Source organism: Calliphora vicina, chromosome 4 (genome assembly GCF_958450345.1).
Source record: "Calliphora vicina chromosome 4, idCalVici1.1, whole genome shotgun sequence".
Classification (NCBI taxonomy): domain Eukaryota; kingdom Metazoa; phylum Arthropoda; class Insecta; order Diptera; family Calliphoridae; genus Calliphora; species Calliphora vicina.
Genome location: NC_088783.1, coordinates 34,754,645 through 34,898,823, shown reverse-complemented (window position 1 = coordinate 34,898,823; position 144,179 = coordinate 34,754,645). Strand labels below are relative to the sequence as shown.

The following is a 144,179-nucleotide window of genomic DNA, read 5'->3' as shown; positions in this document are numbered from 1 at the left end:
ATCTCCTCTACTTTGAATATGACCCAGTTAAATTTTGTTTTCTTTATGAGTTTTATTTAGTCACTTAAATGACTTTTTAAATTACATACACATTTATTGTGTGGCGGGCAACTCGTATGAGTTTAAGTAGTTGATAATTCTGAGTTAGACCAAAAAAAAACTGTTAAAGTCTTTTAGTTTATGTGTATAGCTATTATTTGAATGCAATTCAGAGTATTGGATACTTTTTCCTCTTTGCCATAAGCTATAATTTAGCTATATTTTCTTAATTACTATTTTTATGTGAAAGAAAATTTATAAAGAAAAATATTGAAAACCTGATTGCCGCAACAGAAACGATCAACAAGAATGTGATGGTGACCAAGGATCGTGACTAGAAATCCAATCAGTTGTAGCATAGAAATTTTAATTGCAAATACTATTACTATTAAATACATTCTGTGTGAGATGTTCGAAAACTATATTATTAAAGGTGAAATTTTATGTATAGCTATTAGCAAAGTAATTAAAGTAACATCTTCTAAGCCAAAAGTGAAAGGAAGTATAGAAATTGTTTTACAAATTGATCTTTTTACATCAACGTTTCCCTCTAGCTCAATGTGTGGTAATGTTCCCCTAGTATTAGTAGTTTTAGCGAGAAAAATAGCTGACCTAAATTCATATATAGTGGAATTTATTAACACTTTATAGGTCGTTGGGTGTATAAATATTATTTAGTTCAAGTAAATTGTTTATGTTTTATTTCTCTGATTAGGCGTTTGACTCCGATATATTTATTTTAGAGACAATTTAAATTTAATTGTGCCTTTACTGTTCGGAGAGGAGCAGTCAATTAGAGTGATATGTTATTGACCATTTCGCACTATCTACTTAACCAATCCCAAGTTGTCTATGGTAGGGTCAATTTCCACTTTTCTGTCCTTTTATTTATAAATTTGCATTACAGTATCTGCAACAATGTTTGTACACTCAAATCTAAACTGGTAGAATATAAAGCACTTCAGAGTTGTTTTCCATTTAAATGTAAACAATTTTAAATCATGTGGGAGTTTACTCAATTTGCATGTATTTTATGGGTAGAGTAGCATAACAAATTTGTTCAAAGAATGACAATTACATATCAAATAATTTAAATGCTACCGATTTTAATTAATAATAACAATACTAACTGGTTATTGTGTACAGCAAATCCTGATTATAAATAATATTTAAAAGGCTGAAATAAATAATATCAGTTTGAAATCCATCAAACTTAAATTCATTACAAGTAAATAATTTATTAATTAAAACAAAAACCTTTTTTCAAATATTTTTAACTGATTTTAAGCCAATTTACAATGTACATTTATTATTAGCAACAATAGCATTAATTAGTGACAATTCTTTTGTTTTTTTCAAATTCCTAAAACAAACAAAAAAAATTTTAAAAATTCAACAAATGTTTGAACTTTCGTTCATCTTGTATGGCGTTTTTCAATTATTTCAGTAAACTGTTTATAGGAAGGCAGTTCACTGATCTTTTGTTGACAGATATTTTTAAAGTGTTTTTTATTAGTAAAAAAAAAATCAACATCCAGCTGACAGCTAATTTATAAAGATACAAACAAGTACAAGTAGAAACGTTTTAATTTTGCTAAAGCAAAAAAAAAAATACAACAAATTAAAATCAACAATTGAAGCTCGTATTACTCTTATAGACGTTTGTATATACAAGTAAATTGCTGACTTTACGCACATTGATGTAGTCATTACTGGCATTTAAAAAGATTTAATGATTTCTTTACATTTCTGTTTATCCATTGCTGTTGTTTTATTTCTTGTAATTTTCTTACAATTAAAGGAAAAATCAAACAAAATTTAGCACACACCACCAGCATTTCTACTCGTAGTCTAGTAATCTACTAGTATGTAGTAAAAACAAATAAAAAACAAGAAAAATTAATACAATTATTTATTATAAAACATTTTTATCTAACTTTGTTTTTATTTTTTTGTACGTTTGCTACTATTATGCAACTAATCAGGCATTAATTGGCAGTTGTGTACAACCATCTCTAATTTTTGGAGGATTAAATATGTGAAATCAGGATACAATCTAAAAATACGGAATTTTTTCAAATATTTAGCCTTTATTTTGAAATATTTGTGCAATATAAATTCATTTAAAACACTGGCCATTGTTAGCTATGACATTTTCCCGTTTTCCTGGAAAGATATGGATTCCGAGCCAAAAGAACTGCTGATCTTTTGAGACCAAGATACTCTGCTCTGATGTGAAGCGTATCCCAGAGAGAGTTCTTCACCGATCGAAACCAATACAAGTCAGACGGGGCACCATATGGACTATGAAGCGGATGAGGCAAAACTCCCAACCTCTTATTCTTAATACTTTTTAACAGGTATATTAACAGAAATATTCGGGTCATTATTCATCAAATGCTCGCTTCAAACGTCATACAAGGTCTCTCGTCTTCAATATGGTATCCCATTTCCCTTCTTTTAAATGAATCCTGCTGCTCACAAATGTTTTGAAATTACTACTTGAGTAGCTCCCAATAATTTTGCAAGTTATTGCTGTAATTTACATAAATCCATCTCTCGCTCGTTGAAACCGATGAAACACATTCACCATAACCTCATTTTTTCAAAATTAAAGAAGTAAAGCAAAACTTCCCGCATATGACGCTTTGTTGACACAAAATTCGATATTTTCAAAGCAAAAAACCTTGTTTTTTAAAATATAATGTTCAAGAACTAAGTGAGAATAAATGACAACTATTAGAAACAAAAACCCGCTTTAAAAAGACACGGAATCTATTGTAAATTCCGCAAATTTGTTATAGAAAATTAAATTTCTGACAAAGAAAATTCAATTTACGATAAATTTTGTATAGAAAATCCAAATTTACCATAAAATTCAATTTACGATAAATTTTTAATAGAAAATCGAATTTACAATAAATTTTCTACATAAAAACCAATTTACGATCAATATAAAACCCAAATTTACGACAAATTTTCAATAAAAAATCCAAATTTACGATAAATATTCATTGAAAATCCAATTGACGATATAGAAAATCCAATCTACAATAAATTTTCAATATAAAATCCAAATTTACGAATAATTTTCAATAGAAAATCCAAATTTACGATAAATTTTCCATATAAAATCCAAATTTACGATAAATTTTCTATAGAAAACCCAGTTTACGATAAATTTTTAATAGAAAATCGAATTTACAATAAATTTTCTATATAAAATCCAATTTTCGATCAAATTTACGACAAATTTTCAATAAAAAATTAAAATTTACGATAAACATTCATTGAAAATCTAATTGACGATATAGAAAATCAAATCTACAATAAATTTTCAATATAAAATCCAAATTTACGATTAATTTTGAATAGAAAATCCAAATTTACGATAAATTTCAATAGAAAATCAAAATTTCCGAAAAGTTTTCTATAGAAAATCCAGTTTACGATAAATTTTTAATAGAAAATCAAATTTACTATAAATTTTCTATAGAAAATCCAATTTACGATGAATTTTCAATCGAAAATCCAATTCACGATAAATATTCATTGAAACTCCAATTTACGATATAGAAAATCCAATTCACGTAAATTTTTTAATATAAAATCCAAATTTACTATAAATTTTCAATAAATCCAAATTTACGATAATTATTCATTGAAAATCCAATTTACGATATAGAAAATCTAATTTACAATAAATTTTCTATATAAAATCCAAATTTACTATAATTTTTCAATAGAAAATCCAAATTTACGATAAATTTTCAATAGAAATCCAGTTTTCTATAGAAAATCTAAATTTACGATAACTTTTCTATAGAAATCCAACTTACATTAAACTTTCTGTTGAAAATTCAATTTACGATAAGTTTTCAAAAGAAAATTCAATATAAATTTTTTGTAAAAAATTCTATTTACGATAAATTTTCTATCCAGGTCACAATAAATTTTCTTATAAAATCCAATTTACGATAAATTTTGTATAGAAAATCCAATTTACGATATATTTTCAATCGAAAATCCAATTCACGGTAAATTTTTTATAGAAAATTAAATTTACGAAAAGTTTTTAATGGAAAATCCAATATAGGATTAATTTTCTATAAAAAATTCAACGATAAATTTTGTTTAATTCCTATACCTCACAATTCAATCCGTATTTTTTAAGGTGACACAGCCAATTTCGTTATTAAACATGATAGTTTTCATTAAAACCAAAAAACAATACAATCTGATATTATTCCAAAAGCTTTAACGTTAATTGAGGAAAACATGAAAACCAGCCGCAAACTAAACAAATAAATTTCCAACATCTCAAGTGTATTCATACCAAAATGATGGGCCCACATACGACAAAAACAAACAGCAAATAAAATATGTAGCAGTAAATGGAAATGAAAGGAAATAAAAACTAAACAATTGGAACAGCCAGATTTTCAAGTTCAATAACAATAGACAAACAAAAATAACTTATTTAAAGTTATTTTACACAATTAAGTGCAAAACAGAAAATTTATTGTGTAATTTATAAAAATAGACAAATATTTAAACGAAAAAATGCAGTAAAGTGTTAAAGTATTTGAGTATCGTGTTTGTCGACAACAACTTAATGATGCTGATTAAATAATTGACAACAACAATGGGAACGTGTCTAATATATTTTATGTTCAGGCCTCCTGACAAACTTCTTTCAACAAAGTTATTTGTTTATGGTAGAGCTTCCTGCTGCAATTGTATTCAATATTCACTGGCTTTTAACGACTTTGGAGATTTCCATTAAATTTTCTATATTTCTTTTCTTGGTTAGTTTGCATCCGATACTAAGTAAGAGGTGTATTTCAGGTAATTTGTTTTAATATTTTATGGTTTAAAGCCATTAAAATTAAGCCGTCTCTTTAATATGGTTATAGAAATAAATAATTTTATATTACTATGGATTTATTTGTCGAAATGTCCATGTAAAATAATTGTATTACCAATATTATTAATTTTGTGCAAAACATTTCCAACAACTCTTTTCCTTTCTTCATTTTTCCATTGAGTTCAACCAAAACTCGAATTTTTCTTTTGACTTAACATGAAAACAAATCCAGATTATTTATTTTGGTTGTTGGTTTTCGTTATAAAATAATACATTGTAATATAATTATTTGTGTGAAAAATAAATATCTTCATGCCAATTTTCCTAGTTGCTAATAAATACAAATTACTATGAGATTAAAGAAATTACAAACAAATCATTAATCGTTATATTTTTATTGCAAACGATTAACATGGATTTACTACAATTTCACTGATAACATAAAATATGAAATAGAGATTTCCATATGATGGCGTTTTCATAAATCCCAATAAACATTTTTGCTGGAACTCTAGTTGAAAACATGTGTAATTCCAGCCTTGAGCCCAGTGTCATCAAGCAATTGAATTATAGTTGCATTACAAGTTATAATATAAACAAAATAATATTATATTTTAAGAAGCCATATTCTCAATGATTTTGGCTTTAAATTTTAAATAATTTTAGATTAACCCACATCTCACTCTTTAATAAAAAATGGATTTGGTACCGCATCAATTTATTCCAAAACAAGTAAGAGTGCTATATTCGGCTGTGCCGAATCTTATATACCTTTCACCAAATTATACTTCAAAATTTTAAATATTTTTAGGTAAACAAAATTTAATTTTTTGGATTGTTATTTTAAATTTAATTTTTTTTTTTAAATTTTAATTTTTTTTTTTTAATTTTTTTTGTGAAAAAAAAAATTCGGGTTAAAATTTTTTTTCCGATTTTGACCCATTGTAGGTCCATCTTACTATGGTGTTATATACGTCGTTGCAAATGTCTTTGAAATATCTATCATTAGATATCCATATTGTCTATATTAATGTTTTAGTAATCCAGATATAGGTCAAAAATAGGTCAAAAATCCTCATATCTCAGACATTTGTGGACCGATTTTGCTGATTTTAAATAGCAAAATTCTCGAAAGCATGTCTGACAGAATTATTGAAGATTTAGATCCCGAAGATATCTGGGGTCTTCAGAAAATTGATTTCAACAGACATACGGACAGACAGACAGACGGACATGGCTTAATCGACTCCGCTATCTATATGGATCCAGAATGTATATACTTTATAGGGTCGGAAATAAAAAATGTAGAAATTACAAACGGAATGACAAACTTATATATATCCTTCTCACGAAGGTGAAGGGTATAAAAATATTTTTTTAATTTATTATCTAAAAAATTGTATGACACATTTTTTTTAAATTTAGGAAAAAAAATTTTTTTGGTGGAAAAAAAATTTGGTAAAACATATTTTTTACGATTTTGACTTAGTTTAAGTCCGATTTACTTTGGCCTTATATATAAAGTTGCAAAGGTCTATGAATTATCTATCATTAGGTATCCACATTGTCTATATTGTATCCAGATATAGATCCAGGTTATCCTGATATTTTGTGCCGATTGCCTCGATTTTAAATAAGAACCCAGCAGGTAGAATTCCCGATATATTGATGTATGAATCGTGTATATAAGTTATTTGGGGGCTATGCAAAGTTGATTTCAACATACAGACGGACAGACTATAACGATCCAGAATATATATATTTTTGTGGGATCGCAAATGGAAAATGTAGAAATTACAAACGGAATGACAAATGTCTAAATGTCATGATACGAGTATTTAAAAAGTGCCAGTGCTTACTTAGGGTGGTCATTAGAATAAAATTCGGTAACTTTATGTCCAAAAATCGAAAATTATAAAATACTCAAATATCTTAAATCGTTAATAACTTTATAAATACTGTGATTTTATGGAAAATAACCTCAATTTATGATCACTCATATTTTATACCAAAAATTGATTTTTATTAAATAATAAAAATCTCAATCTGTGATCAATCATATTTTGATCCCAAAATTGACTTTTAGTATTAAAAACCCAAATGTCTTAAATCCTTAATATCTTTGTAAATACTGCGATTTTAAGCAAAACAAGCTCAATCTGTGATCACCCATATTTGGTTCCAAAATCGATTTTTAGTGTACAAAATTCAAATATATTAAATCGTTAATATTCCTAAATACTGCGATTTTAAGGAAAACAAGCACAATCTGTGATCACTCTTATTTTTTAACAAAAATCGTTAATATCTTCGTAAATACTGCGATTCTAGACAAATTATGTACAATTTGTGATCACTTACATTTTATACCATAAATGGATTTTTAGTATAATAAACTCAAATGTCTTATATCGTTAATATTTTTGTAAATACTGCGATTCTAGACAAAATAAGCTCAATCTGTGATCACTCAAATTTTATACCAAAAATAGATTTTTAGTATAGAAAACTCAAATATCTTAAATAGTTAATAACTTTGTAAATACTGCGATTTTAGGCAAAATAAGCATAATTTGTGATTACTCATATTTTGTACCAAAAATCGTTTTTCATTAAAAAAAAACTCAAATATCTTAAATCGTTAATATCTTCTTAAATACTGCGATTTTAAGGAAAATAAGATCAATCTGTGATCACTCATATTTTATACCAAAAAATCAATATTTAGTATAAAAAATTCCGATATCTTAAATCGTTAATATTTTCGTAAATACTGTTCAATATGTGATCACTCGTATTTAAAACCAAAAATCGATTTCTATTATAAAAAACTCAAATAGCTTGAATCGTTAATATTTTCGTAAATACTACGATTTTAAGCAAAATAAGCTCAATCTTTGAATACTCATATTTTATACCAAAAATTGATATTAATTATAAAAATATCACAAATCGTTAATAACTTTTATTGGGTATATGACTTAAAAACAGGAATTTTTTTTTTAATTTTTTATCTTTTATTTTGAAACATTTGAACAATATAAATTTATTCAAAGTATTGACTATGACCTTTTCTCATCTTTCTGGCAACATATGGATTCGGAGCCAAAATAACTGTTTATCTTTTGAGGCCAAGAACGAATCAAGCCAATATCGGATACTCGAAGCAAATAGTAGCAGAATTCATTATAAATATTTTTTAACAGGTATTGCGAAAAGTGGACGAGCTTTGTCCGCATATTCTGGTCATTTTTCGGCCAAATGCGCGCTTCAAAATAAGTTGCGCCATGAATATTTGGCATTAGTGTCAATTCACATACGATCTCTTAAGCTTCGGCTTATTGTAATGGATCGATTTTTCATCACAAGTAATGATTCGGTGCAAAAATGATTTTCTTCTATAGCGATCATACATCATTTCGGACATGCAAAATCGTCTTTCAAGGTCTCTCATTTTTTTAATGAATCTTTGATAAGCTACTAGAAACATTTAAGAAAACTTGCTTATTTTGTTGACCACGTCTTTTTAAAAATGTGTTTTTACAATTAGTCATTTCGCGTTAAAATTTATGTTTCAAAATTGGATTAACTGTAGTTATTTATAATACAAATTATTACATTTTTCATATATTACTCAACAAACTTATTTACAAAATATTTAAGCAATTAAAAAGTTAATTAAAAAAATAACTAAATTCTAAAACAGTTGATTGTTTTCTAACAAGTTTTAATAAGAAAATAAATTTCAACACATGTATGTTTATTCATGGCAGAATTGCATAATAAAAAAAAAACAAAAGAATTTTATTACTCATTACTACAATTGATCTAAAACAAAAAATGAGGAAATGTATTTATTATATTCAATTATTATAAATAAAACTTTTCAGTTACTCCCTCCCATGTTAGGAAATGTAGGAGGAATTTCTTAATATTTTGGTCCATTAGTTAATAACTTATTGGTTGCTAACTCATATCTTTAGGTCACAATCATAAATCACTTTTTGACAACATTCGAATAAACGTTTACACCTCTACTATATTTCTAACATCCTTATCGATCATGTTGTTTTTTTTGAAAGTTGTGTTACGCGTTATAATACTATAATTAATCTTTATATATTTCCGTTATCAATTAAATGTTCTGCATAATAATAACCTTGTTATTAATATTACATACAATATAAACAATACAAGCAAATTCAATTATGACAATAATTAAATTGCTATACAAAGATTTAAAGTATTGAAATTTTATTAGATCAATGTATCATAATAAAACAAATTTATTTACTTTCCAAAACAAAAAACAAAAAAAAAGAACAATATTCATAAATTCGAATGCATATAAAATCGTATTGGCCAATAAACATCAAACAAATCAATCATATAGAAATGAATTAGTAGACAAATAATTTTTTTTCTTAAGTTCCTTTTTAAAGTTTTCATAGATTTTTTTTTTATATATTTTGTTAAAGACATGACGAAAATCTAAACAAGTAATAATAATTAGTTTACGAGTGAGTGTGTTTTGTCGTTAAAACCCAGACAATATTTATGAAATAATCTGCTGAGTAAATACTTGAACAATTTTACAAGTCTTTCAATTTACTACAAATTAAATGAGAAAATTTTATTGAAAGGTTGCCAGGTTGGTTAAAGCAAGATATTCATGCGTTTTTATATTAAAAATCTTGGCAAATTGTCTACCGTTTATTAGAGTGTTAAGAGTATATACTATAAGTTTGTTATTCCTCAAAAGTTATATCGACCGCAAAAGTATATAAAAGTAGAGCAACTGATAAGCAAAATACGGAAAAATCGATTTTCAATTTTGCAAACAGAAACGGCTGCACGCAGAAAAAAAATATAATTGGGCATGGTTACTGTAACCATTTAAATAGTGTTATAAGTTTTTTAACAATATTATAGTCACAGTAACTATTTTCATGATTGTGGTAACCATAATATGGTTAATTTATTAATCACATGATTGTATCAACCATATATATGGTTACAATAAATAAATATATGTTTGTGGCAACCATATTTATGATGAATAATTTTATTGTCGTTCTCAGATTATGATAAGCCGAGAGCAACATATTATGATAAGTCCTTCATCATATGAATGGTTGTCACAAACATATACTTGTTTACTGTAACCATATATGTATATGGTTGGAGATTTCGACCCATCCAGTGTTTAAATTGTCAAGACCATACTAGGGCATATTGCAAACTACTACAGGTTTGCGTAATATGCTTCGAATAACCCTTATATGGCAGATATGACCAGTTATGAACCGGTGCAAACAAATTTCGTTACGTGATTCCATTCCACATAGAACTCATGTTTGGTTTGCTAATCTATAGGCATTTATGTACCATGTATGGGGGCTGGGATTAATCATGGACCGATTCCTGTCCATATTATCTGCAATATATTTTAAGAAAATAACAAACTATTTTTGAAAAATATCATTTTGGTCCATAACTCTGGTTCCACTTGACCGATTTTACCCATTTTCAATACCAAACATTTCTGATCAAAAATAAGAACCTACTCTACTAAATAAAATAATGTGCTGGGTAACCATAACTTATTACAAAATAATGTATGTGGTAATTAGTAGCCATTATCAAAATTCACAAAATTTGTTATGGATATATACTTTTGTGAGTCTCCTATGAATATTTCGATGTTTTCCAAAGGGCCAGACTAAAATTGAAATAATAACTAATTTTTAGTTTATTTTTATATTGTTAAGTTTTTTTCAATAAACATATTTTTATAGTTATCTAAAAGTATAATCACGTGAAGAGTATATAAGATTCGGCAGGGCAGAATATAGCATTCTTACTTGGTTAATACATAAAGGAGCATCATAAAATGTAGTAAGGACTTCCGATTGTAGATAAGGGCTATTTTGCAGCAGACATATAAGAAAAAGTAGTTCCGTATGAAAAATTATCATACAAAGTTGCATTATTTATTGCAATATCATATTATTGCATGTTTACAATATTGTTAAAATCTGGTTTATTTTTCTCATAAAAAATTTAAAACAATAAAAACATGCAAGGAAAAAGTTTAATAATATTTACCAGGAAATGAAGATACATATGTTAAAATTAGTTTAAGATATTAGTTTATGGAAATAATGTTATTAATTAGCTGTTAATTTACAATATTAAGAAAATGTGGCTAAAAAACTATTTTTAAACTAAATAGCATCAGATGACTGGCATTTCAATTAATATGAAGAGAATCAATTCACAATTATGATCATTCACCATTTCGGCAACAAACTAATTCATGATTATGTTGTTAAAAAAATAATATGTATGAATGTACGTAATATCAATAACAATAATGACGTCATTCTTATTGCTATTATTTTCTCATTATCAAGTACTTGTGTACTTAAGTTTTTCTCAATTCATTAATTAATTCTCTATTACATTCTCTTACGTATTCACCTACTTACACACATTCATTCATACATTTATGTTTATGCATCATGCAATGCATCATACATCCAAACATAAATACATATTGATGAGTTAAAACTGGTTTTGTTGTTATGATTTTTGTTGAGACTTGCCGTTATTTCTTTTGTTATATTTGTTGTTACTTGTAGTTTTTTATTTTCACTTAAATATTTGGGAAAAGTAAATGATGCGATTTTAGTATTCTCTTGTGACTGATGGCGTAAATTAGCATAAATTTTGCAATTTTAAGTGCGTGGAATGTAGTTTATTTAAAATATGTATTTATATTATTCAATTAATAAAAAGTGTTGTATGGTTATAGTGTTATCTATTGAAAAGAAAAGTGCAAATATTTATATATTTCTAATTAAAAATAAAATCAGTGCAGTTGTTATTATTATCTCTGATTTTAGCAGAGCGCAAACTGCGGAGTTGTTTTTGTTTCCTATTTATTGATGAACTGTGGTAAAAAAGGAAAGTGGAAATAAAAGTGTCAAAGGGTTTTATGAAAATAATCTTAACATGAGTTAAGGTAGTCCGTAATCGGCGTTCTATTACTATGTAACAACAAGTAAGTAATATCGTTAATACAATACTTTTTCAAGATTATGTTTTAAGTTATGTATGTGGAGAGTCGTCAGCAATTGGCTGTTAAGTTTTCTGATTCAATTCAATTGTTGAAGGCAATTGTATTGGGTGTGTAACTTAAAAATGCTGTATTTTTAAAATTTTTAGCTTTATTCCCAACCACTTATTTCTAAATACTTTTTAAAAGCTATACCAATTCCGAGGGTTGTCATGATCTCATTCCGTTTTGTAATTTCCACAATATAATTTTCCGAAGCCCCAAATAACTTACATACATCAATATCTCCGGAATTCTTCCGGCTCAGTTGCTATTTAAAATCGGGAAAATCGGTCGACAAATGGCTGAGATATAAAGAAAAAACCAGGACAACCTCGATTTTTTACCTTTTTTGTACCTATATCTGCATTACTAAATCATTAATATAGACAGTTCAAAGACCTTTACAACGACGTATATAAGACCATAATAAGTTGGACCTACAATGGGTCAAAATCGGAAAAAATATTTTTTAACCCGAATTTTTTTTCACCAAAAGTTTTTTTCCGCTAAATATTAAAAAAAAAAATTGAAAAAACAAAAAGAATTTTTTTAAAATTTAAAAAAAAGAATTAATTTTAAAAAACAATTGAAAAATTTTTTTTCAAAAAAATTAAAAAAACAACTTGAAATAAATATTGAAAATAATTTTTGTTGAAAAAAAAAAAAAAAATTGGTGAACAAAAAATTTTTGATTTAAAATAAAATTTGGTGAAAAAAATGGTGGTTGAAATAAAAATGTTTGTGAAAATTATTTTTCAAATTTAAATAGCTACCGAACCATGTTTGTAAAGCTTTGTTTAGATGATTGTCAGATATAAAAATATTGTCCGATAAATGTACAGAAAATGTGTTACAATCGTGTGATCTTACAATTTTTGGTAGTCAATATTGTCCGACTGCTAGTGGAAAACAATATTGTCATATATCCGACACATTTAGTGAACACATTTCGTTGTCATTGTCAGATCATTTTATATTGTCATATGATCGAGTTTTTTTACCCACCATCAAAAAAGATTGGAAGTATAATGATTTTGTTATTCCGTTTGTAACATATCGAATTATTGGTCGTAGAACCATGAAGTATATATTTTCTGGGTCCTCATAAGATTCTAAGACGATCGAGCTACACCAAATGAAAGGAACTAGTTGGTTGAAATTCTCCCTGTTGATAAGGTTTGTCTGGTATTCATATAAACAAGTTTTATATGAATCTTAATATTTCTGCCAACTCTTATGAGGATCAGTCCATAATTGTTGAAAATTATGAAAAGATTTTAAAACAATTTTCGACTGTTTTTTCGTTATCGGGCAGTTAACGAAGTCCACAATTGCAAAAACTAAATTTGTTCCCTTGTCAACGCATCTTCAGATTTCAAAGCCGAAGCGGGAAATGTTAAATATATCTGATGATCCTAATAACTAACAGTCTAGTGAATATGAATTTTCTATTGGAGTGATCAGAATTATCTATGGTAATTTTCACGAATAGGTCTGATTATCTGTTTCAAAATGAAAACTATTTATGTTGAAGTGATAGACAATATACATCACTCCGACCCAATATAACCCTCATTTGACATTCGCATCCATGATCCTACAGCAGGACATTCACAAAGCACATGATCAAAAAAGTTATTGACGATCGGTAAAATTTTAACTGTTTTCTATTTACTTATTTATTGTATCTAAGGCTACAATGTGCAACAAATGGTTCCGCAAGTTCTTTATGTGAAATAATCACAGAATTGCGCTTTATGATCTAGTATTTAAAAGCTCTATCTTGGCAACTCTAATCAATTCGACAAACAACTCTTAACTCTTAATAATATTTATGTTTTTTATAAGTGTAATAAATTATCAATATTATGTTGGAGATTTGTCTAATGTATAAATTTAACCACAATAAAAACAGATAAATACAAACTACAACAAATACAGCAAAAAATTCTCAGCTTGAGATACTTAATGAATCGAATTGTACGTAAATACGAAATATGTAGTATGTTGGTAGTACGAATATGTACATTTGTACTATGTTGGCTTAAATATTGAATGAATTGTAAATTTAAAAAAATGTATTGGTACCAAAAAAACCAAATTAAAATTGAAAATTAAAACCAAATAAGTATTTAAAATACTCAAACTCATACACACAAATTCTCAAGGTTTTTCGAAACGCTTAGTTTTATTTACACTTACATTGAAGCTCTTTTTTCTTATTCATAATTTTGCTTTTATTTGAAATGTTATTAAGAACGTACGTTGTTGCGTTTGTTGCCATTGACTATTAATGAGTTTTAATTTAAGAAAATATCTCTAAAATATTAAAATACTAAATAAGCTGCTAACGTATGTCTGTGTTTTGTACATATTTAGTATGTATTAGAAATAAATTGATAAAAAACATTATTGAATATTTCATAATTTTAATGCAATAAATATTGGCACTGTTAAATTTAGTTCACTTAATATGTCTCAGCAGCATTTTCAACCATGTGTAGGAATAATTAACAATATTTAATTATCATTTTTATGTATTATAACTCTTAGACATTCATTGTACGTACTCGTACATGCAGACAAACATTAATATGTTAATAATGTCTGATGAAATCTTGTTATTGATTGGTATTTCTTTTTTTTAAATTTAATTTAAATATGATTTCCCATAATCCAGTACATTTTTGTAATACATTTTATGCAAATTGTTAAATTATGCAAACACGTAATAATTTGTAATGGAATATTTTTAGTTAACTTGTATGAAATTATGAGATAAGAATGTAAGTTAATGTGTAGAATTTGAAAGGAATTGTGTAAATTAAATGCAATAATACGAAAATGTTTTCAAATACATTCAAAAACGATCACCGTTAACCAAATTAATAAACCTTGGAAAATATGGTGAAATTCCAGAAACTTGTCACTTTCTGACGGGAACTAACTGATCACATTGGGTTCATGGACGGATCCAATTAGGTAAATAGTGAACTCTTTTTGTGAACCAAGTTTCTAAGGAAAATGCTGAAATTGTATTGTGAACCAAGTTTATAAATTAAAATATCCTTCAGTATTACGCCATCTGCATTTGCGGTAGAGAATGCTTGATGAGAGGGCTAAGAAGTATTCTTGTGATCCCATATCATTACATTTCTGAATGATCCTAGTAGTAACAACATGCTGAATATCGGACCAATCTGGTAACGAAAGTGCAGATTATTTGTCCAATAGGACAGTTCTACCCACCTTTATGGACCTGAATATATCTTTCGCAAACCTGCATATGTCAGAGAAAAAACTGGATCCTGTGTTGAGTTTCTATCAGAGTTTGTTCGCCATTTTGGGCTTAGACAAGCAAAACGATTTATCTCGCAGTCCAGAAAAATGTAGTGGTCTTAAATACCACCAGCATGGTCTGGGTAATGCTGCTATTGGTCTGTGTAGATTCTGTGGATTGCATAATAACTCTTCAAATCATATACTCTGTATCTGCAAGAAGAGGATTACCAACACATGCAGCAGTAGTCTGCTTGTAACAATTTCATGATAGTGATCAATTACTTTCCATAGAAGTAATGGCGATATTCGCAGGTGGAGTATCTATTCCACTCCGCTTAAACTAAGCTATTGTACTACACTATCTTGTATATATGTTTTTTAAAGACATTCCATAACCTTCAATATCATGCTTCCATGATCGTGCGGATTAACCACACAAAGGTTCACACACGTCAAATTTACTTGCTCAAGTCTTGAGTTTGTAGATGAGAGATGAATGATTTTCCTCTTTTACTTCCTTTATCTTCTATAAACTCAAGACTTGCTCAAGTGATCAGCTCTAACTACTTAAATTTGTATATATGTATTTGTATATATTATCTCTCAGGATGATGCACAGTGGAAAAAATCACAATCTAGCTTATAAAAAATCGTATCTTTTAAACTATTGACCTGAGGAGTAAGAAATGTATGCAGCGATTGTAGCTAATAGAGTGATCTTTAAATATATTATAATTGTAGACACCCTGTTTCCTTACAGGGTGCACCAAAAGGAAGGTTTTAGTGTAAATTAAAATTTTTCTTGATATTAAAGTTCAACAAAATAAATCAGAATTTTTTGTTAAATAAAACTCAACAAAAAGTCTTTTTATATGTTAATTAAATCATAGCAATAGCTTTTTTCAAACTTTAGTGAATTTGACAGCGTGAGCCTCTAAACAAGAGATCGGCTGTGCTATTGACACCACCTTATTCGCCCTGATATGTTATTGTCAAAATCAGTACAGTTTTACACAAACAAAATGTCAGTTTATCTTTCTGTTTTTGTATTGTTGTAGAATTGCACAGACCCTGAAAGGAACTATTTTGGAGGTTTTAAGTATATTATAATTCATATGAGAGATGTTTTATTCCAATTAAAATTGAATGGGTTCTGATGAGATTATATAACCCTGGTGTAGAATATCCAAAAATTTAATAGCTGTAGTTGCGAATTTCGAAAATCGTATAACGAACAAATTGTAGTGGAAAGTTCGAACTGCTCTTCAGGCGTGCATCCAACTGGCTAAGGTATTATCGAATATCTGTATATTTACTGATATCAAAGCTTTCGATAATAGATGTCATGAGGATATCTAGGTAAACCGAAGAATACCGGCTGTCCCCAAATGAGATAGCGATTCTATAATAACGCATATAACGGGATAAACGAGAAGGGGGTCCCTTTTTTGGTATTTCCCTTGCAACTTGCAAGACAATCGTCCAGAAGAAACTATGTATGAGACTGCACAGAACAGATAGACCAATGAAACCACCTGTGTTATTGCGAGGTCGACCTGGCCCATATATGATACCTGCAGGATCAATTTACTTGTTGGTTTCCCTCGTTAGCAAATAAGGCTAATTGTTTCTACTATTACAGTACTCAAATTTAAACAAAATTGTGTTTTTGCCCATATATATTTCAAAAACCATGGGAATCAATTCACTATGCAAAACATTGATCGCAAAGATGTTATTCAATGCTGGTACTTCGGTAGTATCCTATTAACATCTATGGGCTCATCTGGTATTGAGCTGAATCGCGGTATGAAATCAAGGAAATCGTTTAGTTAACTGGGGTCATATATGACAATAAACATTGTTATACACACGATACATCAGTACTCTACTAGATGTATCGCTCCACTAGATAAGAGAGAGAGTGAGTTCCCAAATTGGAACCTTTGAAGAAGCGAGCGTATTGGGCGCCCTTCTCTCACATGAAGAAGAATACTTGGTCTGAGTTAAAACGTTCATAGAAAAATATTACTACAGTAATTTTAACTTACCTGAACAACCAACTTTGCACGATATTTTGTGCAGGTAAGTTAAAAGTGCAGTTAACGTCAGTTAACTTACCTGCTCATTGATGCTGGTAAGTGCATTTAAGTTTACTGCCCAAAAAAGCAGCTAACGGCAAATAATTTACATGAAGTTTTGTGATGTTTCTCTTTAAAAATAACGACAAATTTGGTATTTTAGCTACTTTTAAAATTATTAAGAAGTTTACAACACAATTTTTTATTCAAAATCGTATTTTTCTTATTTTGTTTTGATTTAATTTTATATTTAGCAGCTAAATGAAATTTTTTTCATGAAAACCAGTTATAGCTTCCAAAAGTATTATGCACTTATCTTAAATGTGCAGGTATGAACAATGTACTTAAATTAACGAATTTGTATGGAGTTTGATAAATAAATATACAAAACACAAGTTTTGTGCACTTATATGCAAAATGCTCTTAAGTGAAAGGCAGGTAAGTCAAAACTACTGTACACACAGAGAAAAAATATAGTTGTACATGTTTGCTGGGGGAATCCATATCAAAACGGACGAACAGCCTCAAATCAATGACTTTTTTCCAGATCAAAAATATCGCGAATTAAAAATTTTTAACAATATAATAGTAACAGCTATTATTTATATGATTGCGATAACCATAATATGTTGAAGTTACGATTCACATACTTGTAGCAATCATATATATGATTGTAGTAAATAAATGCATATGTATATGTTTGTGACAACCAATTTTATGATGAAGATTTTAACACATTATTTAGTTCTTGGTTTATGGTTATCATAATCTGAGTACAACATAAACATATACTTATTTACTACAACCATATATATGATTGCTACAATCATGTGAATTGTAACTTTAACATAGTATGGTTACCGCAATCATAAACATAATTAAAACTTGTAATAACTTGTAATGTTGAAAAGGTTAAAATAAACATGTGCTACTATGTATATTTTCTTTTGGGTGTAGATACAACTGGAAAAACATTGATATTTATTGAACCTCCTGAATTTGTAAAAAAAACACATTTAATTTACTTCAACTAATAAGTGAAATAATTATTGAAATATTGCTATGATATTGAAATATTATGTTTACACTATAAATCACTTGTTCAGTTTATAGGCAATGTAAACAATGTGTTTATTATACTAACACATTATTTGAAATAATAACTTGTATTTTGCGTGCTAGTGGTAAATAACTCTTTATGACCAACAAAGAAACCTGCCAATATGAGTGATTACTACATAAACCACAAATTAATAGATACAATCACACATTATTCGAAATATTTTACATTCATATTCCTATTTACCCATTGTACTACTTACTTACCACCAGCCAACTATGAGTAGTTATTGAAAAATCATAAAAGCCACTCATACATACGATCACTTTAAATCCAACTGAAATTGTTGTTCGATTAAAAATGACATAAATTCCTAAATCCAAGTAAAACAAAGACAATACAGCCAGCCACAACAATGTGTTCGACTTTCCGCATTTTTTTTTTGTTACTTCCATTAATTTTGTGCGTAACACTGTGACCGAATATTTATTTTATTTTTTGATTTGTGTTATAATTATTAATTAAATTGAATATAAATAATTATGCAATTTTTCAAATAAACAACTATATTGTACATAGTTTGGAAAGAAGTAGTTTACCAAAACACTCTGAAACGAAAAGAAAAAAAATCCAAATATAAAACATGCACTTCAATGTTTGTTGCATTTTGAAAAATCAAAACACAAAAAATGTTTTAGTTTTCAAGTCGGTGTTAGATGAACCAGAGCATGACAAAAATCCAAGGTCGTTTTTTTAAGTTGTTGATTTTTCTTGTAATTTTGCTACTTAATAATTAAGCCAACAAAAACTAAACATTTTTTATAACTTTTTAATTAAAAATCAATTGTATTTATTTATGCAGTTATTGAACAAAGTGAAATTTTGTATCGTGTAATCAAGAAAAAAAACGTTTAACCAAATGGACATTGGCCAAATAATTGTATTAAGCAAAAACCGCTAAATTGTTTTTAAACAATGTGGCCCATAGGTGCTATAATTGATTTCAGATTTCTTGCCAAACTATGCAATTTTTTTTGTGCTTTAGTTTTTCAACAACAACAGTTATGATTATAAGTTTTTGGTAGGTGTAAAAATGTGTCATAAAATCTATATCAAAATGTTGTCTACTACTTTTTTGTGTAGCCCGAGGCTTAATGCACTGCTGTGAAATAATGTACAATTATTTGTTTAGATTGCATACAGAATATGTGTATAATCTGGTACGAGTATATTATTTAAATATTTTATTTCAGCTTTTCCATATGTTGAAATATTTTCAAACTTCATTAAGCTGTTAATTTTTAATAAATTGTTAGCAATTAATATATATTCAACCATTAAAATAAATTTTAAGCAAGTGTTTACATAGACAACAAAGTATGGGCTGTGTTATAAACCAGCCATATATGGCTTAGTTAGTAACTTAGAAACAGGCTCTTTAAATTAATTAATTATCTATTTCTTAACTACTTACTTACACTTACATAATTTCCTACTTTTTAATAACAGTTTATAGAAAGAAATGCATTGCGATAATCAGACCTGTTCTTATCTACGTTACAGTTACCTAATGCCCTCCATCATGTAAAAATCTTGGAGAGTAAACAAGATAACAGTTTGCATTGGGATCAATATAGTTCAAAGAATCTGATTGCTATATTAAACTTAATTCTAATACTCATTATCATATACTGGCTATATCCATGCTGCATCAGCATCTGGAAATCAATAATGTATGAAGATTTTTACGTTTGCTTCCATCGTTGTTAAAACAATCGACTGCAAATTAATCAGTTCATGTAGAAGTAAAAGTATTACGTAAACATCAGGTCAAAATTCTAACCATTTACCAGTTACTTTTATAGACTTGGAATACAAAGTGCTTTTGTACAAAACAATTATAAAACCGATATGGCTAGATAATCATTTAAAAATTTGGACATTGCAGCGGCAATAACAACTTTAGTTTTAGTTTAAGTTAAGATTTGAATACTTATTGTAAATTTCTAAAAAGAAAGATTCAATAAAGAAAAAAAGATAAAAAAAAACTTTTATAGTTTGCTTCAATGCCCTTGTTGGCCTTAGTTGAATGAATAAGAAGAATATCCAAAGAATTGAAACTTGAACTCGTCTGAAGCTCGATATACATTTAAAAAATTGTGTAACAACACACAAACCAATAAGTTTCGATAAACACGAAAAAAACGTTCCCCAACTTTTGTTCATGGCATCAGCTTCAATGTCAATTTGTCGCCTTCATGTGTGTGCTGGTCTTCCAATTCTACGGTTACCCTGATGATTCCAGTCGATGGAAATTCTGGTGATGTCCTTCTCTGGTCTACGTAGAATGTGGCCGATCCAGTTCCACTTGCGTTTCTTGATTTCTGTAGCAAGTGGCAGTTGATTAGTTTTGGTCCACAATTTGTTCACAAACACTTGCTTCACTCGACGAAAAAGAGAGCTCTAGACGGATTTCAGCATACCAAAGAATTGTCTGGCATTTGTGACGAGATTTTCAATGTCATCCTTAGAGTCACTAGTGTTTGTTATAAATCTACTCATGTAGCTAAAGGATTCAACATCGTCCAGTTCAAGGTTTTTAATGCAGGCATGACAAATCCTTATTTCATTAACACGTAATGTTTTTGTTTTGCTAATGTTTATGCTCAGACCTGATTCTTCTGTAATATTTGATAGGTTTTCCAGATTGGTTGTCATACCGTTGAAACTGTGTGTCATATTTAATACAAGTATCATCTGCGTAATCTAGCGACCATTTCCATTCTGCATTGTCCTACCTACATATAATGGTATCGAAAACAATGTAGAAGAGAAGTGGCTATAATACACAAATTTGGCGCACTCCAATACCTACTGAAATTTGTTTGCTTAATTTTCTTCCATGCAGGATTCGGCAAGTTGCAATATCATACAGGCTTTTAATAAGAGAAATGTGTTTCTCTGGAACACCTTTACATATTATTGCATTCCATGTGGCATTGTGATTTAATGTGTCAAATGCTTTTTCAAAGTCAACAAAGATATAGTGGTGATCGTCATTCAACATAATGCTTCTTTAAGACCCTCAGACTATTGATATGATCACTACTAAGTGTTACTATCTCAGAGATTCGTTTGCTGATAATAAGAGCTATTATTTTATTAATCATGCTGAGAAGTTATATTCCTCGCCAATTGTTTCGATCCTTGAGGTCCCCTTTTTCGGGGTTTTGAGAATAACTTCTTCCTTAAGTTCGCTCAGTTTTCCAGAAATCTGTGATGCGATAAAGATAAGTTGTTCCCTAATCTGTGGATCTGCTTTCAAGAGATCAGGCAATATACCATCTAATCCTGGTGATATGATAAGAAAACTTATTGCATTATCGACCTAGGATAAAATAGGGCATGTTGTTTTGATGTTGAAGTGTTCCTTGTGTGATATACAATTGCACATAAATTGTGCATGGACACTGGGAGATGCAAGCATATCAGAGTAAAATTCTTTCCGTAAAACCAGTTGATCGTTCACAGAGGTAATCAGATTGCCATTAATATTTTTTAGTGGTTTTATTTTAGCAGTATTGGAATTTTTATGTCGAATTTTATTTGGATCCCAACATTTTAAAAATGTTTATGTTAAAAACATTTGGGAAGGACAATTTTATGGGGTCTATGTGTAAAAATGAACCGATTCGAATCATTTTCTGTAGGTTTCGTACTTTATTAAAGTTACTAAAAACAGTACACTTACGTGTGCTTTGACGTTTTGTTAAATTTTGCAGATTGAATTGAAAAACAGGTATATTTCTTTTTAAAACTGCCTGTCACTCATCAAACACCAATATACAGGTAGTTGTCAAAGCAACAACAAAAGACGGTATTATAAAAAGTAATAGAATATTCAAAAGTTGTTGTCTCTACTACAATAAAAATGTGGAATATGTGTAGAGGTGTAAAGCTTAGATAAAATACAGTAATGATAGGGTAATTCAAGTAATATTAAAGCATATAACCGAATGACTGATGTAATGTTTATTTTTTTTAATAAAGAGACCGTTATTAATTTAAATTTCTACATTATTGAGACTGTTTCTATATCCCATGCGAGTACATTGAGTGAAGATTTAAAATGTGTGTTGTTATTGTAACAAAAAAAAAATACATTTAAAATGTTCACTCAAAGTAGTCGCATGTGATATGGAAACTGCTAGACAGATTTATGTGTCATAATATTATTGTAATTTAGTGCAATAACATTGATTAGATTATAATTTTCTAAAATCGTGCAAATAAAACCACACCCACTCCTTTAGTTTATTTATTTAAATTTTTATTTGAATTAAAATTACGCTCAAAACTTTATTACATTTTTTGTTCATGTTTTTTTTCATCTGATTTTATCTTATATTTTCATTAATTAATTACTCTGACTATTATCGTTCTATAAGAGTTTTGTTTTTTTTATTAATACTTTTGTTTTAAGAGAGTTTAATTCAAAAAATTTGAATTCTTAATATATTGGTTGATGTTTTTTCTTTTTTTGGTTTTTTGTTTATTTGTATCATTTTGTTGTTTATTAAATATGTATTTATTTATATTTATATATGTATATAATATACGTACATACCATCTAATAATAATGTATTAATTTTCATTTATTTTTTATTTGTATTTATTTAATATTCATTATTTTAATGCAAACATAACAAACAATGTAAAATTAACATTGCAATGTTTATTTTTATTTTTTTGATAATTTAATTTTGTTTTTATATGATTTACTCACAAATTATGTTTTATTTTTGATGTCTATATTACTTTTTTTATTTATACTCGCATATTTAGGGTTATGTATATGTATGTAGGTTAGAATTATGGGCGTGGTTATTTTAAATGTATGTGTTTAAATGCATGTATGTGTTTCTATTTATATGTAGTGGTCAGTTTAGGTTAATGATTTTTGTTCTTATATGAAGGAGATGGATTTTACATTCAGATTTTTGTTATGATTTTATGGATTTAAACGTTTGAAAAATAATATATTTCAGAAATCTTCTTAAGTAGTGGATCTTTAAAAAATTACCACCCATTTTGTCACGAATTAGTAGAAGAATATTAGTACAGTTCTTAATTGATGATCAAAACATAAGCTGAAAAATTTTAATTTCGATAACAGTTTTTCTCCTTTTTTTAAAATGAATTTGTTTGTCATTCTCGCTATTGCAGATAAAGGCCGTCCCCCATGAGAATGTGAGTGTCGACCACGGATCTAATGGATTTCATAATCCTCGAATCATTCGGATGCATTGTACCTGTGTCGAAATTTGCATTATTATGATGCACGATTTTTCAGGGTCCCAACTGTTTTCAAACAGGTTTGGTTACGAGTTTAATTTTTTGAAATCTTAGAAACTTTTCTTAACTGTAATTTATCCTTTATTATAATCGGATATCAATCAATATTCACCTCAAAATTCACCCAATATTTGAATTTACTGCCTTTTGTGCAGTAAAGTTTTGCCAACCAAAACAAACTGTTTGAAAAGGCGGTAGTTTAGGTTTAGACGAGAAAAAACGCGTTTTCATTTGTTCAAAAATAATGAAAGTTTGGTAGTCACAATTCGAGCTAAGCGATGAAACGCTTTTCACCTTGATGACTTTGTTAATCATCAAAATTACCGCATTTCGGCTTCTCACATGTGATTGTCGGAAAAAAGATTCATCCACATCATGTCACATTGGACTTCATACTTTGAAAACAAGGCTGGTGCAGCAGTGCTTGATATCGCGTCATAAAACCAGAGTTATTTCAGCCTAAATTGGTTGAAATTGATGTGGACGACATGATAATGCCAGAAAGCCCTTCAAACAATTTAAACACTTCATATGACATTTCCTGATCGTGTTCTCTAATCAGAATTGGCCACCTAAATTGTTCCATTTAACACCATTGAATTGCTTTTTATGAAGATATTTGAAGGCAAGGGTCTGTGATAACAAATTCAAAGGTAGAAATTGAATGCAAATGAACCCTTATAGCCAGTTGCCACTTCTCTTATGAGATATGATCGAGAGTCGTCATATCTTCTTAACTATCATTACTATCATAATGAACTCCATCATTATGATAGTAATGTCATCATAATGAAACGTTCTGATTATTTGTCCCACAGTCGGTCCAACGCACTTTCGTATGCTTCTCTGGCACCTAATGAATTAATTTTCAAGATAGGATTAATTAGGGTGATATATCTGGTTTCAGGCTGGTGAATCGGTTTATTACTTTGTTCAGGTTAAATCGAATGCTGCAATCGCTCAAGAAAAGCGATCTTAGAATACTTACATTGTGATCAGTTTGCTTTTGGCAATATTGTGTCGAAACGATGGAGATCTTGCGAGATACACGATGAGATCTTTGATTGATCTCTATTCGAATCGTACAGAGCAAAGTGTCTTGGGACGACTTTAATGGTACCAGTGGATGTTTTTGCTCTCACTCCACACTGAATAGTTGGCTGCATATTATGCACAAAATATTATATTGGTCGCGGAAATATAACCTCACTTACAATAATCTACATATGTATGTATTGAAAATAATCGTATTTACAAATGCAAATAGTGCCAGGATTCGTAGAAAATATTTGATGCAAGTGTTGGGGCTTTGGCGCTATTTCAACGCCACAAAATGGTCATGGAAAATTTCGACAAGAATGTACCATCAAAGCCATTTGGCATTTAGATGCCTTCTCACATTAATACTTAAATATTGTCTGCATTCCTCGATAGAGTTGTTCCAAAGTTACAGGTTAACTGTCCATAAAGCGACTTTCGGGTTTTACTAATAACGATTTCTGTAAGTTCTTACATGTAACTAATTATTTGAATGACCTCTACGTAATATAATTATTTAGATCATTATTTGCAAGCTACATGAAAGTAAATGCCTCCAAAAAATAATGAATTTAAATGCCAATCTCGTATAATTAGTAAAGCGACACTATATTAGCATTATTACCCATTACCTGGTAGTGAAAGTTTTTGTTGAAATTCTTTTTAAATTTAATCCATAGTAGGGTCTACTAATAATTCGATTTGTAAGAAAATCCACGACAAAGTATTTATAGAGATTTCTGGTAAACAGGAATCTATTACAATAAACTGATGAACATGATAATTTTAATGAGTTTAATAAAAAAAACTTAATGAAAAGAGATTTCTTTAGTTGGGTTTAAATTCAGATTCATTTGTTAATGCTGTGTATGTCTCATGTAAACGGCAGTGTATAAAAGTTTTTAATATTTTATTTATTTGTTTGTCTTTAAACTTTATTTTGTTTTCCTTTCATGACTGTAAATCTGTTTTATAACATTTGGTCTTTTCTTCTTGGTTTTTTTGGCATTCTTTTTATTTAATTTTCATTAGCTTTCTTTCAAAATCGTGTCTTTTGTTTATATTTTGTTGTATACTTTTGTTATATTTTCTTTAAATTTTCCTTTAATACTTTCATATACGTTTTTTATTTTGTTTTGTTTTACTTGGTGGGTTGTAATTTTAAACATTCTATGTTTGTTTTTTTATATCATTTAAATGCGTTTTTTGTTTAATTCAAAAAATTATTATTTTTATTTATTTATTTTTTTAAGAGAAAAATTGTTCATTTGTTTGTTTATAATTTCTTGTGTATTTCACTACTTAGAAATGGACATTTAAAAAACGTTTAAAAGTTTTGTTTTTCTTTCATCTACAAAGTTTTCTTTTTATTATTTTGTTAATAAATTTTATAATATTTTTATTATTATAACTTGGAGTGTTTTTTATTTTGTATTGAAACACCCTTTAAAAAAACACTATGTATCATCACAGTTATATTGTTTGGTTGTTGTTTTATATATATTTTTTTTAAAATATTTATTTGTTTTTTTCTTTTCTTGAGTTGTCGAAAATGTGATGTGATTTTTAAGATTTTTATTTCGTTTTGTTTTCCTGGATTTAATGGAGTTGTTGACTTTTATGTGTTAAAGTTGTTGATGAGTTTTTTTTATTGAGTAGAATTGAAAATAAAGTTGCAATTTTTCTTAGATTTCACTTTGAAAGTTTAAGGACATTCGCTTATGGGAAAGGAAATTAGTGATCTTACCTAAGCAAAAGAGAATTTGAACTGGTTTCTCTACTAAGACCATTCATATAATCGAACAGAGCTGATCAAAGGATTTTATGATCACTAAATTATGCAAAAGTACGTATAGTACGTTTAGAATAATTAGTTGATCTTTGCTTCATTCTGCGCACAACCTTTACAAAAACATCTGACATTGAAAAACATTCGGCATGATCTCTTCAAAATTTTGTTTCTCATTTCGTTGTCTGTATTGCGTCGATCTTTGGTTGGGACAGGAGAGAGAGTACACAGATCTGCGATCTTTTCTTTATAGTGTACCGCTTTTTCAAAATCCTACTGGCGTTCTTTTTTAGACCAGTTTTACTTTTCAGCCCAATAATTATTATCACCTATGCACATTAAATTTTCAGCAAACGCTATATCTTTGAATGATTTAATTCTGCCATTGAGTCTTTCTGATATTCTCGTTTTTCCTCAGATTATGTCCAATAAAAATTATTTAACACCTGCTTTTAAATTGCTATATATCTTCGAAAAGTTGCAACTTTAATTTTAAACCGATCACTTGCTGTAAGTAGTTAGTTATGAGTACAATTTGTGAGAGTCATGTCATGTATTTGCTTTATATTTCACATTAATTTATGTATATAAAAATGAAGAACAGTTATATTAATTTTTTTAGTTTAATTTTATATATTTAACCACTAATTTGCAAATATTTTTTGGTTTTAATTTTATATCATAAAAAAAATGTTCAGTTTTATATAATAATTTATCAGTTACTTAAAATTTATAATCAACATTAAATAGATTTTTAGTAGTAGAAAACATTTACACAAAAAGCTCCTTAAAATAAACAACGAGTTTTTTAAGAGAGTTTTATAATTTGTTTTTTTTTAGATTTGTTTGTAATATCTTAAGAAAAGTAAAATTATATAAGAAAAAAATTTATTGGGATAAATATTAAGGGTATTCACTTATAGCAAGAATGCAATAGTAAATCTGTCACTGATCAGCTGAAATTTTTTTCTGAAACTAAAATTTCCCTAATCAAATTTATTATGCAGTCTTACAAAAAAGTCTGTTGACACGTAGTTGATTTTTAATGTCTTTTTAGTTCAATTGTTATTTAGTTAATGATAAATATATTTTGCAGCTTAATTTTTTTTTAAATTTTTAAAAATAATCCTCGTATTGAATGAACTTTAGTAAAATTTGCTCATAAAGGTAGAAGTACTCAAGCAGTAAACATCTTACGACTACGAATTAGAAACAAAACATATTTTGGGAGATTTTCTCTAATCATACACGATCGTTGGTGGAAAATTAAAGGTTCAAACTATGTCACTGATTCCACCAGTTTACTAGTATCGTATATTTACCGCTTAATAATTAGAATAAATTTTTCACAAAACTTTTTTTCACCAACAAAAATGATTTCTGTAGACACATTTTTGGAAACAAAAAAAAAAATATGAAATTTTTTTTTTATTTTCTAAAATTTTTTTTTTAATTAAAAAATGTTATGTCAAAAAAATTTTTTGGGTGAAAAAAATTGAGTTAAAAAATATTTTTCCCGATTTTTGGAGCTATTTTAGGTCCGGCTTGCTATTACGTTATATATGTACGTCGCTACCAAGGTCTTTGAAATATCTATCATTAGATAGCCATACTGACTATATTAATGACAGATAGAAATAAAAAATAGGTAATAAATCGAGATTGCCGTGGTTTTCCTTATATCTCAGCCATATATAGGGCGATTATCTCAATTCTAAATAGCAATTGAACCGGGTCTATAGTTGATGTATGGATCATGAATGTTACATGGGGGCTACGGAAAGTTGATTACAACATAGATACGGACATGGCTAGATCAGCGGAGTCGATCTATAATGATCCAAAAACAAACGGAATGACAAACTTGTATATACCCTTGGCCATAGACAACAACTAGATAGGTAACTGAGAGCCAAAAACTTAAGTCTGTTGTCAGAAACCTAATTCATGAGAATGTATTGCATGTTTTTTGTTTTTGTATCACCCGTATGTGTGATAAGAGAGTAATATTTTATTCTCTCCTTCCGTTCTATGCGTTTATTCTATGCCCTTGGCACTCATGGTGAATGGTATAAAAATAATCGAATTTTAAAGATTTATAAATTTATGCTGCTGATATACATAAATAAGCGTTATTAATTATCGATTCTTCAAATATAGATTGTCTACTAAAAAAGGATAAAAGCATCAACTATAAATTGCTTCCTTAAAGTGGCACCAAAATCTATTTATTTCCAGTAGAAAAGCCATCAAAAATATTTACAAATATGAAGAATGTTTGTTGGTTTTGAACGAATTGACCAGACAGATTGAATATTGAAATAATCAATTCTATGTCGTAAAACTTAATTTGTCTAAAACCTAATTGATAGGTGAATAATTTTAAATTAAATAAGGAAACCTAGTTTTAAATTCTATTTTTAAACTCTGCGAGTTTAACAGAAACTGTTAGTTTTTTGGTAATTCCAGATAAATTCTGAACATTCTAACAGGGCATAAATATGCACGGATTCAGCTCAACAATTTGGGGGAGTGAAATAAATTAAAGTTTATATAAATTTGTTGTTCCTTTCTATATTAAAACTATTCGCGTCTATGCATAAATCACGACAATAGACAACACAAATACAATATTGAATCTACAAAATTACGACTGATCCAAAAATTAAGGCATCACCAGGATAATGTAAAAACGAAGATACAAATAAAATATGAAAATACATATTTTTGGAAAAGATACAAAAATATATATACCACTACAACACACGAAAAATACGACTCTCAAATATGTTATGCAAGTTTTGAAGATAGTTATGTTCGATTTTATTTTAATTACACCAAAACTGGAAATGATCTTGCACTGACTGATCAAATCGAAGAGATATCATGAAAATACATTAATATAACACAAAATAAAACCAGATCGTCTCTCAGATTTTTTTTGTACTGATTAAAAATCCTTTAATTAGAAGGACATCTGGTTTTTACGATTTTTAAATATATTAAACCGTTTCATGAGTTTTAATTATAGTGATAGATTATAAAACCCTGTTTCCGAAAAGATAAAATAGATATCTAACCAAAAAATGGGTTTTACTGAATTTGAGTTTCTTCAAACTATAATTGAGAACAAAAATTATGTGTTTCAGTTATAGATATTTAAATATAAAGATGTGTGTAAAACTTATTTTACCTACATATATAAAAATATTGGTTTAATTAACATTTAGAAAAAATGCTAAAGTAGTAAAGCTATCCAGAACAATTTTGTGAATTTTGGTAATGGCAACTAGTTACCATATACATTATTTTGTAATGAGTGCTCACACAGCACATTACTTTACTTAGTAGAATAGTTACTTATTTTTATACAGCTTTATAGTGTGTTTGACTGAAAAACGAGACGTTAGTGGTTCAACACCAGTCAAAGCCATTAACTTTGGGTTCATATTATATTAATTTATATGTTTAATTTAAAATCGTTGTGTAAACAGCTAGACTTTCAAACACAAAAATAATCGAGCATGTCGGTTCGATTCCCACACAAGGTCATTTTTTTGTCTGTTTTTTTAGCTAAATATTCTTGAGGTGAATGTAATTACATTTGTAAGCGAGACGCATAAATTTTTTCAAATTGCTAACAAAAATAACTAGTATTTCAGCCAAATAATAAGTAGTTATCACTTAGCGCCAATAATAATTGCTGGTAAGTAGAGTCTTTGTTTTTAAATGGCTGAAAAAATCGAGTCGTTCATACTAATTTAAATATATATGTATCAGTATGTTTTTGTAGAAATTCAATAATTTTCTTTTCAGTTTAACGCCCAGTTTTTATTTTTTCAATTAAATACCTAAAATAAGCTCTTCAACATCTGTGCAAAAATAATCTTAAAACTGCTCAAATTTTAAATTATGTATGTAAACAGCTAACATAGTGAATACCCCTAATAATTAACACACGTCCCTATATTTGCAAAACCCCATTTCTATTGCTTTTAAACCCTGTCTTATAGTTTGATTACAAGTAGTTGCAAAAAAATAACCGTTTTCAAACTAAAATTGTTTTATGAATGAGAAAATAAAAAAATTGTTTGGTATGAATGTTTTTTTTTTAAGTACTTTTTTTTGGTATTTTATTTGAAATTTTTTTGTTTATTGTTGTTGATTTTGTTTTTGTTTTCGTTATGGATAAAATGATTTGTTAAATTTATAAACTACAAATAATGACTTAGCTTAACAAATTTTAAATTTAATATTACACTCAAGACAAAGACAAATGAAATACTTCATAAAAATGTGATACTTTTTGTTTAGTTCTGGTTTTGTCTCATATTTCATTTAATTTTATACTCGTAATCATTCATCTTATATAACACAACTTTATATAAATATAAAATTTACAAAAAGGAAAGAAAAATAATAATATTTATTAAATAAATATAAATATTTTTTCATTGATTAACACTACAAAAAGTTGTTTGTTGGTTGTTTGATGTTGTTTGTTATATAAATTTTATGTTTTATTTATTTTTTATAATTATATTTAATTAATTATTAACTTAGGTTTAAAAAATATTATTTTTAATAAATACACAATGTTTTATATTTGATTTTTTTTTGTTTTGTTTTTGTTGATTTTGTTTTTTTTTATATTTAAATATTTACGGAATTATTATGAATTGTTCGGTTTTTGTTTAAATATTTATTTGGTATTTAATTTGTTTTTTAAACTCCATAGAATGGTCCTTAAGGATGATGGTTTTCTTTTTTTGTTTTTCAATAATTTGGTTTTTGAGATTCTTGATTTTTAATTTTGTTTTTCGTTCTTAAAAATGTACTGTCTACTATTTTGGTGCATTATATGGCATTTTTAAATTACTATTTTTTGTTTTGTTTTCTTTAAACTAAATTATTTAGCGGATTTTAATGTATTTGTTTCATATTTATCATCATTTTAAATATGCATTGAGTTTGTTTTCCTTTATGATTCACTAACATTTTAATTTCTTTTCTTCTTTATTTTTATAATTAATATTTTGTTTTTTTTCAAAAAAATTATAAAAAAAACTGTCAAGATAATTTTTTCTTTGTTGTTGTTGTTTCAATTTTCACCAATTTCTTAAGTTTAATTGAATGTGGTTGAGTTTCCGTGCCGGCTGAGTTTAGCATTGAATTTACTCCAAACGTGCTTTGTAGGTGGTCTTCCAGATTTCGGCTAGTGTTACAGCACTGTGGAAACGATGGAAAATGCAGAGAGGCAGTGTAACACGTTGTATGATGGCCCATGGTACGAAACCATAGAAATCCAATTGAACCTATAGGGTGGACAGAAATTTGTGTTTAATTATATGAGTTATATAGAATAATTTGGTTTAAGAATGGATTTAAAATAGGGCATACATTCATATGATGTATAAGCAATAATTTATGAATGAAGATATGATATAAATAGAAATATTTGAAATGTTTATGATTTTATTTTACAATGTTATTATGTTTTATGTGAACTTTTATAATATACTCCACTCTTTAATGGCCAAATTTTTCAAATAATTTTATAATTTCAAGGCAGTTTAAACTGTGTTACTAGGAACTTTTCCGAGAAATGATAAAAAGTTTCTTTCAATCCATGGAAATTTATTAAATATTTAATCGATTTCTAAACAATAGGATTTCTTAGTAAGTAGTATTGATCGAATTCTACACCATTTCCAATTATATTTCAGAAGAAACTTCGATTTGTATTTCAAAAATGTCCAATTGTATTTCAGAATTTTCTAATTGTATATTATAAATTTCCAATGGTATTTCAGAAAATTCTAATATCAATACTAAGTATAAATTTAAAATTCTGAAATACAAATGGAAACTTCTGAAATACAATTGGGAAATTCTGAATAGGAATATTCTGAAATATAATTAGAAATATCTGAAACATTAAAAAAATTATTGGGTGTATGACTTAAAAATGCAGTTTTTGAACGCGGTTTATATAATTTTGAAGGGTACATATCTGTCATTGAACATTGTGTAAACAAAGTTTTTTTTTTGCATCGAAAATGTAGAATTTTTAGCAACAACGCGTCATATGCGCGAAGTTTTGCTTTAGTTCTGAAGAACACGGATTGTTCACTGAATTCATCGTTTTCAACGTGCAAGAAGTGCGGTTTGTGCGTCAGAGAAGTGGTGATTTTGACACGATAGACAAAAATCGCACAGGCCAGCCAAAAAAGTTTGAAGAGCTAGAATTGGAGGTATTACTCCATGAAGATTGTTTTCAAAATCAACAAGAGTTTGCAAAATCATTGAGAGCTACTCACGTTTGCAGCAACAGGATTCATACACAGAGAAAACAGATTCGTGATAGCAACCGAATTTGTTGCCAATCGAATGATTCGGTTGCACACATAGAATTTTTCAGTTCTAATAACAGAAAGTCAGTTGATAAATAAGAATTTCAGTTGAGGCAACCAAACTTTAGTTACCCCCTCCAAAATACTGTATCCACAACTATAAAATTCGGTCACTAATACAGAATCATTCGATTGGAAACAAATTCGGTTGCTATCACGAATCTGTTTTCTCTGTGTACAAAAGCAGGGCTATTGGGTATCATACGAATTGAAGACGAGATACGATTTTATATGTCTGAAATGCTGCATGCTTGAAAATCATTTTTGCATCGAATCATTACTTGCAATGATAACCCGAAGCATAAGAGATCATATGTGAAGACCGGCAAACCACCCGAATTGACACCAAATTCAAATATCCATGGAGCTATGGTAATTATCTGTGTTTAGTGGGAGCAAAAGGGCTCTATCTACTATGAATCTGGCCAGACAATTACAGAGAACCTGTACCAAACACAACTGATTTGTTTGAAGCGAACATTGACCGAAAAACGCCCATAATATTTGGCCAAGCATGAAACTAATATTCCATCATGACAACACTCGGACATTTTACAATACTTGCTAAAAACTATTTAGAAAGAAGTGGCTGGGAAGTTTTGCTTCATCCACCTTTAGTCCAGACCTTGCCCCGTCCGAATACTATTTGTTTCTATTCGTGCAGAACGCTCTCTCTGGGATACGATTCACTTTGGAACAGAGTATCCGACATTGGCTTGATTCGTTCTTCTCCTCAAAAGATGAGCATTTCTTTCGGCTCGGAATTCATATGTTGCCAGAAAGATGGGAAAAGGTCATAACTAACCATGACCAATACTTTGAATAAATTTATATTGTACAACTGTTTCAAAATAAAAGCTAAAAATTAAAAAAACCGCATTATATGAAATACCCAATAATATGAAATATTGCAGTGCAGATGTGTAGGTAGAAATAAAATTTTAATTTTTTTATGAAATTGGCAATTTTTTGAACATTTTTAGATTTTTTCTTCTAAAATTGTATATTTTTTTAAATTTTTCCATTTTTTTGTGAAATTGGAAATTTTAAATATGTATAATAATTTATTAATTAAATGTTCAGGCGTTGATTTCCATCAAATGAATGTTTGCCATTTATTTTTCAAATTCGAAAAAAAAAATAATAAATAACTCATCTTGATTATTTGGCATTTTTTCTTCTCTGTTTCTCTGAACCAAAAACCTAAACTGATCTCTTATAAATCACTCTTTTAAATAGTAAATGGTGCCAATTTACCACTGAAATTAAAGCGGATGTATTATTTTCGGTGTCTGCTTAAAAATATAATTATGTTTAAATCAGAGATCGAAATAATTTCAATGATAAATTAGCACCTTAACCATTTAAAAAAGTTTTTTGAGAGAATAATTTATAAGAGACAATTTTAGGTTAGTGATTGAGAGAAACTGAAAAGAAAAAAATTCATTTGATGCAAATCAACGCTTAAATATTAAATTTCACAAGAAATCGACAATTGTCAATAAAATTATGAATTTTCCAAAAAAATTACAAATATTACAAAACACCAACTGATGTTTTTTTAAAAAAATCTACAATTTTACAAAAAATATTTTTTTTATTTAAATCATAAATTTTTAAAAAATTTTACTTTTCCAAAAAATTCTTTAATTTTACAATTTAAATGGAAAATAATACACAATTAAAAAAAAAAATAAATTTAAAATTAGTTCTTTTGCCATAAAGTATTTTTTTTTTTAATTTAAAATGAATGATTTTTGATTACAAAATAAAAATTACAATTTGAGTACATATTTTGATTATGTGGACGTGTTATTTTCGGTCTATGGTTTAAACGGTTAATTTTTAAACAATTACATATAACCTAGTTAAGTGATATGATATTTTTCTGAGTCACATACCGTTTATATTTATATTTATATTTGAATTTCTTAAACGATCTGAAGAAAATCATACTTAAGTACGAAATGTTTTGAACTTAAGGGTTTAATTTTTTTCGAGTGATATGTACTGAAGATTGTCAGGTTGTTTTGGATCGTTTGACAAACATTTCAGAAACATTGTTGTGTAAAAACACATAATATCCCACAAGATTTTTTATTTTTAAATTATTTCGTAATAGTTTTTTGTTAATGAACATACCTAATATGTCTTCTTAAATTTATCTTTTCATATATTATTTTTAATTTATTGACCAAATTTTTAATAAATTCTCCTTGCTCTTTCAGATTATCAACTGACATCCAGGGGTAAGTGTTTTAATATCTTTCTTATAATGGTTTAAACAAATTTGATTTCTTTCGATTTTCATTAAATTAAATTAGCTTCCTCGTATCGGAATGTGTAACTCCCTTTGTTTCGGCAATTATTTTTCTGACTCGACCATTCTTCTTAAATATAATTGATTATTGCTTTAGATCAATAAAACAAGTAAGATAGTATGATCGGTAAAGCCCGACCATATAACATCCTACACTAAGTAAATGAGCAAAAAAATTTTTCGTTTAATCGACTCAGATTCTAAGTCGATCGGTATACTTTAAGGTGGGTGTTAGACTAATAATTTTGGGCGTTACAAACACCCTCCACGCTATGGTGGATGGTATTCCATTAAATATACAAAAATACATATTCCATTTTTATGACCTAAAATGTGTTAATTGTTTTTTAAAATTTATAAAAATGGTAACATATAAATCAATGACAATATCAATGATTGTGCAATGATGCAGGAAAATAGTTAAACAACATATTTCATATAAGATATGATTAAAATCTAATTACTACAAAAGGTCATGACTCACAACAAAATTTTATTTTTGAATCTCTTAAAAATCGTATGTGAATTATTTTTGTGTGATACCGACAACACACTTAATAAATAGAATTTTGATAGATTTTTCTCCAATTGAATTGATAATAGTGAGTCGTGATCTTAACTAAGCAGACACATACATACATTCAAAAAACAAAACACATTAAAATAATCATAATTAATTTAAAGAAAATCATATCTTCATCATTATTGCTCACGTACATATCTACTTACGGGATTGGCGAATACTTTTTGAGCTTCAAATGTGTAGATGGCAAACATGGCCACATTGCAAATCAACAAGAATGTAACAATTTGACGACCAGGCTTACTGCGATCATGTTCGGGTAAATGGACACGGCGACGTGATACATCGGCGATAAATAGTAATTGTAAAATGACTTGGAAAACAGCCACACCACTGGTGGTGGTCACCAAGAGACTGGGTTCACTTTCCAAAACCTTTAAGCTGCCCGAAATAACAGAGAACACGGAATAGGTGAAGAGACCAAAGGCAGAAATGCGCAACAGAATGTCATTGAGGTTGGATTGTTCCTCGCAGCGGAATTTCAAGTTCTTGACTCTGTAATATAAGAACAAAAATTTAAAGACTGCCTTTTCTAATAAAGGAGAAACAACTTACCTGATAAATCCTATTATAATGGCCAATATAGCAAACACCATAAGTATACAATGGCTGGCATCGGCCAAATAAATGGCCAACAAAGAGAACTGCTGATGACGCACCAAGACGAAGAAGAGTATCAAAGATATCATAGCACCCACCAACAACAATAGACCAAAGAATAAACCTTTGGATGAGCCAACACAATCCACGCGTCCTGAGCGAGCCTGTTGAGCCATGGCGACGGCTCTACGCGATAACATAACCTCCAGACGATGTTCCAAATCGTCATCACTTAAGCGACCGGGATAACGACCGATATGTTTCCACATCACATACAGGACAACAGCTCCAATGAGGGAATATTCAATGATAAAGGGATACAGATAGGGAGCCGAGTCATAAACAATGGTACCCATAATATCTATGCGTCCGCAGGCGGAGGAGTTGAGGGTGCCAACGTTGGAGGAGAGAGCGGCAGGATAAATGTTATCTAAATTTTCATAATTTTCAAATGACATGATACTAGATGATTCGGGATGGGAGATGCCAGAATAGGTTTGGAAACTATTTTCCATGAGATTGTTAATGAGATTTAATGAGTTTTCTGTGGTTTTGGCGGCAATGGTGGTGGTGGTTGTGGCGGCAGTGGTGGTGGTGATTGTGGTTGGTGATGGGGTGCTTGAAATGAGATTATTGAAAAATGTTGCAACGCTAGAGGCCAAACTGGAACTATCGAATGAAGACGTAGTATCGGCGGCAGTTGAGGATGACAACAGACTTTCGCCCGTCAAAGGTGCGGCAGAGGAGTATAAATTCTGATAGGTGTTGTAAGGTAATTCAGTGGTCGTTGTTGTAGTTAACGGTGTGGTTGAGGGCATTGTAGTGCTTGAGGTGGTCGTAGTGGCGGGTGTTGTGGTGGTCGTTGAAGAGGAGGTACCCATTGTAGCAGCTGTGGTACTCGTGATAAACTTCTTCAACTTGCGTGCCATAGTAGTACTTTGCCATTGATAGCTAGGCGTTGTGTAGGGAGCCCTAGTTGTGGTGCTAGTAGTCGATGATGTAGTGGTCATTGTATTCAAGGTGGTGGCAGCCAAGTCAGCCACTTCGTTCGAGCCATACCCCAAAGTTTTCGATATGCCGTCCACGGTCTTGCGTACCAACTTTGATAAAACATTATCGGTTTTATAAGCATTGACCGGTAAGAGGTCTTCACCATCCAATACTTCAAATTCTTCATTTGGTCCATTGTGAGTACGCAACACAGTGCCAGCATGTCTCAAAGCATGTTGACGTATTGACTGTGATATAGCCGAATCGTTGGGATCGTTATCGCGCTTCTGATGATACAAAGTGATTTCCAACAAGGACTCCTTGACCAGGGTGCGTATCCAAACGCATATGTTAGTGGCCACTACATGCATTAAGCCAAAACGGGCTATAACTTTGAAACGATGAATATTCAACTGAAATTACACCAAAGTTAAAAATGGAATATAAAATGTGCAACCATGTTAAGGGGGAGAATAATAATTTGTTTACTTAAAAAGCCATTCAGATGATTGAGGAACAATTGTTAACCATAGATTAAGCACAAGTTAAACTAACCACAACATCATTTATTGTCAATTATTATATTGACTGGTCTTGTTAGCTTAACTTCTGTTTATCTTAAGTAACTGGCAAAGTCCTTCTTAAATTTATTTTAACTTTATTTACTTATTAACTAAAAAAATTTGCTTAAATTCTAGGAACAAAAAACGAAAATATTTTAACAAAATTATAAATGCCATGATAAAAAGCTTTTTACAAACCGAAATAAGGAGGAAATTAGACAGAAATAAAAAATTAAGAAGATGATTTTAAAATCATACCTGGAATGGTGGCCTAGTCTGCATTTGATTGATTTGATTGTTTATGATGATTTATTTTTTTTATTTTTGATTTTTTCAATGACAAATAGGAGGGAAAAGGGTTTATATACATGAGTTTACTTTTCTTTTAAAATAATTGCATTAAATAATTTGATTGTTTTTTTGGTTTTTGTTATGAGAAATGCTTAAAACTTAAATGAGTTGTTAATGAAATTAAAAGTTTTCAAATTATAAAATTAACTTTAAGAATGGCATATGAGTGATATTTTTTTTTGTATTTTTGCTTCGCCAATTATAGTGTTTGTTTTAGATGTTTGAAAATAAAACTAAAAGAAATATGTGAAAATGATGATGATGATTTGCTAAGCTTTGTAATCGTGATGTACCAATTGTTTTATAAAGTATAGATTTTTTCTTCTTGTTCATTTCTTAAAAATATTTTTAAAATAATGCATTCATTGAGACAGTTTTTTATGATCACTGTTATGGCTTAGTTTTTATTTGGAACATATTGCTGTCATTATTATGAAATTTTTAATTTTTGAGGGTTATTTACATATTTGACTCTATTGGATAAATTAATTGGTAAGCCATTTTGAAATGTTGGAACTCTTCTGTTTATAATGTCACAAAAATCCTTGAATGTTTGCTACGATCTTTCCAATCATAGATCATTAAAATTATCTTACGAGCTAAAAGTTACCAAAGTCTTTTCTCAAATTCAGTTATCTTTTTGAATTATGTATATGTTTTTTTTCGTATCATTTCTCCGTGGAATGAAAGGAGGTTGTTTGCACTTGAACAAATTTGTTGGTTTATTGAAAATAAGTCGAAATGAATCAAATGCGCTAGATTGCTAGTGGACAACAATTACGTTCCTTTTAGGCAAGAGTGTGTGACTCATTCCTTCAATATTGGATCTCATAAACGGAATAATTCTCGGATTTTTCGATCCACTTCGTAATTACTAGTCATTTTCGCCTTTGCAGAAGTTAAGAAGATTAACGAACTTACTACTCAATGAAATTAATGAAGGATTAAAGGCTTCTAAATAAATGGTGTGCTGAACCCAAAGATCTGAGTTTACATCTTGAATTTCAGCCCAATTTACTCGATAATCCTGGCACTGATGTATCATTTGCCAACCAATATTGTCAATGAAAAAAAACCTAAAAAAAGCACTAAAAACCAACAAAATACAGTCACTTTCTACTCATTCATTGGTCTCTCGGTAATCACCTGTTAACGATCTTTGTACGTTAACCTAGTCGATGAGAGTACAATATTCCTCGTCAGAAAATATGTTTTTTTCGGTCAAATTCGAGGTCTACTTAGATCAGTGGTGGGAGGTCATATCCGACTGGGGGCGTACATAATCAGTTATTGTCCAGTAAACAAAGCGAATGTCAACGAAGTTCGTAAAACTCATAATCAGTTGCTCACCCTATAACTTAAAAATGCAAAATATTTTTAAATTTTTAGACCTTTTACCATCTTTCTGACAGCATATGGATTCCGATCCAAAAGAACTGCTCATATTTTGCGGCGTAGAACGAATCAAGCCAATGTCGTATACTCTGTTCCAAAGTAAAGTGTATCCCAGAGAGAGCGTTCTGCATCGAACAAATAGTAATCGAACGGAGCTCCGTCTGGAGTATAAAGCAGGTGAGGCAAAACATTTTAACAGATATTGTAACATGTGGCCGAGCGTTGTAATGATGGAATATTACGGTTTTATGTCTGGTCACATGTTCTGGGCATTTTTTGTCCAATGCTAGCTTTAAACGAATCAGTTGCATTCAGTGCAGGTTCCTTGTGATGGTGTGGTCTGATTTCAGCAGCTCATAATAGATATGACTCTTTTGCTCCCACCAAATACTGAGCATTACCTTTTCACCATGGATATTTGGCTTTGTTGTCGATTCGGTTGGTTGGCCGGACTGCACATACGATCTCTTACGCTTCGGGTTATCGTAATGGAACCATTTTTCATGACTGTCTGTTATAGCGTTCAAATGATTTCTCTCAGCTTCAATTCGTAAACCCAATTTATCTGCTTTTGGATGAATCCTGCTGTTCGGAAAAGTTTTTAAATTCTTGGTCTTAAAACTTTGGTGAGCTTATGGTGAATGTATTGTTGTATCGGTGTTCTTCAACGTCACTTTTTTGTGATGCTTTGTTGGTACACAATTTCACATGTTCGAAGCAAAAAAAATTCTTGTTTACACTATAGTTGTCAATAACTAAGTGAAAATTAATGACAGATATGTACCCTTCGAAATGACAACTTATTAAAAACAGAAACCGCGTTCGAAAAATCCTAGAATAATTGCATTTATGATATCCAATATTGAAGGATTGAGTCACACACTATTGGCCAGCAGGACCTTAAATGTGTCCAATTCGATTTATTTTCAATTAACCAACCAATTTGAACAATGCAACACACTCTTTTGAAATAAGTTTATAATAATTTTAAACTCTTTTCAAGTTCGTAAATCTCCATGGATATGTCAATTAACAATCTCTGAGTTTTGATGTTTGACTCCAGTAGACTGAATAGTGTTTCCACAACGAATGCATTCTTTTGTTTTTTTTTCTGTGTATGTTTAAAACTATATTCTACACCCAAATGGCTTTGACTTAAAAAATTAACTTAAATCTAAACTTAAAATTAAGTGAAACAAAATCAACTAATAAAATCTATAAAACTTATGTATAAAAATCACTAAAATTAAGGTAAAACAAACATTAACTTACTCTGGCATTCATAAAGATGAAATACATTTGCATAAAGGTGAAAATCATTTGCAACAAAGGATTGACACCAATCAAGATGTGATGACATGGCGAATCGAAGGGTATTTCAAAGAATGAACCAAACTCCAAACCAATATAAATCATGGCACCCAAACCAAAAGCTTTAAAGCAAATAAGATTCGTTAAACAAATATTCGTTAAACAAAACATATTTTCAAAACACTTACCAATGGCTCCTACCCGCAAAAAGAAACTGCCGTGAGTCAGATCACTGTGAGTAGTTTTACGTTTGCGTACATTTTTTGGTGTAACGGCTACTTCAGCTTCCACTTGAGAGTCCTGTTTTTTTTTAAAGATTTTTTTTTATAAAAGAAATAGATTTTTGTAGAATTTTAATATTTTTGTATGATCTTCTTAAGCTTGATGTTTGGTTTGAGTTGTGGGGAAAAAATGTTAATGAAATATTTAGTAATGTTGTTTGTTTATTAATGTAGCATTGTGTGTGAGTATTTGTTGATCTGCTTGTTGATCAGGCAGTTTTACCTTTAGATAAATTAGTAATAATTGGGGGTTAATATGAATTAGTGCAACCATCACCTGTGATTTTTAGTAGTTATTTTAAATATTTTTCAACTAGAATTATTTATTTAAAGTTTTCGATCTATTATTTTAAAATGTTAATATTTAAAATCTTAACATTTTGCTGAAAAGCTAAAATAAGTACAGTATGAAATGTGATCAATAAAATTTGGAAACGAGATTTTGAGACAAGATTTTGTAACTTTTCCACCATATTTTGAAGACCCTTCCCCATTTATATAACACTCGATTTAACAATATCGTGTATGCTGCGGATTTTTGGCCGACGACAGCATTGGTACGCACTTCTGGTGAGGCCATTATCGTCAACGGTGAGCGCTACATCAATGACAATCGATTTCTTTTGTTACAAATTGAACGATGTAGATTTTGGGCGACATATGGTTCCAGCAGAACTGCATTACGTGCCACATAGCACACACCACAATAGACACTGCGTGGGAGATTTAAGGATATGGTTATCTCATGCGGAGGTAACGTGAATTGGTCACCAAGATCGTACGCGATTTCAATCCGTTAGACTTTTACTTGTGGTGTTCTCTGAAGTCACAGATCTATATAAATAAGTCGCAATCGACCGATACTCTCAAACGTCGCTCAATATTTACAGCCGGATCTATGAGACAAAGTCATTGAAAATTTAACCTCTCGGATCTAAGTAGAGTGTCCAAAAAACCGGCAAATTTTAAAAATTAACCGAAAAGTGTGTTTTTGAAAAAACCGGTTCAACGGTATCGGTTTTTGTCTTCAAAAAAGCCGGTTTATATTCAATTTTTATTCAAAATTAAAATTTTTTGAATTCGTAAGGCTATCTTTATGCAATTACTATATATCTTTTACGAAAAAACACACTTTAAAAGTAAAAATTTTAAATATTTTTAGGTAAACTAAATTTAAAAAAAAATTTTATTATTTAAAATTTTTTTTTTTAATTTTTATTTCAAAATTTAAAAAAAAAAATTTAATTTCTGTTATTTATTAGTGTATTTTATGACAAACAAATTTTGTTGTGGGAAAAAAATTCGGTTAAAAAAATATTTTTCCCGATTTTCACCCATTGTAGGTCCGACTGAAATAGAATATGTGGTATCGCAAATTAAAAATGTAGAAATTACAAACGGAATGAAAATCTCATATATTTATTCCTAATCTTATATAATTATTGCCTCCTTTAAAAATATTAGTTTGAACCCCTTAGTTAATTTGTACGACAAATATAACTACTTCCATGGTCAAGAACGCGACATTCGTATGTCATTCAAATGAAAAAAAATAAAAAGAATCTTAAATTTTTCAATTAATTTTAGTTGCACTTTGTTTAGTGCAGAATGTATATTTTGTTGTTGTGTTATTTCCAATTAATTGCAATAAAAATTGTTTCAAAAACGCGACAAATACTAGAACTCGTGTTTGACTGCATCTGGAAAATTTAAAAAATCTGAGAATTTTAATTATGATTTAAAACTGAAATAAAATATTGTGGCTTTCTGTTGATAGTTGTTATGTTGAAGTGATTGCATTTGTTTCTTTACAAGCTTTGGCAGGATTAAGCATGCGTTATTTATAACGCGACAAAATTCCCAGTTATGTTTTTAATAAAGTTTAGTTCAAGTAATTTGAACAAAAGCTTCGTATTTATTATTTATTGATTAGAATATTTAACTAAGCCCTTTGGCAACTTTTAATTTTCCAGAAAATTGCTATCACATGGTGCTAGTGCCAAAATTTGGTACATCAATCTATCAATGTGAAATTTAGATATTTTCTAGTAATACCTATCTATCTAGAAACAAATAATATTCAGACTCAGTGGAACTTTCTGCGGAAATGTCCATATTATGGTATTTTTACTATATTTCGTATTCGTATGGTAATTTGTGATTCTAGATCAAAAAACTTCAAATAAATTGATCCCACTGATCCACATTAAGAATTAATTAATTTATTTAAATTATTTATGCCGGAAATATTACCCAAAAATACCATGAGAAGTAAAAGTAATTTAATACATAATATAGCAAAAAAAAACTATGTCTAGTCTGGTGTTAGTAGTAGTAAAACCAAATAAATTTTCCAATAAAAATTGTTTGTAGAAAATTTTAAATTAAACACAAATACAATATAAACAGACAAATGGACATAAAACACATTTTTAGTGTTTGAGCATGTAATGACACAATTATGGCAAATTTGTTGTTAAATCATAAAATAATTAATACAAAACATTTTATACACAAAGCAGTTGCAGTATGTATCTGTGAGCTATAAATGGCTTTTTAGCACAAGAGTACAACAATTATGAGATGTTTATTATCATGATGATGACGATGACGAGATGTTGATAATAATAAAGTGTTTATAAGGCACAGCCACCCATCATCGCCACCACCACCGCCACCGCTGGCTACAGCAACCTCAACCTCATCATCATCCTCTTTATCATCACCAGCGCCACCATTGGCACTCATAAAACATACTAAATAGAAAAAGTAATAGGCACACTAGGCTTACGTAAAATACTTACATACAGAAATATCTATTGAAAAACAAAATACATAGTACTAGTTATATTTGTGGCTTTATTTGGTTCATATTGAGGTTGAGAGAATTTCAAATGCAACATGCCACTTGTGGACAATAATAAAAAAAGCAAATATCTATTTTAAAAACCGAATAATACACTCATCATCATCGTCACCATCATCATCATCGCCATCATGTGCAATGAGTGTTCGCACAAAGACGATATTAAGTAACAATGAATTAAAAAAATATAATAAAAATATTAATAAGAATTGCAGCAGAAAATTATAGAATATTAAATTTCATTTAAAAGAAATATGAGCCATTTAATTTGTTAAATTTAGTTTACCATACAGAACAAACAAACCAAAAAATACATTCAATTCAATTGAATTTTCTGCAATATTTAAATTTAATATACATAAAAAAAGCTGAATGAATCTATGTTAGCGGTATTAGTTGTACGAGTGAGTAGATATAATGAAACTAGGTTATATCGAATTTCTGTAAAGACCAGTAAAAATAAATAGTAGACCATTTCCATTTTAGTTCATTGTTCAAATTGAACTAAGTGAGCAAATGATTTGAACTAGTTCATTTAGGGAAAATAACTGAATCGTTCAATTGAACTAGTTCGTTCATGATCTATCCAAGTCTAATAAGTAGTTCCTCATAAACGTAGTTAAATATGCACATTTGATTTTGGTTTACTAGCTATTTTTTGGAGATAGTTATATTATAAAATTGTATGCGTAGGACCATATAAGGTGAATTTGTTTATATCAAAGATTCATTATAGCTCATGTTTTTTGTATGAAAACGTTGTGACTTTAAAATAAGTTCGTAATAACGATGTTCGTTATAACTACAATTGACTGTAATAAGCAGCTGTATTTGTCGTAATAAAAGACGTATTCATATTTTGAGGTTAGTATAATGTAAGGTTATTTGCTTTTGTTAAAGTAGAAGAGACAACATCAACAAAATGTGACAGAAAAGTTTGTAACCATAAATGATACAACAATAAAAATAAAAAAAAACTGACAGAAATTTGATCAAATGTTACTAGTGGATTTGTTTAACCACAGAAATATTCTAGAGTATGACAGATATGTAAAAACATTATTTCTAGTAGAAATAAAATGTGATATAAAATATTGATTTTATGGACAAAATCTCTAATAATGAACAATTTTTTAAGATTTTCATAAAAATACTAAAATTTGTTATATAAAAATATATAAATTAATGATTCCATGAAATTTTTTTAAAATACTGGTACTTTTGACCAGTAGTCTTCTGAATACATTACATTAATATTTCTAACACTATCCGAGACAAGTCTCACTCGTGAAATCAAAAAACAAGTAAGAGAGCTATATTCGGCTGTGCCGAATCTTATATACCCTTCACCAAATTATACTTTAAAATAAAAATTTTAAATATTTTGAGGTAAACAAAATTTAAATCTTTTTTCCAGTTGTTTTTTAAATTTTATAATTTTTTTTTTATTTTTAAAAAATTTTTTTTTTGTTTTTAAATTTTTTTTTTTTTAATATGATTTCTGCTATATTAATTTTGGATAAAAAAAACAATGTCTTGTATATGATAAAGGATTTAAAACTAATCTTTGTTGTTACGAGTATATTGAAAATTGGCCTGTCACTTGAAATTATATTTTTTTAGTACTTAGCTACTTTTAATACTATGAAATATTTCTATCAACAAATTTAGAGAAGCCAAATCATTGCGTTCGCTATCGGAAGTGTAGAAAGATGAAGAGAAAAAAAATCCGGTTCTTGGCAATAAAAAAAGATTAACTCCACATTTTTCGATTTTCTTCATTTTATAATGTCGCGTTCATGTTGTTACCGTTCTCGGTATTTCTAAGCATGGCTATAAATCCTTAAAGTGTGTCGCATTCGCTACCGGAATTGTAACTCTTTTCAAACCAAATGTTTTTATTATTTTATATGGGTAAAACGTGTACCCAAAGAAGAAGGTAAGCAAAAATGCGGTACTTGGGAATAAAAAAGATCGAACTTTTTAACCAAGGCTATAAATGTTTAAAGTGTGTCGCGTTCGCTATCGGAAGTGTATCTCTTTTCAAACCATGCATAACTAGATGGGTAAAGTGGGTGCCCAAAGAAGAAGGGAAGAAACTATTTTGCAATGCGGTACTTGGGAATAAAAGAGATTAGCTAAAATATTAAGAATAGTGCTATAAAACAGCGGCAAGGCTAAGTAAAGATCTATCGAAATTTGCCACAAAGAAAATGGGAAAACTGTCTTAGAAGGCAGAAAAAGGTACTCGATAGAATGAAATATTATGCTAATGGAAATTAAAAATTTAAGCACATAAAGCATTACTAGTGACCGGGCTGAGTTAATGTTATTGAAGCACTATATAAATGGTACAATAACTCGATATTGAATAAATAAATTTTAAAAGCGAAGCTTTTGTTGAAATTATTTTTACTTTCGTGATGGAAACATATTACTTTTAAATGTCGCGTGATAAATCATATCATATTTCAACATGAGAACTATCAAAAAAAAAACATTTTAAAAAATAAGTCGCAGGTTTGTGCATGCAATCGAAAACGCGTTATATATGTTTGTCCTGATTTTGAAACCATACTACACAACCCATATGCTATCGAAAAATGGAAACTTGAAAACAATTCTTTAAGATTTCTTTATTTTTTGGAACAGACGTTCAAAAATGTTAAATAATAAATCGTTAAGATTTCTTCATTTATTAACTCCAAAGACGAATGTCGCGTTCTTGAACGTGGACAATCAAAATATAAAGAAATCTTGAAAATTTGTATTCCTGTTTAAATTTGTCTATAGCTTTTAGTAGCACTATATTAGGTGCAAATTTTAGATTTTATTGTTTCCAATGTATTGACTCGCTAAAAAATATCAGAAATATATTCCAGAGTATTTGCATGTTTTTAAAAAGAAGCCGAATTGCCGAGATATAAACCACTTTTAAAACAATTCAGAGATCTACCCAGCAAAAACATACATTATGCATTACTTAAAAGTGATCGATTAATTTTCAGCTTATTGCAGATTCTGTTTTTACTGACTACAGCTTCTGTGAGATCTAGCTATCAATGATCTCACAGCAGCTGAGTAATGTTAAAATGCTATTGCATCGGTAGTGAAGTGCCAGGATATTACCATTTTAACTCATTACTTTGTAATGAAAGTTTTTGCTGGGTATATTTTGTAGTTACTGTAAAAACCCGGTATTTGTTTTTTGCGATCCCGATTTAATGTGAAAATAGTGGATTACAGAATACTCTTACGTCCAGAATACTCTTACTTCGAAATCTCATGACATATGTTTAACTTTTAACCCATAATAATATGTTTATTATTAAATAATTTATTATATAAATTTTGCGAAATAATATATTAGTTTAAAAAGCATTTGCGCATTAGTTGTTGGTTTTAGTAAAGGTTAGAAACTCAAAAAAAAAAAAACAAATTAGAACATAAAATAATTAAGAATCATACCTGGGTTGGTATTAAAGAATGTCGTACCAAATCACGTTTCTTAATTGGATACCGTTCCTGGATTTTGTAAGGTAAAACAAAATTTCAATTTTGTACAAAATATTCAAAATTTTGTTTTATTATGTGTGTGAGCGAATATGTGTGTGTTTTCATTATAAATGCAAAATCATATGATGTTAAACAAAAAATTTATGATTGTTTTTTATAGGATTTTGTGTGCGTTTTCAAATGCCATGATTTAATACACAATAAGACCGAGTTCAAATATTTATACCGAGTTATTTTTATGACCATGTTAAATGAGAATTTTACACAGATTTATGCGCACACACACACATGGTTACACAAACACATTTGAGAAAAGCGGAAACGTGATGTTTGGTTTTTTTGTTGGCGGTAGTAGTGGTAGAGTAGAACATCAACAACAATAACAACAACGAGTATTAGCAGATTTGTTGTAGTAGTAATAGAAGTTTTGTTTTTGTGTGTGGTTTTTTTTTGTAGGTGTAATTTTTGTTTGATGGTGATTTTTGTTTTAGGATGAGGATTTTTGTTTTGGTTTATTTTACATACAGGATGGATGATAAAGCAACATTAACAACATATAAAATTTGAGAAAATAAAAACAAGGATTAGAATTTGTTTTAGCAAAGTTTTAAAAATTAAAAGTTTTTAAAGAAACAAAATTAAACGGTTACAGAAACTAAAAAAAGCGTTTATTGGTTTCAAGTTTTTTCTTTTTACAAAGTTTGGAAATTATTTTGTTTATGATTTTTATTTATTTTGATAAACTAACCTGATAGGGACTGGGCTTACCACCCTTGCCAGAATCCTTGGTACCTTTCGCATCTTTCGAATCGGCTGGATCTTTGTCTTTTTTAGATTTCTTTTCTTTTTTAGGAGATTTCGGTTGATTGTTGCCGCCATTGCAACAGGAACTTTCTGGATTTTTACAAAAAAAAATAAAAATATTTTAGTTTATATATAGTTGGGGAGATACCGTTAGTATGTTGTTACAAACAAAAGCATTATTTTTCAATTCTCCGATCATTTGTTGAAAAATATTCTTAAATGTTTGAATTTATTAAGAAAGTTATTGGAAAAATTTATAAAAATTGTTACTGTTAGATGATTTTATGTCCCATCAACTGGTAATATAGATTTTGAAAAGAGGTTATATTTGGGATAAGCAAAGAAGTCTGATTCCATCGAAAACTACTTTATTGTTTTCTTATACAATCGTACTTTTATTGATACTATTTCATTCGGATATTAGTACTTCGTACTAGTACTTTAATATGAATAATATGGATGATACTCAGTTTTTTTTTGGGGAAAAAATGTCTGTATAACAGATTTTTCTATAGAAAAATGTGTGTATAACAGTTTTATCTATAGAAAATTGCTGTATGACAGCTTTTTTTTGTAGAAAACTTCTGTATAAAAGTTTTCTATAGAAAATTGTGTGTATAAATTGTATCAATAGATAATATAGATAAAATAGATTCTGTATAACAGTGATTTTTATAGTGAATTTTATGTTTTTCTATAGAAAATTTTGTATACAACATATTTTTTATAAAAACATGTGCGTATAACATTTTTTTTCTATAGAAAAAATTGTGGATAAAAGTTTTATCTCTAGACTAATTTGTGTATAACAGTTTCTTCTATTGAAAATGTGTTAATAACAGTTTTTTTTTTATAGAAAATGTTGTCTACAACATTTTCCATACATTTGTGTATAACAGTTAAACTGTTTTTATAACAGTATACACACAGTATATAACAGTATACACACAGTATACAATATTTTAAAAAACATGTGTGTACAACAGTTTTTTCTATAGAAAAATTTGTGTATAACAGTTTTTTCTATAGACAAACCTGTGTATAACAGTTTTTTCTATAGAAAAATTCCTTTATAACTGTTTTTTTATAGGAAAATTTGTGTATAACAGTTTTTTCTATAGAAAATTTGTGTATAACTATTTTTTCTCTAGACAAATTTGTGTATAACAGTTTTATCTGTAGACAAACTTGTGTATAACAGTTTTTCTATAGAAATTTTTTTCTATAGGAAAATTTGTATATATCAGTGTTTTCTATAGAAAATTTGTGTATAACAGTTTTTCTATAGAAAAATGTGTATATGACCGTTTTTTCTATGGAAAAATTTGAGTATAACAGTTTTTTTATAGAAAAATGTGTGTATAACAGTTTTTTCTATAGACAAATTTCATTATAACAATTTTTCTATAGAAAAATTTGTGTATAACAGTTTTTCTGTAGACAAATTTTTGTATAACAGTTTTTCTCTAGAAAAATTTGTATATGACCGTTTACAAAACAGTTTTTTCTATAGAAAATTTGTGTATAACAGTTTTTTCTATAGAAAATTTGTGTATAACAGTTTTTTCTCAAGGCAAATTTGTGTATTACAGTTTTTTCTGTAGACAAATTTCTGTTTGACAGTATTTCTATAGAAACATTTGCGTACCATAGTTTTTTCTACAGAAAATTTTGTAAATAAAAAAATGTTTAAATAGAGCGCTGTGCTCGGCATTGCTTTTAAACCCGCCTACTTCTCCTACTTTTTTAGAGTTACTGTAAGTTTTAATGTGTTTTGGCAAACAAATCTTTAAGAATTATGAAAAATAATGCATTATAGTTGCTTTGTAAAAATTGTACTTACCCTGTAACAGAAAACAGAAAACATACAATAGGAAGAGTATGCTGACACCATACAAATACGTAAAGAAACTTTCATAGTAGAGTACGGGCAGACGGTGAGTGGTCACATCGCTTATAACGTAAGCAATGCACACAACAATCAATATGATGGCATAAACCAAACTGGTCACAATGAACAACGATGTCCTAAAAATGATAAACGAAAAGTAGTGACACATGTAGGTAAAGGAAGAGAGAGAAAAACAGAACAGAAAACACATATTAATATTTGACAAGTAGTTATGCAAAATAATCATAATTAAAAATCAAAACCAATAACTAAAAGTAAAGTAACATATTCCCATTATAACAATAAAATAAATACAAAAAAAAACATTCCCCAAACAAAATATTTAGTGTATAAAAATAATTTAATATTTTTTTATTTTATTTTTTTTAACTTTAAATTGATTTTACTACTAAAGTGCAAGTGCTTCATATAATTTACTTAGAGTTGTACAATTGTTGTAAATCATTCGAAATCATGCTAAAAAATGTGTTAATTTTTCAATATTTCAATATTGTATTATTTTATTTCGTAATAAATCTTTCACACACACATTTTTTGTTGTAGAAATTTTTTAAATTAAATTCACTTCATAATTTAATTTTCCAACACACATTTGTCCGGCATGTGTTGTAAATTTTAACTGAATGAAATTCATAAATTCTGTATTTTTTCTAGTGTTTCTTTTAAAATAAGTGTTTAAAGAAAAAACTAAATAAAACTAGAGAATTAAGTAAGACAAATCTAAAGCAAAACAACAACAATTTAATGTTTTGCTTTCGTTTTAGCTTGTTTTACGTAACTTTTTTTGCAGTTATTTATATTTTCCTTTTTTTTTTTGCTTAAGTACCCTTAACATTAAAAATTCATATAAAATGTGAAATTTTTAGTGTAGCATAGTGTAAATAAAACTTTTACCGACAGTGTTGTTCATCTCTGCTATAAAGTGTTCTGTGTGTTTATTTCTACTCAATATAGTTTTGTTTTCATTTTGGTAGGCTTTTTTTATTTAGTTTTCTTTTTTTTAATCTAATGCCTAAAGTGTTTTCAGTGTGTTTTAAATGTTAATACATAATTAAAAATGTTTTTTGTTCTTTTTCTATATTTTCTAATATTTTGTGCTTTTTAGTCTGTGATAGTGTTCTTTTTTTACAACCCACTCAATTTTAGGCATTTCATTTTCATACACGAAAAATGAAACCATTAAATTTTTATGTTAAGACGAATTTCAACAGCTCTGTACCAAATGTGGACAATAATATAAACAGTTTAAAATCGTTGAGTAGTGGAAACTATAGACATAAGCAGGTTAAATTGCAGAATAAATTGTTTAGTTCATTTCTGCTAAAGTCGATTTATTTTAAAATATAAGCTTTTCAATAATAATAAATAAAAAGAAGAATAAAACAAAAAGTACATAATTTTCAAAACAAAAAATTTTTTTTGTGAATTTTTTCATTTATTTTTATGAAAATGATACAGCCTAACCATAAAAGCCTTAAGGTCGATTATTTTCATTTATTTGAATATATAAGATGGAAAAAGTTTTGAAAGCTTTTTTAAAATATTTCTTTAAAACAAAGTCGACTTTAACAAAAATTAACTTTAAAATTTATTTTATAGTTAGGCTGATATAGTTTTCAAATAAGTTTTTATTGGACTTTATGGAATAATGATTTTGCTTTTGTAATTTTCTTAAGTAAAGATTTTGAATTTTCATAAAACCTAACGGATATGTCTGGCTAAATATAAATTTGTTCATGAAATTGAAAAATAAAGGTTCTTCCAATAGAGACTTTCAAATTTTGACAGTTGATAGCGGCCATATTGTTGAAGATACATTTGCTGAAGTGGCTGTCGTTTATGCATTTTTTTTCCAAATCACAATAAAAGGATATAATAGTATTCAACAACAGGCGCAAATTATAAAGTTGTTTTATGAAAATGGGTGTAGTGTTCGGACAACGTTCCGCGAGTTTCGCTTCATCTTCAGCGATGTCGCCCACTTCTGGATGAATGGGTATGTCAAATACAAATTGTCGAATTTTGGACGATACCAATGTATATTAGACCCAACAGCGTCCAATACATCCCGAAAAAGTCATTTGTCCAGATTTCTTTAAGTTCGTTAATTACCAACTTCTTTTTACATGAATTGAATGGACACCAACGACATGTCCTTTCAACAGGGCGACGCTACGTGCCACACAACTCATGTCACATTGGAAATTCTGCAACAGCGATTTGAGGACATGGTCATTTCATTTGAAGATGATGTGAACTGACGACCGAGATCGTGCGATTTGACTCCGTTAGACTTTTTCTTCTGGGGGTTTGTATGCGAAATGCCACAAAACACAGCGCCCCTCAAAGCCAACATAAGCGTCGGAGTCATGGAAAATTGGTCAAGCCGTGGCGGACATTTGCACAATGTTATGTTCCATATATAATGACATTGATAGGCTTTTCAAACGAATAAAAACTATTGATGAAAAAGTATAAATTTTCAAATTATGATAACGCCCACATTCAAAATTTTACAAAGTGGGCGTGGTTAATTCTTATGAAAAATAATATTTTTCCTCTGATTCGATTGTTCTAAAATTGATTGAAGTACGAAAAATAAAATAAAGTGTTACCCAGTTTACATCTATTATCTGGAAAATTTTAATTTCTCTATTCGAAGAAAGTTTTTCAACAATATTAAACAAGTGCTTACAAAATCACTGAAAGCTACTCAATCAGCAATGTTTGCGAACTGCAGTATTCATCCAAAAGCAAAGAAATTTAGTACCATACAAATTGAAGCCGATGGGCCTTGGTAGACAATTTTACTTTAGGACATAGTATCCGAAATTGGCTTGATTCGTTCTTCTGCCTCTTTTGGCGCGGAATCCACGTTGGCAAAAATATGGGAAAAGATCATAGATAACAATGGCCAATACTTTGAATAAATTTATATAGTACAAATGTTTCAAATTAAAAGCTAAAAATTTTAAAATTTCCATAAAAAAAAATCATCTCTGATATAAACTTAATATTTCCTATTTAATCTTTAAACAGAACGACATACATATTTCGAAATTAAGATTTAATTTTCTTTTATCAAATATTCGATTTTTGAATTTTTGTTGTTTAGTTGTTTTGCATTTTAGGTGACGATATACTGTTCGAGTTTGCATACAAATTCATGTATTATTTAAAACATGTATCGATTTCATTTTAATATACTTTAAAATCGATTAGCTTTCTACATATCCTTCTGTCCTGAATATATCGCTATATAATATTATTTAAATCATTTGCATTGGAAGTTTGTATTACAAAAATTTATGCAATGAATGAAATATTAGTAAAAAGTTTGCATTTCATTTTATACCTTGGTTTCTCTTTCTCATATTTAGCATTGATTTTTAAAACATCATGTTACAAATGCTATGAAAATATTAGTAATTTCACCTTCATCGCTCTTAATGTAGGGCAACATTAGATTAAACATTTTCATGTTTTATATTTACATTTGAACATATTTTATGTATGTGCTAAAATCGTTTGGAAAACTGTTTGTAAACATAAATCTATAAGGTTAATTGTAAACTTTTTGATGTTTTTTCTTGTATTTTTATTTTTTTGTTTCTTTTGAAATCCCAATAAATCAATATTTTGTGTAAAGAGGGTTTAAACAAGAATTAGCTTTTTAGCAAGTGTTTGAGGATGGTAATAATTTTAAAATGAAAATTTGTAATCTCTATAGTTACACCCAGAGAAAAAATCAACTTAAAATCAATAAAAACCATGTTGAATCAATAATTATACGAAATGTTGAATTTATTTTATTTCAATATGGAACAATGTTAATTTAAAGATGAAAATTATTAATTTATCGTATTTCTATATCATTTTTCTATTATATTGAAAATTATTGAATTAATATGATGCATTCCTATTTTTAAGTTGCAGCTTTACCCTGAATGTAAATATATATATAAATACATATATTGCATACATATTTAAATATTACTTAGAGCTAAACAATTTATATGTTTTATATAACATATATCTTTAGAATTCGTTTAAAACTTTTGGATTGACATAATCTTACTATTATTATCCATTTTTAACCTGTTTTATTTTTGAAGCATATAAAATGTTGAAGAATGTATATGAATACATACATATATTCAGTTTGTATAGATATATGTGTATGTTTTGCAATATGTCATCTTTTCAAAGCAGATTAAAATAAAATGCATAAAATTCAATATTCATATACTTTCATGCACATTTGTATATATGTACGAGTATCTACATAAGTCTATTTTCCAATATTATTTAACGTGGGCGGTTTCAAAATATCTTAGATATTTTCATTTAACATTATTATATTGAATAGTTGTATAATTTGCAAATATTTTAACTTAAGTGATAATATTAATATCTTACACAATTTCCCCCTATTTGATTTTACAAATTAAAAATAGTTTGAAATAATTCCCCTCTTGTAAAGGGGTTAAAGTTGTGTTTATTGTAATTATCACACAAAAAGCATCATTTTCATTAGGTAACTATGGACATAACTCGTTTATGCTAAATAAAAACTTTTCAATGTCAAATTCTGCACGAGTTTGTCCTAAGAACATATTTATAGATTTGTAGTAAAATCAACATAACAAATTTGCTGGATTTATGTAGTACCTATTTTATTTAACAGTAATCACTAGACATCAGCATGAATATACTCGATTTACAAATAACAGTACTGTAAAAACACGAAAGCTATAGAGTCGTGGATTTAAATGGATAAAGTTCGCTTAAGAGAAAATTAAAACATGACACGAGTCATTCGTTTCAAATCATTAAAGAAATGTACTTATGACAATAAAATACACACGTAGTACATGAAACTTTACTGCAGTCAAAGTAAAAAATTAAATAATCTCCAAATAATTTAGTGTAGGTAATAAATAGGCCTGGTTGAGAACTTCTTGTTAAAGAATTTCTCCTTCTGACTTCACCCACTTCAAATAATCCTAACGCAGTCAGCTTTAAATCGATTTAAAATTTGTAAAATCATATGAAAAGAAAATCCTTTAAGATTTTAAATAATGTTATATATCTAAGCTGAAAATATTTAACAAATTTGTATAAAACTTTGAAATTTTAATTTATTTTTTTAAAAAATATTAAAATTTATTTAAATTTTTTGTTTGAAATGACTATCATTTGAAAACATTTTATGAAAATCTTAAATTTGTGTAAATTATTTCAAGTAGAGAAATTTAGGGTTTTACAACTTTTTTAACAAAAACTTGAAAATTTAAAGATGACGTAGCTAACATTTAAAAAATAAGATTCTTTTAATATGCATCAAAGATTAAATTTTGCAAGTTTTTAAAAAAAAAAAAATTAAAACTTAACAAAGTAAATTCTAAATTGAATATAAATTTCCAAAATTATAAGAAAAAATATGGCTTAGATCTTTTAAACAAATGGGGGATTCATACGGTCTGCTTTTAGGCCAAATGTCCTAATATATTATGATAGTTTTTTTTAGTGTTTCAAACAAAAAAAATTTTATTTTATGACAAAACAATAAACGTAGTTAAAAAAGTTTATTAGTTTAGAACGTTTTTGTTTGAAACACAACAAAAATTTGTTTAAACTTTCATAATATATTAGGACAATATGACCTAATAGCAGACCGTTTGAATCCCCCAAATATATGTATAATAAACTAACAATATTTAATTTAAAATTTTTAAAAAAATTTTCAATTTAAGTTTAATCAGAGAGGGAACAATTCGTAACCTAATTCATGGATTTTTGCCATGGAAACTGCACACGTGTACAGCTTTTTTCTTTTCAAATGCGGTCGTTATTTTTAAATCCTCATTAAATCGACCCAATAAATTGGCATAATATTAGCCATTGATTTTTTACCCTTTTGAAGGTAGTCAATGTGGACTATACATTAGCTGAAAAACCCTCGTTGGTGTTCTTTGGCGTCGATTCACTCCAAGAAACCCATTGTTTGGGCTCTGGTGTTTTGTGGTAGATCCACGTTTTGTCAACGGTTACGAAACGGCGCAACGTCCATTTTGCGGTTCAACAATCCCAAACTCTCCAGCAATGTTGTCACAAGATTGCGTTTGTCGTCGATTGTGAGCAAACGCGGCACCCATCTTGCGGTAAGCTTGCTCATACCCAAATGATCATTCAAATTTAAAACCACCGAACTATGTCAGATGCCTATGGCTTCCACAATCTCTCGTACTTTCAATCTCCGATCGGCCAACACTATATCATGATTTTCCGTACTTGTACGACCTCAACGAAATTCAGTAAACCATTTTTTTACCATTGAAATTGATGGTGGAGAGTGTATTTATAAAACTTTTTTCCGCCAAAAATAATGCTTAATGAGCACACGAAATTCCTTTTCTTCCACTTTCTATATTTCCATGAGAAATTCCAAATATTGAAAAATTTGACTTTTGACCTTCACAATTTAAGGGTTGACGTTTTCCGATTTTAGTAAAACTTTCGGACTATATTTAAATTGACCTGGACTATAATATTCTGAATTGGTTTTACTTAAATATCATAACAGTAAGGAAATTAAGCTCATTCGCCAAAATATGGTCGAAAAATTAGTTTTTCACGAAAATCGCAAAATTTAAATCGCAGTTACGGAAAAGCTATATGAGGTATTGTCATACCTTTCTCACATTTTGATTTCCTATTATGTTCTCAATACATCCTAATGTGATGATTATAAAATTTGTTTAACAAAATTTTTAAAAATTTGAAATTGGAGTTTTGAAACTGCCGTTAAAAAAATGATTTTGTTTGGTTATACCTGCGAATAGGTTAACGGTATCCTACGAAGACAAAAACTTATATACAAGTAAATGTTAATATATTTTAAGTAAAAATTAGTTTTTATTTTAATATTTCTAAAAATATGTGAATTTTGTTCCTAGATTTCTTGTTCTAGTGGCCTGAAACACGGAAATTTTTAATAACTTTAAAATTTTTTAACTAATTTTAGTCGTTTATCATTGAACGACAATTACGTGCACGTTTCCATTATTTCAAACTAAATTACAAAAGTAATTTTTTAATTGCAAAATTTTTACAAAAACTGAAAAAATTTCATTTTTTCCCCTGAAATGCACCTCAAAACTTTGAGCGACAGGCGGGGAATCGTTTTGTGGTGTCCAGACGAACAAGATACCGAAATTTTTTCCCGCCATAGGAGATCTGGTCAACCTAATGCACATGTCTAGTAATTTCCATACAAATGTATTGTAATAAGGACTTATAAAATACTTTCTTAAATAGAGATTCCTGATCCCTGCTGACATTTTTCTAAAGTCATATATAAAAGACTCAAAATTTCTCATAAATTTTTTAAAATTTAATCAAGAAGAAATCCGCAGATTTTCAACAAAATCTGCTATCATTTGAAAGTATGAAAAATTCGAGGCCAGTTATTAGAATTTATAATTGTGCTTACACCATTTCCAATTTTATTACTGCCGATTGTGATAGTATTTCAGAATATTCCAATTGTTTTTCACATAATTCTAATGGAAGTTTCTTCTTCTGAAGTTTCTTCCATTTGTATTTCAGACACTTCCATATGTATTTCTATTAGGAATTTCTGAAATTCAACTAAAAATTCTAAAATATTGTACATTTATAAAAACAAATAGAAATTTCTAAAATTTGGATTTCCGAAATATATTTAAAAACATCAGAAATTAAGTTCAAAAATCCTAAAACCTAATTAGAATCTTCTGGAATACAATGGGAAATGGTGTAGAAATAAAAATTCTAACTTGTTTTATATTTTTTTGTTACTTATTTAAATTTTGTTTCAAATAAATTAAAATTTTACCATAATTCAATTGGTCCTGTTATAACATTGGTGTGATATGTGCCATGTATCGTTATTTTAGCTGGTAAAAAACTTCGTTTATTTGGATCTGATTTTACCGAATAAACAACCCTAGAAATTTGCAAAAAAAAAATAATGGTAAAGAATAGTAATTTGATATAATTTTGTTTTAAATCAACTAGCCAAGATTTCTAAAACAGGATAACACAAGGGTAATTTGGAGTTTTTGGGTTTATAATAACACTCATAACTAGATTAAACACAAAGGGGAGATAAAACAAATTTTACCAAAACAAAAAAATGTAACTACTTTATTATGTAAATTTAGGTTAATGATTAGAAACAATAGGTAACAAATCAATATGAAAGAGGGGGGTAGGTAACTAAACAAAAAATGCATATTTTAAGTACCAAAAACAAAATAAACAAATTTATTTTATTTCTTGAATAAATTTTTAGGTTAAATTGTAATATTGGTTTTAAATTTCATTTTATATTCAAGCCAGCTAAGAAAATTATAAAACACATACAAACATAGACGTAAGAGTATCAGGATAGTTTTTTAAACTCTAGATTTCCACAACCATATATCTATATATAAAGAGAGAAAATTTGAAAGAATAAGTTATTCAAAATGAAAACTCATGTGTTTGGATAAACTCATTTTATGATATACATAATCCTTGAATGTATTAATAATCACGTCTAATAGTTTTTCTCATTATACCCATAATCACAAAATATGTGGGGCAAGTGAACCAACATTTGAAATCGATATCTTCCCATCGGGAGGTTAGTTCTATTGGATAGTAATTCAGACACAAATTTTTCAACAACATCGGTCTCTCTCAAGATCTTTCTAAGTTAGAGGGGGTAAAAATTTAACATTTTGGCCAAACAGGTGTTTTTTCTCAACCATGTATCTTATTACCTATTGTTTTTAGAAGAAAGTGTCCCAAATAGTTTAGAATTATATTTCTTCTTTTGAAAAAAAAAATAAAAAAGATTTTTTCCAAAATCAACATTTTTTTCGGGCAACATATGTTTCAACCAATTTTGTAAGAAAATCTGGAAAAAATACCTTTAAGAGTGAAAATTTAGATAGTGGCAATGTGTAGTCAAGGGATTAAGCTTTATTTTGACGCATAATACGACTCTGTATTCCAGAGATTTTAGAGGATTTTTCACAATGTGCAGGAAGGCTTTATTTTCACATAAAATCTACATATTTGCTATTGCATTGAAATTTTATAATTCTTAATTATTTGAAAGCAATAGTAATTCTCCATTTTAAAATTTATACTTTTAACGCACTGTTACCTCCATCATTATTGTTGTTATTATTTCAATAGTGTTTTTCTACTCCTATTCCATATGCCATTTGCATAAAAAGCCTGATTTTTTTCCTTTCATTACACTTCCTTATTTAGTTTTTTCACCAACTTTTTCTTTAGCTTTTTTTGCCTCAAGTGTCTGCTTAACGATCTGCAAGTTTTGTTTGCATACAATCGAAACGCTAAAAGCAACAAATATTTACCCCCGCCACAAAAAAATACACGTTGCCAGAATGTATTATGTATGTGTGGCACATAAGTAATGGTATGTATGTGCGAATCCTTTTTTTTATGCTCTCGCTGCGATACTGTTGTATGTAACAAAAATACATACAATGTAAAATAAAAACTGTTTCCCATCAACAACTTTGGTTTAATGTATACACTGCTAAAGTCTACATACGAGTACTACTGGCTGCCACCTTGCTTTCCCTTTGCCACATGCCTCGAAACATATCGCAAGGAAAACATAAATTTGACCTAAATCTGCTGCTATTATGTAAATACACAGCGAGCGTTGATTCTTGAGCAAAGGAATCTGCTGAAATGTGGCAACATTGTGCACACTCACACACGGACTCTCGAAAAAGCGAGAGAGAGAAAAAAAAATTGCAGCAAATCAAACGTTGATATCTGAAGTAGAGTTTGAAAATTTATTTCACTTCAAAAATATAGGCCGTTTTGCTCTATATATTGTGTAAATATTAATATTGAAATGGGTTTGTTAATAAATTGAAAAATTGGCGAAATAAGCGAAGTAGTTTGCCAACAGGGGTTGAGCGGAGGGCTCTTAACCCATATAATGATGAATTTTTTTATAAACAAAGTAAATTTTGTTAACGGTTTTAGTATTTAGGCCAGTTTTTTAATTGATTTTATTATATTTAGTGGTTTTAATAAAATATGGTCATATCGCATACAAACAGAGCAAAAATATAGGTGTACAATGTACACCTATATGTACATCATGGATGCTCAAGCATAATTTGAAAGCTTATAGGGTAGAGTATTTTTGTGATTTTTTTCAGATTTTTCGGATGTGGTTTAGAGGTCGCTCAAATCGAGTTTTTGCCAAAAATCGGGTTTGTCGGCCTTTTTTTGAGTTTTCTTCATAACTTTGTCAAGACCCACGATTTTCATTACTTTTGAGAACACTGTTTAAAAGAAAAATGTCCATGCTTTATTTCTCTGTGCAGACATTTTTAGTTTTTGCAATGAATGAAAGTTGCCTCTAAATTATTAAGAATTAATTAATCTTTCAAACTGCATTTTTAGTTTCTTTCATTTCCATAAAAATTTTAAAAGTTATAAAGCCTTATTTACAAAAATTTATGGAAAAATTTCTAAAAATTGTAATGTTGGGCACCTTAATAAGACAATTCGTTAAAAAAAACTAAACATCAAACTAAACACACAAGAATAAAGCTCGGACATTTTTCTTTTAAACTGTGTCCTCAAAAGTAATGATAATCGTGGATTTTGACAAAGATATGAATAAAACTCCCAAATAGGCCAACAAACCCGATTTTTGGCAAAAACTCGATTTGAGCATCTCTAAACCACTACCGAAAAATTTGAAAAAAATCTCAAAAATGCTCTACCCTATAAGCTTTCAAATTATGCTTGAGCATCCATGAAAATAAGAAAAAAAACTTTTTTTGGGACACACTAGTGTACATGTTTACCATAACTATTTTAACATTTTTACAAGTTTTTCCACAATATTCTGGTCACTGTAATTATTTTATATTTGCGATTAGTGTTTATAAAAAGTCGACATTTTAAAAAACCTGTTTGTCGATTAACCGAAAATTATAATTTTTAGAATTTTTTTCGTTTAACCGACTTCGAAAAAATCGGTTAACCGGCTATTTGTTGTGTACATGATTGTAGAAATCATATATATGATTGTTGTAATTAAGTATATCATTGTGGCATTCATATATATAAGAGGGTTTTTATCTCATGTGACACAACTTTTGAACCGATGCCTTCCGAGATCGGTATGATGGTAGCAATTCCTAGAAATTGAAGCGAAAATCCCAAAAATGGTATTTTTTACTATTTTGCCATAGGATCCACATTTCCTTCGGGGCTGTGCAAATACTTTGTGGATAAATAGGGAACACATCAAGGTTTTCAGGGCTGCTTTCCGTTTTCTGATTCCAGCTTTGGGATTTTAGAACATGTGGTCCAAAGTTGAAAATTTTATAAAAAAAATAGGTAAAATTCCGAAGGGCGTAAGGACGACATTTTCGAAAAATATGACATTTTTTATACCAAAATGTTCTCCGTAAAGATGCCTTACAGAATAATATAAAATTGTTACATGTTCTTAAAGAATTTTTTTTTAATTAAAAAAAAGTTAAGTCACAGCAAAAATCTACTATTATTTGAATTTTTAAATTGAAAAATCGTTTATTTTTGTATCCATAAAAGATATTGAAATCATTTGTATGTTATTCGTAATTTAGTTGTATAACAAACCAAGAAAATTTGAGGCCATTCGGTCCAAAAGTGCGTCCTATATTTTTAAAAAAGCGGACCAAGATGTGGCAAAATTTTAAATATATCAATATTGAAATGCCTATAACTCGGAAGCATGTTTTCTCAAGACTGCTTTCCAAAAATATAAAAATCTTTGAAATCGGTTGAGAAACAAAAAAATGGCACGTGTTTAGAAATGTTACATGTCGAAGGTACCCTACTTCCAGCCGCCATAGCGCAGTCGCTGGAGCATTTTGATGGTGCGTTTTAATAACTTAAACTCGAATACTCCTCGTCTACGCCCACGGCAAATTCACAAAAACCTTTACAATTTTGCATTTTCCATTCGCACTTAATAGTGAACTCCGCTATTATTTTTATATGAGAGATAGTGAAAATTTGTTTGAAGTAAACGAAGAAAATTTATTTTAAAACAACTAATTCAACCTCAAAATCTGCAGTCTAATTAAAACTATGGAAAATTGCCAACCTTGCAAAACATAAAAAGTTTCTTTTAATTTATCTTTACTGTTTTACATAAATAATAAAAAAAAATATTTTGTAAAATACCTGTTTAATTTAAAACATTTTTTTTGTCCAAATCAAACAAATACGTGACAAATTCACTTTTTATTTAAATATTTCAATTGTCCTTTACGTTTTCATATATTTTTTTCTCTACCAAAAACTGTCATTATTTGCCATCACTTCACTTTACTGTCAAGTTTTGTATTTTTTTTTCGCTATGAGTGTCTTTTTTCCTATTTGACAAAATATCCTTAAGGGATATATGGAAAATCCTTCCTTTTGCAGCTATTGTTTGTTGTCATGTCTGTCTATCATTCATTCCTTTATCCTCTCCAGAGTTTCATGTTGGCAAACATCAGAAAATATAGATACATATATATTTAGGTACTACGTATGAGTATATCTATGTATCTGGATTGCTGGATGTGTGATTATGAGTTAAGAAAACATCATTGTTGACTCTAAAACAATCCTTGTAAGAGTTTCCTTTTATCCCCTTTAATGCAGTTGTTAGCAGAATCCTGTCTGAGAGTGGTAGCATGTATGATTATGTGTGTGTTTGTGTTTGGGGAGCAGCATTGAAATATTGCTACAGAAATTGTTCACATTTCATTTGGGGATTAATTTTATTATATAGTTTCCTTTACTCGATCTACATACTACAGAGTTTATTCACATTGGAGTTTAAAGAATTTGGTTAAGAAAAACAGAAAATATGTGATTTAATTTTTTTTTAGGATAAAAAAAATGTTAATGTGTAAGGGATTTAGTAATTGAATATGATAGAAATTGTGTTAATTTTAAATTTTTTTTAAGATTCAATTTGAATCTTGTGGGACAAAAAACTTTTTCTTTTTATACCCTTCAGCTTCGTGAGAAGGGTATATATAAGTTTGTCACTCCGTTTGTAATTTCTACATTTTTCATTTCCGACCCTATAAAGTATATATATTCTGGATCCTTATAGATAGCGGAGTCGATTAAGCCATGTCCGTCTGTCTGTCTGTCTGTCCGTCTGTCTGTCTGTCTGTCTGTTGAAATCAGTTTTCTGAAGACCTCAGATATCTTCGGGATCCAAATCTTCAATAATTCTGTCAGACATGCTTTCGAGAATTTTGCTATTTAAAATCAGCAAAATCGGTCCACAAATGGCTGAGATATGAGGAAAAAACCAAGACAACCTCGATTTTTTACCTATATCTGGATTACTAAGACATTAATATAGACAATATGGATATCTAATGATAGATATTTCAAAGACATTTGCAACGACGTATATAAGACCATAGTAAGTTGGACCTACAATGGGTCAAAATCGGGAAAAAAATTTTTAACCCGAATTTTTTTTTTTCAAAAAAAAAAAATTTAAAAAACCAAAAAAAAATTTTTTAAAATTTAAAAAAAAAAAATTTTTAAATTTAAAAAAAAAATTAAATTTAAAAAAAAAAAAAATTAAATTTAAAAAAATAAAAATTTAAAATAACAATCGAAAAATTTTTTTTCCAAAAAATTAAAAAAACAACTAAAAAAAAATTAAATTTTGTTTACCTAAAAATATTTTAAATTTTTAAGTATAATTTGGTGAAGGGTATATAAGATTCGGCACAGCCGAATATAGCACTCTTACTTGTTTTTGTTAGTTTTATTCCTTAAAATTGCATTATAATCCCCTAAGTAGTACGTGCTCAAAAACCAAAAACTATTTTATCAATCAAAGTAGTTTAGAGGAGTTTAATAAAATGTGTATAAGTTCCATGTAAGTTTCACTTTGAATTTAGTTTTCATGAAACTAAAATAAGAGAAACATATTACACTAACAAATTAATTGTGTTATTCGATGAACATTAGGGTGGGTCGATTTAGCAATCGATTTTTTGATAGCTTTTGGCACGAGGAACAAAATTTCCACTATGACATATCAAAAAAATCAAAAAGAAGTAAGAGAGCTATATTCGGCTGTGCCGAATCTTATATACCCTTCACCAAATTATACTTCAAAATACAAATTTTAAATATTTTTAGGTATACAAAATTTATTTTTTTTTCCAAAGTTGTTTTTTTCATTTTGTGGAAAAAAAATTTTCGAATTGTTATTTAAAATTTTTTGTTTTTTAAATTTTAAAAGTTTTTTTTTGGTTTTTTAAATTTTTTTTTTTTTTTTTGTGAAAAAAAAATTGGGGTTAAAAAATATTTTTTCCGATTTTGACCCATTGTAGGTCCAACATACTATAGTCTTATATACTTCGTTGCAAAGGACTTTGAAATATCTATCATTAGATATTCATATTGTCTATATTAATGACTTAGTAATCCAGATATAGGTCAAACATCGAGGTTGTCCTGGTTTTTTCCTCATATCTCAGCCATTTGTGGACCGATTTTGCTGATTTTAAATAGGAAACTTCTTAAAAGCATGTCTAACAGAATTAATGAAGATTTGGATCACGAAGATATCTGGTGTCTTCAGAAAATTGATTTCAACATACAGACAGACAGACGGACATGGCTTAATCGACATGCTCAACTTCGGGATGTAGTGTTGACGATCACTACACACTTCTTGATCGATGTGTAATTAACAACTTCCATAGAAATAGTCAGGATGATTGAAAGGTGTAAGCGATGACTTGGTTCAACGATGATTCCACAAGCCAGGTGAGTCTTTCTAGTACCGGACAGATCTATTGAAGATGGATGTCATTAAGCGTCATTCATTTGTGTACAGAAATGGTTTAGTTAGAGACTTGGAATGATCAATTGGAATGCTGATTTTTTTAGATATTAAATAGAGATCTATAGTGAATAGTTTATGTTTATCACTCTGGGGAGATGATTTTCTGTTAGGTATAAAAACTTATCAAATGTTTTACCTTGAAAGAAATATGAACGAAATTTTTCCCTAAAATTGTTATTTCAACTCGAGAGAAAACATTAAAGTTAGGGTTTGTAGAGCTATTAAAAACATGTTCTTTCCAGATGATTTAAAAAAGGTAAAATTAATAAGATTTTTTATTTCTTATGTCCTTTTGCCAGTCTGTGAAAAACACTCTCTCGTTCAAAATACAAATTGAAAATAAATTTATGTTTTAAGCAGTGTGGACTTGAAAATCAACAAAATAGGTTTGGTGGAAAAAAGCACAGCACAGCATCGAAAACGTTCAAAAATTTATTTCATTAAATTAGTAAAGGTAGATTTTAAAATTATCCTTTATTTAGAACGGCCTTTTTATTGGCCCAGCATTGATTGCTTTAAATATTTTGTACTTTCAAATCATGTAAAATCAATATGCTAATATTTAAAACATGTCATTCTATCTGTGAAAAATACTCTCACGTCTTAAATACAAAATCTAGATACATGTATTTAACCTAGAATGTTTTTCATTATCCTAAGCAGTTAATGAGTTGGGCATCAGCCAAATCATTTTAGTAGAAACTTATTATGTAGCTTGTTCTTATACATATTTCGGTTATTCTTACTAATGAATATTTACAGATAATCAATTTAATATGTTAATTTTAATACCTTTTTCAATTTGAAAAATATTTTTCTTCTTTGAGATTTAACATATTAAAAATGCACAGAGAAAACCTTGATTCGTAGCAGCAAACCGAATTTTTCAATCGATTGATTCATAGAATTTATCGGTTCTATCAACAGAAAATCAGTTGATAAAGAAAAATTACGGTTGAAGCAACCAAACTTTTGTTACGACTTTAAAAATTTTGTAAACACAACTGTAAAATTCGTTTTAAGAAAAATAAAAAATATATTATTAATATATTTTCGACAAATTTTTTTGTTATTAATACATTTTCATTAAATTTTAAAGTATGTATCTGAAAATTATATGCAAAAAAGAGTGACATACATATAGGCCAGGCGCGGAAATTTCCCTCCCCAAAACCGAAAAGTTTTCATATAAAAAAAGGAATAAAAAGAAAATTGTAGAACAAATTTTAATTTTAAACCCCCCCCCCCCAAATGGTTGACCTGGATCCACGCCTGATATAGGCCAATATGAAAATAGTAATATTACGTATTTTTGATTAACGAAATTGCATTATCAATTTGAATTTAACGGTTGTAAAAGCTGATGGTCAGTAGAAACTTCTACTTATCAACAATGTTGATAACTTGCTGTTATTAACATTGTTTATAAGTATGACAACATTATCTGTTAAGACTACTAACATTAACAGTAAAGCTGCTAAAACCTCTAGCTGATCATTGTAGAAATAGAATATTTGTCCATTAGATAATTCATGAAACTAATATTAGATGGCGCTGTGTATATAAATAGTAACAGCGAGTTGTAGAGCAAGCTATCATTTGTCTTACCAGAATATAAAAATAGAGTGACTATTGTTGTGTTACAATTTTTAAACTAATGATCGCTTTTATTTGCAATTAAAACAATACGGTTTATTTAAAGGTAATAAACCACCGTTTTTAAAAGGTAAAAACTTAAAAATATTTTTTGTTTCCATTCAGTTTACATTATGAGATCTCATAATTAACCTCCGATATTTGTTGCTAACACTTCCTGTTAAATAAATTCAAATTAAATCCTAAATCTATTAATGTTTAATAAAGTAGAATGTATAAAAAATCCAGCTGATTTAGTATTCTTTTTTTTTCGCAAAAGCATTAACATGTACTTGTCATATACATAAATATTTTATATTTTTATTATTGCGAAAAGTAAAATTCTTTTTATCTCTGAATATCAGGCCTTACTGACACACTTCAATTTCTTGCTTTTTTATTGTATGAGTTGAGATAAAATCAAATATATTTTTTATGATTTTATTCAAATATCATCCTTTTTTTATAGCACTTTACCATCTCTTGGTCATAATTTTATTATTGTTGTAGCCGTATCACATTTTTTATTTATTTATTTTTCCTCGTACACCACATTTTGCTTCAATAAATAAACCAGACATCTTGGCATCACTCCAACATGTCTAGCCCAGCGGCAAAACCAACCATATAAGGACGAGTGTGCAAATACAAACAATAATAAACAGTATTAATATTAAATCTGAGTAGTATGTGTGAGTGAGTGTTGTGGATAGAAAGTATAAAAAAATAAAAAATCCTTATAATATTTAGTAAAGTCCTTTGAACTCATTACTAACACTTGCACCATTTGTTTTTTAAATAGAATATTGAAATAAACGTAAAAGAAATTTCAAAAATAGATGTATTTTTTTCCAATAACCTTTGCAGTGGCTGTGGCACAACATTTTTTAATTCCATTTCCTTATTGGCGGCATTATTTTTTTCAGCACTATCCGTGCTGGCTGTGGTATGAGAGCGTGAAACGGGCAATGTAGCCATATTATCACCACCTTCAACATCAACGGTAGCAACTTTTACTTCACCACCGTTACCCATTTTTGTTTTTGGTTTTATTTAAACGTTTTTCTTCTTTTTTAATTTGCTTTTTAAATCACTTTTGATTTGTTTTTAGTTTGTTTTATAAATTTTAAATTTTTTTATTTTTTTTTTAATTTTTAAATTCACATGTTTTTTGTTTTTTAATTGTTTAACACAACTTGGACGTTTGTTTTAGAATAAATTTGTTTTGTTTCAAATATTTCGTTGTCTTCAATCACGTTTTAACTGTGTTTTAAAAATGAACTAAAAATTATTGTTTGCAATTCAATTCAGTTGATCATTTCTCTGTGGTTTCCTTTATCTTTTCTTTAAATGTGGAATGAAAGTTTGTTAAATTTGTACTCCTGAAAGCAAATATGTAGAGAATTTGTGCCCCTTTTTTAATTTCTCTCTCTCCCTCTCTAACAATTTTTTTATCTCTCTCAAGGACGTTGTCATAATAAAGTATCTAAAGTTGGGATAAAATGTTAAAACTCTCAGCTTTTTTTGTTTTTGTTTATTATCCAAAAGTTTGTTTTGATGTTATCTATGAAAAAAGCTTTCAACTTACATTGAACGTTATATTTCAAAAAAACAAATTTTCCAAAGAAAGAACTTAAATAAGTATGTATTTATATAAAACTTGTAAAAATCTTCTTTTTTTTAACTAACAAAGTCTTCTCATTTCAGAAATTGTTAAAATTTGTTCTACTAAATATTTTATTTTTTTTTACATCTAAGTATTTTATAAATTGTATTATACATACATTTGTTAAGGTTTTTGTGGGTGTGTCTATTACAATTTTATTGTGCACTTCCGTACTATATTTTTGGCTGATACATACAAATATTTTGTTTTCTTTTTATTTGGGATTTATCTCTTAATTACCTTAAACAAATGTATACATTTAGTCAATCCAGTCAATAACTGTTATAAAGTGTTCATTTATTAATGTTTGTACGTTAGAAATTACTCCCTTAGATACTTAAGAAAATCTGCTGCCTAATAATTTTCATCATGCACGAATCTGAGTACCTTTTGCTGTGAAATTCTATATTCCCTTTTGGTTGTGTGGTAGTAAATAAAGTTGTAAAATTTTTGTGTATGTAGAATATATACTTGGCATACATACATGTTGAGGATTTACTCACTATATACGCATCCTTTTAACACCCTCTACTATTAACCGAAATACCCAAAATGATATTAAAATAGTCTCCCACCCCCCTGTGTAATGATTTTTGATCACATATGTGCTGTTTGGTACATTTCTCGTTTAATGTTTGTATTCTGGGGGACATACTCAAAAGGGCCCTTTCAGTTTTCAGGGGCCTAAAATCAAATTTTGGAGAAGTACTTAAAAATTTAGTTTTGAATATATTTAGAAATTCAACAGTTCATAAGTTTCAATGTAAAATCGAATGCCTTTCTGTTAATAGATTGTCAAATAGATTCCCAAAGTTCTTGAAAAAATTTTACACTAACTAACTAAATTACAATTTTGTTTGTATTACTAATTTTAAAGCTAATCAAACTATCTAAAACGTAGTTTTAAATAAAGCTTGAGTTTAGGTTAAAGCAGACACAGCAATCACCAAAAACTACGCAAATAATATTTATACTTATTTAATAACAAAACAAGTAAGAGAGCTATATTCGAATCTTATATACCCTTCACCAAATAATACTTTAAAATACAAATTTTAAATATTTCTAGGCAATTAAACAAAACTAAAAAATAAAAATTGTTTTTTAAAATTAAAAAAAAAATCAAAATTTTTTCAAATTTTTTTTTCAATTTTTTTTAAATTTATTAGTGAAAAAAATGTATGAAAAAAATTTTTTATGATAAAAAAAAATCGTTTTAAAAATATTTTTCTCGATTTTGACCCATTCTAGGTCTAAATTAATATAGCCTTATATACATCGTAGCCATGGACTTAGAAATGTCTATCATTAGATATCCATATTGCCTATATTAATGAGTTAGTAATCCACATATAGATCAAAAATAGACCAAAAATCGAGGTTGTCCCATTTGTGGGCTGATTTTCTCGATTTTAAACAGCAACCGAACCGGAAGAATTCCCGATATATTGATGTATCAATCATGTTTGTAAGTTATTTGGGGGCTACATAAAGTTGATTTCAACATATGGGGTGGCAAATGAAAAGTGTAGAAATCACAAACGAAATAACAAACTATATATACCCTTGATTAGATTTCAATATAGTTTACTAAATATAGTAAAGAATACCGTAACAACGTTGTAGTGAAATATATCGGAGTCTTGAAACTTAAAACTCTCTGATTGGAGGCTTAGTGCACAAATAACTAGCACTTTCCTGGTACATTCACGCAGAGAAAAAATATAGTTGGGCATGGTTACAAATATTGTTACAAATTTTTTAACTATATTATAGTCACAGTAACCATTTACATGATTGTGGTAACCATAATATGGTTAATTTACGATTCACATGATTGTATCAACCATATATATGGTTACAGTAAACAAATATATGTTTGTGACAACCATTTATATGATGAAGGACTTATGGTTGCCACAAACATATACTTGTTTACTGTAACCATATATGTATATGGTTGATATAATCATGTGAATCGTAAATTAACCATATTATGGTTACCACAACCATGTAAATGGTTACTGTGACTATAATATAGTTAAAAAATTTGTAACAATATTGAAATGGTGTGTTTAGACAATATTTAGTGTTTATTGATTGGCAGATTGTTGGCTTTATACATTTTTTAGAAAAGTATGAATGTGATATTTAGGTCGTCAAATGGCAAAGATGAGTCCTTCAGCATCGATCCCATTGTGATAACTGAAATGATCCGACGCACAAAGGCGCCATTTGAGTTTTTTTCGTTGTAAAAATCATAACTTTTGAACCAAATGAGATAATCCAAAAAATTAGAAGTCATATATAGATAATTTATCAACCTATTTAAAAAGGGTTCGACGCCTTTTAGGTGCCTACTTTATGATTTAAAAATATTCCAGAAAAGAATTAATTTTTTTGTAAAATATTGCTCACAATCCGTAAGAGAAGGTATGTCTGGGGGTTTTCAGTTTATATGTCATAAATTGCCCTAAATAGCATACAACACATTTTTGGAACCTTATTTTTTTCAAAGCTTTACCTCTAGCAAAACATGGGTCAAGGACGGGCAGTTGGAAATTTTTGCATTAGGTAAAGGAACAATCAAAGAACTGATTTTGAAAATATTTTTTTTTATTTTCCATCATAGTTGAGAAATATTAAAAAATGGATAGTTGGTAAATATCGATTTACCTGGACAAACGCAAAGCAAGCAGTACATTTTATTGTATTCTATATATCAATAGAATCAAAAAGAATGACGCATTACCTAGCTTTCGAGATACTGTATCTGAAATCGAACCAAATTACATACAAATAGTCTATTTTTTTGAACACTGAAAATCAGTCAACTTTGAAGGGCCATATCTTCTGAAATCTGATTGTAATAAGAGTAGCATATTTGAAATCGTTGGACAATTGCCTGCAAAATAGGTCTATTCATTATTTTGTCGGTGCACATGAAATTTTTGATTTTTGCAACCTCAGTTGTTCTGCAGGCGTGACGGTTGTGAGTCCTTGACAATTCAGTTGTGTAAACGAAGCCATTCTGCAATTTAAAATTCATCTCTGACAGAACATTAAAAAATGTACAAGCATCTCGGGTATTTGATCGCCTTGGTGTGGATAATTGCATAGATCATTATGATTTAATTGTCTTTCATTCGTCACGAAAAAGCAATGACAAGTGCTTTTTCGCTATTATATGCAATCTACAGCTGAGCACGAGCATCGTCCCACCGTTTTCAATTCAATCTCCCATCGTTTATCACGAACACGCAATTACCAGTGATGAGAGCCACCTATTTTTTTTATACAGGCCATATTGTCCTTCTAGACATATAACAATTTAGTCTATGTGCAATCGTACAGTTTTTTTTGTATCATGATTTTACATCATGAAAGCACTATCTTCCTTAATTTTTTAGCACTGACTTATTTTTACCTCATTACGAATAAGAACGACCACAAAAATCACAAGTGCTTAAAATCTAGATGCTGAAACAATAATAAAAGTGTTTTTGGTCAAAAACTATTTGATTTTCACAATTTGATGACTTCCTCTTTACGACGAGATAATTTGAAGGGTGTTTATGAGCCCCAAAGTACTCAGCTCCTAATAGCTGGATGTGATTACATTTAGATGATGCATTCTGTTTTGAAAATCTTCATCGGTGTTTCTTTTTACCAAATCACCTACTTTTGTGAGACAGATTTTAATATAAAACAATGAAATTTGCTCTTTAAATTCCTAAGAAATCTAAAATCTTTGAACACTAAACATAAGTATAATCAATGTTATTGAATAAATAATTTAATTTCCTTTAAACATATTTACGTTTCCCTAGAGGCATTTTACATACAAAAATAATAAAAACATTCAACAACCTTTAACTACACCCCTGCAGTCACATACATAAAATATTCACTTTAATATCCCGGGCCGACCTAGTGACCTCTCTGTAAAATACACAGACTCTCCTCACACACAAACACAGTCGTACTCGTTTACAACAACAAAACTACAGTAAATTATTAGAGTTACAACAACTCAAATAAATACCTTTAGCTACGCTTTCCCGAACAACAACAACAATTTCTATGCCACACAAATTGAATGAACAAATTAATTTTTGCTTTTTAATATGACTTGGTAACTCTACGAAAAGGAAACACAGCAAATTTACTGTTTTTAGTTTAGTTTTTACTCAGAGAGTCAACATGTAACCAGAGAAAAAGAGAGATACAAAGAGCAATCGAGTCCTCATAATACAGATTAAATGTGTACTAATATATTTTTGTTCTTCTTTCATTTATTTAAGTATATATATGTTTTTGTTAGTAGTATTTGTTTTGTTGTAATGTTTGTTTTTAAGGGGGTGTTGAAAGGTGGCAAAGAAGGACTATGCCACCAAGGAAATTTCAAAAAAAAAATATAAAATAAAACACAAACTTTGAATAGATGTTAAAGAAGATGCTAGCTTGCTTGCTTTACATAAATAAATATTGTACGAGTATACGAAGTATATGAGTATATTTGTATGTATCGCATTTTATTTTTCCTTTTGTATCCTAGACCAAACGTAGAACTGTTGTAAGTAGTGGTTATTTAGCAAAAGAACAAAAAAAAAGTTATTTTAATTTAAGGGTGTTGGGTGCGCTTTCTATCAACTGGTACTTATTGGTACTATTAAGAAAATGTTTCATTTTACTTATATTGACATATAAGTTAGTTAATTATTCTTTTCAAAAATATTAGGAAATTTTATCCTGAATCCTAGTGAAATTGCTAATATTGTTCTCAACTTAATTCTTAGTTTTTTGTATATATTTCTCCAGTATCCCACAAACAAGACAAATTACCATTTGGGAATTATTGTAATTTATATTTCTTTTTATTTATTTAAACTATTTCATTAAGATTCATATTAAATTCTACTACTACTGGTGCAGCATCGATTTAGCTTCCTCCAGCTTCTCAAAATATTTAGCTTATAAAAGTGCAGTTTTATTTCATTACTACCGGGATTATTGGTTTTGATTTTTGTGCATGATTTCTCGCCTGGAGGCTTTGCCTTTGTGCTTCCAGGAAGCAGTAGGCAGTTCATTGCTTCACTTTCATGCATTTTTAAATTATTTTTTAAGCTAAATATTTTGAAAAGCTGTAAGGAAGCAAAATAGCTGCAACTGCTTCCAAAGTCTCTACTAGTAACTAGCCTAGATCTGACACTATAATTTTAGTGTTATAAAGTTTTTTAAGATAAAAAAGTATTATTTAGAGAAATTTTCGAAAAGTACTATTTTACAAAATACTTTCGGTAAAAGTTAAATTTTTTTCATTTTTTAAAAGGTTTTTAAAAATATTTGGGGTATTCACACGGTCTGCTATTAGTCATATTGTCATAATGTCCTAATATATTATAATAGTTGTTGTTGTGTTTTAAACAAAAAAAGTATTATTTTATGACAAAACAATAAACATAGTTCAAATTAGAACTTTTTTGTTTGAAACACAACAAAATTTTGATTAAACTAACGTGTGAATACCCCAATTGTAAAATGTACATAGCTATTCAAAAATATTATTGCGAAAAACACTTTTCCAAGAATTTACTTTTACTTTACTTTTTTAAAAAAAATCGTGGTGACTAAAAACTGTATTTTTTTAAACGTTCAATTTGTTTTACAAAAATATTTAAGATTCGTACTTTTTTAAATATTTTTAGAAAAAGTACTTTTGGAAAAAATAAAGTTTGATAGTTTGGAAAATGCTTTACAATTATGGTTGTCAAGTTATTGAAAAAGTATCTAGATTTTTTCCAAAAGAAAACATTTATTTCAAATAAAGTAGTATTTTTCGAAAACGTACAATTGTAAAAAGCTCTTTAAAAAAAGGTGATTTGGTAATTTTTATTAGTTCTAAAATTCTTTAAATAGCTACATAGTGAAAACAACATTTTCTCATAGATTATTAGAATTAAGAAATTTTTTTCTTCAAAGTAAAATTTTTGAAAATTTCCATTAATCTACATATGTATTAAGGCTGTTTTTGTTCTGCTGACAATTGATCAGCTTCTTAAAATAGGAGTAGAAATACTACTTTTTTTCAAAGTAGTTATATGACGGAAGGTATCATAGAAATCCGTGATATCAAGTTTTAAGCATATTTTGTAATTTATTGAACCTTTTACAAAAGGTAGTAGAAATACTGCATTTTTAAAAAGTATTGAAAATATAAATATTTATTACAGAAATCATCGAATCAAAAAAAAACTTTATTTATAATTCAAAAAGGTAATAGAAATACTAAAACAACAGAACACAAGTTTTAAGCATATTATGTTATACAATACATTTCCAATTTAAGAAAAATAGTAGAAATACTATTTTTAAAAAAAACTAATAAAAATTTTTAGGCTCATTTTTATATATTCTCAGCAATTTATTTGAACTTTAAAAAAGGTAGTAGAAATACTATAGAACTTTTTTCCAAAGTAGATAAATTAAAAATGATTTCACAGACTTTTGGTATGTTCGTAGCAATTTATTTGAACATTAATACTACCTTTTAAAATCGAAATATTTGTTACAGAAATCATTAAGCTTATTTTTGTATGTTATAAGCAATTTATTTGAATTTTAGAAATGGTAGTAGAAATAATACTTTTTGAAAAAGCTATAAAATTGGAAATATTAGTTGCAGAAATTATTGAATCAATGAAAATGTATGCAATTGTAATATAAATCAGGTAAAAAGTAAATAATTTATTATTTACAAAAATTAGTAGAAATACTACTTTTTTAAAAAGTGCTAAAAATTATATGAACTCATGTTTTAAGCTCATTTTGACATATTATAATCCATTTAGTTGAACTTAAAAAAAGGTAGTAGAAATACTATTTTTTTAGAAAGCTGTAATTGATTCAATACTAATAGAAACTAGTTAAAATGTAATTTATTTAATATTTTAAAAAAATTAGCAAAAATACTATAAAACGGCAGAAAAAAGTCTGCAGTAACTTTTCAATTTATAAGAAAATTACAAGAACTTTAGAAAGTACAATAATTGTTAATTCTAGGACAAACATTTTATTATATTATAAAAAGTTTGGTGATATTTTAAGTATTTTTGGTATAAATAAAATTTGGAAAAATTTAAGTTCAAATTGTAATATGTATTCTAGAAAGTTTCTAGATATTTTAACTTATACAAAATATTTTAATACTATGAATTGCTTTTATTCGAAGTAATAACTGTTTTCATTACTCAGACCTTAAACTAACTCATGAAAGCGTATCCCACTCGAATAGTTGTTAGAGGACTAGTCTATCAGTCTAGGAGTTGCAGGTTTTATTCTATATTCACTGATCTGTTTCAATACAGCGTGATTTTGATCTTCTTTTCTCTGCTGGATAGAAAAATTTTAACAGTTTTGTGATAAACGATTAGTAATAAAAAGTATTTGCGTATTCATAATAAAATAATGAATTTTACATTTAAGTTGATTTTATCTTAAAGAATTGATAACTTTTTAATATAAACTATTAAAGACTTTTATTAAAACTCAAACTGCTAGAAAGTACCAAAACTTAGATTTCCTTACAAAAATAAACAAATTGTGGTGCTTTTTTTTAGTACTTTTCGGTACATCTTCCCTATTATAACTACTAATCTCAGCATCGCTATGGCATGGTTAACAAGTAAACTTTCTATACACTTGTTTCTCTGTTCTATCCTTGGTTCTATTTGCTAGTGAAAATAAAAATAATGTACTAATTAGCCATGTTTAAATTAAGCTTCATGTCAAACCAACCAAACCAACAGGAAGAGTGGTACTTTGAAGTACTAAAGAAACAAAAACGAACAAAAAAATACAGAAATGCTGAGTTTAAAGATAAAAAGAAAATAGGAATTCACAAAGAAATGATATGATCCGGTGGAAGAGGTTCAGTTTTTATTTTATATTGTTTAAAGACAAGCTAAATAAAAATGAAATTTAAAATGTCTGTGGTTATAAAGGAAATTGTTTTTTTTATATATGTATATAAAACTCAAAGAGTTTTTTTATAAAGTTTTTATTCATAATTAAAGATTTTTTTTAAATTAAAACACTTTAAAATTTAAATACATTTTTATGTTTATTTCTGTATCCTTTTTTAATTTATTTCTTTTTATATCCTTTTTTCCACAATTTTATTTTTCATAATTTTCTTGTAGTATTTTTTTCTGTACACATTTGTAATTTACACAAATTTTATATATTTTTTTGGTGGATTTTTTTCTGCAATCTTTTTGTGTACCTTGTATTATTATTTGAAAAATACACATCCGTTTTCAATAACAATACACCAACAAATACGTCTACGACGTTATCCTATCCAACTACAATTGAAATGAAAATTTTTCACTTCACAAATACTCTCAATCCATCCATCCAGCAGCCATCTATCGTAACATTTCAACATAAAAGCTTTTTAGATTCGTATTTTAAAATGTCTTGAAATTTTTGAGCCACAAAAACTCATACAAATTTAGATAAAAATGTGTACAGCAGCTTCTTGGCGTAAATGTGTTCAGTGTCCCAAAACAAGGATGCTGTATCCTTGTTTGCTCACTACATCATTAAGATTCTGCGCAGTGTTTTCTTTACATTAAAACTTTTTGTGGATTGTGGATTTGCTTAAAAGTTTTGACATAAATGAAAAGAGAAGGCTATACAGTAATTTTCTCCTAACTACAAATAAGTTTCTGATGAAAAAGGGGAATTTTTACGCAGTAGCTTTTTACTCTTTGTGTTTTTCTTTTTAAGTCAGCATGTTGTTGTTTTGTTTTTGTTGCATTTTCCATGTTGTTGAGTAAAAGTAGGACAATAATATTTCTTTGTATTTGAGCATTCTTGTCATTGTTTTTGTGTGTGTGTTTTTTTTTGCATTTGTTTTCTATACATTCTAGTCTATTTACTATAAGGATTCTTTTACTATGACAAGTATGTAAGTATACAGGATGTTTTTGTTTATGTTTAGGTTTTGTTTATACTTTAGCTTGACGTCGTTGTTGTTTTTTTTTTTGCTCTCTCTTGTAATTGTTGTCATTTTGTTGATTTTTTGTTTTTGCTTTTTTGCAACATAAACCGCTTTGAGTGGTTATAATGCAATGTAATGTCGTCGTATATCTTTTGTAAATACTTATTGTAAGTAATAAAACTGGATTTTATTATAAAAAGCAACTATGGAAAAATAGTAACTCCCTTGCTAGTCATCTATGAGAGTGGTTTTTATTTAAATTAAAATTTTAATTTAATAAATTTATGCTTAAATTTTGTGGGGGAACTTTGGCATATTTACACATTTTCTTTATGAGTATAGACTCAGGGCTTTAAGTGTGCTTGTTGCCTCAAGCAGCTGATACTGTTATTTCTTTTTCCTAACTGTAATACTTTTATATAAATTAAAATATTAATTGTTTTTTTAATCTTTAAAATAAAAAATAAAATGCTCGAAATTATATTAATGGCTGACCCCATGATAATATGTGAGGAGCTGGCGAACAAAACTAGACATGTGATCAGTAAATGACTTTTTTTTAATTTTTGTCTGGCTCTCTAAGCACACGTCTATGAAGTCACGAAATATTTTCATTCAAAACCAGTGAAAATAAAGAAAAATCCTTGCTAGTCTCTATCTAGTTAGTTCAGTTATATGTATATCTGTCCTGTAAAAAAGCAGTTATACATAGAACTTTAGAAATGTACTAGTAAACTTCTAGAACTTTCTCGTATTCTTGTTATTAGACCTTCTATGAAAGCTATTGCTATCAACAATTTTGTAATTTCGTTTCAAATGAAACCTACTTATACATACATATGTGCTAATGTCCTTCGGAACGACGCGATCTCAATCTACACTGACGGCTCAAAGACGGAAGCAGATACGGGCTTAAATTTCGAAACTTTGACTATTAATATCTACGTAGACATTTTTATTACACATTTAGAAAACGAAGTTCCAAATAAAATAAGCTCCAAATAATTAAACTCTGTCCACAACTTTTCATTTTATTCACAAAAAATAATACAAATATCCCCTAATATTGTATCAAAATACATAACTCGTAGTAATTAGCTACATCGTGCAGTGCACAGAGGTATAGACAAAAAAGAGGAAAATAAATCTAAATCCTTAGTCCGATTTGAATGAAATTTGACATGTGCAAAGAAGAAGTGTTGACGAGTTTGAGGTTTGAATTTTGACCGCATGAGTCTATCAGAGGTGCGGCCAGGGGTCCCCAAAGTAGGACTCGGATATGTTACATTTTTAAAACGATCCTCTTTCTTCGTTCGTGTTCCAATTTCAAAAAACTTACACACATAGAATTTCCTCATCGAGCACTACAAAAAACCGTATCGTGGCTATCAACTATCTCTTATAGCTTAGGAGATATTCGCATTTTAAAATTAAATTATCAACATTTTTACCGATTTGCTCATTTTTTTTTTTATTGGACTAACTACAAATGATATGTCAAACAAAAAAAGAATTGTTTACAAATCGTGAAAGTTATATGCATTTGAATTTAAAAATTCCAATTTTAATGCCGTTTTAAATACCAAAAATTTCGAAATTTTTCTAGAAAAAAAATTATATTTCTAAAATAACTGCGAAGATTAAACACATGCCAAGCCTTACTTAAAGGTAATTTTGTTGTGGAATTTCGGTTTTTCCAGTTTGTTCAATAAAATTGTGAAACCTTCTCCATTTTCGAAATAACGGTATATCTCAAAAATACGAGCTAACCTAAAAAAACGGTTAGCACCACTGAATTCAGCGTACCCGAATTAGCTTAACCCACTGGGTTCCCCGCTTGACAGTTTTTCAACTAGCATAGTGTAATATATTAGGAATTCAAACGGTCTTCTTATAGGTATAATATGATTGGATATATAGTCGGAAGGAGTGGGATACCCACGTTATTACTATTGTAAAAGTTCTTTAGATGAGAAAAAGTAGGAATCGGCACAACACTTTCTTAGTGAATGTCTCGCTCGACAAGTGCATAGATTAATACATACACAGAGGAAAAAATGACGTTGCAAAATCGACAACGGTTGGTGTCATTTTGGCACCATACGGTGTCACTTTTTTTCGACACCGTACGTTTATAAATTGTAAACAAACGACAAAGACAAGTTATTGTCAAAGTGTTGCGGCGAAACTTTTTGCTCTGCTTTGTTTTTATAAGTGAGTTAAATTTTATTTAGTCTGCTTTTACACAGGGCAAGTTTTCTTGCGCAAGTCTAGAGTTTATAGGAGAGAGAGGCAAGAAGAAAGAAGAGGGGTACACACTTGCTTGTACTGGCAAGTCTCTTCAATTCACTTTTGTTTTCTCATTTTCACTATGGCGTCAATTAGGTTTTGACATACAAAATTGAAAACAGACTTGCTATGTGTAAACAGTCGAGCAAGTTTAAAAAGGAATCGAAGAGACTTGCTTCAAGTAAACTTGCTGTGTGTAAAAGCAGTCTTACATTAAAAAAGTGAAGTGAACTGGTGTCAAATCGTACACGAACGGTGTCAAATCGACAACGGATGGTGTGAATTCGACAACTGAATGGTGTAATTTTTTCGTTGACAAATTGACACCGTTCGTGTACAATTTGTGCACATATGGGGTACACGGATGTGTTCATTTTTTCTCTGGGTGTACTGCTACAAGTCTCTTTCATAGAAATGATTCACTGACGAATCTGATTAAATTTGTCAGAATTACCAGAGCTTTGGGCAAGTATGGACCGATCCTCATAAAATGTGTTTTTTTACTAACATTAAACTTATTTTTGTAGAACTCCCTATTCCAGACGGATATTTCTATGGGGGCTAGACGAAAACAAATTCAAAATACTTTGTTCTTTGCCAAATTGTATCAAATTACACTAGGTTGCAGTTCATTTAAGTTTTAGCAGTAACTCCTCTCTTTAGTATTTAAGAATTGTACCCTTATTTAATTCAGAAATATTGTTATTTTCCTAGATATTTTCCTAGACGGTTCTGATCTAGTAAGTGATAAAAGTATTTAAATCAATTACATTTGATAGCACAGTGTCTCGGTAATGTGTGAGTAGTCCCGACTATTTCTTTTACATTTTCCGTGAGGTGATATTTGGTTAAATAAAGGTCTAAAATACATTTAAAATTATAATACCAGAATAAGAAATGTAGTTCCATTAACGCTGCAATCAGTGTGGTACAGGTTTGGAAAACTACATATATTTAGAAAAAGCTATACCTTCGCTCTAAAAAAGAAATTCGCTATTCCAAATTCACAATGCAACAGCGTTCTAACTCTACTGACAACGAAGATGAAATTTCCTTAATGTCAGAATATGAAATACCAAGTATTTGTAGAAAACTTCAGCCAGCTAGCTCCTGTGTTTTTAACAGACGGGCAGCCATAGAATCTTATGAGGACCCAGAATATATATAATTTTTGGATCTACGGCCAATATTTCGATATGTTACAAACGGAATGGCAAAATCAATATCCCGCCAATTTTGATGGTGGGTATAACAACTTTTAATTTTTTTGTAAAAAGCTGAAACTTATTTTGAAATTTATTTATTTATTGTATTATTTACTTTTTTATAATGTACAAATAAATCAGAAATAAAAGCTATTTTACCTTAAGAATATTTTTCATGAGTTGTGTAGCGATGCCCGACAGACAGTTAATCTAGAGTAGATTGATATACTGTAAGGTCAAATGTAAGGTATCGTTTTAAACTGAAATATCTTTTAAACCATAGGATATACTAAAGGCATTGTTTTTTATTCGTTTTGCCTAATAGAATTCAAAATTTTTAAAATCGGTTCATAATTTTTAAAGTTACAAAGTCAGTGGCCAACTAAAGTAGTTTGTTCTTAAATTTTACATACAATATTTTGAAAACCTATTGACATATACATATGAGGGATTTCATGTCAAGTGAACCAATTTTTAAAATCGATGTCTTCCGATCGGGATCAAATTTGCACCAAGGTTAGACCTATTGGATAGTAATTTAGACACAATTTTTCAACAAGATGACCAAAATGCGCCCTTTTTTAATTTAATTTTTTGCTCAAAAGAAAGCTTAGGTCTATTCCGCTTTTTGGTCTCGTAGTGGGATTCGAGTGGGATATATTGCATCTTACTAAGCGACCAAATAGGTCTTCAAGGAAAATATCTCTCTTTCTTTTAAGAAAAAGAAGGACCATTTTGAAAAAAAGTCAATAAAGTTTTTGATTTCGGAAAAAAAAAATTAAAATTTTTTTTATTTTTTTTTTAAATATTTTTATTTTCGAAAGATTGAAGAAATAGCTATCTAAACTATTTGGGACACATTTTGCTAAGAACAATAGGTAATAAGTTACATGGATGAGAAAAAACACATGTTTGGCCAAAATGTCAAATTTTGACTCCCTATAACTCAGAGAGTTCTTGACCGATCTTGTGGAAAAATTGTGTCTGAATTACTATCCAATAGGTCTAACCTTGGGTGCAAATTCGGAAGACATCGATTTTAAAAATTGGTTCACTTGACATGAAATCCCCCATATATAAATGTTAAACTAATATTTAGTCCTATTTCCCATATCATTCTACAATTAAAAATTACCTTAAATGTTTTAATGTTGTAGTGAAATAGTTCATAGAATCTGGCCGTAAATTGACTACCAATTTAACAACTAATTTAGGCACTAATTTCTGGAATCTATCAGAAAAATGTTTCATAAAATTCTATGTCCCTATTTCAACCTACATCAACCTCAACGTGTTAATGAATGCGGCGAATTGGCTCTCAATTTATACAAAAATTCACCACTCATTATGCACTACTCCTTTTGGAAACCCAACCTAGCCAAACATATATAAAAATGTTCTCCACTATGCGACGTTTACGTTTGTTTTTCTTTCTTTTTCTCAACTTGTTTTGCTTGCCAAATTCGTAATCACGTAAAATACACAAAAATACAAACATTCGTGCATAAACAACATAAAAATCAAAGTATATTTTTGGGGATTTTTCTTTTGTGTTGAGATTCGTAAGGCGCAATATAATTTGTGGTATGTCTGTGTTGCTGAATATATGCAAGTATGTAGGTATAGAGTAAATATTTATATATGTAGTGGTTAATAACAAAATCAACAAAAATAACAATGTCTGTGTTGTTGTAATTATGTATAGAGGGGGGCCATAATCCCTTGGTATGCGACGTAAATAAAATTGACAATATGTGAAGTATACTTTGCAAGGATATTTTCGAAAAAAAGAAAAAAAAAAGCTAAACAATATGTATAGAAATAATATACTGCTATAGTAATAATAGCAACAATGGATAAGGAAGACAAAATTGTTGCAATTTAAAGAGAAATATACTGTTGCGTTGTACTTTTGTTAGGTATATTGGTTGGGGGTAAAAGTTATTGAAGGTTTTAAAGCAGTGAATTTGAATAATTGCTGTTTATTTGACTGGTTTGAGCAAATAAAGTAGAACATTGATAACTATTAATAATTGAATTTATTCTTCAGTTACCTTCTACATCAAAGGACAAGACTGAATTAAAAAAATCGTAGAATCATATATACACTTTAAGTTTTCCTTAAACGTTTACTTTTCTTTAAACACTCAATATTTGAGATTGTATTTAAACTTTAGTCTCTGACTGTATATATAAATCCTAAATTAATTAACAACTCCACATAAATCCTTATACAAATTTCAACAAAATGAAATGTATAAGAAAATTCAGATTAATTTCAAGAATATTCTATGGAGCTAATATTAAAGGCATAATTCAAAACTTGTTCATTACTTATTCTATTTATTATAGTTCGAAATATTTACTTTCTAGAATTTATTTGACTTTGTTTTTGAAATTGGCTCTTTGTGCTTTGTTTTTTAAAATTTCCCTAATAAAATATTTTGTTTTCTATTAAATTTATAGATTTTCGATAATCTTTCTGCATAAATCACAAATTATATCACTGCCGTCAAAAAGTTTTTGTTTGCTTCTTTAATCTGACAGAGATGTCAAGAGATTGAAAAACAAACTCCCAACAACCACATACACACCCATATTTAACATTTACTCATTGACATTTCTAACTCTATAATCACTTCAAACAGACGGCAACTTCAACAACAAAGTAAAAGGAATCAGAATGTCTAGAAAACAACACCTGAAAACCTGCATTTAATATTCTTCTTTACTACAGCCACTTCTAATACGACTGCTGTGTGCATCTACAACTTAAACATAAGTAAATGAAAGTATCAGTGCAAATCGACTTAATTAAAACCTAAATCTGGAATATTTTATTATAATTTAGCTACCGGAAGTAGTTTTCGATACATAAGATCGATACGATCAGAAATCGGATAATTGGCTCCAGATCTCTGGCATTTCCGAATACAAGACCTAGTGTATTTGTTTGTCCATATCCTGGAATTAATTGATGTACTTCAGGGATAGAAAATAAAATTTTTTCAATATCAAAATAATATTCAAATACAGGTTAAAATATGCTCATATTAGAGTAGTTTTGTGGAGCAAATCTTTTATAAAAAATCTGTTATCCACGAAATTTTCTATAGAAAATACTATAATGCACGAAATTTTACTTATTTTTCGTGTTTTGATACGTTTTTTTAATATGTCTTCTTATTTTTTGAAAGTATTCTTTAGTTTTTTCATTATCTTTTTAGTTTGTTAGGTATTTTAGTACATTTTAATAATTTCCTAAATTTTTCTTAAATTTCTTACTTTTTCAAAATGTATCTGTTTGGTACTTTTCTTTCAAATTGACGTTTTTTGGTATTTTTTATTAATTTTTTCATTTAATTTAATGATATGTCCAAAAAGTAACTTTTTGTTACGTTAAAAAAAAAAATTCTAAAAAATTCTAAAAAACTTTAAAATAATTATGCATTAAAAAAACGGTATTTTTATGTCCATTTGGTACTATTTTTTTAAATTTTCTGTATTTTGAAAAAGTATATTTTTGGTACTTTTTTGCAAAGTGACCTTTTGGTATTTTTTTTTGATAATTTTTATCATTTAATTTTAATAAATTTTAATATTTCCTAACCATTTTTCCTAACTTTCCTAACACTTTCCAAAAAGTACTTTTTTAAAAAAAATATTCTAAAAAGCTTCAAAATAATTAGATTTTAAAATATGAACCAATCGATATCCATTTTGTAACATTTTGGTGCTATTTTTTTTAAATTAGAGTGCCCCGATAGAACAGTCGATAGTGTGCCGGACTATTAATCTGAGTGTTGCGGGTTCGATTCCCGTCAGAGACTCAGGGTGTATCTGCAGACAATCAAACCGCTTCGCAGTTTGTGTTTGTTTAAAAAGAACCATTTTGGTACATATTTTGTAAAGTAATTTTTTTGTAATTTTTATACCCTTCACCTTCGTGAGAAGGGTATATATAAGTTTGTCATTCCGTTTGTAATTTCTACATTTTTCATTTCCGACCCTATAAAGTATATATATTCTGGATCCTTATAGATAGCGGAGTCGATTAAGCCATGTCCGTCTGTCTGTCTGTCTGTCTGTCTGTCTGTCTGTCTGTCTGTCTGTCTGTCTGTCTGTCTGTCTGTCTGTCTGTCTGTCTGTCTGTCTGTCTGTCTGTCTGTCTGTCTGTCTGTCTGTCTGTCTGTCTGTCTGTCTGTCTGTCTGTCTGTCTGTCTGTCTGTCTGTCTGTCTGTCTGTCTGTCTGTCTGTCTGTCTGTCTGTCTGTCTGTCTGTCTGTCTGTCTGTCTGTCTGTCTGTCTGTCTGTCTGTCTGTCTGTCTGTCTGTCTGTCTGTCTGTCTGTCTGTCTGTCTGTCTGTCTGTCTGTCTGTCTGTCTGTCTGTCTGTCTGTCTGTCTGTCTGTCTGTCTGTCTGTCTGTCTGTCTGTCTGTCTGTCCGTCTGTCTGTCTGTCTGTTGAAATCAGTTTTCTGAAGACCCCAGATATCTTCGGGATCCAAATCTTCAATAATTCTGTCAGACATGCTTTCGAGAATTTTGCTATTTAAAATCAGCAAAATCGGTCCACAAATGGCTGAGATATGAGGAAAAAACCAAGACAACCTCGATTTTTGACCTATTTTTTTACCTATATCTGGATTACTAAGACATTAATATAGACAATATGGATATCTAATGATAGATATTTCAAAGACATTTGCAACGACGTATATAAGACCATAGTAAGTTGGACCTACAATGGGTCAAAATCGGGAAAAAAAATTTTGAACCCGAATTTTTTTTTTTAAAAAAAAAAATTTAAAAAACAAAAAAAAATTTTTTAAAATTTAAAAAAAAATTTTAAAATTTTAAAAAAAAAATTTTTTTAAAATTTAAAAAAAAAAATTTTAAAATTTAAAAAAAAAAAAAAATTTTAAATTTAAAATAACAATCGAAAAATTTTTTTTTCCAAAAAATTCAAAAAACAACTGAAAAAAAAGTTAAATTTTGTTTACCTAAAAATATTTAAAATTTTGAAGTATAATTTGGTGAAGGGTATATAAGATTCGGCACGGCCGAATATAGCACTCTTACTTGTTATAATTTTTTTCGTTTTGTTTAACAGGTTTTTTAATAAATTTTAACATTTTGGTACTTTTTCCCTAAATTTTATACTCTTTCCAAAAAGTACTTTTTTAAAAAAATTGTCTAAAAAGCTTGAAAATAATTAGATTTTAAAAAATATACATTTTGTAACGTTTTGGTACTAATTTTTAAATTTCCTCTATTTTGAAAAAGTACCTTTTTGGTATCAAATGACATGCGGGAGTACTAAAGTATTTTTGAATAGGCGTCAACAATTTTTGAGCTCCGCCTTGTGAAAGCTGATAGTTGACAAATTCTACGAGTTCCTAAATATTAATATTTTCAAGCATTATATTAAGTTTTATAAAGGTTATTTAAAACCAATCAATACTCTTCGTATTTTATAAAGGGATTAAATCGACCCCAAAAAGGAATATTTTCTATTTATATCATGTTTTACAAAAAATTCTAATTAGGAAAAATCGGTCTATATATCTTAAAGTATCGAGTTATAAAAGATTTTTCTAGGCCCTCAAATTTGGCCTATATTCGAACAGGGTGATCTACAAATGTCTTTTTAAATGATTCATATATAGTTTGTTTTACAGTCAGCCTACTGTCCAACATTTGACCAAATGTATGAGAAATTCAGGGGTTTAATTTTCCGATCCTGAATACCCTCAAATGAAAGTATTTGTGATGAGTTTTTTCTCGGCAATATTTAGCAGAACACATACAGAGGAATGTACATTTACAAATATCGTGGTTATTGGCTAATTAATAAATAAAATGTGGAATTGTTTGCACAACCACATGACTGAGATTATATAATGTCAGAGATGATGTAGGGTGAACAAATTCATTCATAGTCAAAGCAGAATTTGCTTAGTGTTTTCATTAGTTTTTTCTTCATTAAATATTAAGGAATACAAACGACACATTATTAAATCAGAGAGAGACGAAGAAACAGAACAAAACGTAAAGATTAGGGCAAAAAAAGTCAATGCAAACTACAAAGAAAATTAAATAAAAAACACACTCCTTGCTACACACACTGCATACAAAAAGGGAACGTACAAACACACCCATAGAACGTTAAATATTGCAATAGGAAAAAGATAAGGCAACAACAATAAGAATGACAACAGCAACAGCAACAACAACAGCAACTAATACTATAAACATGTGTGTTAAATCTTTTAACACTAGATTGTGTCGAGATTTCTTTTCCCATTATGCCGCCCGTGTAACAATGTTTGTTTGCCAACATACAACACAAAAGTAGTGTAGTAGTGCAACAACACCAATGCCACTACAAACTGCTGCAACTGCAGCAGTAGCAACTACATATTTATACATGTATGTTGCAGAGATTTTTCCAATTGGTAAATGGGTGTTTGTACAAGTATATGTTTGTGTGTTTATTTTATTTCTCACACCCAAAATGAAAAGAAACTTTTGTTTTTAAAAACAAAAAACCTAAGAAAAAACACAAACATTTAACAAAAAGCACAAACTTTGCCGTTCATTGACATAATATTCCGTATAAATAAGTATAAATAATAAAACGACTACAAATGTTGGCACACTTGGCATTCATCGTCGTCTCTTTATAATGAATAAAAATAAAATTTTATTTCCGTTCCAGTGAGAACTAAAAAAAAAAACAAACCTAAAAAGGTTAAGGGAATAAATATTTGTTGGCGCGGTTTTTACTTTTATAAGCCTCCTGGGAACACATTTAATTGCTGTAATATACAATGACAGGTTTTAATTTGTATTTTTTGTAAGTGTACAAATTTTTAGATTTTATTCAATGATTTAATAAAATACGCAAAAAGTGAAAAACTATCCTTAATTTAGAAAAAGACTAATTTTCATTTGAGAATGCTTTCCCCCATCAGCCTTAAATCGTTAAATTAATATTTAAATAAGCAATTAATTAACGGCTGATTATCATGAATATGTTGATATTGGTTGAGGGAAAATATTAAATTCTTTACATCGAAATTAAATCGGTCCACAAAATAAAAGCTAAAAGCTCTAAGATATTTATCACACACGTGATTCTCAACTTTTAAAATCTGTATCCTTTGATTTTTATATGGTCTGGCTTTGGGAACCACATTTTAGATGATAAATATTTATTTCTTCTACTTTAGCGATCAGTTCCACTGTACAAAATTTGTACTACAAATAAGTGGAAGCAATACTACAATTTGAATTATAGAATAGGAAAGATTTTTAAAATTTTAATTTTGAAAGCAATAAGTAGAGGCTTCAAGATGCACAACTCTAAGTGCTCTGAAGAAAAGGCAACTGATGCAGAAATAGTCCCGATATTAATAGGTTCTAAGGAGGTTCTAAATTCTTGGAGGAATTTAGAACCTTTTAAATATTTTACATTTATCTTTAAATTTATCATGGATTAATAAAATTTATTCGAAATCGTCTTTTTGGTGGGAAAAAGTCGAACTGTCGTTATTCGAAAAAAGTTTAAAAGTCGACTAACTAAAAAAATTCAAAAAAATCGATTCTCTTATTTTTAATTTTTGTTATACAAATGTTAGCAAATTTATTATTATATTGTTTATATTCAAATAAGATGAAAATTAAAAAAGGCGAAAAAAAAGTCGAAAGGTCGACTATTAAAAAATGTAAAATAGCCGAAAGTTTCAAAAGTCGACTTCTTATATATCGGAAAAGTTGAAAGGTCGAATTTTTGTTTCAACTATAGAACCCTAAATATGATGTATCTTAGTTATCAAATCTCAATTGAGAAACATGATGAGAGAGAAATACACCTCAAGTTAGTAATGTGATATATCAGGTCTACAAAGCCTTCGGATGATTAAAATTAAAGATTTATCAAAAATTTATTCTAAAAATTACTGTCATTAAAGAAATTTTATCGTAAATTTTCTATCAAATTTATTTGATAAAATAAAAGGATGAACGAGTTGGGATGAGATATTTTGGGAGACATTCCATATATTGAAAATGTTGACCTTTGACCTTCACGATTTAAGGCTTAACGTTATCCGATTTTAGTAAAACTTTCAGACTATATTTAATTATCTAGACTGTAATATTCTGAATAGGTTTTACTTAAAGTTCATAACAGTAAGGAAATTGGTATCATTCGCCAAAATATGGCCAACAAATTAGTTTTTCTCGAAAATATTAAAATTTAAATAGCAGGTACGGAAAAACTATGGGAGATATTGACATAATTTTTTCATATTTTTATTCCATATTCTATTCTCAACAAATCCCAATGTGTTGATAAAAAAAATTCTGAAATTTGATTAACAAAATGTTTAAAAATTTTAAAATGGAGTTTTAAAACTGCCGTCACGGCACGGTCAAAGCTCGTATATTCGAATTCTAGAGCTTTCGATGTTATTGTTAGCAGCTTAAACATTTAGTGTTGCCATACATAAAAACAATGCTAATCAACATTGTTGATAAGTAGAAGCATCTACTGATGGACATGTTTATATACATGATGAATGTTGCAGTCAGTCGTTACAGACCGTTTAATTCAAATCGCTATTGCAAATTCGTAACAATAAATAAAATGAGTAGAACAAATTTATATGAAAAGCATTCCAATTTTATTTAGAAATCATGGAACTGGCAGTAACTGTTTCAACTTTCTAATGCTATAGTATCAGCTTTCTAAGTTATTTACTTCTACAACTGTGGCTTAATATATTTTGTCCAAATCACGTTATTGAAAAAATAAAAACTAATATTTATAAACTGAGAATTAAAATTGTTTAAGGCACCTTTTGATTTATTATCAAAGCTATTACCTTAAAGGCTATTCAATTAATTCCACTTAACAATAATATTTTACATTTAATGAGTTCTAAATCATTCCCAGATCTTTTATAACCAGTGATATAACGAATGTACGAGTATTATGTTAAAATAATCAACAATTTGTGTGAACTATTTCCTCATGTTATTCCATTTAAATATACGATTACAAATTAGTGCGCCTGGTATTCATTCATAATAAATAGAGTGCAAATGTGCAAGTTTATTTTACAAAGTGCTCTTTTTGTATTTTTTATTTAAAGTGTAAAGAAAAACGAAATTAAAAAAATATTGTGTTGAATTCAAAAACAAACATAAATCATGCACCACATCATAAACAATAATAAAAAAAAGTACAAGTGAAACTGAAAAAAAACTGAAGCAACAGCAGCGCAATTTTCTAAAACAAATTGAGAAGAAAAAATCTATTGCAAAAAACGTTAATAATTCTATGAAAACTAATTTGTATAAAGCACAACATACTAAGAATTTAACAAGATATATGTATGTACGAGTATGTATTTAAATAATTGCAAATATTTGCTAAATAATATGCAGTCTAAGGCTTGCAAAATTAAAATTTGTTAAATAGTTCCAATTTTGTTAAGAAATTGAAATAATATTGAAATTAATACTAAATGTATTTTAATATTTTTTTTAAATTTGTTTGGTTTTTCTGTGTGCCAACCAACCTTCGGAATGGTGGTGTAGAAATCTGTTCCAGTTGTGTGCTGGATTGGTTTCTTTGTTGGTTACTTGAATGTCAATAAATATTTGGTTTTCAATTTTTGGTTTCGCGCGATTTCACAAATAACAAGTGTTTTTTTTTCGTATTTTTTCGGTTTGAACACAAATAAAACATGAGATTTTTTCCCAAAAAAAAAAATATATAAAGAAAGAAACATTAAAAGTAATAAATATTAAATATTGTATGGTAATTTTAATATTCTTTTTAGATTTTGACAGAAATAAACAAAAATATGGTGTAATGATTAGTATCCAATAGAAGAACAGTTAGTAAAACACAGAAATAAATCAAATATTTAAAAATTTTGAGAAAATATAAAAATGGTGTATCACTTGGTTTTTAATATTTTTTTTGCCTTAAATAAACATAAACTTTTTTCCTTAACAATTTAATTAAATATTTTTTTAATATTTTCAACAAGCACAACACAAGGGAGTTTTGACATAAAACATAAGAAATTTCCTACATTTAGAACAAAAAAAAACAAATGAAGAATTTTTTCTTAACAATATTTCAAAATTAGGATTGACAGGGAAACATTTACTAGTTTTTTTTATACAATTGGAAATACTATGAGGTCTAAAATATAAATTTGAAATTTCATTACTTACTTAGCATTTTTAGGCCGCTTGGCATCGATTGGAAAATCATCATCGAAATCCAAATTGAAATCTTCTCCCAGATCTCTAGGCACCAGTGGTGTTCTTTGATGGGCTGGACTTGTGTGATACCCATCGGCATGTAGCTGTTTTGTTTATAAATCATTTTTACAAATCATTCATTTGGTTGTGTAGCGATTTTTATGTTTAAACAAATCATTAAATATATTTTATTTTATTATTTTAGTAACAAATGTTAGTGAGTGTTTGTTTACAATGTCATGATTTGTTGTTTGCCATAAAAAAATTAAGTGGAGGATGAAAATGGGGAGAAATGTATAGAGAAAGATTATGGATAAATGTTAATAAATTATTGTATTGTGGTTGAATTTTGTACAGAACATATTTTTGTAATAAATCACTCAACATTCAACAAATGGTTAGAAAATATTTATATATTTATTGAAAAAAAACTTTAAAATTGGAATTGAAAAAAAACGTTCAACACTAACAGAAGCATTAATAAAAGTTTTTATTAAGTATTTTTAAAAAAATCCTTTATTCTAGTAATAAAAAAGCTTAGAAAAAATATGAAAAGGTCACAAAAAACATGAAAAGGTCACAAAAAACATTGTCAATTCATAACATACTCTTCAATTAAGCTCGACATGTCATTATGTTAAGGTTTCAAACTCTTCAGCTTAGAAAATGTCTATATTTAGAATTGAAAATGACTAAACTCTGAAATAATAAAATTCGATACATCTCAGCAAAAAAATTAGGAAGTAGTTTTAAAATAACAACTTTTTCATAGCATACCAAGTAGCTTTTCGTTATTTATTACTTTATACAGTTATAATTCAAATAATTCAAATAATTCAACATTTCTTTTCTTTTGGCTAAACTCAGTTTTTTTTAACAATGTTATGACCATTGTAGTTATTTATATGAATGCGGAAGCCATAATACCTAAAAGTTACGATTGTAGCAATGATTGCAGTAAATAAGTATGTATATGTCTGCGACAAACATTTTTATGATAAAGATTTACAATATTATGTTGGTTTCGGCTTATGGTTATCATAATCTGAGAACAACATATTATAATATAATTGGTAAATTCACAAGGCCTCCTATCATATTGTCATAATGTGCTAATATTTCACGACTCTTCGGCTCGGTTTAACCGACTCGTAGGCCTTTGGCGCAAGTCTCTGCTGGTTGGTTATGATAACACAATAAACATAGCATAAAGGAAATTTTTAGCTTGAAAGGCAATAACAACATTTTCAAACCATTGTGAAATATTAGGACATTATGACAATATGACCTTGTGAATTGACCAAATGATTTATCATGAACTTGATTGCCATAAACATATATTTATTTACAACGATAGATATATAATTGCTACAATCGTAACATTACCATATTATGGTTACCACAATCATATAAATAATTACAGTGACCATACTATTGATAAAAAACTGTACAAATTTTAAAATGGCTACGTTTACTGTATTGTAAAACTCAACAAGAGTTTGTAAAATCAAGCTAAGAGACCTTGAAAGACGATTTTGCATGTTGGAACGGCTGCTTTAGCGCTTAAAGCCTAGTTCATATTTGCGAAAAGTCATGGTTTTTTCAGGCGAAAAATTTTATATGCAGCTTGACAGCTCGCGGTTGCTTTTAATTTCGTGCGAAAGAAGTGCTGCGTATGTTTTTTCGTGTGGAAAAATAAGGTTGCCAGATGTATTTCACATGTTTTCCACAATAAAAACAGAGTACAACTTTTGCGAAATTATTTCGCATATATTTCATTCCAAATATTTTATATGTAGTTTGACAGCATTTCGCACGAAATTTTGAACAGAGTACCTAGCTTAAAACAAAATAATTTTTATACCGATCATTACTTTTGGATATTTTGAATTACGACGTTGTTGCAGCAAATGAGCGATTGACAGCAAATGACCTTTAGTTAACAGCACTAACGAGACAAAGTGCATTTCGTTGCAAATACTTTAAATTGGAGGGGTATTTGTTGTGGATACTTAGTGAATGGACAGACTCGATTGATACTTAATATTCTGAAACTTTTCTATAGTATATTCTATACAAATTGTGTTACATTGGTTTTCTTCTAAGGACTTCATATTGAACTTCAATGCTCCCCAAGTCTCTGTTTCTTCTACTTTCTACGGATATATCAAGTTCTTATAATATGGACAACTCGATTAGTCGTTATTTTTTGGCAATAATAATTTTAACGAGCTTTCAAACTACTTGTTCAGAGAGATCATCTCCATCATATCGAGCCCTTAGCGCCAAATTATCATAAGCGACAAAACACAAATTTTACAGGATAAGGTTTTTGATTATTTTGAAATTTATACATTAAACATATGACAAAAACATTTTTTTATTTAATTTTTGAATAGATACAAATTTTTCGAATTGAAATGAAATGATCTAAAAAAATGATTTTCATTACTTATACAACATTGGCCATCACGTGATGGTATGCCAAAAGTTTCGCCAAAATTAGTTATATGCCTAATGTACATATGAATAATTTTCAATAAAATTTCAGTTATGTATGTAGACTTTTCTATTTACAATGAAAAAATAAAAACGAATTTTGAAATTTATTATCAGCAATGCCGCAATTCCCAAATAAATGTTGAAAAATTCCAAAAATAGGAATTTTTAGTTTTTTGGCTATAATATCCATACCAGGGTCGGGGTTGTCGCAATTAGAAACATATTAGGCCACCTAAAATCGGTTACTACATTTTGATATCGAATATGCGATTTGAGAATTATTGCTCTAAAGTTTAATTTTACATAAAAAATAGGTGTTTTTTTAATGGACGTGGTCCCCTCGGTAACAACAATTTTTAAATTTTTTTCATTTAAAATATTTTATGAAAACTTAGCTTTCAGAAAGTATAAATTCCTAAAACATCGTCTTAGACATTTTTTTGCGATAACTTAAAAAGAAAAAAAGTTCTTTTTTCCCAAACAATTAGCGAAAAATCGGAACACAAACGAAGAAATAGGATCGAAAAATGTAACATACCCGAGGTGTCCTACTTTGAGGACCCATGTACGCGACCCTGGTGGGACCATGAGGTCCACGTTCAAAACTTAAACTCGACAACACTTCTTCTATGCGCATTGAAATTTCATTCAAACCAATTTAACCATTTAAAAGTTACAGATTTATTTCCCTCTGTTTTTTCTATACCACTGTGTGTCGCTTACGATAAAATTCGTTTACTGTAAAATGTAAACATTGACTTACGATAAAATCTTACCCCCTATAATTTTGAAGTTATTAACAATTTTGATATTCTGAGAACGCTAAAATATTAGTCGGTCCATAAAATTTTAATTTTTGCAATAAAAAAAATTAGAAATGGTCGCTTACGATAATTTGGCGCTAAGGGCTCGATATACTGTACGGAGCATAAAAAATGTAACGCACAGTTGAAAAAAAGGGAAATAAATCTGTAATTTCTATACTGTTAGTCCGATTTGAACGTAAAAAATATGGCCATTTTTTCATGTTCCAACTTTGGACGCGTGTAACTTTTTATAGGGATGAGATAACTGTTAGCATGTTATTTCGAACCTTCGTAGGCCCACCATATCTAAAAAACCCAAAAAAAATCGAGCAGAATTAAAAAAAATAAATAAACCTAAATATCTCTTGAACTAAAAGAGATAACTTACATATATTTTGAATTTCAGCTCATTCGGATCATACTTGGATTTTTGGAGATATTTTTAAAAAATGTGAGACCCGATATAGCGTGTAATTTTGCTAATTAAGCGTAAAGACTCTATTTACAACTTTTGTGTCTTTGGTGACCCCCAATGAAATTTTACGGCAAAAAGTTTCGTAGAATATTTTAATCCTTAAATGTCCTTTTTGAAAGGACTTTTTTCGATTTTCTCGAAAAAGGGGTCAATTTGACCCCTAAAGATAGGGGGCTAAGATCTTCCACAAAAATGATCCCCATAAAATTCTACAATATAACTCTGACAATAAGAATTTTCTCAGATATTAACATATTTTTCAGTTAGTATAACGCTACCTTCGATCAACAAATTAAAACTTTAACCCACTATAAAAAAAATTCAGACCAGCTGAACCATATAGTATTAACTATTTTGAAATACCATTTTGGGACAAAATTGTATAAACAATTGAGCTGTTTAAAACTCTTTTATTAAAAACTCTTTCAAACTAAGCCAAATGAACACTTCAAAAAGTGTCCGCAGAAGCGTCATATTTTTAAACCAATTTGTCATCACAATAACCCTTGACTGTTTGTACCATTGAAGGAAAATCCATCTGACTGCAAAGAACACCGGCTCTTGAAACGATATTGGAATACATATTTAGAAAAAGAAAATGAAGAATACAGACAAGCACATGACAAACGTAAAGAGATGACAAAGAACTATTCTGCAATAATGTTTTTCTTGATCAATATCTATTAAGAAGTCAAAGATTTTCCACTACACGATAGTGTACACAAATCAATTACACATTTGACAGGTGACCTTCACGTAATAGCTAGATCGACAGTTACGCCTCATTGAATATATCTGAACAAACCTTAAAACAGCATAAGCTTTCAATTTCTATTTCTAAATAATAATAAAATAAACTATGCACGGTGGGAAATAATATATACATCCTAACCACAGTCCATAGCTGTAACTTTAAAGCACTTCTAATACTTTTGCCTAAATTATGTACAAACATTTATTTCGTTGCTACCCACTATGATTTGAAACAATATAAGTATATATTAAAATGTTGTGTAATATTAATCGCTCGATTAATTTTTATCTATTCATATCAGTTTAGAATAAAAACATTCATATTTACACCTCTCTACATGCCGGTAATTCAATACCTGGCTGAAATATTTCTTGTATTGATGAAATTAAAATAAAAACCAAATCATGTTGTGAAAAATAAATCATGCAAATGAATTAAACTATTTGTAAATCAAGTGTAATTTTAGCTGTATTGAAGTATTATTTATGTTGAAGTATTATTTAGTTGAAATTTTGAATGTTTGAAAGTGTGGTTTAAATTTAATACGTTTCTGTTTCAATTCCAATTTTATGTTTGTTTTGTATGAATGTTTCTTGTATTAGTAAATCAACTAAGAAAACAGAACATGATATGAAATGATGGTTTTTTCTTCTTTAAAACAAATATTGATGTAATATTAATAATTTTTGTTGATGAATGATGAGTTTTTGAGCAAACTTAATGATAAACAAATTAGTTTTATTAATGTTATTTAAAAAAAATATTAATAGTAATAAAAAAGTAAAGGGCCAACATTACTCGTGCAAGGATAATTTTCATAACGAGGAAGTAGAAAAATAACAGCAGCAAACAATAAACTGTAAACTGTTTTGTAAAAAAAAATAAACAAACAAAATGTTTTATTGGTTTATTAAAAGAAATGTAACAACAAAATTTAATTGAAAATTTATGTAGATTCAGTTAATACACTAGGAAATTGTTATATGTTTTTCAGGTTTTTTTATTTTTTATATTCAAATCCTTGTAACGAGTAGTGTGTTGTTACGCCCCTACCTTGACTATAGTGCCGACCTGTTGTAATTCAGCCGATTGACGATTGTCTAATAGATTTGCACGCTCCATTTGTTCCAAAGGTAATGATTCACGATTCTGATCGTTTAATAAACGTTCTCTCATCTCATGTATATAGGGACAACGCTGCATACCTTTTGGCTTTTGCAGTTTTTGGATTTGGGTTTTATTACGGGAAAGGGAATAAGGTTTTTAACTACTTTTTTTTGTGATTTTTTACAAATTGTTTTTGATTTTATAAAGTTATAAAAAAATGTGTAGAAAATCTAAATATTTAGGTAGTATCAAAATTTGTGTACAAAAAATATTTTGTTTCTTTTGTTTTGCGAAAAAATCAGTCAATATTGTGGAAATTCCATTAGTTGTTGTTGGTGTTCGGTTGGATGGCTAATGATGGTGATGAGACAATAGATCAATCTGTAAGAAAAAGAAGAAAATGCAAAATTATTTTTATTTAGGAAATAAAGGCAATTTAAACAATAAGAACTATTCAATTTTCGATACAAAACGTTTAAATAAGAAATAATTTGAAATTACAAATGCAGCTTTTTTGCGAAAATATAACAAATAGATACTAAGTAATTAACATCGTTTTTTCGAAATATATGCCATAAATATGATCACTGGTATTAATACCAAAAAGCGAAATTTCGAATATGATTAAAAACTTCAATATGTTCGTAAGTACTACGTATTTTGAAGAAAAAGCTTCATCTATGACCACTCATAATTCATACCAAAAATCATTTTTTCGGGAAAATGTGTTCGATCTGTGAACCCTCATATTTCATACCTGAAATCGATCTTACGCATAAAATATTGGAAAATATATAAAGCCTGTATTATAGTAAATACTGCGTTTTTAAAAAATAATCTTAATCTATGATCACTCATATTTCCAAATATCAATTTATAGTATCAAATTTCAAAAATATTTAAAAACGTCTTTTTCAGAAAACCAAGTTCAAGCTGTGATCACTCATATTTAGCCTTTAAACTTTTAATTTAATTAAATAATTAACGAAATTTGATATCAAATTAGTAAATACTGCGTTTTTCCGAAAAATAAGTTCAACCTGTGATCGCTTATATTTCACCAAATTTCGAAAATAACATAAAACGTTGAAATTTTCGCATGATCACTCATATTTCATACCAAAAACCGATCTTCATCATCTTCAAAATTGGAAAATAACTTCGTAAATACTAAGTTATTCTCCATAAACTCCATAAATAACAAGCAGTGAGACTAATTCTATACACCAACTTTAAGGTACTTTTTCTGTCTCAATTAAATAATACTTAAAAAATAATATTTGCCATAAAAAAATATGAAAATGTTCTCATCATTAAAATTGGTGGACGGATATGTTCCATTAAAGTAATTAAAAGACTATAAAAATACAAATTATATAAAATTTAATAAATATTTAAAAATTCTCTCTTGAAATTGTGTTTGTATGTATAATAATAGCGTAAAACTTTCGTAATCTCTCTTTGTACTAATGACGTGATCTTTTTTTTGAAATTCATTTCATTATTTTGTTAATTTTGTTTTTGCCAAATGTCTAGTTAAACCAGTTAGTATACAATTTAGTCATAATCATCGTCATGTTTAGACACTAAAGTAATTAATTTCATTTGTTGTGCTCTACGAAAGGTTAAGTAAAATTTAGTTTGTTATTCGGTTTATCATTTCCACAATAAATATGTATATCGTAACTACTGCGAATTCGGAAAAAAACATCGAACTGTGATCACTGAATAACTTAAGTATAAATACGATCAATCGGAGATCATCACTATTATATTATTTACCAATTGATCATAGACCATTATTTTTTGGAAAAATATGCTCGTTGGCATTCGGGTTTTTTGTTTGTAAACAAACGATCATGTTCGGCCCCTGGTGGCTATAAGCCAAAAGTATTGATCCAAAGAGTCACATGAATGTCCAAGTCGACTTTTATCAAGCGAACTTTAAGACCTTCTTCACACAAGAGTTGATCAATTGGAAAGGTATATAAGATTCGACTAAGCTAAATATAATTATGTTAGTTTTTTGCATTAAATACACCCATTTGAATATTAAATGTAATAAGAAGAATTTTTTTAAATTTTTTTATTGGTAATTAAGTAGCTAGACAAAAAACAAAAGTAAAAAAACATATTTAAGCTAAAACAAAAAAACGTAAAACCAGTCAAATTACTACACTACCCTTTTGTGTATGGCTTTGTTTTTATTTTGACCATTGTTGTTAGCAAAACTGATTTGTTGTTTTTAAAATTATATATTAACATAAATAATTTGCACATAATTTATTACCACAACAACGCACACAGCAACACTTACAAACAAATTATTTAAATTAACATCCGATAACAAATAGCCAGGCACTTGATTCTTCTATAATTTCAGATGTCAAGAATTTGTTTGTTACCACACATTCACACTGGCAACTTGTTAACCGAACATGAATGAAACCAATTAAGAAGTTGTGTCAAATAGTAGAAAAAGAAGTGTTAATTATTTGTGTCATTTTGTGGGAAGAATAGAAATATTTGTCTTCTTATTTAGATGATCAAACATAATTGTGAAGTAACATAATTTTTTGACTGCAGAGTTTGTTAGATATTGATTGTTTGTCTAATAGTGACATGATATTATTCATTTCAAATCTTCATATTAAAAATGAAAATCTTAAGGTTGTATTAAATAAGCAATTTCCTGATTAGCAAAAGTTGAAATATAGTAAATGAGCTAGAATTGTAAGAACCCTTCCCCATTATTATACCATTGTAGGAAGGTAGAGAAATATTCGTTCTTGGATGTTTGTAGAACCACATCAAACCACATTAGTAGTCAATCTATAAATGCCTATGTCTGTTTGTAATTGAGTACTTAGTTGCTTTTAATTCTAAGCTTAGTTTATAAGATCTCCAAAATCGATAGGTTTTACTTTTGTCCCAAAAGTAATATAAACTGTCAAAATTGTGTGTAGTTGAGTACAAACGGGATAGTCTAAACCGGTGTTCGGCATAAAGAGAATATGAAATCTGAATTTAATAACATGTTAAGCACTTTATCTCCCTCTCCCTGTTGTAATCTGATATTTTGTAATTTGTATGAAGCTCATTGATATTCGTGTTTACGCCTGGTGACTACAATTGCCGACCACTGGTCTGAACATAATTTGTAATGACACCATATGAATTCAGAGAAAATAATGATGCAAAATTGACAATCGTGTGTCTCTCTTTTTTTGGATTTTAAAAAAAACAACCAAGTTGTATTAGATCTGGAATGCATTTTCATGTAAAAAGCTAAAAACGGACTGATCGTGTAAAAGCAACAGACAAGCCATATATTTTTGTTAAACTGATGAGTTTTTATTATACCCTTCACCTTCGTGAGAAGGGTATATATAAGTTTGTCATTCCGTTTGTAATTTCTACATTTTTCATTTCCGACCCTATAAAGTATATATATTCTGGATCCTTATAGATAGCGGAGTCGATTAAGCCATGTCCGTCTGTCTGTCTGTCCGTCTGTCTGTTGAAACAATTTTCTGAAGACCCCAGATATCTTCGGGATCCAAATCTTCAATAATTCTGTCAGACATGCTTTCGAGAAGTTTGCTATTTAAAATCAGCAAAATCGGTCCATAAATAACGGAGATATGAGCAAAAAACCGGGACAACCTCGATTTTTGATCTATATATGGATTACTAAGTCATTAATATAGACAATATGGATATCTAATGATAAATATTTCAAAGTCCATTGCAACGATGTAGATAAGGCTATAGTAAGTTGGACCTACAATGGGTCAAAATCGGGAAAAATATTTTTTAACCCGAATTTTTTTTTATCAAAAAATTTTTTTGTCATAAATTTGTTTAAAAAAAAAAAAAAATTTGGAAAAAAGTTTTTTTAAAAAAAAATTAAAAAAGAATTTTGAAAAACAATTAAAAAACAAATTAAATTTTGTTTATCTAAAAATATTTAAAGAAATTTATTTTAAAGTATAATTTGGTGAATGGTATATAAGATTCGGCACAGCCGAATATAGATCTCTTACTTGTTTTATTTTCTCTTTGTAAAGTTAAGTCTTATTGTGTAAAGTCTGCTTTAATATGATGTTAAAAACCAACTCAAAATATGTCTTTAACGCCCAAAATGAATCTAAACACTCTGGTATTTTATCTATAAAAAAGCCAGATATTCTTACACGAACACTAGCAAATTGATTACCAACAATTGCATCTATAAACTATAAAAACAATTCACTTTTGTCACTATTAAAAAAACAAACACAAATATGTATGATCATTTAATGCATCAATAAATTTCTACTCAACCACTAAATGACATCACTTTTAAACTTAAAATATAATTTGAACTTTAGATTTTATTTGATTTTTTTTATGACTTGCTTACAATTCCTCTGAAATGTGTCTAAAATAGAATATATCATTACATCATATAGAAAGAAACAGCAACTAACTGTTACTAAATTTATAAATTTATTTTACTTTATTTTGTAAACAAAATTGTCACTAAAATTGTTGGTATTTTAAACTCAAAATGAGCAAAATAGGAAAAACAACATAAACATTAAATTATTTTTTGCAAAAGTAACAAACATACCTACAATACATACAAAAGTATTAAACTAAAAAAAAAACTTGAAAGTATAAAATTGCATACAAATCGGTGTATTAGAATTGTTATATTCTAAACTATTTTCTTACTGCCGCTCTATTCTATGTAAACATTCTAAAAGTGAATGAATATGAACAGCGACATCAAAAAGTTTAGTTAACGTTCCACCTAGATGAACAGAGACACATTAATGAAAACAAATATTATTTGTTTGTAACTGTATACGAAAGCATGCATATAATTATGGACAGTGGGGGATAAAACAATTCGGTATCTCAATAATATTTTAGTTTGTAATGCAAACTATAAAGCAGCCCTTGCATAACTTCTAGTCCAACATATTGTGAATATACATTAAATCCTACAAATGTTTAATTATTTAGCAAAGTAAAAAGTATCAAACCAAACATTGTCAGTCCATTTTCTGTTTATATTCTTATTTATAAATTTTTATGAATTTCATTGACATTCGTGTTTCAAATAACCTATCGTGTTTGGCATATGGTGGCTATAAATTCCGACAACTGATCCAAATAGTGTCAATTTCCAATTTCCAATGTAAATTTAACTTCTCATTAAGTATTAGAACCACACAATAATCAGTCACGTGACTAGCTTTATATTAATTCGCTCCCCTCTAAGACACTGGTTTAAATTTGTTTATGCTGTCACTCACTGTGATTTAAGTTTACTTACTAACATATTCAAAACTTTAATAAAAATAAAATAAAATGCCATTAATAACAAAAAAAAAACTTTAAATGTTCCACTAAACTAAAAGTGTAAAAATAATGTAGTTTGTTGCTGTTTAATTTTCAAGTGTTTAATTGTGCTACTGGCTGGAAAAAAAATAAAAAATACAAATTTTATTGTTGCTGGGAATTTTGTTTTTGATTTGGCTTAAAAACAGACAGAAACACAAACTAACGTTTGTTGGTTGTTCTTTTAATGTGGCGTTTTTTTGTTGTTGTTTGTAGCTGCATGCCCCATTGTTACGTGTATTGTATGAAATTGCAACGATAATGATGATGGCGATGATGACGATGATAATGTGTAAATGTACTATATGTCTGTATATAAAATTACATTAAAATGAGACACATATATAGAGACTGTAATAAATGTATAAACATTGTAAAGTTGAATAAACTTTAACTGTTTATTTCATTTATAATAAAAGAAATTGCATAAATAAGTAAATAGCGTTTTATATAAAATGCTTGAACAGAAATATAATTTGTATATGTAAACGTATTGAAAATATTTATTTGTTTTGAAAATTACGGTAAAATTATAATTTATCATCAATTACATATATCAATTTATATTAATTCAAATATAATGGCTTTATAAAGATTAGTAACTATTCTGAGTATGGTCAACAAGTCGGACTCAGAGTATCTCAGTATTTTTTTGTATTTTATTGCAAATTGTGCTTAATAGAAAATTTTCTTACGGAATATTTAAAATGCCTTCGGTTAAGCACCATTCCCATGGTATATGTACCTCAGCAGCTTCCCAGTTTTTAGCTATTTCGAAATAATTCCGAAATTTGTAGTGATAGATAACTAATGTATTTTTAAATAAAAAACAAAAAATATAATTAACGAAATGCGTTACCAAATGAATATACAAACCAGTTAACCTCCAAGTGCAATAGAGTGCCAGCACACGCAGAGAAAAAACATGGTTCGGAATGGTTACGACAACTACAACGTATTCTTTGTGGCAATACACAGTGGGGCAGAATCAACATTTGTTGGAAATAAATGTGGCATTTCTAAAGGTCTGCTCCGATCGGGATAACATTTGATTTTTATATTTTTGGAAAGCGCTCGGCTAGATCTTGAAACATACTTGCGTGTGCTATTTCCGAGTTCCAGGCATTTCAAATTTTAAAATGTTGCCTTACCTTGATCCGCTTTTTTTAAATATATGGCGAAATTTTGGACCGCATGGACTCAAATTTTTTTGTTAGTTAGACAACTAAATTTCCAATAATATACAAAACATTTCACAGCAATTTCAATTATGAATCTAAAAACAACGATTTTCAATTTAAAAATTAAAAAATAGTAGTTTTTTGCTGTTTTTTGGGAGAAAAGGTGAATTAACCCGTTTTTTTTATTAAAAAAGCTTTCTGTAAGAATATATAACAATTTTATGTTTCTCTGTAAGGTATCTTTACGCAGAACATTTTGGTATATAAAACATGTCCTATTTTTCGAATATGTCGCCCCTACGCCCTTCGGAACTTGACCTATTTTTTATAAAAATTTCAACTTTGGGCCACATGTTCTGAAATCCCAAAGCTGGGGAATCTTGATGTGTTCCCTATTTATCCCCAAAGTATTTTCCCAGCTCCGAGGGAAATGTGGACCCTATGGACAAAATTGTGAAAAATACCATTTTTGGGATTTCGCTCCAATACTTGGGAATTCCCTTTGACCTTTTGGCAAGTTTTTTTGCACTCTGTTATTTAGAATGATAAATTTAAAAAAACATTGAAAATTTCATTGAGTTTTGTTAATAAATAAAGAAATTTATTAGGCTTGCAAATATTAGGAACAATTTGATCAACATTTATTCCGAAATATTATTTTTTGCTTAGATAAGTTAATTTTTGGTCTTACAAAAAAAAAATTCAAGTCAATATCTCAGTTAAATTCAAAAATATGCCACTTCAAAAATGTGTCACTTTTTCATACTAACAAATGTTTATAAATTTTCTTAATATTTTATTCTTACTTACCCCGATTAACACGAAGTCTGGTTATGCACAGAGAAAACAGATTCGTAATAGCAACCGAATTTGTTACCAATCGAATGATTCTACCGTACTGACCGAATTTTACAGTTGTGGCTACAAAATTTTGGAAAAACAACATAATTGTTATTTTCTGAGTTTTATTTTTTTTTGTCAGAAATAATTGTTATTTTTGATTTTTATTTTTTTTGTCAGGAATATTTGTCAGACTTTGAGTTTTATTTTTTTTTGTCAGGAATATTTGTCAAACTTTGAGTTTTATTTTTTTTGTCAGGAATATTTGTCAGACTTTGATTTTTATTTTTTTTTGTCAGAAATAATTGTTATTTTTTGATTTTTATTTTTTTTGTCAGATATATTTGTCAGACTTTGATTTTTATTTTTATACCCTTCACCACGAGTGGCAAGGGTATATATAAGTTTGTCATTCCGTTTATAATTTCTACATTTTTCATTTGCGACCCCACAAAGTATATATATTCTGGATCGTTATAGATAGCGAAGTCGATATCGCCATGTCCGTCTATTGAAATCAACTGTATGTTGAAATCAACTTTCCGTAGCCCCCAAATAATTTACAAACATGATTGATACGTCAATATATCGGGAATTCTTCCGGTTCGGTTGCTATTTAGAATCGAGAAAATCGGCCCACAAATGGCTGAGATAACGGGACAACCTCGATTTTTGGCCTATTTTTGATCTATATCTGGATAACTAAGTCATTATGACAAAAAAATTTTTGACAAACAAATTTTTTTGGTTAAAAAAAATTTATGACAAAAAAAATTTGTTGTTAAAAAAAAAATTTATGACAAAAAAAATTTGTTGGTAAAAAGAAAAATTTATGAACAAAAAAATATTTTGTTAAAAAAAAAATTCGGGTTAAAAAATATTTTTCCCGATTTTGACCCATTGTAGGTCAAAGCCTTATATACATACATCGCTGCAATGGACTTTGAAATATCTAACATTAGATATCCATAATGCCTATATTAATGACTTAGTTATCCAGATATAGATCAAAAATAGGCCAGAAATCGAGGTTGTCCCGTTATCTCAGCCATTTGTGGGCCGATTTTAAATGGCAACCGAGCCGGAAGAATTCCCGATATATTGATGTATCAATCATGTTTGTAAGTTATTTGGGGGCTACGGAAAGTTGATTTCAACATACAGCCGAATAGACGGACAGACGGACATGGCGATATCGACTTCGCTATCTGTAACGATCCAGAATATATATACTTTGTGGGGTCGCAAATGAAAAATGTAGAAATTATAAACGGAATGACAAACTTATATATACCCTTGCCACTCGTGGTGAAGGGTATAAAAATAAAAATCAAAGTCTGACAAATATATCTGACAAAAAAAATAAAAATCAAAAAATAACAATTATTTCTGACAAAAAAAATAAAAATCAAAGTCTGACAAATATTCCTGACAAAAAAAATAAAACTCAAAGTTTGACAAATATTCCTGACAAAAAAAATAAAACTCAAAGTCCGACAAATATTACTGACAAAAAAAAATAAAAATCAAAAATAACAATTATTTCTGACAAAAAAAATAAAAATCAGAAAATAACAATTATTTCTGACAAAAAAAATAAAAATCAAGAATATAAAAAGCATGTTATTTTATGAAATTATAGTTGAAAACAATCAAAATGGTATGCTTGACTTGACTCTCCGATATTATCCTGTGATGGCTTTTTTCCTTAGAAATTTCAAGAATAATTATTATTTTCGGTCCCTGATACTGTAGGTTAAAATTATTTTTGTATGAAAACTATTAGTTAAAACATAACCAGACTTCGTATTACTGGTGGTTAGTCACATAATAAGTTTCACTTATATTATATTTACCACAACCATGTTTTTTCTCTGCGTGCACACAGGTGGCCGCACATTAATTTCCGCACATCCGTTTGTTCTTAGTGTAACATATTAAAAAAATATCAAATCTACTAATCATACTATTGTTTTTTAGACCACCTAAAAAGTTCCCAAATAATAGCCCTCTTATTTTTTTTCTCCGCTAATTATATGGATACAGAATTTGGCTTTTGTTTTCCTTCTTTTTTTCGTTTAAATGTAAAAATCAAATGCCGGCGTCTATGATTAATGTTTTAAGCAGCTACATAAACACCATTTACATACAAAAAAACACACACATTATAAATTACCATATGAAAATCTCTAGCAAATGGAAACATTCATTCGTACTTCCCGTACAAGTAAAACACAAAGTGTCGAAATCTTTACACACAATATGCATTTCTTTACACCAGAAGATTATGATGAAAAAGTAAAAGAAAGAAATGATAGAAAGAGAATAAAATGACATACAAATTAGAAATTGTTTACAATTGCAAATACACAAAATTACAAATGTATTTCAAAAAGATGTAAAGCAAACATATGAGTTACATCTTCATGCCACAAATGTTTGTGTGTTGGCTCTTTAAGTGCTTGTCTACCACCGGCATAATAAATATTTGTAACCAAAAGATACTTTTATTCAAAGTATGTATCTAAAAATATGTGTTTGAGTCTAAGTATGTGAGGGTGTCTATGTGAAAAGTATGTATGAATTTTATTATTAGAGCATAAAGACACTCGTGTATACAATTAAGATGATCTTAAAAAAAAGTAAATGAATGAATTTACTCTTATGAATGTATCTATGTGAATTTGTGAATATATGTAAATTATATTGTAATTTAAAGTGAAAAAAAAAACAACATACAAATATTTTATTGTTTATGAATTGTGTCTGTCTATGAATTTGTCTTTCAATGTTAATAAGTAACATGCAACAAGCTGCACACAAATAAATATTTGAATATGGAAATGTAATTTAATTTAAGCAGGAAGTCATTTCTGTTGTTGTAGTTATTAAATTATATTTTGTTGGTGTTGTTGTATTCAAATAGATTAAACTTATAAGATTCTAATTTTGAGTTGTAAATATTTTATGGTTTAATTTATGTTGGAGAGGGAATCCCCATTTGAAATACTTTGCGCATTAGAGATTTAGAAAATATTTGAAGTAAAATGAATTATTAATATTATTACATATTTTATTAGTGCAACATTAATTAATTCCTAATTTCACAGACATTTCCCAATCCGGGAAAATAATAAGAAATTTGTTCATTTCGGGGAATTTTTTAATACTAATTTAAACCATAAACCAGTAATTTTTTTTAAAAATAATTGATTAAAATTCAATAATGTACATACTTAGACTCCTTTCACACTAGGCAATTTAGTTGCGCAAGTCTCTTGTGTTTGTAGATGCCAGATGTAATGTCGGGTTAAGGAGAAGAAAATTTAGCATGCTGTTTTAGTGTGAAAGGTCCTAGTGTGAAAGGGGTCTTAGTTAAATCTGGAAAAAAATAATTCGTTTCGAAAGAGAAATTTTTCAGTGGTTTAGAAACGTTTAAATTGAAAATAGTTTATTTGTTACGAAGTTGCATATGGTTGGAGCTGAATGTTTCGAAATTGATTTACAGTTGTTCAGCTTCCTAGAGATAATGGGGGCCAGTACGTGGCCCCTCAAAGATGGACAACTCGGGTCTTAATTTTTTAAAAAAAAAATCGCTGAAATTTAAAATATAAAAATATGCTTACACATGTACGTTATCTCTTTTTGTTGAAGAGATATTTAGGTTCATTTATTTATTATACCCTTCACCTTCGTGAGAAGGGTATATATAAGTTTGTCATTCCGTTTGTAATTTCTACATTTTTCATTTCCAACCCTATAAAGTACATATATTCTGGATCCTTATAGATATCGGAGTCGATTAAGCCATGTCCGTCTGTCTGTTGAAATCAGTTTTCTGAAGACCCCAGATATCTTCGGGATCCAAAGCAATAATTCTGTCAGACATGCTTTCGAGAATTTTGCTATTTAAAATCAGCAAAATCGGTCCACAAATGGCTGAGATATGAGTAAAAAACGAAGACAACCTCGATTTTTAACCTATATCTGGATTACTAAGACATTAATATAGACAATATGGATATCTAATGATAGATATTTCAAAGACATTTGCAACGACGTATATAAGACCATAGTAAAAAAAAAAATTAAAATTTAAAATTTAAAAAAAAAAAAAAATTCCAGAAAATTAAAAAAATTAAATTTTGTTTACCTAAAAATATTTAAAATTTTGAAGTATAATTTGGTGAAGGGAATATAAGATTCGGCACAGCCGAATATAGCACTATTATTTGTTTTTTTTAATTTTGGTTTTTTAGATATTGCGGGCACAGAGGTTCGAAATGTTTTTTTTTTTTAAAATCAGCTATATTGGCGAAATAAAATAAAAACAACTTGTTTCCATTTATCTCATTCCTATAAAAAGTTACAAAATGGTTATAAAATAGGCAGTATTTTTTAAGTTTTTTCCCAAAAAATGTTTTTTATTTTGTAGAAAAAAATTTTCTTCGGGACAGTGTTCATTTTTTATATGATCCGAAAAGAGAACTTAATGCAAAAACGTGTATAGTAAAATGTGGCTCACTTATGCGGACCTAGTCCCCAGCAGACATACCCAAATTTGACCAATTTAAAAAAAATGTAGGTTTTAGTAAAAAATTCTAAAAACACAAAGCACTCTCTAAAAAAAAACCACTCCTATATAACTTTTCTAAAAAACACTCAGTTTTCCCCGTTTTAGGAATTTTTTTCAAAAATTAAAAATGTCAAAATTTAGAATGCCATTGATTTGAGGAAACTTAGATCTACATTAGTTCCAAGTTTTGTCCTACATTAGTTCCGTTAAAATTTTACATTAATTCAAATTTAAAATTTTTCTTCAAGGAAAATCAGCATATTATCATTTATTTAGTTTTTAGGGTAAATGACGTCCGAAAAATGTATATATTTCATGCAAAATGTGTTAAACCAAACTTTCTTTTAAGTCAGTATATGTTTGAATTCATAAGTTATATCATTTGATATGCAATATATGAAAAAAAATTAAAATTTTTCAAAGGGAGTAAGGTTTGTGGAGATTGTGAATAGTAAATATAATCACTTTATATAAGTATTTGGTATTGGTCAAATCCTTTTATTCTCTAGTATACAGTTTTGCTAACCTTCAACTGTCAAACTACATAAATGGCGGGAAATTCAAATTTTGCTAGTGTTTTGGGTCAGGGAACTTTTATTTATATAGTTTTTAAAATCAGACTTATACAATTTAATTAATGCTGCAAAATCAAACAAGTTTCATGATTATTCTAAAAATATCCTCAATTATGATCCACCATCTTAAATATAACATCTCAACAAAATCACTGGTGTAGAGTTTGTAACTTTTTTATTAATTGTAACAATTTTAAAGAGTATATTATTAATGTAAAATTAGAAAATTTCAAAATGACTAATAGCTGCAGCAGCATTAAAAGACAAACTTTTTGTTTATATTATAGCATATGTTTAATTTTTCCCAGGACATACTGTTCCATCAATAGGTATATAGTCTTTTCCCAGCCTTTTGTCTTGTTGCTTGTATTTCTGTGAATTTATGGAGCAAGTTTACAGAACAATTCAAAAACTGACAATGGCGTACAAGTTTGTATCTGATTAAATACTTTTGAAAATTTCCGCCATTGTGTCATTAATTTAACATTGAAATATGCTAAAAGTGTCATGTAGAACGCTTATACACACACTCATAAGTTTATTAACCCTTAAGGAGGCAGATGAAAAAACAATCACTAAGTGAGTAAGTGTAGCCCAGTGGACACAAACAAAAATTGACACATTGGTAATCGTTTGTTGGGCCTCTGGTTGCTATGAGTGGTGTTGTAGGCAATAATCCTATGATTGTGAAAATATTTGTTCAGTTATTAGAATTTCGTTAATTAATTGTCCAGACACATTCAGATTGACATGAATGTGATTCAATGATGAAATTAATTCTAGCTAAAATTAAAAAAAATATTTAAGTTTAAATGTTTTTTTTCTGTGGGTTTAAAAAGTCGATAAAGGGTTAAATGTAACGGAATTACATGCATACAAATATAATTTATTGTTTCGCAAAATCTGTACCCAGCAGTTAAGCAAGTAGACAATGTATCCCTTATAGACAATACTTTGTGTAATTTGACACGCATGTGCTTTTTATAGTGCAGAGATTATACCATTGGTTATTTTATACATCCCATGTACTCTAGTGTGAAGACAATTGTCTCTTAAGTGTCTCTAAGTAATCTAGAGTGTAATCACAAACGTTTATTTTGTACTGCATATTGAAGAGTCGTCGGAGGAAGGTTTGTTCACAAGCAATCGGTTATTGGATTGCCTATGAGATGGCTTTAAAAATTAACACACGTACATGTTAAAATAATTAGTTATGTAGCTGATCAAGTAACCCGCGAATCCAATGCGTTGACTACTCAGACAGTCTCATTGTAAACCAAAACGGTAACGTAGTAACGTAGCTAGTTATGTAACTAGTTATTTCTCTAGATGATAGGTAAAATATATAATTCGGGCAGTATCCTAGAACTGCTGGGTATCTACTCATATATGTGTTTGTATGTCCCTACACATAACTATATAATAAGCATCTAAAGGATGCTATATTTAAAACAGGATGTTAGGCAAAAAGTAACACCCATTTTATGTATTGTCTCTTAATAAACTTTATTTTTTTTCATGTATAGGTAAGTGTGTGATATTTTAATATTGACTTTAACATGAAAATAATCGAATCAGGTTAATAAAAGAAAATCATAACAAAAAATATGTAAAATTTAACAGGGCAAGTTTTTTTAAACTGTTAAATACATGAAACATTTCAGGGGAATTCCCGTCATTAAAGTCACGGTATTATTTCAGCACAGGTAAAACAGATTCGTTGTGATTTGTTACCACTAGCAACAGAAAATCAAACCTGCACTGAGTAAATGAGCAAAAACATTTTTCTTTTAAATTTCAATAATTTATTTTCGGTAGTGATTTTTGGAAGTTGACCTTATATGAGAACTAGGAACAATTATGGACCTATCGTCATGTAATTAAGTCGTGTGATTTATGTCTATATGAAACTTATTTCTCTTGAATTTTAAGTAAATCACCAACCTTTTTAAAAGATTTATGTTCGTTAAAGTGATTTTCGTAAGTAGGCCTTATATGGGAACTGTGACTAATTATCGACCGATCATTGCTTCTGTATATATAAAACTTGTATATAAGGTCCTGGAAATTAGAAACCCTACATGTAACCATAATATTTAATTGTTTGTACTATTGTGTAAATATTTTTAACAAAGATAACAATATTTATTCATTTTCTATATTCATATTTGTATTCATTTTCTAAAAAACACAAGGCCTTAATTTTTGCTTGTTTTATGTCAAAGACAAAGCAGAAGAAAGCTGTTCACTTTTATTTTTTTCCATATTCCAGAATAACAGAAAAAGTGTTTCAAGGATAGCATAGGTGTCTGTCTGCGTGTGCATGTGTTTTAAGAATTTATTAATATTGTACACCTTATGTCTATGAATTTATTAGACTCTCCTACCCACTCCCCGTTAAAGGCCAGAAATAAAGCATACAAATAAAAAAATTATTATTATTAGGAACAAGTTCACATAATATTAGTTGAGTGTTTGTGTACGTTACATTTTGCACAAGTAGAACATCCTTGAATTTTTGTACGTGTATTACAATATTACGAGTATTTACCCCCGAACAGTTTGTATATTTAGATAAAGCTTTTAACTTCACAATATTGTTATGAATATATAAAAAAACCTATTAAAATGTATTTTTCATTAATCGATTAATATTAATTTTGTGTCTATTAATATATACAGATTGCTTTACTTCCATCATTTCCACAACCCTGACCAATATTACGGAGTAAATATTAATTTATTCGTAGTAAAATTTAAAATTAAAAAATTATACACTTTAATTTGTGGAAAATTTATTGGAAAATTCTGCTGTAAACATTAGAGTGTGGGGCGAAATATTTTGCCTGTAGGTTTTAAACTTTAGCAGTGAACATTTTAACCAATGTCAACCAATGACACTCCATCTAAAATTTTGCAGAAATAACTAGAAAATTCGGTCATACTGAATCATTCGTTTGGAAAAAATGTTTGTTTACTGTATGGCCATCATGTTGGGAACGAATGGGCTGACTGGCTTATAGTGGGACTCAGCACATTTTTTTAGGTCTTGAATCTTTCTTTAACTTTCAAAAAATGAATTTTAGGCTGACAAAAAGCCATATTCAAAACATACTTAAAATTGTATTCCGTTGGGGATTCACGGCTGTAGGATTTTAAAACAAATAGGCTAAATCCAAAATTTTGTCATAAATTGGGTTAAATTTGAAAGGATCTGTGAAGGACTCCTACTAAAATTTGGACACATTTTTTATGTTGGAATATCTTTATAATAGGTTTTTAACCAAAAGTCGATAAAATTAAAATTTTTTACATAAAATGGTTAAATATTGAAAAGACCAGTGATTTCAACATTTTTTTTTAGGTTATTGCATTACTAATTTGAATTTAACGACCGGTAAAGGTTGCTTGCAACATTCACCATGTTTATAAACATTGCATTCAGTAGAAACTTCTACTTATAAACAATGTTATTAACATGATGTTATTAACATTATTAACAGAATAAACTGTGAAGCAGCTTTAAAAAGTCTAGGTATTTATTGTGGAAATAGAACGTTTTAGTTATTCTGTTAGATTATTAATGAAAATTTTAGAAGATGACACTGGGTATATAAATAGTAACAGTCAGTATATCTTATGCGCCAGTATATCTTACTATTTAATTTAAATAGAGTTGTTTAAAAATCAAAATTTTAGTACTTTTTGAAAACATTTTCCCTATGAATCTTTTATTTATTGAATGAAATCCGTAATCCGTAATGCGTAGAACTAGATAACTATTAGAGATAAATAGCAAGCGCGAGTACATTTTCATAGACTAAATCTAAATATAAAATTAATATGTTCTAAATCATAGGCTAAATCAAGAATATATTAATTTAAATTTTGTACGAAACACTAACAATTCGCATGCGTTTAAAAATATATTGATTCTGCCCCACTGTGTAGTGTAATTGTTTGTAATTAAAAATTTTGCGTTAAAATTATGCGTAATTTCATTTACAAATTGTTTTTGTTTATATGAGCAAAGAAGAAAAAAACTAAATTGGAGCAAAATATTGACACACTTTTGTATACATTTTAAAAATAAATTTTAAACACTTGCTGTAATTTTTTTTCAGATATTTATTTTGCCAGCTATTTTTTTCTCTTTTTGTTTAAAACCAAACAAAAAAACTACCAAAACACAACAAAACTGTAGTTTATTGTCAAAATAAAATTCCAGCCTTACAATTTTTCACAGATTTATCTAGTGTCGGCTGTTATTTTTACAGCGTTAATTTTTGGCAAACTGCCCAATTTGAAAATTTCAACAAATGGCATTTTAATCGGGCAACCCAGCTATGAGTTCATATAGAATGATTTGCTGGTAATGAGTAAATAATTTTTTGATCATTGCTTTTTTTTCAAACTATTAAAGCACAAGTGTAAATTGATGATGTTGTCTATGAATACAGATTTCTTTTATAGTTTTGCTGGCTTCTAAAAATTAAAACAATTAACATGATTTTGATAAAAAAAAATGTATTTAATACTTTTTAGTAACATAGAATTTCAGTTCTGTTTTATTTACGAAAACTTACAACATTTTTATTTTAAATTTGTAAGGCGCGAAATTTGTTAATTTCTTTGGGACTAATTATTTTTCATTTAACATTTGGTTGGTTTTCTATGATTCATTAGATTTTGTACAATATTACGCCATATTTTTTGTTTATTTCATCAAAGAAGTTCTGCTGCACAGTAGTTTTAAAACATTTGCCCAATTCACAATCGGTGTCGTAGCATTGTATCGTTGTATGTCTTAATTTTTTTACTAATATTTTGTGTTTGTTTGAAAAATATTTACGACAAACAACTTACAACGCTACGACACTGATTGTGAATTGGGCAATTGTATTGTGGAAATAATTCTGTAACTTGTAAACTGTTAAAGATATATATTATATTTTCAAATTTAAATCTTACAGCAATTAAACTTATAGAAAAAAATGTATTTAAAAGATTTACTTTGGAGCACTAATGTGTTGCATATTTCTTGGATTTTTCTAAAATGTTTATGTTCATTGTCAAATTTATCTGGAAAATACATATAAATATGTTTTCATGTCAAAATTTGACATGTGTCTGTTTATTATTCAAACAAAACAAAAATATTTTTATGGCTAAATTCTATTCTGTACAATTTTATGTAGAATATTTAATAACTACGCTATATTTATATTTATACAGATATATGTATAAACAATGATTATTTGCAAATATGTGCATTAGAGTGTCCCTTAGAATTTAATTTTTTGAAATGTTGAAAGTTTTGACGTGAATTTACAAGGGGAAAAAATGCATTTTTTTCAGTTTTTTTTTAAATTTTGCAATTAAGTAGTTACTTTTGCAATTTAATTTAAAAGAATCGAAATGTGTACGTAATTCTCGTTCTAAAGAGATATAAAAGACAAAAATTGGTTAAAAAATGTTAAAGTTATTAAAAAATTGCCAGGCCATTAACGTGTCTCAGGCCACTAGAACAAGAAATGTAGGCACAAAATTAACATATTTTGAGAAATATTAAAAGAAAAGTTTATTCTTACTTAAAATATATCCATATTTACTTGTTTGTGAGTTTTTATCTTCATATACCTCTTCGCAGGTATAACCAAAAAAAAACTCCAATTTCAATTTTTTAAAAATTTTGTTAAACAAATTTCAAAATTTTTTGATCATCACATGGGGATTTATTGACAACATAATAGGGAATCAAAATGTGAAAAAAGTATGTCAATACCTCTTATGGTTTTTCCGTACCTGCAATTTAAATTTTGCGATTTTCGAGAAAAACTTTTGGCCATATTTTGGCGAATGAGCTGAAGTTATGATTTTTAAGTAAAACCAATTCAGAATATTATAGTCCAGGTGAATTTAAATATAGTCTGAATGTTTTACTAAAATCGGAAAACGTTAACCCTTAAATCGTGAAGGTCAAAAGTCAAATTTTTCAATATTTGGAATTTCTAATGGAAAGATAGCGAAATATTATATATTTTTGGGCCGATTTTGATGAAACTTAAGAATAATATAAAATGAATTATATTATTTACAATAACAGCACAAAAATGGAAATTAACCCTTAATAGCACTTGGGGTCCAAATGACCCTGAACTTCTAAAATCACGAAAAACACAGCACTCTTTGAAATCTAAAAAAAATCGCCTGTAACTCTAATGTATATATATAAGTTTGTCATTCCGTTTGTAATTTTTTACATTTTTCGTTTGCGACCCCACAAAGTATATATATTCTGTATCGTTATAGATAACGGATACGATATAGCCAGTCTGTCTGTCTGTAAGTTGAAATCAACTTTCCGTAGCCCCAAATAATTTACATACTTTATTCATACATAAATATGTCCACCATAGTCCAAGTTGGGTTGCTATTTAAAATCGAGAAAATCGGCACACAAATGGCTGAGATAAAAGGAAAACAAAACAGGACAACCTCGATTTTTTACCTATTTGTGATATATATCTAGATTACAAAATAATTAATGTAGACGATATGGATATCTAATGATATTTATTTCAAAGACCTTTGCAACGTTATAATAAGTCGGACCTAGAAAGGGTCAAAATCAAGAAAAAATATTTTGTAACCCGAATTTTTTTCCCCAAAAAAAATGTTTGACCAAAAATTGTTTCCACTAAAAAATTAAAAACAAAATTTTAAAATTTAAAAAAAATAAAAATTAAATTTAAAAAAAAATTTTAACATAAAATTTTTTCACTAATAAATTAAAAAAAAAATTATAAAAAAATTATTTTTTTTTTTTAATTTTGTTTACCTAAAAATATTTAAAATTTTAATGTATAATTTCTTTTTTAGAAAATTTGTGAATAGTAATTTTTGTATGGATACATCTTGTTATTCACAGATTTTTTTCTATAGAAAAATTAGTGTATAACAGTTTTTTATAGAAACGTTTATTGAAATATAACAATTTTTCTGTAGAAGTATGTGTGTATTACAGTTTTTTTTATAGAAAAATTTCTGCATCAAAGATTTTTCTATACATATAACAATTTTTGTGATACAGTTTTTCTATTGACAAATTTGTGTATAAAATTTTTTTCTTTTGATAATTTTTTTTATAGAGAAATGTGTGAATAACAATTTTTGCGAATCAAAGACTTTTCTATAATAAAATTTTTGTATAACAGTTTTTTATAGATAAATTTCTGTATTTCTATAGAAAAATATGCGTATATCCGTTTTTTCTATTGAAAAATATGTGTATAACAGTTTTTTCTATAGACGGTTTTGTATTTAACAGCTTTTTTAATAAAAATTTAAAAAAAATAGTACCTATTCTGTGCATAAAGTACCACTTCATTATTTATTTGATACCGACCGAAAATTTAATTTCCCATCCCCATCATGAACGATTTTCTTTTATAATTTTGCAAAAAGAAATACATATGTTCAAAAACGTAAAAGCTTTTAAATTTGCAACAATTTATTTCTTAAGACTCAAATTAATAGCATTCCGATTTCATTTTCCCTTACTTATTTCAAAATTTCCAACACTTAAGTGTAATTTTTATTTCAATTTTGTTTGTCCGCCATTAATAATTTGATGTCATTTTTAACAATTTGTTGGGTGTGGAAAATATTTGTATCTAACAGGAAGTTTTTTGTTTTCTTTTTATTTATTATTTTTTCTTATTCATTTTTATTTTTTTTGTTTGCAACAAAGTCGTAACAACAAAATTGCATGTTTTTGTAACTCTTTCCTACAACACGTTGTAAAGGAAAATAAATGAACCCATTCTATATAAAGGTAAACTTCCCCCATTTTTGTGTACAGGTAGTAGTGGCATTGTAGTCAAGTTCAACTGCATTTTGTGGAAAGTATGTGTGTATGTGAGTTTTAAGCTTTTATTTAGTCTTAGTTTGCTTTACACTGGCTTGTTTTATGTGCTGTGCCTTTTGGTCTTTCTTTGCCTCAACAGTTGTTGAAGCACTTTACAGAAAATAGTACTAGTACAAATCATTATAATAATCGTGTGCATACACAACAGTGGGCGATAAAAGTGAACCCGATTTTATAACAAAATAATTTTTAAATTTTAAAAATAGCAGTGTAAGGTAGCAATTTCTTCAATTATATAGAAAATATACCCTTAAACCCAGTAAATTATACCATTTCTAAGGAAACTAACTTCAAAACTGAGTAAGTTTTCCAATTCTATGTAAAATTTTCTTTAGAACGGTGCAAGCTAAAGAAAATTAATTTTAAAACGGAAGAATTTTTTTTGTATACTACAAAAATTTAAGTCTAAAACCAAGTAAGTTTTTGAGTCCCAAGAAAATTAATCTGCAACAGAGTAAATTATTCCTTTTTTAGAAGATCATCCATTTTTGTATTTACACAATCACATTTGCCCATCACTGTAACTTCAACACATAAACGTTTGCCTTAACCGTGACAATAAACACTTGTACCTTGTTTAAACTTTTTTCTGTACGTGTTTTTTATTGTTTTATTTTTTCTGATTTTCTCCTCTAAACAATCCTTTTTTATACCCAGCCTTCTTAGCCTTATGTCCTTTTTAGACTGTTACAACTACAACGACAACAATCATCACACACAGACTTACATCAGAAAAGGCAGCGTTATGAAGTAGATCAAAGTTTAAGGGTTGGGTTTTATTTATATTTTTTTGCTTTAATTGTTTATGTTGTGGTTTTTGTTATTGTTGTTTTTATTTTCAGTTCTTTCTACTTTTAAATAATTGATAAATCAAGTCATTTGGCCAAGAATTTAAATGAATGCCTGAATAAAATTGATGTTTTGCTGTGTTTCGCTTTAAATGTGGTTTTATTTTGTTTGGTGTGGCAAGTAAACATGATTTATATTATAAATCATGTTTACTATAAATTTTATAATGTCAAAATGTGGTATGAAGAACAACAACAGCAAAAACAACAACTTTAACAAAAACAAACAAACAATAGAAGTAACAACCAAATGTTTTATTTTAAAATGGTCATTATTAATTTAAAGCAAGTATAATTTTGATGTATTTTCTAAAATGTTTAACAGGTGTGTTTAGATCAATGGATCAATGGTTGGCACTCAAAGCTACCAGGGGCGAAAAGTTCATACAAATTAACAAAAAAATAAATAAAAATTGCAATCAATAGCTGGTCAGATTATAACAGGGAATAAAACTTCTGTTCTCCTAATGCCAACCACTAGTTTAAAGCTATTTATATATCAAGTCACTTGACTTAACGAAATCTAAATTTGTTAATACTCTGGTTCTTTATGGTAATACATTTGAATTTGAATTTGCACAAAAATATTTAATTTGCTTTGATTTGTCTTTAATCGAAGTTCAATGATTAAACTTTTTAACCGCATATCCAATTTTTACAATATTGGTCTCATAGTAATGCTGTTTCAAGTTTTAAACACACGAACCAAAAAATTGCGCTTAAAAAAATTTTATCTCAAAAAAATAAAAAATTTTCTTAATATTTAGAAGAATTATATTTAGGCATAACTTTCTAATTAGTTATCCGATTTTAAAAAAGGTAATAAATTTAAAAAAACATCTTCATATTTACAATAACAGTACAAAAATGGAAATTAACTCTTAAGAGTACTTGGGGTCACAATGACCCTGAACTTTTAAAATCACGAAAAACACATTTATTTTGACCCCAAGTGCTCTTAAGGGTTAATTTCCATTTTTGTACTTTTATTGTAAATACTAGAGTTTATTTTATATTTTTCTTAAGTTTCATCAAAATCGGCACAAAAATATATAATATTTCGCTATCTCTCCATGAAAAATTCTAAATATTGAAAAATTTGACCTTTGACCCTCAAGATTTAAGGCTTAGCGTTTTCCGATTTTAGTAAAACATTCAGGCTATATTTAAATTCACCTGAATTCTGAATTTGTTTTACTTAAAAATCATAGCAGTAAGGAAATTCGGCTCATTTGCCAAAATAAGGCCAAAAAATTAGTTTTTCACGAAAATCACAAAATTTAAATCGTCGGTACGGAAAAACTATAGGAGGTATTGACATACCTTTTTCACATTTTTATTCCCTATTATGTTGTCAATAAATCCCCATGTGATGGTCAAAAAATTCTGAAATTTGTTTAACAAAATTTTTCAAAATTTGAAATTGGAGTTTTGAAACTGCTGTTACAAAAAAATAATTTTTTTGGTTATACCTGCGAATAGGTTAACTGTATCCTATGAATATAAAAACTAATATATAAGTAAATATATCTCAAAATATTTCTCAAAATATGTTAATTTTGTTCCTACATTTCTTGTTCTAGTGGCCTGAGACATGTAATGGCCTGGCGATTTTTTAATAACTTTAACATTTTTTAACCAATTTTTGTCTTTTATATCTCATTAAAACGACAATTACGTACACATTTCGATTCTTTTAAATTAAATTTGCAAAAGTAATTACTTAATAGCAACATTTTTTAAAAAACTGAAAAAAATGCATTTTTTCCCTTTGTAAATGCACCTCACAACTAAATCGAATGTCGGCACGGGTTGCCCTTCTTAGAAGAAGCTAAAACATTTTTTGGTGGTATTTTAGGTCAACATTTAATTCTAAGGGACTCTCTAATGTATATTCTTTATCATAATTTTATGATATCTTTTTTGTTTTGTTCTTCTTATTTCTAGGAGTTTTAATATTTTGTCAAAAAATACCAGTTAACCGGTTATTATTAAAAAACCGAAACCGGTGTATATTAAATTGCAATTTTTCGAAAAAACCGAAAACCGGTTTCTAGAAAATGTCGAATAATCGTTAACCTTACTGTATACATTGTGAAGATTTTTGTGTAAAAATATTTATGATTCCTACTAGTCATCTGATGACAATGCAATGCATATTTTAATGCATTGGTCAGATCAAAATTCTCCGTTAGATCTTTTCTTATAGCCAAGCTCGCACAATGGGTATAGAAAATTATTTTGGAAATAAAACAGCCATCAATCAAATATTTTCTGTTACATCCAGAGAAAAAATATAGTTGAAAATATTTGCTACAACCATTTCAAAATGTTTACAAGTTTTTTAACAATATTATGGTCACTACAATTATTTATGGTAACCATAATATGTTAAACTTACCATCCGCATGATTATCACAATCATATATATGATTGTAGTAAATAAATATATGAAAAAAGTTTTAAAGCAATATATTTTACAAGTCCAAAATTAATCGACTTTAAATTTAAATCTTAAGAAAATGTTGAATTATAAATCAATCAATTCACTAACAGCCCCAGACCAAATGTTAACTTTTGGGGACAAATTTTCATAAATACCAAATACGATTATTGAATTATTGAATATTATATACATATTTATGATTTCTAAATCTACAGTACTTTTTAAATATTGGAGACAATTTCACTCCGACTTCCCCCAAAATTATCTCTTGTGTTTACAATATGATATTTTCGATTACAGAAAAAAATCAAAATAATATTTTGTACGAGTCCAAAAATATACACCCAGCGAAAAAATAAACACATCCGTGTACGATTTGATACCATTCGGTGTCAATAGTGTATCAACCCCGTATGTGTACAAATTGTACACAAATGGTGTCAATTTGACAACGAAAAAATTACACCATTCCGATGCAGAACTGACATCATCCGTTGTGGACTTGACACCGTTCGTGTACGATTTGACACCAGACCGTTGTCAATTTGATACCGCACCGTTGTCAATTTGACACCATACGTTGTCGATTTGATACCGGTAATTAAAATTCTTTATTTTTTACATTTATTTTTAAATACAATAAGAATAAATACTTAAATATAAAATATGTACATACATACTTATAAAATATTTTATGTTTAAATGTGGTGTCAATTGTCAGAGTTCTTGTATGTGAAATTTCAAATAGCATCCCTAATTGTGGCACTGCTTCCCTTATGTCCTCTTTCTAAAAAATAAAATAAATACTTATTATGTTTTACATCTCTGTTAATTATATACATATATATAGCTCCACTTACCTTTTTAGTGTACAAAAACTAAAGAATTATTTATTGTTTCCAGGATTTTTAGGAGTTGTATGTCGTCACTGAGTTTGGTGATATTCTTACTGCATGGATCTTCATCTGCATCAACACAAATTCTCTATTAACCACAATTACGCTTTCTTTTATATTTTGGGTTTTAAACCATTTATTTACTTCACTTTTATCATTATATTTATTAAAAAGTTTTAATGTAAATAAAACAAGTAAGAAAGTATGGTCGGTCAAGCCCGACCATATAATACCCTACACTAAGTAAAAGAGCAAAAAAAATGTTTCTTTTAAAATTTCAATAATTTATATTTTTGAGTGATTTTCGGAAGTGGGGTTATATGGGGGTATGACCAATTATGGACCGATCACCATGAAATTAGGTCGTGAGATTTATGTCTATATTAAAGTTAACTATGTTGAATTTTGTGTGTTTACCAACATTTTTAAGCGATTTATTCACGTTAAAGTGATTTTCGGAAGCGGGTCTATATGGGAGCTATGACTAATTATGGACCGATCGTAACAAAATTTGGTGACATGCATTTTGTGTATATAAATCTTATTTGGAGCGGAATTTGTGGAGATACATTTGTGGGGACATTTGTATGGGGGCTAGGTGAAATAGTGGACCGATTTCAGCCAGTTTCAATAGGCTTGGTCCTTGGGCCGAAAAAATAATATGTACCAAATTTGATCGAAACATCTTCAAAATTGCGACCTATACTCTGCGCACAAGGTTTACATGGACAGCCAGCCAGCCGACCAGACGGACGGACGGACATCGCTTAATCGACTCACTTATAAAAACAAAGCATAGCAACTCACGTTGAAATGCGTCGGTGTTTAATTTAATAACATTGCGTTGTCGATTCGTACCCGTTTGTTTACAAATTGTTATTTGTCAAAATGACACCAACCGTTGTCGATTTTGCAACGTCGTTTTTCCCTCAGTGTATGTCTTTTAAATAGAATACTAAAGAAATTTAAAATGTTAATAGATTTTTAGTTAAAAATCCACATACAAATATTATTCTCAGATAAAAAAAAACAGTTTTATATACCATTTAATAGTCTCGGGCCAAATATGGTACCAATTGGTATTTATACCCTACACCACCATAGTGGGGAGGGTATTATGCGTTTGTGCAGATGTTTGTAACGCCCAAAAATATTAGTCTAACACCCACCTTAAAGTATACCGATCGACTTAGAATCACTTTCTGAGTCGATCAAACGATGTCCGTCCGTCCGTCCGTCCGTCTGGTTGGCTGGCTGGCTGTCCATGTAAACCTTGTGCGCAGAGTACAGGTCGCAATTTTGAAGATATTTCGATCAAATTTGGTACATATTACTCTTTCGGCCCAAGGACCAAGCCTATTGAAACTGGCTGAAATCGGTCCATTATTTCACCTAGCCCCCATACAAATGACCCCTCGAAATTGGACTTTATCGGTAATAAATGTTTAATTTATCTATGTATCTACACAAATTTCGCTCCAAATATGTTTTATATATACAAAATTCATGTCACCAAATTTTGTTACGATTGGTCCATAATTAGTCATAGCTCCCATATAGACCCGCTTCCGAAAATCACTTTAACGTGCATAAATCACTTAAAAATGTTGGTATACACACAAAATTCAACATAAATAACTTTCATATAGACATAAATCACACGACCTAATTTTATGGTGATCGGTCCATAATTGATCATAGCTCCCATATAAGGCCCCTTCGAAAAATCACTCAAAAATATAAGTTCTTGATATTTTAAAAGAAAAATATTTTTACTCATTTACTTGGTGTAGGGTATTATATGGTCGGGCTTGACCGACCATACTTTCTTACTTGTTTTTATTATATTTTTGAAAATTAAAGATTCTGTTTCTTAAAAATTCCATTGTGATATGCTAAATAACAAATATCCTATTAAATATATTGAATATGAATCACTATCTTAAAATGGATTGATTCTTTTTACAGAAACCACCTATTTGGATATTTTTGTATAAGGAAAAACTACTTAATGTAAACCCTTGTCCCACTCCCTCCCATACAGTTTTTCATTGATAATTTAAAATATTCTATCATTGTCAGTGTTACGTTTTGCTCACTTTTTTAGTGTTTTATTCTAACTATTTAAAAAAGATCGCATTGACAATTAGCATTGTCGAACAATTGGGTCACTAACAGATTTCAATGCACTCGGTATGTGTGGATTAGCATCCCCATACTAAAATTCACAATTCTTGCAACATTTCTGTTCCAAATGCAATTGTACCCATACAAACATATAATTTAATTAGCAGTGAAGGCAATCATTTAGTTTTGTTGTTGGTTGGCTAATCGAATGTAGTATGTGTAAAAGAAAATGAAATGAAATAAAATAATATGGAAAAGTATGTCTTACTATTTGCATAAAAACCATAACTATAATTGTAAAAATCACTTTGATTTTTTATTTTAAAGAGTTTAACATTCCAAAGGGTATTATATTTCTATAGATGAGGACATCATGGTCAAATATTTGCAGATAAACAACCGATCATGTTTAGCCCCTAGTGGCTACGAGTGCCGACCACTGATCTATATACATTTCCATTCTACTTTATGATTTAACTTCTTATTAACATTTTTCTTTTGGCAATTTTTGCCAACTAACAGATAAAAAAAACTTTTTAGTTTCTAAACAACAATAAAAACTTACTATAATTTCAAAGTTTTCTGGTACTTTGAAGTTCGCTTCAAAGGTCTATGCACCTAAAGTTGCAGCAATGCAACGAATAAGGTGAAAACAATAAAATATAACGGAAAACTAAACAACAACCCTTAAAGAAAACTAAACACTCCCTTTGAAACTGTCAATTACTTAATTAGACATAATTACCAAATAAATAAATAAATGAATAAAGTTAAATAGAACTCATGGTAAAACTGTAACTACTTTCCTATTAAATATCGCCTACATCAGCTAAGAAATACAAAATAACGAGTGTTTACAAATACATACTTTTTATAAAAAAAAAAAACGACAAATGGTCCCTTTGAGTTCTACACCTCACACCCCCACACCTCCACAATCCCCAGCGCACCTTTACCTTTTGTTATTTTTAGATTTATTACAAAAGTGCAATGTCCTTTTAAAGCTTTAAAGTTCTAACACGGAAATGCATTTTGTATTACGAGTTAGTTAGTTTTTCTTCTTTCTTTTTATAGTTTCGAAATTCTTTTTTTTAACTATCTGGTTGCACGCAACAGCGGCATAAAATTAAGCTCAACTTTTATACTACAAAATTGGCTGCAAACATACATACACTTTAAGGTAATAAACTAAAGGGATTTGTTGCCGTTGCCGTTGTTGTTTTTTTTTTTTTTTTGCCAAGTCAATTTATTATTTACCTCAAGTTCAAGGGATGAGTTGAGTTTAGAGTTTAAATGCAACATTTTACTTTTTGTTTTAGAAAGAAAAGGGGTTGTTCAAGTTGTCTCTTATAATTTAAATGTGGGTGGTTGTTATTTAATAAATAGTCGGTTTAGTTGTCAATAAATTATTAACAAACATAATTATTACATTTTAAAATTATACTTGAGACGTAGGAGTGTCATATTGTTTGTTTTTATAGCCTACACCACCAACTTATACATAATAACGTACTAATCGACTAATAATCACCTCCTGATTTTATTTAACGATCTTCGTCAGTTCATTTTGAAGATAATTCATAAATTTTTTATAAAATTTGTTTATTGCATTGACCTACAGAAACTGTCAACTTTGATTTTAGTAAGTCTGTTTCCGAATAGGACATAAATCGTGTGAATATTAGAATCTTGACAAAAATCAACATAAATCAAGATCAGATTAATTATGTGGAGATCAGTTCATAGTTGACCATAGCTTCCATATAAACGAATATATTAATCTAGGTTTAGAACTGAGTATTAGCACAAATAAGTCTAATGAAACCAGCAATAATAAATACCAAATATATTTTATTGAAATGTAAAGTAAATTGGTACATTTTGTGAAGATAGGTTAATATTTGACCATAGCTTCCATATAAACTAATATATTTACATATTAATCATGGTTTAGAACTAAATATTAGCACAAATAAGACTCATAAATCCAGCAATATTGAATAACAACTACATATGATTAATTTAAATGGAAAGTAGTTTAACACATTGTGTGAGGATCGGTTAATATTTGGTTCATTACACTTTCTAAAATTACTTAAATCTCTTATTAATATAGATATCATGATGTTCATAAAGGGTAATCACAAATAAGTGTTATACAAATAGAAATCAGATTACAAAATTCTTTGGCGATGATCATGAGGATCGATCTATAATTATTTGATAATAGCTTCCATAAGAGATCCACATTTGAAAATCACTTAATTGTGCATCAATTAATATTGCACATCACAAATAAGATTTCTATTAACAGGATTTAAATTGAAAAATTTCTAGAGTATGAGTTCCTCCATGGTTTCCATATAAGGCACACTTCAGAGAAGTGTACACGAGTATTTGCAACAGTTGTAGGGTATCACATACTAAACTTTATTTGTCAATAAAAACAAGGGGGACTTCTTTCGTTAACTGGGTAATTAAATAATTAAAAACGTGGTCAGAAAAAGATTGATATGCAATGGTTTGTTAGCATAAGGGTAACGTTGAGTTTTATGCAAAAGAGGGTAATGGTAAATAAATGAATGTGTCCACAACATTAAAAACGACATAAAGTCACCCTTGGCAACCACCTGTGGCAATACTCATAAAAGTATGAGTATTTATTTAACTTCAAATTAAAGCAAACATGAAATTAATATTAAAACAGTCCAAAGGAAATACCATTTTAATCTACCAACTACTTTTACAATATAATTTTTTGACCATATAAATTATATATATTTTGGATTCATATACATTGACGAATTTATTTATCGATGTTCTAACATCTGTCCGTTCATCTATCTGTTTAAATTTACTTTTCGAAGCCACAAAATAACTTAGGTAAGTATGCTTTTACACAGGGCAAGTTTACTTGAAGCAAGTCTCTTCGATTCTCTTTTAAACTTGATCATCTGTTTACACACAGCAAGTCTGTGTTCAATTTTGTAAGTCAAAACCTATAGACGCCATAGTGAAAATGAGAAAACAAAAGAGAACTGAAGAGACTTGTCAGTACAAGCTAGTGTGTACCACTCTTCTTTCTTCTTGCCTTTCTCTCCTATAAACTCAGACTTGCGGCAAGAAAACTTGCCCTGTGTAAAAACTGACTAACTGTATGTCTGATACAATAATCGAATTTTGAATGAATATACTTCCGTTAATATTGCTACTGGAAATGATCATAATGGTTCCACAAATGGCTTAAAAACGTATTTTTATTATAAAACCAACTTTTTATAAAAAAAATTTTTCATTAAAAACTGACTTTTCACTAAAAACGACTCTGTTTAAAAAAAAAAATCTGTAAGTGTATTTCAAATGACCTGAGTTCTTTTTAAATAGTGTTTTACAAAATACAGCAATTTCGTCATGAATTATAGTATTAACTAAATCTGCAAAAAGCTATCTTGCGATCGCTGACATTTATTCATATATAAAGTACATAGGAAGAACCTGGGGCATTAAACCCAGGAATAGCTAACAGCTTCTTGACATGGTTTCGGTAGATCCAACCACCGCAAATCATTTGAAAGGATCCAACGTATCTCGGCACGACGATAATTGGATCTTCGGAAAGATCTTTCTACTACGCAGACCTGTTACAAGAACAATAACAACATATACAATTCGCACCACTCCATCTAAGCCCGAATTTTCATGCTGAATTGGCTTCATTTTTAAATTAATTCCAGAAACGTTGATCTCAACGCTACAATAAGTTTTGATACTACTGGTGTAAGAATTGATACTACTGGCGTATGGAAAGCCTGCATTGCCATGTTGAATTGGCTTAATTTTTAAATTGCGTCCAGAAACGTTGCTCTCAATGATACTACTGGCGTATGCAACATGAGGAACTTTGGCCATATTGACTAATGCACTTCCAGAACCTTCTTCGATAGGAGCTTTAATGTGACGAATAGAAGGATAATTGTGATACAATCCTTCCAGAATAACCTATTTGACATCTTCACTATTGGGGGAGGCTCCTGCACTCGCAGACCAGTCTGGGACAGGTGCATTAATGTAACGGATAGAAACTCTGTTGGGGTACAAATCTCTCAATGTGGAGGTAGAATTTTATATTCACAGGCTGGTATGCTTTTGTATTTTAAACTATCAGACTAGTATTCTTTAGACTGTGATTTCAGCCGTGTTTAGAGCGGCGATTGGCATTTGCCGCGTATACGTCGTGGATTTTCAAATTAATTGATATTTTGAACGTCCTGAAATATCTTATGGATATCTACACGATATTCAATCTGGTCCTAAAATGCCGGGCATCTCTGAACAAGATGACGAAATATTCTTCAATTGGGCATTTTAGGGTGTCACGACCACAAAATGTTCCTGGAAATTACATTGCGGATTTATTGATCAAAAGGGGAGCCTCACTCTTGTATGATGAGGTTCACCGATTAGTTGTAATACTGCTTTTATTGCAAAAAAATGGGTCCATCGCAACTAGCTGGTCGTTTTAGACCACCTTTTCATCGACAAAGTTTAAATGGTATAAGAATGACTGTCGTCGAACCACTAAACTGATAACCATTCCTCGTGGTCACTGTCTGATCGGTGCTCACATTAGAGAGTAAATCTTCAATATAATGACTTTTGTAGGAGTTGTCATTATTAAAGATAGCTAAACTTTTCTGCCACAGTCCGGTCCTCATTCATGTATTAATGGATCTGGTCGCAGACGGACGCACAGTGGTGGAATTTCAAAAAAAAGTGGAAAGTCCGATTTTAATAAAATCGACCATGGCTATAGAGGAGGTGTAGTTTTGTTTACGTTTCTTTACTTTTAACACCAAGGGGGGAAGGCATAGCCTCAAGACCCCAATATGGGGTACCCCGGGTATATAAAACATTAAAAATTATCTCAAATATGCACCTTTGAAGTGATTAAAATTCGTACTTAATTACTTAAATTTGTGTTTATTTTGTCGAAAAGTATTTTTTTATTTCATTCAAATAAAAGTATTTACAAAAAGTCATGTTTAAATTTATTTTTAAGAACTAAGGTATTTTAGTGGTGGTTGGTTTCAAACGCCAGCATTTTCTATTTATAAACTTAAAAAACACTTCAACTGAAATAGATTATTCATGTAAAAATGTCATAACAATTTAAAATCTATTTTCATCTTCATCTAACATCTCTCACCCCTATCAACAGATATTATCAATATGAAAATATCTTTATTTTTAGAAGAAAAATACTAAAAACTAAAAATACTATTATCTAACGGTTTAAGGTTCGTCATTTCCTTCCGTTGAAAAAGTAAAAGAATGATTTGAAAAAAAGTCAAAATCGTAAAACTGCGTGTTCCATGTCATTTTAGTTTATGCCGTTTTTTTTGCCATTTTCCTCAATATATGGGCATATTGAAACGTGTTACCACAACGTGATGTCTATAAATTTATAATGAGAATAAAACTAGACAAAAAAAAGAATATACTAGACACCTTTTTGTGACAATAGTATAGTAATGTATTCGATAGAAAGAAAATTAACTATTGTTGAAAAAACATTTAACGGAAATTTAAACTCAATACAAAATATTCGCACAATACTTGTAATTCAGAAATAGAATAGAAAACAAAATCGAATGGGAAAACATGTCACATAGACTGCATAAAGAAAAACATTTGAAAACCGCAAAAATCTACATATGCACAGATACAATAAAAGTAAAATGCTCAATTGAAATATACAAATCTATACGATTTCATTTGATATGGGTTTGATGTCGTCACCATTGATTTACAATAGGCTTATTCTTGCTCACTCACTCTCACTATGAAATGTGTCAGAACGTCATATTTTAATTAGGAAAATGAATGGAAAATGTAGGCACTATTGTATGAATAGATACATATACTTAAACATTGATTTGAAAGAAACTTTTTTTATTTTTTTTATTTCACTAATAGTTGCGGTCACACTTGAACAGCAAGCAGCAGTTACATACATTAATTGTTTAGGTTGACACCTTTTGTGCAATACTTTGTAAATTCTATTCGTTTCACGTTTCTTACTTATTTATATTTATTTACTATTTTTCTTTCCTAAATCAATAGTTAGCTCTAGAAGAGCTCTAGGTTAAAATAGCATTTCTAAGGTTTTATTGACACAATTTTCTTATTATTTTTTTTTTCAACTAAAAATTATCGTACTTTGCAATGAAATTTTTACATTTGCGCTGAAATGACACTGACTTTATTTATGCTTAATTTTTTTCAAACAAAAATTATTTAATTATTTTTTCTCTCTAATTACATACTACATACATACATGTCATTTCAATTATTTGAAAAATGTTTAATATTTGTTGGTTTTCCAGTGCTTAAAAAAGAGAGGAAAAAAGTATTTGTTTGTACTTGTAGCACAGATTGTGTGTTTTAAAACAATTTACCTTAAATGTTGAAACAACATTTACATCATGTACGGGTACGAGACCAAGTGCTAAACATGGTCTACTTGAATTGCAACCCACAATACTATAATTAGTCGTCATTATTTTTTTGTTTTTTTCTTTTGTTTCATGTATTTTTCTAACTCTTATTGAAATATTTGTTACAGTTAAAGATATTTTTGTTTTAAATTCTTTTGATATTTTTTTTAGAAACACAAGAGTTCTTAAAAAAACACCTTTTAATATTTTGGCTACTGTTTTATTTAAGTCAGTTTAGGAGTTCATTGACTGCTGCCAACATGTACTCAATATAAGATAAACCTTATTAAGTATTAAACCTTAAACCGGACAAGGCTAGATTTGTGTTACTCTTTTTAATACGAATTTTTCTATTGTTTTTAACATCAGCAATTATAAATATGGGGATTTCCACAGAAATTTCCAAGACCGAAAATAAACAAAAGATTTTTTCTAACATTCTATTAAAAAAATTAAAATTTTTATATTATAATATTTCCATCTAATCTTAGTTGTTATCATGAGAAAATTGGCCTGAAGTAAAAGAATAGCGGTCGATCAAAACTCGATTAAGGGTAACATTTTGATTTGATTTTTTTCATGTTCTAATGTAGCGTTCTTGTACCTAAACCATCATTTGTTATCAGTATTCGGCGCTAATACGAATCAGGTGGCTAAACATTTTAGTTCATATCAAAATTTATAATAAAAAGTTACTGCATATAATAATAACACCAAACATTTTATTTTGATTTTCAAAATATGTCTCGTTCGCTATTGAATACTTTTACAAAAGCAAATTTTATTATACTCACCATTACAAATATTGTTTTTGTCATTCCGTTTGTAACACATCAAATTATTTGAAGCATTGGCATATATATTCTGGGTCCTGATATGATTCTAAGACGATCTAGCTATGTCCGTTAATTTGTTCGTTCGTCTGTTTGTTAAAATGAGTTAGGTGTCTGAAATTTTCCACAAATACTATCTGTTGATAAAGTTTGTTTGTTCACTTAGTCCCCATACAAATGTCCACCCGGAATACTGTTTGAGCAGTCATAAATATGTTGATTATGCGGCATGCCGAATACAATTTTGAACAAATTAGTTCAAAGTACTCTGAAATTATATTGTAAATTATGGCAAAAATTGGACAACATTTTTCCCTAGTCACCCCCTCAGAAAATGACTTGAACATTCATAATTGTCTTATAATAACTAATATTGTGCTGAAATTCGACATAAACAAGTTTTATATTAACTTAACTTTTTCTACTAACTTTTCTGAGCATCGGTGCATATATCAGAAAAATATTTTATTGCCAATAAATTATTTATATTGTATAAAATAATATTGAAATTTCGACATAAGTCATTTAAACGTTTAAGAAATTAATCATTCTATCAAATTCTGTACAGTTCGGGCCATAACTGAATCAGGTCTCTATAGATGGCCAAAACTACGTATTGATTGTGGGTATACAAGATTCCGCACAGCCGAACAATTCTCAGATTTTTTAATTCTTTAAAATTATCAGCTTTAGTCTATCACATGAAGAAAATTTCAAGTCAATATTTTATAGGAGTCCAAATATTAGTAACTTAATAATATTTCAGAAATTTTGAATTTTATAGATTTTTAGACAAAGAACTACATATAAGACTGTTGGAGACAAATGCTTACAAATATAATTGTGACCTATTTATAATAGGGATCTCTCCTTCCTATTTGAACTCATTTTATGTAGAAATTTTGAATTTTAGCGACAGCGATTATTTTAACATAACACATGTGTAACCATTTTATTATGAGTTCTTTAATTTTTAACCCATTTTATGTCGAAATTTCGAATATAACACTCATACTTGTCAACGAAATACATACCCTAGTATGTTTTGCATATGCCTTTTATATAAGCCTTTTATCAGACTATGAATAAATGTGGTTTCAGTGGGCAAAAAAATTTTAAACTATATTTTAGGAACATTGGGATACCTTTACCACAAAATGTTTTAATTTTCATCAATTATTTAGTTAGAAGTACGTAGTCTATCATCTTCGAAGTTTCATCAAAAATTACATTTTAGGCTAACTTTTCGGACTAACAAAATTACTTGCACATCATGTTATTTCAATATTTATGACATGATAAAAGGTAATCTTCTTAAATTACAAATTTGTGGGATTTCATGTCATGTGAACCAACTTTTCAAATCGATGTCATCCGATCGAGATGAAATTTGCTAGGATCCAAAAGGTCCATTTTGAAAAAAATCAACAAAGTTTTTGATTTCGGAAAAAATTTTCGAAAACTTTTTTTTATTGTTTTTCCAAAAGATTGAAGAAATAGCTTTCTAAACTATTTCGGACACATTTTGCTAAGAACAATAGGTAATAAGTTATAAGAAAAATCACCTGCTCAGCCAAAATGTCAAATTTTGACCCTCTAACTCAGAAAGTTCTTGATCGATCTTGTTGAAAAATTGTGTCTGAATTACTATCGAATAGAACTAACCTTGGTGAAGATATCGATTTCAAAAGTTGGTTCACTTTAAGACTAATGATAAACATGCTGTCAAGTTTTTGACCGGTAATACTTGCGATTGAAGTCAGCAAAAACTTGTTAATGACATGCAATTACTAAGCAGCTTACTTTTCAATTACTACTTCATAACATCCACATTTCTTGTCCACAAAGTAGAAACATTTCTTTTATAGATTTAACAGTAATAACTTATTTAAGTCTCTTTTTGTAAGAGAACCTGGTAATTAACTCCCTATTTTTAAGCATTTTTGTCAATTTATAAGTAGTAAAGTGTAATTATATTAGCATTTTAACTCATTATAAGTTTTTGCTGGGTATTCAGTTTCTCATATTGATCTATTCGGTAATAAAAACATAAATTAGAGTATCAGGAGATTATGTTGAACTTTCCACTATAATTCCAAACTACTACTTCTAAACAGAAAGCTTATCTATTTCCAAATTACTAAATGTCTTTACCATTATTGGGTTAATAGTTCCCCCCAAAAATAAAAACCTTTAACGTAAAAATGTTATAAAACTCTAAAAGCACGTGCCATTGACAACATAGTTGGCAAAATTGCCAACTTCAAATTCTTATGCAACTGCACATAAAACTAGAACGAAACTAACAACATCTCCCAAAAAAAACACGAAACCATCATAAAGAAAAATTTAAGCACATTAAAATGCCAAAATGATGGTGCATAGAAAAAACTAATAAAAAAAACTAAAACAATATTATGAATCTTTAAACATTTTAAATCATTAAATACAGTTAAAAGCAAAAAATAGCAAAACTTACAAGATTTAAACCATTTCTAAGCTCTTAACTTTTAATTAAAATCCTAGATTAGAAAAGAATCAACAGTTACACAATTTCTGTAACAAATCCGATTAAATACAGTTTCTTAAACTCAATATTTAATTAGAAGAAAAAAAAATTATGAATAAAAATTAGTACAAACTCTTTAGAAAGTAAAACAACTACAAGTAAAACACAGAACTGAGACAGAACATTAAATTCACTTATTTCCTAAGGCGCTACTTTTTCACTTTTTAGCCTACTCCTTGGATACACTTCCTCTATGTAGCTGTCATCATACCAGGCTTTCTTTTTATATTTTATACTTTTTTCATTCATTCATACATATTTTATGGATTTCATTTCATATGCAAATTAAAAATAACTGAGGGGAGTTTTAACAAGTATTTTTTTCTGTATGCTGCTGCTCACAATAACCCCTCGCTGTTGGAGAACCTACATTTCATTCTATTGCTTACTTTCTTTCATTTGTTTTCAGTACAACTCTATTCCAACTATTGTCGGAAATAATAGAAAATGTCAGTTGGGAATAGAATTGCAAAAAATTAAAAAAAAAAAACAATAAGAAATAGGTACTAAGACCAACAAAAAAAAGTACAAAAAGTATGCAAAAGACCACAACAACTAAACAGCAATAACTATAACAACACAAACAAGAACAACAATAATAATTGCAAGTCATAGAATTACATACAATAGAAATAAAATAGAATTTAAAAACCACCATTTACTTCAACGCTATCTGATACAGACATCTCTTTTAAGATTCTTTGCCCCATCTCCGCCGCATGGGTGATTCCACTCTTAAGGGAATTAGTACGGCTACGAGGCAAAATTCATTTGTAAAGTAATTGAAAATCTAAATGAAAATAGACAACTATTTGTGCACTAGACACTAAAATCAATTTTCTAAATACTTATTTAAGTGGAGAAAGTAATGAATATGAAAGTCATTGAAAATAATATAAAAAAAAACACCGAAACTAATAAAGAATTGTATGTAAATTTGAGATAAGTTATAATTTATTAAATTTTGTTTTCAATAGATTTTTGGCATGTACTGTGGAATAGTCCAAAATACTATAATCAATCATAATGGGCTTGCTAAAATTCATTTTTTTAGACTTTTTTTATCAAATATTATGATTAAGTAATTAAAGTTGTTGTTTTTATTAAGAATTGATTGATGTTTTTTTTTTGAAGATAATTTCATGCTTAAAATTTTGCTTTAATTTAGACACGTTTTATGGACGCTTTTAGGTTTTTGGCAACATTTTTAAATATGTTTTGGACGAATATTAATCAAATGAAAAAGTTCTTTCATTGAATATGCCCAGCAACATTTTTGTAATGATTTGCAATTACTAAACAACATCTTAGAAGTATTTTAGTACTGGCTAACATATAGTCTGTTACATAATTTCTTTAACACGTTGCACAGAGGGATTTTGGTGTCAAAAAGTAAATTTTTCAAATACTTAATTTCAAAAATCAAATGATGCAGTTTTGTAGAGAAATGTTTAAAGATGAAATGTACACTTATAGTTTTAAGAAAAATGTTATTTAAGTTTTAAAAAATTTAAGTAAAGTCCATGCAAGCGTGTTAAGCAAAAATTTACTGATATTTTCACGCAATTCAGAGGTTAATATATGTATAATTTTCCTGATAATACCATTTACCTTTAAAATATTTGAAAAATATAACATTTCTAAATCAATAAAAAAAAATTATGGGGATACGATAAACGGTTAAGAGGATATGCCCAAATCTATAAGTCTCTAATAATTATTGTATTTTTGATTTTCCATGGAGAAAAAAATTTAGCCCCACTTTCCCCCAATCTGTTTTTTTAATAAAATGAAAGGTGGAAGTGTCTTGTTTCGATTACAAAAAAGAATAGTTTTCGGAACAAGATGAAAACTTAAAATTTTTTGTCGAATAATAAACAAAATATCAAAAAAATTCTAATCTATGTATGGGTTTCGTGGGCGGTGGGCGTGCCCAATTTTTCGGAAACTCGACATGCGTTCCTTTATTGTTTCAATAAATGTATGTACCAAATTTCTAGACTTGCTTGGATATAAACAATTTTATGCGAAAAAATCAATTTGGATTGTATGGGCAGTGGTCGTTGGGCGTGGTCGATTTTGATAAATTTTTTTTTTTTTAATTTAGTCCATATAATTCTCGGTGTCAAATTTCAATGCTCTACGACCACTTCTTTTAAGTTTTGCACAAAAATGTATTGCATTTGGATTGCATGGTCGGTATGCGGTGGGCATGGCCGATTTTAATAAAACTTGAATCTTATTTGTTTCAGAAAATATATGTACCAAATTTCTAGACTTTTACTTGGATAGGAGAAATTTTATGCGAACAAATCTATTTGGATTGTATGGGCAGTGGGCGTAGTCAATTTTGATAAAATTTTACTTTTTTCTTAGTTTGGTCCATATAATTATCGGTGCCAAATATAATTTTTGCAAAAAAATGTATGAAGCCATCCCTCTGTGCGTTGTTAAGGAAATTCAAAATAAATTCATAAGATTTCATTCAACCTTTAAATTAATACATTTTTGTTAATTCAAATTTAGTTATAAAAAATAAATGAAGAATAATTTTTTAAAGACAATTTGTAATAGATTTAGTACTAATAACCAGGGTTGAGATTTTTATACACTAAAAAAACGAAAAATATGCTAAATAATATTGCACTTAAGATTGTTATATTTGGCTGTGCCGAATCATGTATACCCTCCATCAATATGTGGTTTTGGTCTTCTATGGGAACTTGAATCGGTAATGAACCGAACTGTACAGAATTTTATACTTTCTAATTTTGGTTTTAGCTTTTATCTTTTTTAAACTTCTACCTTAATTTTAATATTTTGGATTTTTAATAAAACTGTTAAGAGAATATTTTTATGCACTTAAAAATTGTTATTGATTATTTTCCGTTTTATGATATTTGATATGATATCAACGTGAATAGATCTTATTAATTGAAAAATCTTTAAAAGGCTCTAGAGGCCATTGATCTTAAGTATCCCGTTCTAGAATTTATTCACCAGATCTCAGTTCCTACCAACCTAATGTATCAACGTAATGTCAGAAAATTAAAGTACGCAAGAAATTATTAAACTTTTGCTAACCTAAGATATTTTTATATACATTGGTCTTCTCGAGGCAAAAACATTGATATATCATACATTAAGATCCTACTAAAAATGACAAAGATATTACGAAAAATTTAAAAAGAAGTGCCCTATGTTCCTATATATAGGGGATTTCATTGAACAATTTTTTAAAACCGATGACTTCCGATCGGTATGAAATTTGCATCGGTCGAGAACTCTCTGAGTTAGAGTTTGACATTTTGGCCAAACAGGAGTTTTTTCTCATCCATGTAACTCATTACCTATTGCTCTTAGCAAAATTAGTTAGCTGGCTTTTCTTTAAACTTTTGAAAGAAAAAATTAAAAATAAAAAATGTTTGTCTTTTTTTTGCAAATTGTAATTTGATTTTGCAAAAAAAGTCAAATATTTTTAATTGTTTTTTTCGAAAGATTAAAGAAATTTATTGGTGACAAATTTTGGTATACATATATAAAATTGAATAACATTGAATAAAGTCGTTTAATATTAATAAACTTAATTATAAAGAAAAACAGATTGGGTGCACTATTTACGCCTAGATTCCCGGTTTTTTTTTATTTTTACTATTTACGTCTAGATTGCGAATTTTTGTCAGAATTTCATCACAGATACCTCTTATAAAAAAAGAATATAATTTAAATGATTTCTTTTTAAACGATTTTTGTTAGTTTTAATAAAACTTGACTTGAAAAACTCCTTCAATTTCTCAGTTCTTTTTTTAGTTTTTTCCTCTATCATACCTAGGGAGACCTTTTTGGATTTTTTTAGATTTTTAATACTTTAATAGTTTCTTTAAGTTGTGATAAAATAATCATTTCTGTGATGTCTTCAGTTTCGGCTATTACCATATCGTCCTTCGACTCATTACGACAAAGTTCATCATAGAATATTCTAGAAAAAGGGTAATTTTCAAATTCCTTAGTGTCAGTTTTCGTACTATACTTCAAACAACTATTGCTACAAGGGAATGTTTACGAGTTAAGAAATAAAATGTGTGTGTTTAAAACTATACTTCAATATAAAGAGCAAAAAAAATTAATTTCGGTTAATCGACACAAATTAATCGGTTTATTTGTTATTTCAAAATCGTCCATTTTGAATTATTCGAACAGTTAACCGACTAAAATTAATCGGTTAACCGATTAACGGTTAATCGATTGAATATATAATAGAGTCAAACATGTTTTAAGTATTAGCATATTCATTAAATTTTAACCAAGAAAACGTTATTTATAATTTTTTTAAGGATCTTTGGATCATTTTGAAATTAATTATCTCTCGACTACTATTAAAAACGAATTTCCATTGCCGTTTGAGAACTACAACAACAGAGACTTTAATTCATATAACAGAGTTAAAACGATAAAAATAGAGAAAATAATTTATAATAAATTTAGCACAAAATTATCCACAAGAAATACCAAATAAGTACTTAATAGAAAATGAGCTAAGTCCCAAAAAAAGAACTTATAAGACGCCTGCGAGACTTCTAAACTATGATTACTTATCATTATAAATTACACCAAATAAGTTACAAAACTGCCTTGACAGATTTCAAAAATATTTAAAACAAACAACTTTAGATCGTTTTTTGTGTTTCCTAAAAACTTTGTGAAAAATGGACTGGAAATTGTACGAAAAGTACCGGGTTCGAAATACCGACTAAGAAATTTAGTACATTTGATTATAATTACGATATCGAAATCATTTTTTGATCACGAATGAGGCAATTCGGCCCTAGCTGTAATTAGTCACAGAGTTCAAATTTCGTCTATTAGTTTGAGTTATGTTAGGAATGCCTTTCAATCTAAACCAAGCAAAAAAACACAATACAAATTAAAATACAATAATTTTATAGACTTTAATTTTTTATTACCATTTGCAACAAACTAAATAAAGATATATTTTCAAAACGCAATTATTTTTTTAATTTTATATTTCTTTAAACTAAATTTCCACTATATTTTTAAACTCCTTTCTCAAACTAATCATACCTAATTTTAAATAACTTGAACAATATTGTATTTACTTACCACACTAATGACATTAACCAGTTATACGGAAATAACAAACAGTCTTTATATCCTGAAACATAAAAATGTTTGACAATGATGCTGAGGATTTATTTTTAATTTAGATCAAAATCTCCGGTTTATATGACACTCACTTTTCCTTAAACAATGGAATAGGTTTTTTTTTATTTCAATATTTTTTTTTACGAATTTTCTTTTATGTTTGGATATGGATACATTTATTTTATAGTTGTCGTATTCTGTTAAACATACGGTTGATATTTCGGGTTGTTTGGTAATTTGTTGTATTTTCTTCGTGCAGCTTATAAAATGTAGGAAAACTAAAATGCTGGTGTTGCGAATGTGCAAAAATGTGTGCACGAATCCTAATTCATATACTAATACATACAAATGCACAATTTATTATCCTTTTAGTTGGAAATTGCATGGACTGTATTGTTTGAGTGTTGGTGTATAAAATTTACTCTCTAAATACACAGATAAAATATAAACTGAACAACTGAACGGTGTGCAGGCAGTTTTAGATTTTTTGCGACTGTTGCTAAAAAAAATTCGTTTTATTTTTGGTGTTTTTTTTTTGTTGCTGTTTATGAAAACTTTTTACCCAAAAGTGGCAAAAACACAAGTGTTTTTTTTTTTTGTTTGTTTTTGGATGTTTTACGTTGAATTGTTGTGTGTATTTTAAGGATGTCTGTTAGAGAAGATGATTATTTTTGGTTTTTATATTTTGATTTTAAAGGTATGAGGACAATTTTATAGACACAAAGGTTTTTTTGATTATAATCACAAAGTCTTGTTTTTTATTTTTTGAAAATTTTTTCTTTTATGTTTTAAGGACTTTAAGAAACCAGACTTTATTTGCAAAATGGCACTTAAGGCTTTTTAAAAACTACTTATATATTTATTTTTTAAATTTAGTTTCTCTTTTTAAGGTAATTTAATTATTCATTTTATTTGATAGCGCAATTCCTTAATCAACATGCTCCTGCTGTTGTTTGCAAAACAATAGCCAAACCAATTAAACTTTTACAATTCACAAGCATTTCACACTTGGACTTGTGTCTGTTCTTTAACTGTGTATCTTTCTTTAAAATTTGTTCTAACGTGTGTAATTTATTCACTTCACTTTGTGTTCGGTCACTTCTAGACGTATTTTTCTTCCATCGTTCACAACAATTCGTTTCAGACTGATTGGAACTTCAACAAACAGACAACCAACAAGCCACACACTGCTAACAAAACAACAAACGTTTTCGTAGACTCGCATACAAACAGAAAAAAAAACAACAACTTGCTGCTGCTGCCGCGCACACTACTGTTCTGTTTCTGCTTCTGTTTTCGCTTGTTTTGTTTTTGTTTTTATTATTTACTACTACGTACGGATGGATGGATGGCTGGCTATACTACACTATACTTGCTCTTAACCAACACCGCATTATCGTATTAGATTCGTATAACGTAACGTCAGATACAGATGCAGATAGAATAAAACAGTTTGTCAAAGAGTGGGTTCATTTTATAATAGAAAGATTTAGATTCATATACAACTTGTTTATGTCCAATTTCATCATATTATAAGACAATTATACTAGGGGGACTAGGGGGACTAGAAACCAATGTTGCTCGATTTTCCCCATACTTCACAGGATAATTTTAGAGTAATAAATATGATCAGAATTGTCGCAATCAACATATTTATGACTGCACAAACAGTATTCCGGTGGGACATTTTATATGGGATCAGTTTTTATCACAATGGGATCAGTTTTTATCACAACGGGATCAGTTTTATCACAATGGGATCAGTTTTCTTAATGGACCCAAGTGAGCTGCTTGAAGAGTGGCTACCCATGGAACCTAAGTTAAATCATGGACCGATAATGCCCATTTTCATTTAAAAAAAAACAAACACAAACTGCGAAGCGTTTTGCTTGTCTGCAGATACGAGTCTCTAGAGGGAATCAACAGATAGACGGACGGACATACATAGCTAATGATATTTCGATATGTTACAAACGGAATGGCTCCCCATAGTGGGTATCAAAAGGACGTTTTTACTCTCTTGTGTGGCTTTCCACACATATGTAATTACTATGGGCGGATTTATATGCAAATGCATGTTTTTTCTCGAACGTCCAAATACAATGTAGATCAGTTATCTATACGAATCGCACATTTTGCTGTAAAATGGCATCGATTTGTTAGTGCATATTTTTGCATATTTTATTGATAATTCATATTTTGTTATATTTTACTTCAAAATGCATATTTATGTGCATATTATCCAAGTTTTTTTAAAAAAAATATAAGTTTTTGTCGACAATGGGCAATATATTGTCTGGACAAAAAGTTTTTTGACGAATTCGTTATAGAAATAGCATTAAATATTATAGACTTACTTATTTCGACATCAAGAAACTGACATTAAGTTCTTCATTTCTCTATCAGCAATTGACAATTATCATTTCAAACATTTTGCTTTAAAAAAGTCTAGATTCATTAAATGTATCGAAAACTTTCATAATTGTTTTCATTGCAATTCTGATTAATTAGAAATTTCGTTATCGAAAGATTTTGTAACTCCACATACACAGTTACCACTCCATACAGTCATTTCCCACACTGTTGTGTATTTTTTGGACATTGCGCGAATCATAGTTAATTATTTTATGTTTCTGCACTAAAATATAAGTGCATATTTTTTAAATTTTTAGGTCATATTATGATTTTCTTAAAGCATATTTTAGGCGCATATTTTTCAATAATAAATGCATGAAAATCCGCCCCCTAGTAATTACTATGTATTTTGCACTAGCAACAGCATTTACTCATAACTGAAATGTTTGTGTAAAATGTGTTGAAGATAAACTAATTTGATGGCAAACAGAAATTAAAATATTAAGATAAGAATGATTTTGCATGATTTTGACCACAAAAAAAATTATGTTTGCTAGTGTAAAATTCATGCGTGGAAAACAACACAAGATTATTTATTATTTTTTGAGGATGAGATGATGGATAAAAAGTCGATATTACAAAAACGATTTAATTCATTTAATGCTCTGCACTTAACATATTGTTGTTGTTAACGTACACATGTAATAATAACAACAATACGTAAATCAAAATAAAACACAAAAGCAAAAACATAAACAGGGAGTAGTAATGTTTACCAACAAGCAAACACACACAATGTGTTGAATATGTATTTAGTTGCTCTCTCCATAACGCCAACCCACCAACTAGTCAGTCAGTCATCCATCCAACGATTCATTTTGCACAACGAAATTTTGTAACATACAGCTCTTTCGTATAAATACTCAAGCCGGTATACAACAAAATAATACTCGCACTCATAATATTGTTACAATATTTTTTCTCATTTATGTAAATTTACATAATATCGTAGAAAAACGTATGAGTATTACGTTTTCTTCTATATTTAATCGTAAATATTATTACGTTTTATAAATTGGTGTGGTGTATATAAATTTTATTTGTTGAGTATTTATGCTTTAGAAAACTATCTCAGTTTTTATTTTTGTACACAATTTATGTTGGGGGTTGTTCGGCGAATTCGTTGTTAGGTTGGCTTCATAACGGTATTGGATAGTGTAGTTCATTTAAAAGAAGCCACAAAATATGCAGCATAAAATATGCTGACATGATGTGGTGCATTGCTGTTGTTGTTGCTGTAGTTTTCATTATTAGTTGTTGTATGTGTGGTGGCCATAAATTCAGTTTAATATTTTTGGGTTTGTCATAATTGGTCACACATTATCTGCGATGTACGAGCATAATATTGTTTATGTTTTGATTGAAATTTAAAATAATATAGTTTTTTTTTGGCTATGGTAGTAAGTCTTAATTTAGGGGTTGTTTTTTTAATGAACTTCTTAGCATATTGATGTGGTAAGAGTGATAAGTTAGTTAGTTTCAAAATCGTGGATTACAGCGATTCATTTCACTTTTCTCCCTCCACCAAGGAAATTTACAACATATGTACATAATTAATTTAGCATATTGTTTTCAATTAAAGACTTAATATTTTCCTGCATAAAAATATACTTTTCGTATCTTTTTTTTAATATAGAAAAAAAACTCGTAATTAGATTTTTATTATTAGAAAAAAAAAATGGCTATAAATCTGTATTTATATCCAAAGAAACTTGTAGATGAAATTCAACAATATCTACTCTACAAAATGTTTAAAGAAAATTAGATGCATCCTTTCTAGATTATTCCCATACAATATGTAAGTGATTAAATAAAAGTCAATATCATCGCTCTACAAAAATAATGAACAAAATACACCTCCTTTATTAAATTTGTGCGCCAAAAATATTTTCCAATATTTAGTTCACATACCGACGTTAATCATTGTTTCTTATAATTTTACTGAAATACTGCTTAAAACATCGAAGCGGAAACCGATCTAGGCAACTCGTCTGCATCTCATTACCTTAGTCCCCTTTCGCAATGCAGAAATTGAAAGACAGACAGACGAAGTTTGTTGGCGTTGGGTCGAAGAGGTAGAGAGTGAAGTACACAGGTTAAGGTTAGTTTAAAAGAGAACGAAAAAAATGTCTGCCTTTCAATTTCTGCATTGTAAAAGGGGACTTAGTCTGCCATCTCTGTGACAAAGGGTCCATTTAAATATTTTTTAATATTTGCCATCCATGTGTGATCGCTAGTATCCCCGCTTGAAGTGTTATCAGCAAGTCAGTAAAGAATATAAGTTCATGTTCTTCAGAAAAAACCCTCCAGCTTATATAAAACCCATCGGTGCACAGTGGGGTCAATCGAAAAAAGTGGTATCTGAATCTTTTAAACCACTGCACTGTGGTTCCAAATCAAAATCTAGGTGGACAAAATTATGAAAATCGATATCTTCAGAATTTGCTCTCCTCCAATACAAATGGGTTTTTCAACAGGACATTTCGTTTTCTCGACAGAATCGCCAGAAGTTCAACAAATTTTGAATCATATTTTCGTTAATTTTTTTTAATATTTTACTGTTTTACTAAATTAGATATACATATCTCACTTGTTTTACCATATAAAAATTCATACTTCAAAACATCGATAAACATTGATATAGGCTTTTATTAAGTGTATA

The 144,179-nt window shown here is 28.7% G+C and overlaps 1 protein-coding gene across 12 annotated transcripts; it reads right to left on the bottom strand.

The window, feature by feature from the left end:
• Positions 1 to 31,393: 31,393 nt before the first annotated feature.
• On the bottom strand, positions 31,394 to 140,240 carry OtopLa (Otopetrin-like a). 12 transcript variants are annotated; one of them, XM_065506865.1, is made up of 12 exons: positions 139,061 to 140,240; positions 97,177 to 97,611; positions 91,557 to 91,690; positions 50,471 to 50,655; positions 48,572 to 48,717; positions 47,776 to 47,832; positions 41,349 to 41,460; positions 41,122 to 41,282; positions 38,362 to 38,379; positions 36,506 to 37,953; positions 36,085 to 36,445; positions 31,394 to 31,949 (listed from the first exon to the last, which is right to left on the bottom strand). In XM_065506865.1, the coding sequence occupies exons 2-12, from the start codon at positions 97,324 to 97,326 to the stop codon at positions 31,809 to 31,811; spliced, it is 2,913 nt and encodes a 970-aa protein (XP_065362937.1). In that variant the 5' UTR covers positions 97,327 to 97,611; positions 139,061 to 140,240; the 3' UTR covers positions 31,394 to 31,808. The 12 variants fall into 12 exon arrangements, with proteins under 12 accessions (XP_065362937.1, XP_065362939.1, XP_065362946.1 ...); XM_065506867.1 differs by having other exon boundaries at positions 36,097 to 36,445; XM_065506874.1 differs by lacking the exon at positions 38,362 to 38,379 and adding an exon at positions 58,419 to 58,529 and having other exon boundaries at positions 36,097 to 36,445; positions 97,195 to 97,611.
• Between the last annotated feature and the right edge of the window lie 3,939 nt (positions 140,241 to 144,179).

Excerpts from the sequence above, each read along its gene's own strand:
- OtopLa (XM_065506874.1), bottom strand. The coding sequence starts at position 97,326 with ATGCAGCGTTGTCCCTATATACATGAGATGAGAGAACGTTTATTAAAC. Across the intron at positions 91,691-97,194 it reads AATCGGCTGAATTACAACAG|CTACATGCCGATGGGTATCA; the intron begins GTCGGCACTATA and ends TAAACAAAACAG. Across the intron at positions 36,446-36,505 it reads ATTATAATAGGATTTATCAG|AGTCAAGAACTTGAAATTCC; the intron begins GTAAGTTGTTTC and ends CTTATATTACAG.